Genomic DNA, 144,179 nt, shown 5'->3' on the forward strand with positions numbered 1-144,179 from the left:
CCAATAATGACAAAGCAAAAACAGGTTTTTAGAAATGTTTGCACATTTATTAAAATTAAAAAACAGAAATACCTCATTAAGGGGAGCTAATGGGATCCAATATTAAAGTGGCATTATGTCTGCACTGTTCAATACAATATGACAATAATGGATGAGATCTCCTTAGATCTCAGCAGGATGGAGTTTTAATAGCAGGCCTACATAAGCACCACAGATGAAAGTGACATATTACATAAAGATTAAAGGAGAATAAGAAATCAGTTTACTGAGGTCTGTTGATGTATGTAGCCTGTGATGTAGGTCCATATCAGACCAAGAAGCCTACTTATGAGTCAAATGACAATAATTATATTGTTCAATAAGATTGAATAATAAAGCAATAATATGCTACTTAGCTCGTAGCTAACAATAAAAACACGAATGTAACTCTTCCTTAACTTATTTTTTGGGCTGAGGCCTCCCTGGAAATAGCATATGAACACACATTTCTTTTTTTGTGGGGGGATGGGGATTACAGGAAATTATCTTTAAAACTGCAATATTTTCTCTCAGCCTCATGACAAAAGGAAGTTAGCTTTAGAAATTCAACATTTTTTCTCAGCCTCCTGACAAAATTTGTAGAATGGCATGTGATTATCTTTAAAACAGCACGTTCTTCTCTTTGGCCCATTGCAAAATCTATTGAAATTGCAGGAAGTTAGCCGTTTTCCCATCTGTAATCACATCTGTGCCATTACCTGTTTATAAACTGAGTTATAACAAGACCCTGTACAGACCTGTATGAAATGTAAAAAATGACCTGGGGGGGTCCTACATTTTAAACATTTCATACAGGTCTGTAACTCACTTTAATTGCACAGATGTGAATACTTGCACCCCTCTACACCAAATGTCCCCTCCGCGCCCACGCCCTCTCAGAAGCCCTTCCCCTAACGTCCATGGAGTGTGTGCCTTTTGCGCATGGGTGTAGAAACGGCCACTGTTATTATTGTAATTCCTCTTGTGAAAATGGCGTCGAGTCAGGGAGGTGTGGGAGCTGTACCGGCTCTTTCAAACCATCACTTATCCAACGGACCTCACTGGAACCCGGGGATCAACCAGCATCAGCATCATCTCCACACGACCCGGAGCCTAGACCGCGCTCTGGAGGATTCCGTGTGCTCAGGAACGTTGAATCTTAGCGGGAGGAAGCTGAGAGACTACCCTGGATTGAGCTATGATCTTACTGATACAACACAGGCAGGTTGGTTTCCGAAACGCTCTCTGCTCTTGAGACCTTGCTGGCCTCAGCTGGTTCAACAAATAGGCGCGTGATACTACAAAGTATCCAACATTGATACAATTGAGCGTGGTGCGCACTACATTTCCTTATTACTATGGTCCATTTGCATGTTTTCACCAACTGCTCTGTTTTATTAACATTGCAATAGATACACACTGTTGCATTTTCTTTCTTACCATATTGTCTTCGTAGAATAGCTGAGCTCAATGTGTTAAAATGTCCCATAGTATTCACGTCCTCTAGAATTGCGCTGGCAGTGCGGTGGCAACGGCTCGTCTTGGTCGCCTGCTTCTCTCTCGCTCTCCTGATGAGACCATATGCATGCATGAATGAAATGATAAGCGCAACTCAGTCAGGGCGATAGAGCAAATTTACATTAACCTACATTTAGATGGTGAGTAGCCTTACTAGGTGAAGAAAATTATCAGCGAATGGGGAGATGAATAGTAAAACCTTACCCAATGAATATGAAATGTCATTTTTGGAGCATGTTCACTGAGAGGCTATTTTGTCTACGGCAGCCCAAGACAAAAGATTCACCGTCTCCATAGCCTCTAGAATGGGTGTATGTATCTCTTATACGAGATAGATTTTGATTGGACATACCCATTCGTTTAGTTTATGTTGGATATAATTCTAGTAGCCCAATTTATGTAAAAATATATTAAATTAGTCAGTATTTTTTTTTCTCTCAAGGGGCCAAATATCACATGGCGGTTTGAGATTATAGGCTATTCATGTGGTTGAACATATAGCAGGCCTAGGCTATAGGCATACATGATCCATAGCCCACGTGTTTTTTTAATCCATGTAGATAGCCTGCATATTTTGGGTGGTCTGAATGAAGCATTCATTTGTCTTATGAAATGATGATGCTGCTGGTTTCCCACACTGTAGTGTATATAAAAGCCGGCTGTACATCATGCATTTGGTGCCTGATTGTGGGGCCTCTGCAGCCAGGTGGTGGAATTATTGATGGTGGTGTTGAGGCAGATAACAGATCCACATACTGACCTTTTTTTACAGGGAACAGGGAGCCTAAATTGGAAAATGTAACAATGAAATGTAGGCGCAAAATGAAAAATATTTGAGGTAACAAGCTGTTTTCTTTGTAGTAATGGTGCTAGCATGATGGTCATGAACATGAGCTCAGTGTATTCTCCATGGCGCTCTGGGGCTTCGGTACAGAGAAGTAATCATTACAACAATTATTATCTGGCTGATTTTTATTTTTTTAATTCTAAATTACAATTCCAGGTTGCACAGCAAAATATATTTAGGCGCATATGCGATTAAAATGATTGCACGGTAGAGCCCTGGCTTGGTCTTGGCTGTACTTTTCTTTTTTCCTGGAGACTGAAGTGGGCTTAATATGTCAAGGCTACTGTGAATGTCTGTGTCAGTAATGTAGGGTCATGACAGCGATTCTAAAGGTCCATTAATCATGTGGGGTGCCTCATTGATGGAGTTAGTGCCTCATTGATGGAGTTAGTGCCTCATTGATGGAGTTAGTGCCTCATTGATGGAGTTAGTGCCTCATTGATGGAGTTAGTGCCTCATGTGGTGTTAGTGCCTCATGTGGGGTTAGTGCCTCATTGATGGTGTTAGTGCCTCATGTGGTGTTAGTGCCTCATGTGGTGTTAGTGCCTCATTGATGGAGTTAGTGCCTCATTGATGGAGTTAGTGCCTCATGTGGTGTTAGTGCCTCATGTGGGGTTAGTGCCTCATGTGGGGTTAGTGCCTCATTGATGGAGTTAGTGCCTCATGTGGGGTTAGTGCCTCATGTGGGGTTAGTGCCTCATTGATGGAGTTAGTGCCTCATTGATGGAGTTAGTGCCTCATGTGGTGTTAGTGCCTTATTGATGGAGTTAGTGCCTCATTGATGGAGTTAGTGCCTCATTGATGGAGTTAGTGCCTCATTGATGGAGTTAGTGCGTCATTGATGGAGTTAGTGCGTCATTGATGGAGTTAGTGCCTCATTGATGGAGTTAGTGCCTCATGTGGTGTTAGTGCCTCATTGATGGAGTTAGTGCGTCATTGATGGAGTTAGTGCCTCATTGATGGAGTTAGTGCCTCATGTGGTGTTAGTGCCTCATTGATGGAGTTGGTGCCTCATTGATGGAGTTAGTGCCTCATGTGGTGTTAGTGCCTCATTGATGGAGTTAGTGCGTCATTGATGGAGTTAGTGCCTCATTGATGGAGTTAGTGCCTCATTGATGGAGTTAGTGCGTCATTGATGGAGTTAGTGCCTCATGTGGTGTTAGTGCCTCATTGATGGAGTTAGTGCGTCATTGATGGAGTTAGTGCCTCATTGATGGAGTTAGTGCCTCATTGATGGAGTTAGTGCCTCATGTGGTGTTAGTGCCTCATTGATGGAGTTAGTGCCTCATTGATGGAGTTAGTGCCTCATGTGGAGTTAGTGCCTCATGTGGTGTTAGTGCCTCATTGATGGAGTTACTGCCTCATTGATGGAGTTAGTGCGTCATTGATGGAGTTAGTGCCTCATGTGGTGTTAGTGCCTCATTGATGGAGTTAGTGCCTCATTGATGGAGTTAGTGCCTCATGTGGTGTTAGTGCCTCATGTGGTGTTAGTGCCTCATTGATGGAGTTACTGCCTCATTGATGGAGTTAGTGCGTCATTGATGGAGTTAGTGCCTCATGTGGTGTTAGTGCCTCATTGATGGAGTTAGTGCCTCATTGATGGAGTTAGTGCCTCATGTGGTGTTAGTGCCTCATTGATGGTGTTAGTGCCTCATGTGGGGTTAGTGCCTCATGTGGTGTTAGTGCCTCATGTGGTGTTAGTGCCTCATGTGGGGTTAGTGCCTCATGTGGGGTTAGTGCCTCATGTGGGGTTAGTGCGTCTATGATGGAGTTAGTGCCTCATTGATGGAGTTAGTGCCTCATGTGGGGTTAATGCAGTGCTTCTCAATTATTTTCTGTTACGCCCCCCCTAGGAAGAAGTAAACATTTCGCGCCCCCCAACTCTCCGCCGCGACTGTAAATAGTATAATTTGTCTATAAAATTGTTATAAGTACACCTCTGCATAACATTGTATCCTTATTTACATTAAAGAAAACAAAAAAGAAAGAAATATAGATCAACTTACAACAAAGAATAACTTTATTAACATTGTTTTTTAGTCTGTAACAGAAAATACTTAAAGTGCATCGATTTGCCTGAAAAAAACAAAAACATTCAAGCCTTATTTAAACTGTAATTTTTTTTAAACTATTTGATACTGAAAAATAAAATATAATCAATAAATAATAATACATTCAAATTGATCAGCAACATTAACTCAGGAGCACAATATATGAAACACTTTGACCTATAAAACAAAAATGAATAAAACAATTTGTGCTGATTTTTTAAAATCAAAATGAGGAAGTCATAGTTTTTATTTTTGCAGCACTTGCTTCATCCAGCATGACAGAGACCATGTCTAATGTGGCAGGCAGTATCAGCTCCTCTGCTATGGAGTGGTTTTTTTTGCACTGAGCAATTTGGTACGCCACCTTATATGATGCTAACAGTGCTCGCTGGTTTACTGAAGTAGCATTCACAAAGCGGGAGGATTGTTGGCAATATTCGGCACGTTTTCGCTGAAAAAACTCAAGCGGCGTATCAGCGTGATTGGTGTGTAATGTCTTTAAGTGACGCCTTAATTTATTTGGCTTCATGCTGTCCACTGCCAACATTTTTAGACACAGTAAACATACCGGTCTTTCCTCGTCTCCCACCGTAGTCACAGTGAAGCCAAGCGCTACATACGCGTCGTCATATTTCCTCGTCCTAGCCTTCGGGATACTTACGTTTGTCTCATTATCTTCGTCTCTCTCCGCCTTTCTTTTCATCCCTGTTAAATATTTTTCCATGGTGTCTCTTAAGGGTTTGTTATCTGCACTTCATATCTCCTGCTCTGTGCTGTGTGCTCTTGTTCGGTGCAAAAAAAACCTACTCCCTGCTGGCAAAAAAAAGCATGTTCCCCGGGGTCACACGCGCCCCAATTGGCATCGCTCCGAGCCCCCCCAGGGGGGCGCGCCCCACTATTTGAGAAGGACTGGGTTAATGCCTCTATGATGGAGTTAGTGCCTCGTGGTTAGTGCCTCAAGTGGGATTGGTGCTTCATGTGCGGTTAGTGCCTTGTGGAGTTAGTGGCCCATTGATGGAGTTAGTGGCCCATTGATGGAGTTAGTGGCCCATTGATGGGGTTAGTGCCTCATTGGCAGGTAGCCTAATGGTTAGAGCGTTGGACTAGTAACCGAAAGGTTGCAAGATCGAATCCCTGAGCTGACAAGGTAAAAATATGTTGTTCTGCCCCTGAACAAGGCAGTTAACCCACTGTTCCTAGGCCGTCATTTAAAGTAAGAATTTGTTCTTAACTGACTTGCCTAGTTAAATAAAGGTATTTTTTTTATGGGGTTAGTGTCTCGTTGATGGAGTTAGCGCCTCATTGATGGAGTTAGCGCCTCATTGATGGAGTTAGCGCCTCATTGATGGAGTTAGCGCCTCATTGATGGAGTTAGCGCCTCATTGATAGAGTTAGCGCCTCATTGATGGAGTTAGCGCCTCATTGATAGAGTTAGCGCCTCATTGATAGAGTTAGCGCCTCATTGATAGAGTTAGCGCCTCATTGATGGAGTTAGCGCCTCATTGATGGAGTTAGCGCCTCATTGATAGAGTTAGCGCCTCATTGATAGAGTTAGCGCCTCATTGATAGAGTTAGCGCCTCATTGATGGAGTTAGCGCCTCATTGATGGAGTTAGCGCCTCATTGATGGAGTTAGCGCCTCATTGATGGAGTTAGCGCCTCATTGATAGAGTTAGCGCCTCATTGATAGAGTTAGCGCCTCATTGATGGAGTTAGCGCCTCATTGATGGAGTTAGCGCCTCATTGATGGAGTTAGCGCCTCATTGATGGAGTTAGCGCCTCATTGATGGAGTTAGCGCCTCATTGATAGAGTTAGCGCCTCATTGATAGAGTTAGCGCCTCATTGATAGAGTTAGTGTCTATGTGAATTTAGTGCTCAACGTTCCAAAACAAAACTGTCTGTTGTGTCTGGGTCAGCCCTGTCGGCTTCTGAATTCACTCAGCCTCCTGTCTTTATCTCTGTTCTCTCAGACACAAACACATCTAGACAGACAAAAGTGCTCTCTCTTTCACTCACACACACACACACACACACACACACACACACACACACACACACACACACACACACACACACACACACACACACACACACACTGAGTTTCCAAACGAGGAACTGAGAGTTTTCCTTTTGCAGACCCAGAGTCTAACTCATGAGAAAGTTTCTGTCACAGGGTATATGAGTTGGTTTGTGTTTCTGTGTATTTATATTCATGGTGTGGGTGTCTGTACTTATGCCATTGCATGGTCTTGGTGGGCAATGTATTGCCTCATGATTCAAACTTAATTCTAACGCTGCTCTTTCGTTCGCTACATACTTCAGTCTGAGACGGATCACTTAAGTAATTTGGGGTGTTGTACAAAACAGTCATCAGCAATTTGGATCATCTCTAACCAATCAGAGTATCAAAACCAAAGACACATTTTCTAAACGCCTCTTTACCCACGTATGTTCTGGCTCTGGCCCAACCCATCGGTTTCTGGGACCAATCAGACAGTCTAGAATGTATTTCCATTCTAGAAATTGTCGGGGAGGTACTCCGATCCAGGCTCATTGCGGAGAAGAAACTAACGTCCGTGAGCGTGGCATAGCTTGGGGGGAGCAAGGAGTTTTGGTAGCCAGGCAAGGCAATGTAGGCTACTCAGATGGGCAACTATTTGGCAAATTCAAACACTGAGAAGTTCACACAGGCCAGTGTGCCTGATGTTTGGAGAAATGAAAAACACCAGCCTAGACAGCAGCCTCTGGCTCAGATTGCAGATAGATACTAGCCTGTGATGTTTGTGCAACCTGATTTAATCATTGCCCTAAGGTCTTAGTTAAAAATGCTTACTGAGTAATAAAGTTCATAAGGATTTATTGTGTACCTTTTTAGGTAAGGAATTGGGTCCTAAATGCAAGAGTCCCCTCTACTTAGATAGGAGGGACATGCAGTAGGCTTACCGTACTGCATCAGAGATAAAGTGCTGTGGCTGAATTATACATGGAATGCTCCCTCAGCCTAACTAACGAGCTACTTGATGTCTATTTTTGGAATGAGATGCATTTGTTAGCTACTGCATACAAACATACTTATTTCACAGTTTATCAGTTCCTCAAGTGATCGGACTGACTTGACTTTTGTGACATGACGGCAGTGTGCGGTGGGTTCAGCACATAATGATAACAGTGTTATGTGAAGTGTATACTGTATAACAGAGCAATGTGTGAAAAAATGCATGATACTGACCTAGTCTTGAGAAGCTGTGAAGACGACAGGAAGTTTGGGTGTGTGTGTATTGGTGAGAGAGCAGGCTTGTTGTGTGATGAATCAGGTGGGATGTGATGATCTCGTCATTGGCACTATCAAAGGCAAGACCTGCCGGCGAGAAGATACTTGACAAGTTATTTCAATGTGGGGATAGGGAGGACCTGTGAAAGACCAGATAGTTTCCGTCCATGTTGAGATTGAATGCATGCAGTGTTGATTGTAATTTAGAGTGATGTTGCAGAAGTGATATAAAGCCAGAAGACAGTTGGCTAAATGCACTGCTATGGGCCTGTCTATGGGCCTGTCTATGGGCCTGTCTATGGGCCTGTCTATGGGCCTGGTGTGTTTGATCAGTACTACTGCATTGACTTTTTGCTCTTCTCTGTCTCTATAAAAGGAAATATATTCTGCAGACTAGTGCAGATAAATAAAGGGAGGACAAGCAGTCCCTTTCAGATGGATAAAGAAGGCTGTGTATACAAGCAGGTGTATTTCCATTCACACATTATAGTGTAAATTATTTTGCAGTAAGGGAATATGCTGAGGATTTTTTTTTAAACTTATTTTTGACATTTTCACAAGGGATTCCTCTTGATGGTGACTTTGTCATCTTTGAGAAAAAACCCTAAAAAGAAATGGAAGGCATATCTTGTTTAAGCTGGCATCATCAAATCCTCAACCTAAATTCAACTGGCAGATGGAGATAGTCCTGTTCAGAGATCACTGGTGGGATGAAAGGAGAAATGCATCAGTTGCATGAATAGTGTTCTACATCTATGCTGATTTTAAGTCCAAGTACATGATTGCTAGTTCAGAAAGAGAAACGGGTCTAGTTAAGTTTTAGGAAGCAAGAATCAGTAGTTACTTGGAAAAACACTTGACAGATCATCTAAAGAAAAGGTTTTAATGATGATGACTTATCGTTGATATTGTAAGCTAGTAGCGAATTCTTGTACAGCACTGGAGGTAGGTGGCACCTTAATTGGGGAGGACAGGCTCGTGGTAATTGCTGGAGCGGAATCAGTGAAATGTTATCAAATACATCACATACATGATTTCCATGTGTTTGATGCCATTCCCTACGTTCCAGCCATTATTATGAGCCGTCCTCCCCTCAACAGCCTCCACTGTTTTACAGCACACAGTCAAAATGAAACATCACTCCAGAAAAAAACATGCTCTGTCTGGTTTTGGTGAGATTACATATTACAGATGGATGGTTGGGCAAGCAAGGATAGGAACTTCACTCTTTTCAGTGGAGGATATCTTCATAATACAAACTCTCACTTAGAATCCAAACTTTTCCAGACAGAATTTTTCTCTGACAGAATACGTGATGACAGAACCGTGTATAGAGTATACTCAGTGCATAGAGCCTTCTCAGACCGAACCCTCCCACTCTAGTTCCAGACAGAATTCTCCCAGACGGAATCCTCTGAACAGATCGTAACTCTCAAATAGAATCATTGAACATAGATTTCTGGAACATCGAACCACAAGACAGAATACAATCAGAGTTCAATGAATTCCCTTTGAAGAATACTTTCGGAATGCTTAAAAACTTTTAACACAGCAAGATATAGTTTCTAAAAGTGTTAGATAAAATCCCAATTATATTGTTCTCTAGTGTGTTGGGTCATTGCAGGAGCTGTCAACATAGTCCTATGCCATGTGTTCAAGCAACACTCTTCCCATGTGTTCAAGCAATGAAAGTTGCATCATCCTGTTAAGTGAACCAGAGAGAGCGCATGTGTCTTTGTGTGTGTATTGTTTACGTAAGACGGATACAAAGACAGAGGAAGGTGAGCTGACACAAAGGTGCATGTTTGCAGTATGCTGTTGACAGTTTGCACTTATAGCCTACTACCATGTGCACATTGATGTGGTTATAATGTGAAGAACTAGCCTAATAGTTTATGAATATTTTACGCTAAATGCTCTGATCTGTTGCGTCAGCGACATTGCATAAAAAAGTTTTTTTGATGCTAGTGGTTGTAAATTATTAATTTGGGATGTATTGCATCCCACAACTGTCCCAGACTATGTTTGGAATATTTTTTTCTCGTAAAGAATAGAATAGGTCCACTTTTGTACTATGGGGGATAGTAGATTGACATAGGCTAGTGCTTTTGCTGTTCGTTAGGCCTACTCATCTTGTTGGCTGATGAAAAGTACAAGTGGACAGTTCTTCCAATATCTTCAATATGCTCCTCGGAATTGGATAACGACGCGCACAGCTGCATCCCCGATCTGTCTGTCTTCACTTGTAGCCTGTGAGAAAGACCCGATCACTTGACGAAGAGCCGTCTGAGTGGGAGGCGCTTCGGATTGCGTAGCACACTCAGGGAGAAGGGCACAAAGCAACACTCTGGGCCGCAAAAATCATGTTTTTTTTAGGATGCATTACGGCCACAAAAGGGGATGCCGCCTTGAAATTCGAGGCATTATAAAGTGCTTGTCAAATTGTGAATGAAAGACTTTTGGAGTATGTACAGCCTGCGCAAAACACAAAGAAGAGCCTTTTCAAGCGACTTTTTTTCAAATGATCATTAGAGTCTCATCATGCAGCCTTACAATGTAATACAAATCAAAACATATAGCCCAACATTTGCAGAACAACTAAAGTTACATTAATAACTCTAAATTAAGCATATAGGAGTAGCTATTTCTTTGTAAAATACTCAACACAGAATTGTCACGTGTGCAAACTCCCTCAAATCGTTTGGAGAAAATATTTATATTTTATTCAGGTTTGTTCAATTGTATTCTTCAAACCATAAAATAATATGAAATAATACCAAGGAATTATAAGCTAATCTACTAGTGTAGCCCACAGCCATTTGGCATAGCCACATCAGGACCTAACATAAGGACAACTCAGAGTATGCTATTCTTTTCTTCTGAAATAGACTACATTTTCCTCATAACATGTTTCTTTAGACCTGTCTAAAATAAATAATGGATTTATTGTGAAGGTGTAGGATATATTACATTTATAAATATATTAGATTTATTAGAGGTGGTGTGGTAGCCAGGAGATGCTTAATGTGTTTATGTTAATTAGCGGTCAATTGTCGTGAGACCGACAGTTATTTGCTTGACAATCATCGTCTGATGAAATTTCGTGACCGTCACAGCCCTACTGACCCCCCCCCCCCCCCCCCCCCCCCCAAAAAACATGGTATCTTTATAAATTGGTAATTAAGCAGTCCTCTCCACTACCACCTCTCTCCCACACACACCAACACCCCCTCCACATACAAATGTAACACTCTTGAATTTTCCCAGCCAACCTAATTGCACAACCCACCACTCCCACCATCACACATACAGTGCATTCGGAAAGTATTCAGACCCCTTGACTTTTTTCAGATGTTGTCACGTTACATCCCTATTCTAAAATTGATTAAATAGATGTTTTTCCCCCATAAATCTACACACAATACCCCATAATGACAGTGAAAATAGGTTTTTAGAGATTTTTGCAAAAAAAAATATTCTCCTTTTTAAATACCTTATTTACATAAGTATTCAGACCCTTTGCTATGAGACTCGAAATTGAGCCCAGGTGCATCCTGTTTCCATTGATCATCCTTGATGTTTCGACAACTTGATTGGAGTCTAAATTCAATTGATTGGACATGATTTGGAAAGGCACACACCTGTCTATATAAGGTCCCACAGTTGACAGTGCATGTCAGAGCAAAAACCAAGCCATGAGGACAAAGGAATTGTCCGTAGAGCTCTGAAACAGGATTGTGTCTAGGCACAGATCTGGAGAAGGCTACCAAAAAAATGTCTGCAGCATTGAAGGTCCCCAAGAACACAGTGGCCTCATCATTCTTAAAAGGAAGAAGGTTGGAACCACCAAGACTCTTCCTAGAGCTGGCCGCCCGGCCAAACTGAGCAATCGGGGGAGAAAGGCTTTGGTCAGGGAGGTGACCAAGATCCCGATGGTCACTCTGACAGAGCTCCAGAGTTCCTCTGTGAAGATGGGAGAACCTTCCAGAAGGACAACCATCTCTGCAGCACTCCACCAATCAGGCATTTATGGTAGAGTGGCCAGATAGAATCCACTCCTCAGTAAAAGGCACATGACAGCCCGCATGGAGTTAACCAAAAGGCACCTAAAGGACACTCAGACAATGAGAAACAAGATTCTCTGGTCTGATGAAACCAAGATTGAAGACTGGGGTGAAGGTTCACCTTCCAACAGCACAACAACCCTAAGCACACAGCCAAGACAGCACAGGAGTGGCCTTGAGTGGCCCAGCCAGAGCCCAGACTTGAACCCGATCTAACATCTCTGGAGAGACCTGAAAATAGCTGTGCAGCGACGCTCCCCATCCAACCTGACAGAGCTTGAGATGATCAGCAGGGAAGAATGGGAAAAACTCCTCAAATACAGGTGTGCCAAGCTTGTAGCTTCATTCCCAAGAAGAATCGAGGCTGTAATCGCTGCCAAAGGTGCTTCAACAAAGTATTGAGTAAAGGGTCTGAATACTTATGTAAATGTGATATTTCAGTTTTCCAAAAATTCTAAAATCCTGTTTTTGCTTTGTCATTTTAGGGTATTGTGTGTAAATTGATGAGGAAAACAAACAATTTGATCAATTTTAGAATAATGCTGTAACGTAACAACATGTGGAAAAAGTAAAGTGGGCTGAATGCTTTCTGAATGCACTGTATGAAGACACACTCCGCTGGCTCCAGAATACTAACACTTTCTCATTCCCATTTTGCGTAAACGTTCATACACACATGAAGCTGCCACACTCGTTGCATTCTGATTTGTGATTTTCCCTGAAGGTGACTGCACCACTCATGGCACACATCAAGTCCATCAACCCAGACACCGTAGACCCACTTCAATTTGCATACCACCCCAACAGATCTAAAGACGATGCCCACTCAAATCAAATCAAAGTTTATTTGTCACGTGCGCCGAATACAACAGGTGTAGACATTACAGTGAAATGCTTACCTACAGGCTCTAACCAGTAGACAAGTGGGATACCTATGTGATAATTCTGTTCATCCACTACAGCTCATCGTTCAACACCATAGTGCCCTCCAAGCCTGTCACCAAGCTCGGGTCCCTGGGACTAAACCCCTCCTTTTGCAACTGGATGCTGGACTTCCTGACCGGCCGACCCTAGGTGGTGAGGATAGGCAGCAACACCTCTGCCACGCTGGTCCTCAACTCTCCTGTACTCTCTTTTTACCCACGACTATGTGGCCACGCACGATTCTAACTCCATCATCAAGTTTTGTTGATGCCACAATGGTGGTTGGCCTGTTCACTGCTTCTTGCCACACTGCTCGTTTAACCCAGAAGCCAGCCGCACCAATGTGTCGGAGGAAACACTGTCCAACTGGCAACTGTGTCAGCGTGCATACGCCCGGCCCGCCACAGGAATCGCTAGAGTGCGATGGGACAAGAACATCCCGGCCAACCCAAACCCTCCCCTAACCCTGACGACGCTGGGCCAATTGTGCGTCGCCTCATGGGTCTGTAGTGACGCCTCAAGCACTGCGATGCAGTGCCTTAGACTGCTGCGTCACTCGGGAGGCCCTACAACCGGATTTCATAGTTTTACCCATTAATTCTGCGTGGTTACAGGGTTAATTCTGCGTGGTTACAGGGTTAAAACAGAAATAACTCAAAGGGTTAAGTTTAGGTATTACTTCTGAGTGGTTAAGGTTCGAGCTATGGTTTGGGAAAGGTTTGAAACAAAATAATTAAAAACAATGCGCTGTTTCCTTTTAAACATCATCAAGTACTCTCCCTGCTTGCAAGAGACTTGTGACCTTCCATGGTGCATTGGTCTAAGCAGCACGCTCTGGCTTTGAGCCTTGTGAGTTCGAGCCCAGTGTTGTGCCATAGTTTCTTTTTGGTGAGCACCAACTAAGGCAGATATCGACGTCCTCCGGGCCTTTTCAAACGTCTGAAATCGACGGCTCTTTCTCGTGACTAGCCTGGACTTTATGCTCATCCACAGGTCTCTACCAACTCAGACACATACACCTTACCCTCACCTTACCTTCATTATTGTTATGTCATTTTCTTGTGTAACTTTAAAAAAAAGTATATTTATTTTTTTACTTTAGTTTATTTAGTAAATATTTTAACTCTATTTCTTGAACTGCATTGTTGGTTAAGGGCTTGTAAGTAAGCATTTCACGGTTTCACCTGTTGTATTCTGCGCATGTGACAAATAAAATTTGATTTGATCTCAACTCTTACTCTCACACATACACACACACACTCGCATACACCCTCATACTCATTACTGACGCCACACATTTACACCCACACGTGCACACACACCCCTCACACCTACGGTGCTTCTAAAATGATTATTGAATAGATTTATTACTACCATTCTGCTGTTCATTGATTATTAATTTCCATTACCATCAGTATCTATCTACTGGTCACTATTACACCTGTTTACATGTGTATATACACTGAGTGTACAAAACATTAAGAACACCTTCCTAATATTGAGTTGCGCCCCCTTTTGCCCTCAGAACAGCCTCAATTTGTCAGGGCATGAACTCTACAAGGTGTCAAGTGGATGCTGGCCCATGTTGATGCCATTGCTTCCCACAGTTGTCTCAAGTTGGCTGGATGTCCTTTGAGTGGTGGACCATTCTTGATATACACAGGAAACTGTTGAGCGTGAAAAACCCAGCAGCGTTGCAGTTCTTGACACACTCAAACTGGTGCGCCTGGCTCCTACCACTATACCCCATTCATAGGCACATACATCTTTTGTCTTGCCCATTCACCCCCTGAATCGCACACATACACAATCCATGTCTCAATGCTTAAAAATCCTTCTTTAACTGGTCTCCTCCCCTTCATCTACACTGATTGAAGTAGATTTAACAAGTGACACAGTGGGTCAGAAGTTTACATAAACTCAATTAGTATTTGGTAGCATTGCCTTTAAATTGTTTAACTTGGGTCAAACGTTTTGGGTAGCCTTCCACAAGCTTCCCACAATATGTTGGGGGAATTTTGGCCCACTCCTCCTGACAGAGCTGGTGTAACTGAGTCAGGTTTGTAGGCCTCCTTGCTCGCACACGCTTTTTCAGTTCTGCCCACACATTTTCTATAGGATTGAGGTCAGGGCTTTGTGATGGCCACTCCAATACCTTGACTTTGTTGTCCTTAAGCCATTTTGCCACAACTTTGGAAGTATGCTTGGAGTCATTGTCCATTTGGAAGACCAGTTTGCGACCAAGCTTTACCTTCCTGACTGATGTCTTGAGATGTTGCTTCAATATATCCACATCATTTTCCTCCCTCATGATGCCATCTATTTTGTGAAGTGCACCAGTTCCTCCTGCAGCAAAGCAACCCCACAACATGATGCTGCCACCCCTGTGCTTCACGGTTGGGATGGTGTTCTTTGGCTTGCAAGCATCCCCCTTTTTCCTCCAAACATAACAATGGTCATCATGGCCAAACAGTTCTATTTTTGTTTCATCAGACCGGAGGAAAAAAGTACGATCTTTGTCCCCATGTGCAGTTGCAAACCGTAGTCTGGCTTTTTTATGGCGGTTTTGGAGCAGTGGCTTCCTTGCTGAACGGAATTTCTGGTTATGTCGATATAGGACTCGTTTTACTGTGGATATAGATACTTTTGTACCTGTTTCCCCCAGCATCTTCACAAGGTCCTTTGCTGTTGTTCTGGGATTGATTTGCACTTTTCGCGCCAAAGTACGTTTATCTCTAGGAGACAGAACACATCTCCTTCCTGTGCGGTATGACGGCTGCGTGGTCCCATGGTGTTTATACTTGTGTACTATTGTTTCTACAGATGAACGTGGTACCTTCAGGCGTTTGGAAATTGCTCCCAAGGATGAACCAGACTTGTGGAGGTCTACAATATTTTTTCTGAGGTCTTGGCTGATTTCTTTTGATTTTCCCATGATGTCAAGCAAAGAGGCACTGAGTTTGAAGGTAGGCCTTGAAATACATCCACAGGTACACCTCCAATTGTCTCAAATGATGTCAATTAGCCTATCAGAAGCTTCTAAAGCCATGACATCATTTTCTGGAATATTCCAAGCTGTTTAAAGGCACAGTCAACTTAGTGTATGTAAACTTCTGATCCACTGGAATTATGATACAGTGAATTATAAGTGAAATAATCTGTCTGTAAACAATTGTTGGAAAAATTACTTGTGCCAGACTTTGAAAGTTGTTTCAAAGTCCTAACCGACTTGCCAAAACTATAGTTTGTTAACAAGAAATTTGTGGAGTGGTTGAAAAACGAGTTTTAATGACTCCGACCTAAGTGTATGTAAACTTCCGACTTCAACTGTACGTACAGTCACTTTGGGGACGTCGTCATCGATGCACTTATTGATGAAGCCGATGACTGAGGTGGTGTATTCCTCAATGCCATTGGATGAATCACGAAACTTATTCCAGTCTGTGCTAGCGAAACAGTCCTGTAGTGTAGCATCCGTCTCATCTGACCACTTCCGTATTGAGCGAGTCACTGGTACTTCTTGCTTTAGTTTTTGCTTGTAAGCAGGAATCAGTAGGATAGAATTATGGTCAGATTTGCCAAATGGAGGGTGGGGGAGAGCTTTGTATGCATCTCTGTGTGGATTTTTCCCCCCTGGTTGCACATGTGACATGCTGGTAAAAATTTGGTAAAACTTATTTAAGTTTCCCTGCATTAAAGACCCCGGCCACTAGGAGCGCCGCTTCTTGGTGAGCATTTTCTTCTTTGTTTATGGCCTTATGGAGTTGGTTGAGAGCGGTCTTAGTGCCAGCTTCGCTTTATGGTGGTAAATAGACGGCTATGAATAATACAGATGAGAACTCTCTTGGTAGATGCGGTCGACAGCTTATCATAATGTACTCTACCTCAGGAGAGCAATACCTCAAGACTTCTTTAATATTAGACATCACACACCAGCTGTTATTAACAAAAAGACACACACCCCCACCCCTCGTCTTACCAGAGGTAGCGTCTCTGTTATGCCGGTGCATGGAAAATCACTCCAGCTCTATATTGTCAATTTCTTCTTTCAGCCACGTCTCGGTGAAACATAAGATGTTGCAGTTTTTAATGTCCCGTTGGTAGGATAATCTTAATATTAGGTCATCAATTTTATTTTCTAACGATTGCACGTTAGCAAGAAGAATGGAAGGCATTGGGAGTTTGCTCGCTAGCCTCTGGATTTTCAGAAGGATCCCCGATCGGCGTCCCCTTTTCTGGCATCTTTTTTTACGCAAAAGGCGTGGATCTGGGCCTGTTCCAGTGAAAGCGGGATATCTTTCTCGTCAGACTCGTTAAAGGAAAACGTTTCTTCTAGTCTGTGGTTAGTAATCGCTTTGCTGATGTACAGAAGTTATTTTCGGTCATAAGAGATGGTAGCAGCAACATTATGTACACAATAAGTTATACAAAATGCAAAAAAAATAACCAAATTGCACAATTGGTTGGGAGAATGTAAAACATCAGCCATGGTCTTCGGCGCCATCTACTACCAGTACATTTTTATGTATAAACCCACCTCAACCACTCCAGTACCCCTGAATATTGAATAAGATACAGACCTGTATATACTTGCATTCTCATGTTTTTTCAACTAATATCGTACTTTGTGTGTTTTTTCTTTTATTATCTATATTTATTATTATTATTGTTATTATTATCACTGTATTGTTGGGAAAGAGCTCTCAAGAAAGAATTTAAGGATACTGTTTTACACCTGTCGTATCCTGTTCACGTGGCTAATCAACTTCGAAACTTGAAACCACACAGTGCTATCGGGAGGGAGCACTGTGTGCAGCATTCCAACCAAGCCTCCCTGGCTCCCTCACCTCTATCCTATCTCCCTGGGTGAAGATGGGCAGACAGACACAGTGGGCGAGGAAATCAATGCTTAACTGTTAAAGGTGGGGAGTCCAGACAGACACCCATGTGTCAAATGACCATGAGGTTTCTAAACAGGCTGATCCACACTTAAAACCCATGCTACTTTGACTTTGTTCTGCAAAGGAAGACTCTCAGTTCCTCTGAAACCAGGGACTTGTTTGGAAACTGTGTTTGTGTATGATCCTTTTTAGATATGCTTGCCTGAAAACAAATAACAAAAAGTCTGAACACATGCCAGCCAGATCAGGATGTTTGTCTGCACTTGGAGTTCTATTGTTGGATATTTTGTTAATCAAGTCTACGTGTACGTATTGTGATTCTCACGATTCTATATGTATTGTGATTCTCACGATTCTATATGTATTGTGATTCTCACGATTCTATGTGTATTGTGATTCGATACTGTGATTTTATTGTGATGTTCCAAACATATGTTGTTCCCCATATGTCTGCTGCAGAGTGAGCCATGAGAGTTTTGATCAGCCATGGAAATAGAAGTGCTGAAAACTAATTGTCTCTCTATTTAAAATTGAGTTTTAGTGCAGGTACAGCCAACTAGCGCAAAAACAATATTCCGATATTGTCAAAACAATACGATATATTATAGGACATAATATCCCGATATGTTACAGTATCGATTTATCCGCCCCCATCACTACTACTCTCTAAATTAAGATTGTACTTTGACAGTGACAGAATATTGTCAGTTCAAAACAAATGATTGTATACATTCTATGCTGCTTTGTATTAAGTGATACTAATCAATGTTAGTCCGCAGGTTGATGTTTATTGGGATGAGTTTTGTCCTGGAGGCAGGACTGAGCAATTTCCACTAGATTTTTATTTATTCTTAACCTTTATTTAACTAGGCAAGTCAGTTAAGAACAAATTCTTATTTACAATGACGGCCTAGGAACAGTGGGTTATCTGCATTGTTCAGGGGCAGGACGATAGATTTTTACCTTGTCAGCTCGGGGATTCGATCTAGCAACCTTTCGGTTACAGGCCCAACACTCTAACCACTAGAATACCTGCCGCCCCAAATGATGGGCCAGCTGCAAAGTCAAAGTTGTCTAAATTGTAAAAATGAATGAAAAATAAAATGTGCTTTTGGTCTTAATTTAAGTAAGGGTTAGGCATCAGGGTGGTTAATGTTAGGATTAGGTTTAAAATCAGATTTTATGACTTTGTGGCTTTGCGTTACATGTAATGCCCATTCTGATATTTGTAAGTTAAATCCAGCCAAAGGATGTAGGCCTATGCTAACATAGAAGAGCTCTCACTGTCACCCTCTGTTTCTGTTGTGGCCTTGTCTGGTGTTCTTCAGACTGCTGAGAATTCTATTACAGTGAATTATGCGACGTGTTACGTTGTAAGATGGAATTCACACAAACTGAATTGAAGGGAAATGTTCTAGTTAAAAGGGACATTTGCGTCTGTCCTTCATCAACCAACAATGTCCTACCCTAACCTTTGTGAAACAAGTCAGCCATTTTGCAGCCTAGCGCATCAATGCCTTTGGCTAAGTGAGGATTTATTCCACCACTCTACCTGAGGGGTAATTATCTGATGGTACAACCAGATAGTACAAGCTAAATGTCATGGTTTGGTTAAGTCTAGCTCATACCTACACTAATATCAAGCCTTGCCTATAGGCAGTCCATTCTGAGGGACTGCTTAGAGTATTCCTTATTTGATTAATTTACGATTCTTCCCTCAGAGCGCAGATACGGGCTCCCTAAGTTTAAAACTAACAGGTCTACACTCGCCTTCATTCCAGCTTCAATCAGCTTCCTAAACTAGCTGTCGTAGTATTGTGTGCTGTGTACGTATTGCTGCATATACTGTCTTTCTATTTTTATTGTCATTGTGTTTCTCAATACGTGCTGCAAAATGAATTGCCCCTTTGGGATAATAAAGACTCTACATATCAAGCCTAACTTAAGGCGCATTTATATCATTATTTTGCGAGACGATAGACAACAGCCACTGGACAAGGAATGGCGGGGGCATTTCCTATTTACATTCACAACATACTTGTTAATTCAACCTTTTTCTGCTCTCAGCATCCATACCAGTCAGGCTTTATTACTTTTACTTAAAAAAAAAATGTAATCTTTATTTATCTAGGCAAGTCAGTTAAGAACAAATTCTTATTGACAATGACGGCCTAGGAACAGTGGGTTAACTGCCTTGTTCAGGGGCAGAACGACAGATTTTTACCTTGTCAGCTCGGGGATTCGATCGAGCAACCTTTCGGTTACTGGCCCAACGCTCCAACCACTAGGCTACTTGCCACCCCACTTTGAATGTCCTTTCCTGACTTGATGAAGAGGCTTCAGCCTGGTGGTTTGGCTGGGGGGTAGTCAGCCTGGTGGTTTGGCTGGGGGGTAGTCAGCCTGGTGGTTTGGCTGGGGGGTAGTCAGCCTGGTGGTTTAACTGGGGTGTAGTCAGCCTGGTGGTTTGGCTGGGGGGTAGTCAAGCCTGGTGGTTTGGCTGGGGGGTAGTCAAGCCTGGTGGTTTGGCTGGGGCGTAGTCAGCCTGGTGGTTTGGCTGGGGGGTAGTCAAGCCTGGTGGTTTGGCTGGGGTGTAGTCAGCCTGGTGGTTTAACTGGGGGGTAGGTAGTCAGCTTGGTGGTTTGGCTGGAGGGTAGTCAGTCAGCTTGGTGGTTTACCTGGGGGGTAGTCATACTGGTGGTTTGGCTGGGGGTAGTCCGCCTAGTGGTTTGCCTGGGGGGTAGTCAGCCTTGCCGGCCCTGTTCTGCTTGAGCTCTTTGGGCATTAACAGATGTCTGCCTGTCTGTCTGCCTGGCTGCCTACTTATGCCACAGATGGCGTTTGGTCAGAGGCAAGGATGGAGACAGAGAAATGGACAGCATCACAAAAGCAGAGCATCACCCTTCTCCCCACCCCCTTCCCCATCGACCCTTGTGCTTCAAATGTTCTCCAAACACGAGTGGCCAGACCTTTGTTGAGCCCAGCAGGGGGTCCCCTTCATACCCTCCAGGTCTAAGTCTAGAAGTGGGCCTGGGCCAACATATGAGAAGGGCTGACTATGTTTTGACTTTGGAACGTGTCTGTCAGTTTGGTTGATTTCATGGGAGAGATGAGCCTTTAGATTCACAGCACATCCACCAACCGTTGTCTTCCTGCGCATATCATCAGAAGAGAGATGCTTGAGTCTGTCTCTCTCCTCACCTCTCCCTCATGTCTGTCTGGCCAGTCTGTCTCCTCCTCTCTACAGTCTGTATGTCATCAAGTCGGTGTCTGTGGGCCCTCAGATTCATGTGTCTGTCTGGGATTTGTTGTTCTGCTGAAAATCAGAGTTAGGGGAGCTTGGTCCTGTGTGCCTGGGCCATGTGAGAGAACAAAAGCCTTTTAGATGAAGGGCTGCTCTCTCACCGCTCCCATACAGCGCTCCTGCGCTCTGACATCACAGGATAGGGATGAGCCGGTAACATGGGTAGACACACGTATTTGAAATCAAGGCTCACCTATGCTGTACAACATGAATGATGCATGTTGGAAGACTAGCTATCAGCACAGAATTGGCAGCAAAGCCTTTACTGGCTGCTGAAGCTGTGCCTTAAGCCTCACATTAGGGTGTGTGTGTGTGTGTGTGTGTGTGTGTGTGTGTGTGTGTGTGTGTGTGTGTGTGTGTGTGTGTGTGTGTGTGTGTGTGTGTGTGTGTGTGTGTGTGTGTGTGTGTGTGTGTGTGTGTGTGTGTGTGTGTGTGTGTGTGTGTGTGTGTGTGTGTGTGAGTGAAAGAGAGAGCACTTTTGTCTGTCTAGATGTGTCTGTGTTTGTGTCTGAGAGAACAGAGATAAAGACAGGAGGCTATGTGTTCGTGTGGGAGAGAACAGAGATAAAGACAGGAGGCTATGTGTTCGTGTGGGAGAGAAGAGAGATAAAGACAGGAGGCTATGTGTTCGTGTGGGAGAGAACAGAGATAAAGACAGGAGGCTATGTGTTCGTGTGGGAGAGAACAGAGATAAAGACAGGAGGCTATGTGTTCGTGTGGGAGAGAACAGAGATAAAGACAGGAGGCTATGTGTTCGTGTGGGAGAGAACAGAGATAAAGACAGGAGGCTATGTGTTCGTGTGGGAGAGAACAGAGATAAAGACAGGAGGCTATGTGTTCGTGTGGGAGAGAACAGAGATAAAGACAGGAGGCTATGTGTTCGTGTGGGAGAGAACAGAGATAAAGACAGGAGGCTATGTGTTTGTGTCTGAGAGACAGAGATAAAGACAGGAGGCTATGTGTTCGTGTGGGAGAGACAGAGATAAAGACAGGAGGCTATGTGTTTGTGTCTGAGAGACAGAGATAAAGACAGGAGGCTATGTGTTCGTGTGGGAGAGAACAGAGATAAAGACAGGAGGCTATGTGTTCGTGTGGGAGAGAACAGAGATAAAGACAGGAGGCTATGTGTTCGTGTGGGAGAGAACAGAGATAAAGACAGGAGGCTATGTGTTCATGTGGGAGAGAACAGAGATAAAGACAGGAGGATATGTGTTCGTGTGGGAGAGAACAGAGATAAAGACAGGAGGCTATGTGTTCGTGTGGGAGAGACAGAGATAAAGACAGGAGGCTATGTGTTTGTGTCTGAGAGACAGAGATAAAGACAGGAGGCTATGTGTTCGTGTGGGAGAGACAGAGATAAAGACAGGAGGCTATGTGTTCGTGTGGGAGAGAACAGAGATAAAGACAGGAGGCTATGTGTTCGTGTGGGAGAGAACAGAGATAAAGACAGGAGGCTATGTGTTCGTGTGGGAGAGAACAGAGATAAAGATAGGAGGCTATGTGTTTGTGTCTGAGAGACAGCGATAAAGACAGGAGGCTATGTGTTCGTGTGGGAGAGACAGAGATAAAGACAGGAGGCTATGTGTTCGTGTGGGAGAGAACAGAGATAAAGACAGGAGGCTATGTGTTCGTGTGGGAGAGACAGAGATAAAGACAGGAGGCTATGTGTTCGTGTGGGAGAGAACAGAGATAAAGACAGGAGGCTATGTGTTCGTGTGGGAGAGAACAGAGATAAAGACAGGAGGCTATGTGTTCGTGTGGGAGAGAACAGAGATAAAGACAGGAGGCTATGTGTTTGTGTCTGAGAGACAGAGATAAAGACAGGAGGCTATGTGTTCGTGTGGGAGAGAACAGAGATAAAGACAGGAGGCTATGTGTTCGTGTGGGAGAGAACAGAGATAAAGATAGGAGGCTATGTGTTCGTGTGGGAGAGAACAGAGATAAAGATAGGAGGCTATGTGTTCGTGTGGGAGAGACAGAGATAAAGACAGGAGGCTATGTGTTCGTGTGGGAGAGAACAGAGATAAAGACAGGAGGCTATGTGTTCGTGTGGGAGAGAACAGAGATAAAGACAGGAGGCTATGTGTTCGTGTGGGAGAGAACAGAGATAAAGACAGGAGGCTATGTGTTCGTGTGGGAGAGACAGAGATAAAGACAGGAGGCTATGTGTTCGTGTGGGAGAGAACAGAGATAAAGACAGGAGGCTATGTGTTCGTGTGGGAGAGAACAGAGATAAAGACAGGAGGCTATGTGTTCGTGTGGGAGAGAACAGAGATAAAGACAGGAGGCTATGTGTTCGTGTGGGAGAGAACAGAGATAAAGATAGGAGGCTATGTGTTCGTGTGGGAGAGAACAGAGATAAAGATAGGAGGCTATGTGTTCGTGTGGGAGAGACAGAGATAAAGATAGGAGGCTATGTGTTCGTGTGGGAGAGAACAGAGATAAAGACAGGAGGCTATGTGTTCGTGTGAGAGAGAACAGAGATCAATTTGTGTATGTTCCTGAATCCATGTGCGACTCTACATACAGTACTTCCCAATAGCTATGGACTTATGCTATTCAATTAAGCCAATGAATGTGTTGCTAAATAGTTTAATTGGTGCTGATGTAGCTGCTGTAATCGTATGTAATATGTCATAATTGAGCTGGGCTGTGTATGTCTGTGTGTGTGTGTGTGTGTCTTTACCAGGGGCTGTGCAGCTCCTCACACAGGTCTGTAATTACTGTGTCAGCCCATGATTATCCAGAGCTCAGGCTCCATCACACACAGGCTCAAATGGGCCAATTAAACCTGCATCAGCAGAGATACATCCCCACCACACACACACACATCAGAGTGCATGTGTGTGTTTAAGGCATGAGTATATGGGAATGTTTGTGTGAATAAACACACCGTTTCTTTAGAAAATGTCAATGTTTCTTAACTGTGTGTGACCAGGCCTAATTCATCACAGTTGTCAAAGAGTGAATCGACTCGCAATCTTCAAAATGTTGATGCGATTTGGGCGCAAGGTCAAACATTATCTTGACATTATCTTCTGACCTTGGTCAGGAGTATTTTTCATACGGACTAAATCACCTCAAAATAAAGGACGTAGCCCAAGGTTGGGGTGAATAACAAGGGGAGGGGGTTGTATCTCTGTTGGGGTCTACTGCCCCAAAGCAATACCGTGGGCCTTTTATCTCCCCTCTGGCTGATGGAGTAATGGAGGAGACCTACAAGCATCCATTTGCAGCTCGGTCTCTGGGGAGGTGTAATGATACATCCGCCGGTTGTGAGGGGGAGTGATATAGTGTGATATAGAGTGATATACACCATCCCCTTCTCCCTCTCCTCTCCCCATCTTCCACTGAGAGGGTGACCCTGCTGTGGATAGAGAGGTCCCTGGAGGAGTGACGTGGGGCGGGGGGATTATACCCCCTCTGGTACACAGCTGAAACGATAGCTTTCCCCCCTGCCCCCTCCATCATCATCAGCCCCTCCACACAGCCCTCCACCTGAAAGGCTGTGAAATAGGGCACTGTGACTTCTCTACAAGCTCAATTACTAGCAGTAACAGGGGTTGATGTGTTTGTGCGTTTGCCCACCACCATTAGACTTGGTATAAGATATTGGTGTATTTGCCTGGCTAGCTCTCTGTGATGTAGCCAGGCAGACCAGGGTTATACAGCAGTCCTCTAAGGCATCACGGGCCCTTTCTCTCTGGCTGTGCAGTGAGGGACAGGAGGTTGAGGATTAGAGATGTCACTGTCACATGGGGTTCCCATCACTGCCTCTCCATGCTGCCTGTCTGCCTGTCTGTATGAGGAACGTTATGACATGTCTGTCGAATTCGCTTTGTCACGTCACATGCCAAAGCCGAGGACTGCGTTGCCAGGTCTAGGACACTTCTGCTTTGATCCTTGTTAAAATGATTATCACTAACAAACATGTGTTATATCATTACTAGATCATTCATTTCTGTCCGTGAAAAGAATGGGGCTCTGCATTAGCATTATCTTAGGTTGAAGAACTGTTGTCTGCTTCTCCTGTGTGGCTCTGAATGATTCCTCTTGGTGTTGTGCTCTACATGTCTACAGCCATGTTGATGGATAGGGTGTGGAGAAAATCAATGGGACTCTAAGACATGGAGCACGCAGGAAGGGGATTTCACATATACATAGAGAATGGGGAGCAGGAGTTGTGGGTAATACAGTTTGGTGTGGGGACACCCCCTTTCCCAACTGTCATGATGATGTGTAGGGGCTGGCTCCACTCTCTATCCAAGACGGACTGGAATCTAGGCCTGCTCTCTCTCTCTCTCTCTTCCTCTTTCTGTTTCTTCTTGTCTCTCTCTCCCCCCTCTCTCACACTCTTCCTATCTCTCACTCTGTCTCTCATATGCATGCCAATCGTATTCTGACCTCACTGAATGGGCTGCCATCTGAATATTTAATGAGGTGCCACCAGGTTTCCTGCAGGCGGGAGGAGAGGAACAGGGCTGGTACTGCTGTGGGTTTGGTGGCTGACTGGTGAGGTACAGGAAAAGACTCCTCACTATTATGGTAATCACTAATCACACCCTAGCTGATTAACCTGCATTCCTTCTCACTGATGAAGTGGGTCAAGTTCACCTGTCAAGGTAATTAGCATTATTCTACACCATTTGTGAGGACACTGGCTTATTACATTGCATTCGTAAACTATTCAGACCCCTTAATTTTTTCCACATTTTGTTACAGCGTTATTCTAAAATGTATAAAATTATTTTTTCCCCTCATTAATCTACACACAATACCCCATAATGACAGAGAAAACATGTTTTTTGATTTTTTGTAATCATTAATCTACACACAATACCCCATAATGACAAAGATAAAACATGTTTTTCGTTTTTTTGTAAATAAATAAAACACAGAAATAACTTTACATAAGTATTTAGACCCTTTGCTATGAGACTCGAAATTGAGCTCAGGTGCATCCTGTTTCCATTGATCATCCTTGAGATGTTTCTACAACTTGATTTGATTCCACCTGTGGTAAATTCAATTGATTGGACATGATTTGGAAAGGCACACACCTGTCTATATAAAGGTCCCACATTTGACAGTGCATGTCAGAGTAAAAACCAAGCCATGAGGTCAAAGGAATTGTCCGTAGAGCTCCGAGACAGGATTGTGTTGAGGCACAGATCTGGTGAAGGGTACCAAAACATTTCTGCAGCATTGAAGGTCCCCAAGAACATAGTGGCCTCCATCATTCTTAAATGGAAGAAGTTTGAAACCACCAAGTCTCTTCCTAGAGCTGGCCACCCGGCCAAACTTAGCAATCAGGGGAGAAGGGCCTTGGTCAGGGAGGTGACCAAGAACCCAATGGTCACTCTGACAGAGCTCCAGAGTTCCTCTGTGAAGATGAGAGAACCTTCCAGAAGGACAACCGTCTCTGCAGCACTCCACCAATCAAGCCTTTATGGTAGAGTGGCCAGACGGAAGCCAATCCTCAGTAAAAGGCACATGACAGCCCGCTTGGAGTTTGCCAGAAGGCACCTAAAGGACTCTCACACTATGAGAAACAAGATTGCTCCTGTTCCTAGGCCGTCATTGAAAATAAGAATTTGTTCTTATCTGACTTGCCTAGTTAAATAAAGGTAAAATAAAAATAAATAAATTGAACTCTTTGACCTGAATGCCAAGTGTCACATCTGGAGGAAACCTGGCATGATCCCTACGGTGAAGCATGGTGGTGGCAGCATCATGCTGTGGGGATGTTTTTCAGCGGCAGGGACTGGGAGACTAGTCAGGATCGAGGGAAAGATGAACAGAGCAAAGTACACAGAGATCCTTGATAAAAACCTGCTCCAGAGCGCTCAGAACTTCAGACTGGGGCGATATTCACCTTCCAACAGGACAACGACCCTAAGCACACAGCCAAGACAACGAAGGAGTAGCTTCGGGACAGGTCTCTGAATGTCCTTGAGTGGCCCAGCCAGAGCCCAGACTTGAACCCGATCAAACATCTATGGAGAGACCTGAAAATAGCTGTGCAGCGACGCTCCCCATCCAACCTGACAGAGCTTGAGAGGATCTGCAGAGAAGAATGGGATGAACTCCCCAAATACAGGTGTGCCAAACTTGTACCGTTATACCCAAGAAGACTCGAGGCTGTAAACGCTGCCAAAGGTGCTTCAACAAAGTACTGAGTAAAGGGTCTGAATACTAATGTAAATGTGATATTTCAGTTTTTTTGTATTTTTATTAAATTTCTAAAAACCAGTTTTTGCTTTGTCATTATGGGGTATTGTGTGTGTAGATTGATGAGGGGGAGAAAACTATTGAATCCATTTTTGAATAAGGCTGTAACGTAACAAAATGTGTAAAAAGTCAAGGGGTCTGAATACTTTCTGAGTCCACTGTATATTTGAATATGTGCAGGTAAATTTCACGAGGACCAATCTCACTGGAATGTAGATTGTGTTCCCTGTGCTACAGAGTCTTTGATGCAGTGTGCATGTTGACATCTGCTCTGAGTAGGGTTATGACATTTGGCCAGCCAAAATGACCGCGGTCTCCGTAATACGTACAAATTTTTTTTTTTAGACACACCTTTTCTCCTCTCCTTCGCTCCTGACTGCATGTGCTGCCATAGAAATATAATGCTAGAAATTAGAATGAATTATATTTCTGTGTGCTGCTGCGGCATTGTGGGGGCCGTTGCCTAGGCAACCGAAGACTCGTTCCGCTAGTTTCTTGTTTCAGCAAGCAGCAACAGTTTCGTCATGTTGTTAAGAACCCATGTTACAGCGGAAACGGACTCAACTGCACGAATGCCTGGCTGTCCCGTCATCAGTCAACTGTCTGTAAAAAAAAAATATATCCTGTATTTTTAAACGGTTAAGACTGTTATTTTATTTCATGACAGTCTTCATCCATAACCGTCGGTTATACGGTAATTGTGCCAGCCCTAACTCTGACGAGGTTATTGGAGTTTTTGTCACATTTCATTAGTTGTGTGATGGAGCAATGATGTATCCATCTTCCCGCCTCAGAACTCTGCCTCAGGAACGGAGTTAAACACAAACACTTCCTTATGGAAATGTCTCCCACACAGTAAATGCTGCAATTTATAACAGGCTTACTCAGAGATGGCCCCCTTATGTTCATCCACAACAGCTCTTTCTCTCTGAACAGAGCTACAATACTGAGCTACAATGTGTGTGATAAACAGTGGGATCTGACTAGCATTGATGTTTGCTGTGATCCCACGTTGCCTTTGATGTCTTGTCTCTGCCATGTGAGATCTGACTGGATGGTAGCCCCAGGTTCCTATTATCATTTGCCTGACTGGTAATTCCAGAAAACCTGAAAGAAAGGAATACGTCTCTCATGAGTGGAGGAGATGCAATTGGAATTCATCCTGGTTGGGCTTTTACAGGTTAAGGATGTACAGAAAGACAAGAAAATATCTGGATTTGAGCTTGTTTGAATGCAAGGATCCATTGGGCATCTTTATGCAGTCTTGGCTTTGAGATTAGTGATGAGAGAAAAACAAGACCATAATATCAAGTAGTCTGCCAAGGCCTGCGAGTGGCCTAGAGATAAAGCTTTAGTCCTGCCGTCTCTGCCCTCTAATTAAATAGCCAGCATTGTTTTGGCAGACAACACCCTCCTACTCACCATGCTGAACACTCACTCCTACATACAGACACAGGGCTGGGGTCAGTTTGTTAGATTGCTCAGGAACCAACTCCCTCTGTGTTTGAGGAGCTCAACCTTTGTTTTAGTTTCATTTAGAAATCAGTTGTATCAGCACAACCTCCTTCCCTCCTTTGCATGTAAGCATGCACTACTGAAGCAAACACAGACACGCGTATCAAGGCATATACACACGTCCCCTCATGTGAGCGTCTTGCAGATTCAGTAGCTTGCCGCTCCCCTCCTCTCTGCGTGTGGTTGCCATGGTATCGGTAGCCAGGGCCTTCACAGTTCCTTCACGAGCACTGCAGAACTCTCCTTCACAGAGTGAGGGACACATATGCAGAGCCTAGACTACTCATGTATGGGATCAGACACTGATAGGCCTCTTACATTACAGTTACATTCACAGGAAGATACTGTATGTAGACGTTGTTAGAATAGACAGAATGTGCAGTGAACAGAGCTATAGTGATCATTCCACATTGTGCATGAACCATGTGACGGAATAGCAGTTGTTTGTAACGCACAGTGTGGTTGTGGTAGAATAGTGTGTGAGGAATTGAGGAGGTGGTAAACTAGAGTAGGCAGCTTGTTGTGAATGGAGAGTGGTGCAGTAGGTAGGTACAGTAGCTGTATTGCAGACCGTGTAATTTGTGAATGGAGGAGCTGCAGTGAGTCTGTTCCAGGGGGTGGAGGAGGAGGCTCCTCCTCCAGACATCATCTTATTCATTGGTTCTCCGAGAGGCAGTGGTGGCTGGGGATGGAGCTGAGGCTGGAGCTGAGGCTGGAGCTGAGGCTGAGGGGTACAGTACAATGTGCCAGGCACTCCACTCGCCATCACATCAATTATTGGACAGAGGGCCTACTGCATCACAACAATACAATCTTATCTGAAAGGGGCAGTGACCTGTTCTTCACGGCTGTCTCTCTCGCTTCTCTTTTCTCCACCTCTCTTTATCAGTCATTCTTCTCATTACGCACCGTTTCATGACCCATGAAATGAGTAAGCCCTGTGAGTCTAATTAATTCAGCAAAATATTACTGTGAACGAGGGCAACATAATTATGCTCTCTTTACACCAGGGGTTCTCAAAGTGAGGTCAGTGGTACTGAAGGTGGTCCGCAGCCAGATCTATAAAAATATATATATTTTCAGTTGAAGTGGGAAGTTTACATACACTTATGTTGCAGTCATTAAAACTCGTTTTTCAACCACTCCACAAATGTATTGTTAACAAACTATAGTTTTGACAAGAAGGTTAGGACATGTACTTTGTGCATGACACAAGTAATTTTTCCAACAATTGTTTACAGACAAATTATTTCACTTATAATTCACTGTATCACAATTCCAGTGGGTCAGAAGTTTACATACACTAAGTTGACTGTGTCTTTAAACAGCTTGGAAAATTCCAGAAAATGATGGCATTGCTTTAGAAGCTTCTGATGTGCTAATTGACATAATTTGAGTCAATTGGAGGTGTACCTGTGGATGTATTTCAAGGCCTACCTTCAAACTCAGTGCCTCTTTGCTTGACATCATGGGAAAATCCAAAGAAATCAGCCAAGACCTCAGAAAAAGGTCATCCTTGGGAGCAATTTCCAAACGCCTGAAGGTACCATGTTCATCTGTACAAACAATAGTATGCAAGTATAAACACCATGGGACCACGCAGCCGTCATTCCGCTCAGGAAGGAGACGCGTTCTGTCTCCTAGAGATTAATGTACTTTGGTGCGAAAAGTGCAAATCAATCCCAGAACAACAGCAAAGGACCTTGTGAAGATGCTGGAGAAAACAGGTACAAAAGTATCTATATCCACAGTAAAACGAGTCCTATATCGACATAACCTGAAAGACCGCTCAGCAAGGAATAAGCCAGTGCTCCAAAACCGCCATAAAAAAGCCAGCCTACGGTTTGCAACTGCACATGGGGACAAAGATCATACTTTTTGGAGAAATGTCCTCTGGTCTGATGAAACAAAAATAGAACTGTTTGGCCATAATGACCATCATTATGTTTGAAGGAAAAAGGGGGATGCTTGCAAGCCGAAGAACACCATCCCAACCGTGAAGCACGGGGGTGGCAGCATCATGTTGTGGGGGTGCTTTGCTGCAGGAGGGACTGCTGCTCTTCACAAAATAGATGGTATCATGAGGTAGGAAAATTATGTGGATATATTGAAGCAACATCTCAAGACATCAGTCAGGAAGTTAAAGCTTCCAAATGGACAATGACCCCAAGCATACTTCCAAAGTTGTGGCAAAATGGCTTAAGGACAACAAAGTCAAGGTATTGGAGTGGCCATCACAAAGCCCTAACCTCAATCCTATAGAAAATATGTGGGCAGAACTGAAAAAGCGTGTGCGAGTAAGGAGGCCTACAAACCTGACTCAGTCACACCAGCTCTGTCAGGAGCAATGGGCCAAAATTCCCCCAACATATTGTGGGAAGCTTGTGGAAGGCTACCCGAAACGTTCGACCCAAGTTAAACAATTTAAAGGCAATGCTACCAAATACTAATTGAGTGTATATACATTTCTGACTCACTGGGAATGTGATGAAAGAAATAAAAGCTGAAATAAATAATTCTCTCAACTATTATTCTGACATTTCACATTCTTAAAATAAAGTGGTGATCCTAACTGACCTAAAACAGGGCATTTTTACTAGGATTAAATGTCAGGAATTGTGAAAAACTAAGGTTAAATGTATTTGGCTAAGGTGTATGCAAACTTCCGACTTCAACTGTGTATGTGTATATATATATATATATATATATATATACAGTGGGGCAAAAAAGTATTTAGTCAGCCACCAATTGTGCAAGTTCTCCCACTTAAAAAGATGAGAGAGGCCTGTAATTTTCATCATAGGTACACTTCAACTATGACAGACAAAATGAGAAAAAAAATTCCAGAAAATCACATTGTAGGATTTTTAATGAATTTATTTGCAAATTATGGTGGAAAATAAGTATTTGGTCAATAACAAAAGTTTATCTCAATACTTTGTTATATACCCTTTGTTGGCAATGACAGAGGTCAAACGTTTTCTGTAAGTCTTCACAAGGTTTTCACACACTGTTGCTGGTATTTTGGCCCATTCCTCCATGCAGATCTCCTCTAGAGCAGTGATGTTTTGTGGCTATTTTTATCTCACTCGTGTTGCGTTGTGATTATGAGGGGGTCCCTGATGAATTTGCTCACACAAAAGTGGTCCCCGGCCCCAAAAAGTTTGAGAACCCCTGCCTTAACCTCTCATCTTAGCAGAGTATTACCTGTCATTGAAGTCTATAAGGTATTATAATGTGCCATTCATGATGAGGACTGAACTCTGACTGATTAACTGTCTCCGGTTCACCAACCTGTGGCTAGTAAATTCCTGGCTCTACTTGATGAAAGTATCCACTGCAACAGCGCCACAAATGTCCAGGAAACACCAAAGGACCCAGGTTCATTTTGGTTTGATGCAGAATTTGGGTCAACAGCTTTTACACAGACACAAGCAGAGGAGTTGCCAGACTACTCTCATTGAATCGATATATCGATATGGGAAAGACTGTGACTGGATCTGGAAATGGATATGACTGTGTGCTAGAGTCTGTGTGGAATAGAACTGTGTAATTTCAGCTGTCTTTGAGAAACATGCCATGTTCCCATTGATCACTCATTCAGACATATTGACCAGTCAAGACTGCCTGGAATCAATTTACTCTCCCAGAGGATTTCATCCGACCCATAGGAGAACCCTTTGAAGAACCCTTTTTGGTTCCAGGTAGAACCCTTTTGGGTTCCATTTAAAACCCAAAAGGGTTCTCCTATTGGGTCAGCCTAAGAACCCTTTTTTCTAAGAGTGTATAACAGCTTCAGGAGAGACTGTTGTTTGGATCTTTTTTACATTACATCCTGATACAGTAGCCAACACCTGATCTGTGCTACTTGATGAATAATTTGACCATACATGTATGACAGTATGTAGTCCCTGTGTACCCATGACCCTCACCTGCTGTCTGTCTCTTGTCTGTCCCTCCCCCAGATCTGTCAAAGAACAGGCTCACAGAGATCCCTCCAGAGGTGTGTCTGTTCGCCCCCCTTGAGTCGCTCAACCTCTACCACAACTGCATCAAATGCATACCTGAAGCCATCATCAACTTGCAGATGTTGACCTATCTAAACATAAGGTCAGTGATGACTCATGGAACACTGTGGCGTGATCTGTTGACCCAATGACCTCATACTGTAACATGATATCAGCATTGTAGTAACCTGGTATAGTTAAGTATTATGGCAGTATTGACTCAATATCAAATGTTCTTTCCGCTTTCCATAGCCCTTTAAATGTCTGCAATATAACCGTGCTCAAAAAAGCCTCAGGTAGCTTACGCCAGGTGCATTCCTGTAATGTTATTCTAAGTGTCTGCAGTCCTCGATCTAAGAAGCATCAAAAGATACTACAACCATGATATCACCAGGCTAGAGGAAATACAAGGGCCCATGTTCGCTGTTGTTCTGCTTTATCTAAGTATGGAGTTCTCCTTTCAGGGGATTCACAGGATCAAGTAGCCAGAGCATTTCCTAGACACAGTGGGAGAAATAGGCCTACACTATGTGATGTTGTTTAGAACGGTTCATTTCCTGACACAGTGGGAGAAATAGGCCTACACTATGTGATGTTGTTTAGAACGGTTCATTTCCTAGACACAGTGGGAGAAATAGGCCTTCACTATGTGATGTTGTTTAGAACGGTTCATTTCCTAGACACAGTGGGAGAAATAGGCCTACACTATGTGATGTTGTTTAGAACGGTTCATTTCCTAGACACAGTGGGAGAAATAGGCCTACACTATGTGATGTTGTTTAGAACGGTTGATTTCCTGACACAGTGGGAGAAATAGGCCTACACTATGTGATGTTGTTTAGAACGGTTCATTTCCTAGACACAGTGGGAGAAATAGGCCTACACTATGTGATGTTGTTTAGAACGGTTCATTTCCTAGACACAGTGGGAGAAATAGGCCTACACTATGTGATGTTGTTTAGAACGGTTCATTTCCTGACACAGTGGGAGAAATAGGCCTACACTATGTGATGTTGTTTAGAACGGTTCATTTCCTAGACACAGTGGGAGAAATAGGCCTACACTATGTGATGTTGTTTTAAACGGTTCATTTCCTGACACAGTGGGAGAAATAGGCCTACACTATGTGATGTTGTTTAGAACGGTTCATTTCCAAGACACAGTGGGAGAAATAGGCCTACACTATGTGATGTTGTTTTGAACGGTTCATTTCCTAGACACAGTGGGAGAAATAGGCCTACACTATGTGATTGAACGGTTCCTTTCCTAGACACAGTGGGAGAAATAGGCCTACACTATGTGATGTTGTTTAGAATAGTTCATTTCCTAGACACAGTGAGAGAAATAGGCCCTACACTATGTGATGTTGTTTAGAACGGTTCATTTCCTAGACACAGTGGGAGAAATAGGCCTACACTATGTGATGTTGTTTAGAATGGTTCATTTCCTAGACACAATGGGAGAAATAGGCCTACACTATGTGATGTTGTTTAGAACGGTTCATTTCCTAGACACAGTGGGAGAAATAGGCCTACACTATGTGATGTTGTTTTGAACGGTTCATTTCCTAGACACAATGGGAGAAATAGGCCTACACTATGTGATGTTGTTTAGAACGGTTCATTTCCTAGACACAATGGGAGAAATAGGCCCTACACTATGTGATGTTGTTTTGAACTGTTCATTTCCTAGACACAGTGGGAGAAATAGGCCTACACTATGTGATGTTGTTTAGAACGGTTCATTTCCTGACACAGTGGGAGAAATAGGCCTACACTATGTGATTGAACGGTTCATTTCCTAGACACAATGGGAGAAATAGGCCTACACTATGTGATGTTGTTTAGAACGGTTCATTTCCTAGACACAGTGGGAGAAATAGGCCTACACTATGTGATGTTGTTTAGAACGGTTCATTTCCTAGACACAGTGGGAGAAATAGGCCTACACTATGTGATGTTGTTTAGAACGGTTCATTTCCTAGACACAGTGGGAGAAATAGGCCCTACACTATGTGATGTTGTTTTGAACGGTTCATTTCCTAGACACAGTGGGAGAAATAGGCCTACACTATGTGATGTTGTTTAGAACGGTTCATTTCCTAGACACAGTGGGAGAAATAGGCCTACACTATGTGATGTTGTTTAGAACGGTTCATTTCCTAGACACAGTGGGAGAAATAGGCCTACACTATGTGATTGAACGGTTAATTTCCTAGACACAGTGGGAGAAATAGGCCTACACTATGTGATGTTGTCTAGAACGGTTCATTTCCTAGACATAGTGGGAGAAATAGGCCTACACTATGTGATGTTGTTTAGAACGGTTCATTTCCTAGACACAGTGGGAGAAATAGGCCTACACTATGTGATGTTGTTTTGAACGGTTCATTTCCTAGACACAATGGGAGAAATAGGCCTACACTATGTGATGTTGTTTTGAACGGTTCATTTCCTAGACACAGTGGGAGAAATAGGCCTACACTATGTGATTGAACGGTTCCTTTCCTAGACACAGTGGGAGAAATAGGCCTACACTATGTGATGTTGTTTAGAATAGTTCATTTCCTAGACACAGTGGGAGAAATAGGCCCTACACTATGTGATGTTGTTTAGAACGGTTCATTTCCTAGACACAGTGGGAGAAATAGGCCTACACTATGTGATGTTGTTTAGAACGGTTCATTTCCTAGACACAATGGGAGAAATAGGCCTACACTATGTGATGTTGTTTAGAACGGTTCATTTCCTAGACACAGTGGGAGAAATAGGCCTACACTATGTGATGTTGTTTTGAACGGTTCATTTCCTAGACACAATGGGAGAAATAGGCCTACACTATGTGATGTTGTTTAGAACGGTTCATTTCCTAGACACAATGGGAGAAATAGGCCCTACACTATGTGATGTTGTTTTGAACTGTTCATTTCCTAGACACAGTGGGAGAAATAGGCCTACACTATGTGATGTTGTTTAGAACGGTTCATTTCCTGACACAGTGGGAGAAATAGGCCTACACTATGTGATTGAACGGTTCATTTCCTAGACACAATGGGAGAAATAGGCCTACACTATGTGATGTTGTTTAGAACGGTTCATTTCCTAGACACAGTGGGAGAAATAGGCCTACACTATGTGATGTTGTTTAGAACGGTTCATTTCCTAGACACAGTGGGAGAAATAGGCCTACACTATGTGATGTTGTTTAGAACGGTTCATTTCCTAGACACAGTGGGAGAAATAGGCCCTACACTATGTGATGTTGTTTTGAACGGTTCATTTCCTAGACACAGTGGGAGAAATAGGCCTACACTATGTGATGTTGTTTAGAACGGTTCATTTCCTAGACACAGTGGGAGAAATAGGCCTACACTATGTGATGTTGTTTAGAACGGTTCATTTCCTAGACACAGTGGGAGAAATAGGCCTACACTATGTGATTGAACGGTTCATTTCCTAGACACAGTGGGAGAAATAGGCCTACACTATGTGATGTTGTTTAGAACGGTTCATTTCCTAGACACAGTGGGAGAAATAGGCCTACACTATGTGATGTTGTTTAGAACGGTTCATTTCCTAGACACAGTGGGAGAAATAGGCCTACACTATGTGATGTTGTTTTGAACGGTTCATTTCCTGACACAGTGGGAGAAATAGGCCTACACTATGTGATGTTGTTTAGAACGGTTCATTTCCTAGACACAATGGGAGAAATAGGCCTACACTATGTGATGTTGTTTAGAACGGTTCATTTCCTAGACACAGTGGGAGAAATAGGCCTACACTATGTGATGTTGTTTAGAACGGTTCATTTCCTAGACACAATGGGAGAAATAGGCCCTACACTATGTGATGTTGTTTAGAACGGTTCATTTCCTAGACACAGTGGGAGAAATAGGCCTACACTATGTGATTGAACGGTTCATTTCCTAGACACAGTGGGAGAAATAGGCCTACACTATGTGATGTTGTTTAGAACGGTTCATTTCCTAGACACAGTGGGAGAAATAGGCCTACACTATGTGATTGAACGGTTCATTTCCTAGACACAGTGGGAGAAATAGGCCTACACTATGTGATGTTGTTTAGAACGGTTCATTTCCTGACACAGTGGGAGAAATAGGCCTACACTATGTGATGTTGTTTTGAACGGTTCATTTCCTAGACACAATGGGAGAAATAGGCCTACACTATGTAATGTTGTTTTGAACGGTTCATTTCCTGACACAGTGGGAGAAATAGGCCTACACTATGTGATGTTGTTTTGAACGGTTCATTTCCTGACACAGTGGGAGAAATAGGCCTACACTATGTGATGTTGTTTAGAACGGTTCATTTCCTAGACACAATGGGAGAAATAGGCCTACACTATGTGATGTTGTTTAGAACGGTTCATTTCCTAGACACAGTGGGAGAAATAGGCCCTACACTATGTGATGTTGTTTTGAACTGTTCATTTCCTAGACACAGTGGGAGAAATAGGCCTACACTATGTGATGTTGTTTAGAACGGTTCATTTCCTGACACAGTGGGAGAAATAGGCCTACACTATGTGATGTTGTTTAGAACGGTTCATTTCCTAGACACAGTGGGAGAAATAGGCCTACACTATGTGATGTTGTTTAGAACGGTTCATTTCCTAGACACAGTGGGAGAAATAGGCCTACACTATGTGATGTTGTTTAGAACGGTTCATTTCCTAGACACAGTGGGAGAAATAGGCCCTACACTATGTGATGTTGTTTTGAACGGTTCATTTCCTAGACACAGTGGGAGAAATAGGCCTACACTATGTGATGTTGTTTAGAACGGTTCATTTCCTAGACACAGTGGGAGAAATAGGCCTACACTATGTGATGTTGTTTAGAACGGTTCATTTCCTAGACACAGTGGGAGAAATAGGCCTACACTATGTGATGTTGTTTTGAACGGTTCATTTCCTAGACACAGTGGGAGAAATAGGCCTACACTATGTGATTGAACGGTTCATTTCCTAGACACAGTGGGAGAAATAGGCCTACACTATGTGATGTTGTTTAGAACGGTTCATTTCCTAGACACAATGGGAGAAATAGGCCTACACTATGTGATGTTGTTTAGAACGGTTCATTTCCTAGACACAATGGGAGAAATAGGCCTACACTATGTGATGTTGTTTTAAACGGTTCATTTCCTAGACACAGTGGGAGAAATAGGCCTACACTATGTGATGTTGTTTTAAACGGTTCATTTCCTAGACACAGTGGGAGAAATAGGCCCTACACTATGTGATGTTGTTTAGAACGGTTCATTTCCTAGACACAATGGGAGAAATAGGCCTACACTATGTGATGTTGTTTTGAACGGTTCATTTCCTAGACACAGTGGGAGAAATAGGCCTACACTATGTGATGTTGTTTAGAACGGTTCATTTCCTAGACACAGTGGGAGAAATAGGCCTACACTATGTGATGTTGTTTTGAACGGTTCATTTCCTAGACACAATGGGAGAAATAGGCCTACACTATGTATGTTGTTTTGAACGGTTCATTTCCTAGACACAGTGGGAGAAATAGGCCTACACTATGTGATGTTGTTTGAACTGTTCATTCCTAGACACAGTGGGAGAAATAGGCCTACACTATGTGATTGAACGGTTCATTTCCTAGACACAGTGGGAGAAATAGGCCTACACTATGTGATGTTGTTTAGAACGGTTCATTTCCTAGACACAATGGGAGAAATAGGCCTACACTATGTGATGTTGTTTAGAACGGTTCATTTCCTAGACACAGTGGGAGAAATAGGCCTACACTATGTGATGTTGTTTAGAACGGTTCATTTCCTAGACACAATGGGAGAAATAGGCCTACACTATGTGATGTTGTTTAGAACGGTTCATTTCCTAGACACAGTGGGAGAAATAGGCCTACACTATGTGATGTTGTTTAGAACGGTTCATTTCCTAGACACAGTGGGAGAAATAGGCCTACACTATGTGATGTTGTTTAGAACGGTTCATTTCCTAGACACAGTGGGAGAAATAGGCCTACACTATGTGATGTTGTTTTAAACGGTTCATTTCCTAGACACAGTGGGAGAAATAGGCCTACACTATGTGATGTTGTTTAGAACGGTTCATTTCCTAGACAAAGTGGGAGAAATAGGCCTACACTATGTGATGTTGTTTAGAACGGTTCATTTCCTAGACACAGTGGGAGAAATAGGCCTACACTATGTGATGTTGTTTGAACGGTTCATTTCCTAGACACAGTGGGAGAAATAGGCCTACACTATGTGATGTTGTTTAGAACGGTTCATTTCCTAGACACAGTGGAGAAATAGGCCTACACTATGTGATGTTGTTTAGAACGGTTCATTTCCTAGACACAGTGGGAGAAATAGGCCTACACTATGTGGATTGAAACGGTTCATTTCCTAGACCAGTGGGAGAAATAGGCCTACACTATGTGATGTTGTTTAGAACGGTTCATTTCCTAGACACAATGGGAGAAATAGGCCTCCACTATGTGATGTTGTTTAGAATGGTTCATTTCCTAGACACAATGGGAGAAATAGGCCTCCACTATGTGATGTTGTTTAGAACGGTTCATTTCCTAGACACAATGGGAAAAATAGGCCTACACTATGTGATGTTGTCCTACCTAGGTATGTGGTTTAGAACGGTTCATTTCCTAGACACAGTGGGAGAAATAGGCCTACACTGTGATGTTGTTTAGAACGGTTCATTTCCTAGACACAGTGGGAGAATAGGCCTACACTTGTGATGTTGTTTTGAACGGTTCATTTCCTAGACACAGTGGAGAAATAGGCCTACACTATGTGATGTTGTTTAGAACGGTTCATTTCCTAGACACAGTGGAGAAATAGGCCTACACTATGTGATGTTGTTTAGAACGGTTCATTTCCTAACACAGTGGGAGAAATAGGCCTACACTATGTGATGTTGTTAAACGGTTCATTTCCTAGACACAGTGGGAGAAATAGCCTACACTTGTGATGTTGTTTAGAACGGTTCATTTCCTAGACACAGTGGGAGAAATAGGCCTACACTATGTGATGTTGTTTAGAACGGTTCATTTCCTAGACACAGTGGGGAAATAGGCCTACACTATGTGATGTGTTTTGAACGGTTCATTTCCTAGACACAGTGGGAGAAATAGCCTACTATGTGATGTTGTTTAGAACGGTTCATTTCCTAGACACATGGGAGAAATAGGCCTCACTATGTGATGTTGTTTAGAACGGTTCATTTCCTAGACACAGTGGGAGAAATAGGCCTACACTATTTGTGTTTTTAGAACGGTTCATTTCCAGACACAGTGGGAGAAATAGGCCTACACATGTGATGTTGTTAAACGGTTCATTTCCTAGACACTGGGAGAAATAGCCTACACTATGTGTGTGTTGAACGGTTCATTTCCTAAACACAATGGGAGAAATAGCCTACATATGTGATTTTGTTTAGAACGGTTCATTTCCTAGACACAGTGGGAGAATAGGCCTACACTATGTGATGTTGTTTAACGGTTCATTTCCTAGACACAGTGGGAGAAATAGCCTACACTATGTGATGTTGTTTAGAACGGTTCATTTCCTAGACACAGTGGGAGAAATAGGCCTACACTATGTGATGTTGTTTTGACACGGTTCATTTCGTTGTTTTGAACGGTTCATTTCCTAGACACAATGGGAGAAATAGGCCTACACTATGTGATGTTGTTTAGAACGGTTCAATTTCCTAGACACAATGGGAAGAAATGAGGCCTACTAACTATGTGATGTTGTTTGAACGGTTCATTTCCTAGACACAATGGGAGAGAAAATAGGCCTACACTAGGTTGATGTTGTTTAGAACGGTTCATTTCCTAGACACAGTGGGAGAAAATAGGCCTACACTATGTGATTGAATGGTTCATTTCCTAGACACAGTGGAGAAATAGGCCTAACTATGTGATTTTGTTTTGAACGGTTCATTTCCTAGACACAATGGGAGAAATAGGCCTACACTATGTGATTGAACGGTTCATTTCCTAGACACAATGGGAGAAATAGGCCTACACTATGTGATTGAACGGTCATTTCCTAGACACAATGGGAGAAATAGGCCTACACTATGTGATTGAACGGTCATTTCCTAGACACAGTGGGAGAAATAGGCCTACACTATGTGATGTTGTTTAGAACGGTTCATTTCCTAGACCACAATGGGAGAATAAGGCCTACACTATGTGATTGAACGATTCATTTCCTGACACATTGGGAGAAATAGGCCTACACTATGTGATGTTGTTTAGAACGGTTCATTTCCTAGACACAGTGGGAGAAACAGGCCTACACTATGTGATTGAACAGTTCATTTCCTAGACACAATGGGAGAAATAGGCCCTACACTATGTGATTGAACGGTTAATTTCCTGACACAGTGGGAGAAATAGGCCTACACTATGTGATGTTGTTTAGAACAGGTCATTTCCTAGACACAGTGGGAGAAATAGGCCTACACTATGTGATTGAACGGTTCATTTCCTGACACAATGGGAGAAATAGGCCTACACTATGTGATTGAACGGTTCATTTCCTAGACACAGTGGGAGAAATAGGCCTACACTATGTGATGTTGTTTAGAACGGTTCATTTCCTAGACACAGTGGGAGAAATAGGCCTACACTATGTGATGTTGTTTAGAACGGTTCATTTCCTAGACACAGTGGGAGAAATAGGCCTACACTATGTGATGTTGTTTTAAACGGTTTATTTCCTAGACACAGTGGGAGAAATAGGCCTACACTATGTGATGTTGTTTAGAACGGTTCATTTCCTAGACACAATGGGAGAAATAGGCCTACACTATGTGATGTTGTTTAGAACGGTTCATTTCCTAGACACAATGGGAGAAATAGGCCTACACTATGTAATGTTGTTTTGAACGGTTCATTTCCTGACACAGTGGGAGAAATAGGCCTACACTATGTAATGTTGTTTTGAACGGTTCATTTCCTGACACAGTGGGAGAAATAGGCCTACACTATGTGATTGAACGGTTCACTTCCTAGACACAGTGGGAGAAATAGGCCTACACTATGTAATGTTGTTTTGAACGGTTCATTTCCTGACACAGTGGGAGAAATAGGCCTACACTATGTGATTGAACGGTTCATTTCCTAGACACAGTGGGAGAAATAGGCCTACACTATGTGATGTTGTTTTGAACGGTTCATTTCCTGACACAGTGGGAGAAATAGGCCTACACTATGTGATTGAACGGTTCATTTCCTAGACACAGTGGGAGAAATAGGCCTACACTATGTGATGTTGTTTTGAACGGTTCATTTCCTGACACAGTGGGAGAAATAGGCCTACACTATGTGATTGAACGGTTCATTTCCTGACACAGTGGGAGAAATAGGCCTACACTATGTGATGTTGTTTAGAACGGTTCATTTCCTAGACACAGTGGGAGAAATAGGCCTACACTATGTGATGTTGTTTTGAACGGTTCATTTCCTAGACACAATGGGAGAAATAGGCCTACACTATGTGATGTTGTTTAGAACGGTTCATTTCCTAGACACAATGGGAGAAATAGGCCTACACTATGTGATGTTGTTTTGAACGGTTCATTTCCTAGACACAATGGGAGAAATAGGCCTACACTATGTGATGTTGTTTAGAACGGTTCATTTCCTAGACACAGTGGGAGAAATAGGCCTACACTATGTGATTGAACGGTTCATTTCCTAGACACAGTGGGAGAAATAGGCCTACACTATGTGATTTTGTTTTGAACGGTTCATTTCCTAGACACAATGGGAGAAATAGGCCTACACTATGTGATTGAACGGTTCATTTCCTAGACACAATGGGAGAAATAGGCCTACACTATGTGATTGAACGGTTCATTTCCTAGACACAATGGGAGAAATAGGCCTACACTATGTGATTGAACGGTTCATTTCCTAGACACAGTGGGAGAAATAGGCCTACACTATGTGATGTTGTTTAGAACGGTTCATTTCCTAGACACAATGGGAGAAATAGGCCTACACTATGTGATTGAACGATTCATTTCCTGACACATTGGGAGAAATAGGCCTACACTATGTGATGTTGTTTAGAACGGTTCATTTCCTAGACACAGTGGGAGAAATAGGCCTACACTATGTGATTGAACGGTTCATTTCCTAGACACAATGGGAGAAATAGGCCTACACTATGTGATGTTGTTTAGAACGGTTCATTTCCTGACACAGTGGGAGAAATAGGCCTACACTATGTGATGTTGTTTAGAACAGGTCATTTCCTAGACACAGTGGGAGAAATAGGCCTACACTATGTGATTGAACGGTTCATTTCCTGACACAATGGGAGAAATAGGCCTACACTATGTGATTGAACGGTTCATTTCCTAGACACAGTGGGAGAAATAGGCCTACACTATGTAATGTTGTTTTGAACGGTTCATTTCCTGACACAGTGGGAGAAATAGGCCTACACTATGTGATTGAACGGTTCATTTCCTAGACACAGTGGGAGAAATAGGCCTACACTATGTGATGTTGTTTAGAACGGTTCATTTCCTGACACAGTGGGAGAAATAGGCCTACACTATGTGATGTTGTTTTAAACGGTTCATTTCCTAGACACAGTGGGAGAAATAGGCCTACACTATGTGATGTTGTTTTGAACGGTTCATTTCCTAGACACAATGGGAGAAATAGGCCTACACTATGTGATGTTGTTTTGAACGGTTCATTTCCTAGACACAGTGGGAGAAATAGGCCTACACTATGTGATGTTGTTTAGAACGGTTCATTTCCTAGACACAATGGGAGAAATAGGCCTACACTATGTGATGTTGTTTTGAACGGTTCATTTCCTAGACACAATGGGAGAAATAGGCCTACACTATGTGATGTTGTTTAGAACGGTTCATTTCCTAGACACAGTGGGAGAAATAGGCCTACACTATGTGATGTTGTTTTGAACGGTTCATTTCCTAGACACAATGGGAGAAATAGGCCTACACTATGTGATGTTGTTTAGAACGGTTCATTTCCTAGACACAATGGGAGAAATAGGCCTACACTATGTGATGTTGTTTTGAACGGTTCATTTCCTAGACACAATGGGAGAAATAGGCCTACACTATGTGATGTTGTTTAGAACGGTTCATTTCCTAGACACAGTGGGAGAAATAGGCCTACACTATGTGATTGAATGGTTCATTTCCTAGACACAGTGGGAGAAATAGGCCTACACTATGTGATTTTGTTTTGAACGGTTCATTTCCTAGACACAATGGGAGAAATAGGCCTACACTATGTGATTGAACGGTTCATTTCCTAGACACAATGGGAGAAATAGGCCTACACTATGTGATTGAACGGTTCATTTCCTAGACACAGTGGGAGAAATAGGCCTACACTATGTGATGTTGTTTAGAACGGTTCATTTCCTAGACACAGTGGGAGAAATAGGCCTACACTATGTGATGTTGTTTAGAACGGTTCATTTCCTAGACACAGTGGGAGAAATAGGCCTACACTATGTGATGTTGTTTTAAACGGTTTATTTCCTAGACACAGTGGGAGAAATAGGCCTACACTATGTGATGTTGTTTAGAACGGTTCATTTCCTAGACACAGTGGGAGAAATAGGCCTACACTATGTGATGTTGTTTTGAACGGTTCATTTCCTAGACACAGTGGGAGAAATAGGCCTACACTATGTAATGTTGTTTTGAACGGTTCATTTCCTGACACAGTGGGAGAAATAGGCCTACACTATGTGATTGAACGGTTCATTTCCTAGACACAGTGGGAGAAATAGGCCTACACTATGTGATGTTGTTTAGAACGGTTCATTTCCTAGACACAATGGGAGAAATAGGCCTACACTATGTGATGTTGTTTAGAACGGTTCATTTCCTAGACACAGTGGGAGAAATAGGCCTACACTATGTGATGTTGTTTAGAACGGTTCATTTCCTAGACACAGTGGGAGAAATAGGCCTACACTATGTGATGTTGTTTAGAACGGTTCATTTCCTAGACACAATGGGAGAAATAGGCCTACACTATGTGATGTTGTTTTGAACGGTTCATTTCCTAGACACAATGGGAGAAATAGGCCTACACTATGTGATGTTGTTTAGAACGGTTCATTTCCTAGACACAGTGGGAGAAATAGGCCTACACTATGTGATGTTGTTCAGAACGGTTCATTTCCTAGACACAGTGGGAGAAATAGGCCTACACTATGTGATGTTGTTTTGAACGGTTCATTTCCTAGACACAATGGGAGAAATAGGCCTACACTGTGTGATGTTGTTTAGAACGGTTCATTTCCTAGACACAGTGGGAGAAATAGGCCTACACTATGTGATGTTGTTTTAAACGGTTCATTTCCTAGACACAATGGGAGAAATAGGCCTACACTATGTGATGTTGTTTTAAACGGTTCATTTCCTAGACACAATGGGAGAAATAGGCCTACACTATGTGATTGAACGGTTCATTTCCTGACACAGTGGGAGAAATAGGCCTACACTATGTGATGTTGTTTAGAACGGTTCATTTCCTAGACACAGTGGGAGAAATAGGCCTACACTATGTGATGTTGTTTTGAACGGTTCATTTCCTAGACACAATGGGAGAAATAGGCCTACACTATGTGATGTTGTTTAGAACGGTTCATTTCCTAGACACAGTGGGAGAAATAGGCCTACACTATGTGATTGAACGGTTCATTTCCTAGACACAGTGGGAGAAATAGGCCTACACTATGTGATGTTGTTTTGAACGGTTCATTTCCTAGACACAATGGGAGAAATAGGCCTACACTATGTGATTGAACGGTTCATTTCCTAGACACAATGGGAGAAATAAGCCTACACTATGTGATTGAACGGTTAATTTCCTAGACACAATGGGAGAAATAGGCCTACACTATGTGATTGAACGGTTCATTTCCTAGACACAGTGGGAGAAATAGGCCTACACTATGTGATGTTGTTTAGAACGGTTCATTTCCTAGACACAATGGGAGAAATAGGCCTACACTATGTGATTGAACGATTCATTTCCTGACACATTGGGAGAAATAGGCCTACACTATGTGATGTTGTTTAGAACGGTTCATTTCCTAGACACAGTGGGAGAAATAGGCCTACACTATGTGATTGAACGGTTCATTTCCTAGACACAATGGGAGAAATAGGCCCTACACTATGTGATTGAACGGTTCATTTCCTGACACAGTGGGAGAAATAGGCCTACACTATGTGATTGAACGGTTCATTTCCTGACACAATGGGAGAAATAGGCCTACACTATGTGATTGAACGGTTCATTTCCTAGACACAGTGGGAGAAATAGGCCTACACTATGTGATGTTGTTTAGAACGGTTCATTTCCTAGACACAGTGGGAGAAATAGGCCTACACTATGTGATGTTGTTTTAAACGGTTCATTTCCTAGACACAGTGGGAGAAATAGGCCTACACTATGTGATGTTGTTTTGAACGGTTCATTTCCTAGACACAGTGGGAGAAATAGGCCTACACTATGTAATGTTGTTTTGAACGGTTCATTTCCTGACACAGTGGGAGAAATAGGCCTACACTATGTGATTGAACGGTTCATTTCCTAGACACAATGGGAGAAATAGGCCTACACTATGTGATTGAACGGTTCATTTCCTGACACAGTGGGAGAAATAGTCCTACACTATGTGATGTTGTTTAGAACGGTTCATGTCCTGACACAGTGGGAGAAATAGGCCTACACTATGTGATGTTGTTTAGAACGGTTCATTTCCTAGACACAGTGGGAGAAATAGGCCTACACTATGTGATGTTGTTTTAAACGGTTCATTTCCTAGACACAATGGGAGAAATAGGCCTACACTATGTGATGTTGTTTAGAACGGTTCATTTCCTAGACACAGTGGGAGAAATAGGCCTACACTATGTGATGTTGTTTTAAACGGTTCATTTCCTAGACACAATGGGAGAAATAGGCCTACACTATGTGATGTTGTTTAGAACGGTTCATTTCCTAGACACAGTGGGAGAAATAGGCCTACACTATGTGATGTTGTTTAGAACGGTTCATTTCCTAGACACAGTGGGAGAAATAGGCCTACACTATGTGATGTTGTTTAGAACGGTTCATTTCCTAGACACAGTGGGAGAAATAGGCCTACACTATGTGATGTTGTTTTGAACGGTTCATTTCCTAGACACAGTGGGAGAAATAGGCCTACACTATGTGATGTTGTTTTGAACGGTTCATTTCCTAGACACAGTGGGAGAAATAGGCCTACACTATGTGATGTTGTTTAGAACGGTTCATTTCCTAGACACAGTGGGAGAAATAGGCCTACACTATGTGATGTTGTTTAGAACGGTTCATTTCCTAGACACAGTGGGAGAAATAGGCCTACACTATGTGATGTTGTTTTGAACGGTTCATTTCCTAGACACAGTGGGAGAAATAGGCCTACACTATGTGATGTTGTTTTGAACGGTTCATTTCCTAGACACAGTGGGAGAAATAGGCCTACACTATGTGATGTTGTTTTGAACGGTTCATTTCCTAGACACAATGGGAGAAATAGGCCTACACTATGTGATGTTGTTTAGAACGGTTCATTTCCTGACACAGTGGGAGAAATAGGCCTACACTATGTGATGTTGTTTAGAACGGTTCATTTCCTGACACAGTGGGAGAAATAGGCCTACACTATGTGATGTTGTTTTGAACGGTTCATTTCCTAGACACAATGGGAGAAATAGGCCTACACTATGTGATGTTGTTTAGAACGGTTAATTTCCTGACACAGTGGAAGAAATAGGCCTACACTATGTGATGTTGTTTTGAACGGTTCATTTCCTAGACACAATGGGAGAAATAAGCCTACACTATGTGATGTTGTTTTAAACGGTTCATTTCCTAGACACAGTTTGGCTGCGTTTACACAGGCAACCCCAATTCTGAGCTTTTTTCTAATTATTGGCAAAAGAGCTGATCTGATTGGTCAAAAGACCAATTAGTGGCCTCCCGGGTGGCGCAGTGGTCTAAGGCACTGCATCGCAGTGCTAGCTGTGCCACCAGAGACTCTGGGTTCGAGCCCAGGCGCTGTCGCAGCCGGCCGCGACCGGGAGGCCCATGGGGCGGCGCACAATTGGCCCAGCGTCGTCCGGGTTAGGGAGGGTTTGGCCGGCAGGGATATCCTTGTCTCATCATGCATGAGCGACTCCTGTGGCGGGCCGTGCGCAGTGCACGTTGACCAGGTCGCCAGGTGTACAGTGTTTCCTCCGACACATTGGTGCGGCTGGCTTCTGGGTTGGATGCGCGCTGTGCGGCTTGGTTGGGTTGTGTTTCGGAGGATGCATGGCTCTTGACCTTCGTCTCTCTCGAGTCCTTGCGGTAACTACTAACAATTGGATACCACGAAAAAGGGGGTAAAAAATAAATAAAGCCCAATTAGTGGAAAAATAATCTGAATTGGACTGCCTGTGTAAACACAGCCATGGACATCCGTCTTCTCTGTTTCACTAACATTTTGTTAACCCATTGAGGAGACATTCATTGCTTGATCTTTTCCTGATGTCCCCAATGTTATCCTTGCGCACAGGATAAAACTTTCATATTGTACATGTGTATTTTGTGTTTCTATAGCCGGAACCTTCTCTCAACATTGCCAAAATACCTGTTCAACCTCCCTCTCAAAGTGCTGGTGGTGAGCAACAACAAGCTACTGTCTGTCCCAGAGGAGATTGGGAAGGCCAAAGAACTGATGGAACTGGTGAGCACAATCCCAGAGCTCATAAAAAAACACTGAAGCTATATTGTTACTGGTGTGTCTGTGTGTGACAGCCTGCTTCCTGTCTTCCCCTGTAGGACATCAGCTGTAATGAGATCCAGGTGCTGCCCCCTCAGGTGGGGAGGCTCCGTTCATTACGGGAACTCAACATCAGGAGGAACTGTCTTCACATGCTGCCTGAGGGTAGGTAGCTGTCTATGTCCTCTCCCCTGATCTGAGGGTAGGTAGCTGTCTACGTCCTCTCCCCTGGTCTGAGGGTAGGTAGCTGTCTATGTCCTCTCACCTGGTCTGAGGGTAGGTAGCTGTCTATGTCCTCTCACCTGGTCTGAGGATAGGTAGCTGTCTATGTCCTCTCCCCTGGTCTGAGGGTAGGTAGCTGTCTATGTCCTCTCCCCTGGTCTGAGGGTAGGTAGCTGTCTATGTCCTCTCACCTGGTCTGAGGGTAGGTAGCTGTCTATGTCCTCTCCCCTGGTCTGAGGGTAGGTAGCTGTCTATGTCCTCTCCCCTGGTCTGAGGGTAGGTAGCTGTCTATGTCCTCTCACCTGGTCTGAGGGTAGGTAGCTGTCTATGTCCTCTCCCCTGGTCCTCTCCTCTCTCCCTCACCAACCCCTCCTCTCTGGACCCTAGAGCAGTGACAGATACCAGCTAGGTCTACCGTAATCTCTCTCCTTATTCTATATCCAAACCCATGCCTCTTGTGCTTTCTTTCTTTGTCTTTCCCCAGAGCTGGCTGACCTGCCACTCATCAGACTGGACTTCTCCTGCAATAAGATCACAGAGATCCCTCCTGTCTACAGGAGACTCAGGCAGCTGCAGCACATCATCCTCGACAACAACCCTATGCAGTCCCCACCTGCACAGGTATGTGTGAGTGAGAGTGTGAGAGTGTGTGGCAACATCTGTGGTAGTTTATGCTGTAAATGACATTTTGGCACTGCATGGGATTATCCACAGCCATCTCGATGTGTATCAGGTATGGGGTGCCGACGAGTTAACACAGGTTAACCTCAGCTCGGCATCATGCCTAGAAACAACTTCCCCTAGCTGTGACAGTTTTCATGATATACCAGGATATACCCATAATGGTCTCTGAGGAACAGTTGCACCATCTAGTGGGCAGCTGTCCCCTCATGATTTAATTTCTGCTTGAATGAACACTTGGGCACTTCATTTCATCACTTGGATATATACTTCATGCACTTTGTATTTGTGTGTTTCAGATCTGCCTGAAGGGCAAGGTGCACATCTTTAAGTACCTGAACATCCAGGCTTGTAGGATGGATAAGAAGCCTGACTCTCTGGACCTCCCTTCTCTGGGCAAACGCTGCCTTCCCCAGCCTCTCACAGACAGGTACACACTCTTATATCATATCATAATTCTATTTATAAACTGGGTGGTTTGAGCCCTGAATGCCAATCGGCTGACAACCAATAACACGGGTATGACAAAACATTTATTTTTACTGCTCTAATTATGTTGGTAACCAGTTTATAATAGCAATAAGGCACCTCTGTGGTATATGGCCAATATACCACGGCTCAGGGCTGTGTCCAGGCACTCCGCATTGCTTCGTGGCTAAGAACATCCCTTAGCCGTGGTATATTGGTCATATACCATACCCCCTCTGGCCTTATTGCTTAAGTATACTACAGACAAGACGATTGACCATATGCATCATGAATGACATGAATATGCAGTATGTGCCATGAAACTGTAATGACAACTGGTATGACATATTTGAAGATTAATGACACAGGACTCGACATATTTTGAAGTGCTTACGAAATTGTCATGAATGTGTCTGAATCAAAACTGTCTGACTGTTTATTACTGACTATCCCTTCATATGTCTCTGCAGCATGGAGGATTTTTACCCCAGTAAGAACCATGCTCCTGACTCTGGTATCGGCAGTGACAACGGGGATAAAAGACTGTCTGCGACAGAGGTCAGAGTTCACCCACTGTAGTCAGGCTGAACTGAGGCCTAGATTGTACTGAGGACTGTTGTGCGTTCAACCATAGCTCGTTGATCCTGACACTTTGCAGTTCTTCTGCAGACATGTTCAGTAGACCTGAACTCTATGCTTTATGCTCACTTTAACACTGAGCTTCCTCCTCTTCCTTCTCCCTCTCTTCCTCTAGCCCTCTGACGATGATATCATCAGCCTGCACTCTCAGGTCTCAGAGACGGCTCGCGCCGACGCCCTCTCTCTCCTCTCCAAGATGGACTCAGGCAAAGGTAAGACCTGTTTGGATGCAGTGGATTTGACTGTTTGAAAAAAAAACGGTGTTTGAGCAATAATGGGCTCAACTGGCAACAAGCACATTAGTCTGAGGTTCAACCTGGTGTGTTGTTCCCGTAGATCAGGTCCCCTTTGACTTCATCGAGCCCAACGCAGAGGAAGATGCTGCCCTGTCAGACGGGCAGCAGAGTGGACCCTACATCTCATGTATAAAGGTACGTCACCAGGGATCCATAGAGAGCTGTATGACCACTACAGTACACCATTAACTACACTAGTCCTCCACTGTTGAGCTATCCCTGGGTGAGCTAGTGTGTCCAATTAGTGCCTGTTCTTTTCCACTGTTAGCTCTGAAGAATGGGAGGATTTGGTACAAGCTTGGTCAGGGCTTTAAACTAATCTTATCTTTCATTGAGTCAAAAGCTTGAAAGGCATCAGGTGTGGAATCTCAAATGCCATAAACTTGATTGAATAAAGCCAACAGATCGTCTCGTTAGGTCTTTTTTTGGGTGGAAACCTGTGGAATCAGCCAAAGCACACAGCTTGAAGTTCAAATGAAATGTGTTGTGATTGAACTTGGATAAGAGTGTGGGGATTTTACTTTTACATATCTGTTTATGGGCTCCTGAGTGTCGCAGCGGTCTAAGGCATTGCATCTCAGTGCTAGAGGCGTCACTACAGACCCTGGTTCGATTCCAGGCTGTATCACAACCGGCTGTGATTGGGAGTCACATAGGGAGGCGGCCCAGCATCGTCCGGGTTAGGGTTTGGTTGGGGTAGGCCGTAATTGTAAATAAGAATTTGTTCTTAACTGACTTGCCTGGTTAAATAAAAATAACATGATTTTATTGAGTTTACTTTTTGTTCTGTGTGTCAGGAATTGGAGAAGGTTCTTAACAAGTCACACCAAAGCAAAGATAAGGAGAACTGGAAAGAGGAGTCTGGGTAAGTCTTCACTACACTTGAATAGACAGAAGAAAGGAGGAATGGAAGAAAATTCACCTTTTAACTTCTATAAGTTTAAACTGAAATCATATTGATCTATCTATCTCCTTAAATAATTAATTTACAACACTAGTTAATGTACTGTAGTTGATAATTAGTAGCTGTAGATGATAGCAGAAGTGACATAATATAATAACAGGCCCAGACAGTAGACATCCTGAGAAGGTTATGTCGTTGGATAGCTGCCACTATAGTAGGGTCACACACTGAGTTAATGCTATTATAGGGATTGTAGTTGGCATAGGTTTTGGCTTCAAACTGAATTGTCATGTCCCTGTTTCCTGCAGCTCTGAAAAAAATCAGCTAGTTGAGGAGGATGAGGATGAGCTGAAGGAAGTGCTGGACCTGAGGAAGATCGCTGTCCAGCTCCTGCAGCAGGAGCAACAGAACAGGTAAGAGGCTGAGCTCTGACCCCTGCCATGGCCACTCCTCTCTGACATCACCTCACCCTGAGCTCTACCCTGCCCTAGCCCCATACTGTATCTCTCTTGCATCCAGACTGAGGAGAAATCAGCACACAATGCATCCCTGACCAACTGTTCAGACAGATCTGAACACAATCAGACCACAAAGTGACTTTTGTGCGTCTAGACCCGTGTTTTCAATGCAAGCTTCGTATTCTGATAGTCTCATGTAAGTGTCAAGTGTAGACAAAGTCTGTCCTCCACACCACTGCTTAGCTCTGCCCTGCCCCTAGCCCCATATCTCTATGTCCTCCACACCACTGCTTAGCTCTGCCCCTAGCCCCATATCTCTATGTCCTCCACACCACTGCTTAGCTCTGCCCTGCCCCTAGCCCCATATCTCTATGTCCTCCACACCACTGCTTAGCTCTGCCCTGCCCCTAGCCCCATATCTCTATGTCCTCCACACCACTGCTTAGCTCTGCCCTGCCCCTAGCCCCATATCTCTATGTCCTCCACACCACTGCTTAGCTCTGCCCCTAGCCCCATATCTCTATGTCCTCCACACCACTGCTTAGCTCTGCCCCTAGCCCCATATCTCTATGTCCTCCACACCACTGCTTAGCTCTGCCCCTAGCCCCATATCTCTATGTCCTCCACACCACTGCTTAGCTCTGCCCCTAGCCCAATATCTCTATGTCCTCCACAGCACTGCTGAGCTCAGCTTCCCCATTCCACCTCTGCTCCCTCTCCCTACCCTTGACCTCTCTTCACTGCAAGGGCAGGAAGGTCCTGGGATGTTCTTGGTGGAGAGAGTTGGGAAGGGGAGGGACTCTTCTTTTCAGTTTCCCAGAATGTTGGGCAGTGACAATAAGGACTTGATTTACAACCCCTGACAGTTATGGGTTTCTGACTAATTATTAGGCTTCTAACCACAGTTATTACAGTGCATTTGGAAGTTTCCCACATTTTTTTACGTTACAGCCATATTCTAAAATTGATTAAATTATTGTTTTTTTCCCGCATCAATCTACACACAATACCCCATAATGACAAAGCAAAAACAGAAATACCTTATTTACATAAGTATTCAAACCCTTTGCTATTAGACTCAAAATTGAGCTCAGGTGTATCCTGTTTCCATTGGTCATCCTTGCGATGTTTCTACAACTTGATTGGAGTCCACCTGTGGTAAATTCAATTGATTGGACATGATTTGGAAAGGCACACACCTGTCTAAATAAGTTCCTACAGTTGACAGTGCATGTCAGAGCAAAAACCAAGCCATGAGGTCGAAGGAATTATCCGTAGAGCTCCGAGACAGGATTGTGTCGAGGCTCAGATCTGGTGAAGGGTACCAAAACATTTCTGCAGCATTGAAGGTCCCCCAGAACACAGTCGCCTCCAACATTCTTAAAGGGAAGAAGTTTGAAACCACCAAGACTATTCCTAGAGCTGGCCACCCGGCCAAACTTAGCAATCGGGGGAGAAGGGCCATGGTCAGCGAGGTCACCAAGAACCCGATGATCACTCTGACAGAGCTCCAGAGTTTCTCTGTGGAGATGGGAGAACCTTCCAGAAGGACAACCATCTCTGCAGCACTCCACCGATCAGGCATTTATGGTAGAGTTGCCATACAGAAGCCACTCCTCAGTAAAAGGCACATGACAGCCCGCTTGGAGTTTTCCAGAAGGCACCTAAAGGACTCTCAGACCATGAGAAACAAGATTCTCTGGTCTGAAGAAACCAAGATTGAACTCTTTGGCCTGAATACCAAGCGTCACGTCTGGAGGAAACCTGACACCATCCCTGTGTAACGGATGTGAAATGGCTAGCTAGTTAGCGGGTACGCGCTAATAGCATTTCAATCGGTTACGTCACTTGCTCTGAGACCTGAAGTAGGGTTTCCCCTTGCTCTGCAAGGGCCGCGGCCTTTGTGGAGCGATGGATAACGATGCTTCGTGGGCGACCGTTGTTGATGTGTGCAGAGGGTCCCTGGTTCGCGCCCGTGTCGGGGCGAGGGGACGGTCTAAAGTTATACTGTTACATTGATGCTGTTGACCCGGATCACTGGTTGCTGCGGAAAAGGAGGAGGTTGAAAGGGGGGTGAGTGTAACGGATGTGAAATGGCTAGCTAGTTAGCGGGTACGCGCTAATAGCATTTCAATCGGTTACGTCACTTGCTCTGAGACCTGAAGTAGGGTTTCCCCTTGCTCTGCAAGGGCCGCAGCCTTTGTGGAGCGATGGGTAACGATGCTTCGTGGGCGACCGTTGTTGATGTGTGCAGAGGGTCCCTGGTTCGCGCCCGTGTCGGGGCGAGGGGACGGTCTAAAGTTATACTGTTACATTGATGCTGTTGACCCGGATCACTGGTTGCTGCGGAAAAGGAGGAGGTTGAAAGGGGGGTGAGTGTAACGGATGTGAAATGGCTAGCTAGTTAGCGGGTACGCGCTAATAGCATTTCAATCGGTTACGTCACTTGCTCTGAGACCTGACGTAGGGTTTCCCCTTGCTCTGCAAGGGCCGCGGCTTTTGTGGAGCGATGGGTAATGACGCTTCGTGGGCGACTGTTGTTGATGTGTGCAGAGGGTCCCTGGTTCGCGCCCGTGTCGGGGCGAGGGGACGGTCTAAAGTTATACTGTTACATTGATGCTGTTGACCCGGATCACTGGTTGCTGTGGAAAAGGAGGAGGTTGAAAGGGGGGTGAGTGTAACGGATGTGAAATGGCTAGCTAGTTAGCGGGTACGCGCTAATAGCATTTCAATCGGTTACGTCACTTGCTCTGAGACCTGAAGTAGGGTTTCCCCTTGCTCTGCAAGGGCCGCGGCCTTTGTGGAGCGATGGGTAACGATGCTTCGTGGGCGACCGTTGTTGCAGAGGGTCCCTGGTTCGCGCCCGTGTCGGGGCGAGGGGACGGTTTAAAGATATACTGTTACACCTGCAGTGCGGATGTTTTTCAGTGGCAGGGACTGGGAGACTAGTCGGGATCGAGGGAAAGATGAACGGAGCAAAGTACAGAGAGATGCTTGATGAAAACCTGCTCCAGAGCGCTCAGGACCTCAGACTGCGGTGAAGGTTTACCTTCCAACAGGACAACGACCCTAAACACACAGCCAAGACAACGCAGGAGTGGCTTCGGGACATGTCTCTGAATGTCCTTGAGTGGCCCAGCCAGAGCCCGGACTCAAACCCGATTTAACATCTATGGAGAGACCTGAAAATATCTGTGCAGAGACACTCCCCATCCAACCTGACAGAGCTTGAGATGATCTGCAGAGAAGAATGGGATGAACTCCCCAAATACCAGGGATGCAAACTAGTCACCTTTCAGCGAAATTCGCTGTTTTGAATCCAAAATAGGTGACCTACGTGATTCGTGTAGATCCGATGCGAAAAATTTGGGGGTGGGGGGTGGGGGGGGCTTTGGATCAATACTGGCTGTAAGTGAACAGGTGATACGCGTTTGGAGCAATGCTGGCGGTATCCAAGGCTCAGCCAATCGTTCACATAACAACAGAATGCAGCACGCGACTGAAGAGAGAAGAGACAACCAATTTGCTAGTTATAGCATCAGCGCACGCTCTACAAAGACAGCGGGAGAGTGGAAAGGCAGTTTGCCAGTTACAGCAGCGCGTCCCCTGAAAGATAACAAAGAGGTAGGTGAGAAGGCTGACCACGGAGACGGGGACGAGAAGGTGATGAAGCGTACTTAATGAGCTGTAACCTATAAACAACTGGCATTTGGAAAGTTTGAGGTGAGGGGGAAAGTGTGGTGGAACAAGTATTGTTAGCATTGTTAAGTATCTTGCTAGCTGGATTGAATTCTCCGTTAGCTAGCCAGAGAAATGTTGAGCAACGTTAGCCAACATAACTGATCAAATAATTGAGTTCATGGTGTGAAAGTTAGCTGGCTAATAAAGTCAGACAGCTACAACATCAGATGTGCTAACGTTAGTAGCGTTAACCTAACCAATTCGCTATAGTATTTACTGGTGTACGACTCCTTGCCGTTCCTCAAGTTATAACGCATTACGTTAGTTGTTTACTGGACCCTGGCAATCTGTGTGAAATGTTAACTAGCTAACGAATTAACTGATGTTTTCCCTCTAAAGTCTGTGGTTAATTTTCAGAATGAGAGAATAAGGTGAAAATGAGGCGTTGCTTGTTAAGTATTGTAGCGACCCACACAGACAGCTGTGTGTTAGGCAATTAGTTGGTTGTGTTGTGCTTACCAGTACCCAGTGTTCGCGGTGTCCGACATGCCAACCAACCTGCTATCTGCCAATCATGGGAATGCCTGGAATGTTCTGATGCGGGGCATCCTGGTGGTTGGCGGAGTGGCGTGGAGGGGGGTTGGGCAGGGGGATGGAGCATTGGAAGTTAAGACCAGGTTTAGCCATTGTTCTTTCTCTTACGTCTGGGCTTCACAAGAGAAGGTCACGGTTGGTTTGTGGAGTATCCTTCGTTTATTTGGCGTGGGCTACGGCCAAACAGTAGCCTGTGTGAAGTTGGGTTAATAAACCGTCAATTTGTAAACTCAAGCCTCTGTCTGGACAATTGTTCCTTTATGATCTAGTCAGGTCATTACACTATTAAGCAAGTGGATACAGGGATGAATTGTAGCTGGAGCTGGGCCTGGTTTAAGCTGGATGTCACCGTAGAGGTGAAAGGAACACCACACACTTCCCTCTTTCTAACTTTTTCAATACAGTGGATATAAAAAGGGGTATGCCAGGTGTACTCTCTGCCTGAAAGTGATCAATTATGCCAACAAAGGGTATCATGCTCTGCTGGCACATTGAAGAACCGATGTCCACAGGCAGAAAGTGTAAAATGTAATAATGTGCCGTGTAGCCCAAAGATACTGCTTTTGTGTTGAATTTGACAGTAATGTGTGTGAGTGAGGGGGAATATTACATGTTTTATTCGGTGAACGTTATTTTTGCACACATGTAGCCTTGTGCGCTTGATCTATGTCTACGATAGTGGCCACTATAATAGAGCAAAAATAGAATTCCTGTTTGTTTCATTCTATTTCTACTTTAAGATGTTTTTTCCCAAGTGCAATATTTGGATGTGTGTGGTCACAAACGTTCTATTATAAAGGCTGTCATGGCTTACTGCAATATTAGTGTATTGTTTTTTTCTAAAGACTTGAGTGTCATTTGCAATAATGTCTAGGCAACAAATAACATTGGATTGCTTTATTTTCATTTTTTAGCTGCGAGTTAGCTTAAACACTTTATTTACACACAGAGACTGATCATGTAGATCATATTCTTTGTTTAATTAGTTAAAACCTGCATTTCCCCCTAGCAGGGATTTTTTGCATGTTTACGTGCAAAAAAAGTGTCACCTTTTTGGGCCCTCACCAGTTTGCATCCCTGAAATACAGGTGTGCCAAGCTTGTAGCGTCATACCCAAGAAGACTCGAGGCTGTAATCACTGCTAAAGGTGCAGAGTAATTGGTCTGAATACTTATGTAAATGTCATATTTCAGTTTTTAATATGTAATAAATCTTCAAAAATGTAAAAAAAAACTTTATTGGGTATTGTGTGTAGATTGATAAGGGGGGAAATGATTTAATTCATTTTAGAATAAGGCTGTAACGTAACAAAATGTGTAAAAAGTCAAGGGGTCTGAATACTTTCCGAATGCATTGTATACTGAACAAAAATATAAATGCAACATGTAAAGTGTTGGTCCCATGAGGGAGCGTGCAATTGGCATGCTGACTGCAGGAATGTCCAACGGAGCTGTTGCCAGAGAACTGAATGTACATTTTTCTACCATAAGCCGCCTCCAACGTAATTTTAAGGAATTTGGCAGTACATCCAACCGGCGTCACAACCGCAGACCACATGTATACATGTATGGTCTTGACCAGACTGCAGTGCGGCTTCAGTGGGCAAATGCTCACCTTCAATGGTCACTGGCATGTTGGAGATGTGTGCTCTTGACTGCTGAATCCCGGTTTCAACTGTACCGTGCAGATGGCGTTGTGTGGGCGAGCGGTTTGCTGATGTCAGTGTTTTGAACAGAGTGCCCCATGGTGGTGGTGGGGTTATGGTATGGTCAGGCATAAGCTACGGACAACGAACGCAATTGCATTTTATCGATGGCAATTTGAATGCACAGAGATACCGTGATGAGATCCTGAGGCCCATAGTCGTGCCATTCATCTGCCGCCATCAACTCATGCTTCAGCATGATAATACACAGCCCCATGTCGTAAGGATCTGTACACAATTCCTGGATGCTGAAAATGTCCCAGTTCTTCCATGGCCTGCATACTCACTAGACATGTCACCCATTGAGCATGTTTGGGGTGCTCTGGATTGATTGTTTACAACATCGTGTTCCAGTTCCCGTCAATATCCAACAACTTCGCACAGCCATTGAAGAGAAGTGGGACAACATTCCACAGGCCACAATCAACAGCCTGATCAACTCTATGCGAAGGAGATGTGCTGCATAAGGCAAATGGTGGTCATACCAGATACTGACAGTTTTTTCTGATCAACGGCCTACTTTTTTAAAGATATCTGTCACCATCGAATGCATATCTGTATTCCCAGTCATGTGAAATCCATAGATTATGGCCTAATTAATTAATTTCAGTTGACTGATTTCCTTAAATTAACTGTAACTTGGTCAAATCTTTGAAATTGTTTAATGTTGCATTTTATATTTTTGTTCAGTGTAGCTTACCTACAATCAATAGTCAGTGAGAGCCAGCCATAGCTGTTGTAGACAGCAGGTGATATGTGAAGAGTACATGTTATCATTTATTTTTAATTGGGTTATTCTATATTCTCTGCATTTTGTCCATTGTATAGGCAGCCCTTAGGTCCTTTCCAGACATTTTACTGCTCCTTTCTCTCCTGAAGTTACTCCATCACCACGCTCTAACTATTTCTCTTCTCGCTCTGCATTTAACAACCCTCCCCGCCATTTGTTCCCCTATTCTCTCCTCTTCTTCCCTCCCTGCTTCATCCATCTCCTGCTCCCCAACCTCGCCACTTCCTTGGACCTGATTGATGCACACATGATGTGTGGCTACTAGACGACGGTCCTTAATTTGTAGAGCAGAGAGTCTAATTCATCGAAGGAGGGTTGCCGGCCGAGCACACAGGTAGAGAGAGATATACAGTACCAGTCAAAAGTTTGGACACACCTACTCATTCAAGGGTTTTTCTTTATTTTTTTAAACTATTTTCTACATTATAGAATAATAGTGAAGACATCAAAACTATGAAAAAACACATGGAATCATGTAGTAACCAAAAAGGTGTTAAACAAATCAAACAATATTTTATATTTGAGATTCTGCAAAGTAGCTACCCTTTGCCTTGATGACAGCTTTGCACACTCTTGGCATTCTCTCAACCAGCTTCACCTGGAATGCTTTTTCCTGAAGGAGTTCCTACATATCCTGAGCACTTGTTGGCTGCTTTTCCTTCACTCTGCAGTCCAACTCATACCAAACCATCTCAATTGGGTTGAGTTCAGGTGATTGTGGAGGACAGGTCATCTGATGTAGCACTCCATCACTCTCCTTCTTGGTTAAATAGCCCTTACACAGCCTGGAGGTGTGTTGGGTCATTGTTCTGTTGAAAAACAAATAATAGTCCCACTAAGCGCAAAACAGATGGGATGGCATATCGCTGCAGGATGCTGTGGTAGCCATGCTGGTTAAGTGTGCCTTGAATTCTAAATAAATCACTGACAGTGTCACCAGCAAAGCACCATCACACCTCCACCTCCATTCTTAATGGTGGGAACCACACATGCAGAGATCATCAGTTGACCTACGCTGCATCTCTCAAAGACATGGCGGTTGGATTTGGACTCATCAGAACAAAGGACAGATTTCCACTGGTCTAATGTCTATTGCTTGTGTTTCTTGACCCAAGCAAGTCTCTTCTTATTGGTGTCCTTCAGTAGTGGTTTCTTTGCAGCAATTCGACCATGAAGGCCTGATTCACGCAGTCTCCTCTGAACAGTTGATGTTGATGTGTTTGTTACTTGAACTCTGTGAAGCATTTATTTGGGCTGCAATTTCTGAGGCTGGTAACTCTAATGAACTTATCCTCTGCAGCAGAGGTAACTCTGGGTCTTCCTTTCCTGTGGCGGTCCTCATGAGAACCAGTTTCATCATAGCGCTTCATGGTTTTTGTGACTGCTCTTGAAGAAACTTTCAAAGTTCTTGAAATGTTCCGCATTGACTGACTTTCATGTCTTAAAGTAATGATAGACTGTCTTTTCTCTGCTTATTTGAGCTGTTTTTGCCATAATATGGACTTGGTCTTTTACCAAATAGGGCTATCTTCTATATACCACCCCTACCTTGTCACAACACAGGAAGAAGGAAATTCCACAAAATAACTTTTAACAACAACCTGTTCATTGAAATTCATTCCAGGTGACTACCTCATGAAGATGGTTGAGAGAATGCCAAGAGTGTGCAAAGCTGTCATCAAGGCAAAGGGTGGCTACTTTGAAGAATGTCACATATAAAATACATTTAGATTTGTTTTTTGGCTACTACATGATTCCATATGTGTTATTTCATAGTTTTGATGTCTTCACTATTATTCTACAATGTAGAAAATAGTACAAATAAAGAAAAACCCTTGAATGAGTAGGTGTGTCCACACTTTTGACTGGTACTGTATGTGTGACAGAGTGAGATTTTGAAAGCTAAAGGAGGGGGATGTATGTATGCAAGACTCAGGTGGTGCGTGTTAAATTGTTTTGAAATGTTTCTGTGCCTGAAACGACACATTCTTGTCTTATTTTGAGATGACATGTATGCACACCATTAGAGCAGTGTTTATTAATTATGGTCCTGCAGACACACATTTTAGTTTTTGCCCTAGCACTACACAGCTGAATCAAATGATCACCTCAGTCATGAAGTCAAGTTTTCATGACTTGAACCAGGTGTGTAGTAATAAGGCAAAAACAGGACCAAAATTAAGAAACACTAGAGATAATGCATTAGAGATAATGTTTGTTGGTCTCCAGGTCTTAAATCCACCTGAACCCATACCATAACATGACCGTCTGAACACATTGTGCCTGCAAAAAACCCCAGAGAAATTATACTAATCCTTACTTATGAACTGGGTGGTTCGAGTCCTGAATGCTGATTGGCTGACAGTTGTGGTATATCAGACTGTATACCCAGTGGTGTAAAGTACTTAAGTAAAATACTTTAAATGACCTCTTAAGTTGTTTTTTTTGGGTATCTGTACTTTAATTAACTATTTATATTTTTGCCAAATTTTACTTTTACTTCACTACATTTCTCATGAAAATGATGTACTTTTTACTCCATACATTTTCCCTGACACCCAAAAGTACCTGTTACATTTTGACAGGAAAATTGTCAAATTCACACACTCATCAAGAGAACATCCCTGGTCATCCCTACTGCCTCTGATCTGGCAGACTCACTAAACACAAATGCTTTGTTTGTAAATTATGTCTGAGTGTTGGAATGTGCCCCTGGCTATCCGTTAATAAACAAAAGAAAGAAAATTGTGCCATCTGGTTTGCTAATATAAGGAATTTGAAATGGTTTATAATTTTACTTTTGATACTTAAGTACATTTTAGCAATTCCATTTACTTTTGATACTAAAGTGTATTTTAAACCAAATTCTTTTAGACTTTTACAAGTAGTATTTTACTGGGTGACACTTTTACTTGAGTAATTTTCCATTAAGGTATCTTTTAGTTATGACAATTGAGTAAGTATGACAATTTAGTTATTTTTCCACCACTGCGTATACCACGGGTATGACAACATTTATTCAAATCAAATGTTATTAGTCACATGCGCCGAATACAACAGATGTAGACCTTACAGTGAAATGCTTACTTACGAGCCCCTAACCAACAATGCAGTTAAAAAAATATATATGGATAAGAATAATAAATAAAAGTAACTAGTAATTAAAGAGCAGCAGTAAAATACCAATAGCGAGACTATATACAGGGGGGTACTGGTACAGAGTCAATGTGCGGGGGCACCGGTTAGTTGAGGTAATATGTACATGTAGGTAGAGTTATCTATGCATAGAGTGACTATGCATAGATGATAACAACAGAGAGTAGCAGCGGTGTAAAAGAGGGGGGCAATGCAATTAGTCTGGGTAGCCATTTGATTAGGTGTTCAGGAGTCTTATGGCTCTAATTACATTGGTAACCAGTATATAATAGCAATAAGGCACCTCGGGGGTTTGTGATAAATGGCCAATATACTGTCCAGGCACCGCTTTGCATCGTGCTTAAGAACAGCCCTTAGCCGTGGTATATTGACCATATACCACACCTCCTCTGGCCTTATTGCATCCTCTGTTTACCTGTCCAGGTTCCTCAGTCACTCTGGCAGCTCCAGCAGCAAACAGAGGTCCCCCTGCCAGGCCATCCGCAGGTACGTACGTACGTACAGCACAGCTCTGCCTAAACACATGACTTCTGCCCCTCACTCTGCTCTGACAGGTGACTACTGTATACCGTATCAACGAGACCGTGGTTCGGTTGCATAAAACTAACCAGTTTCCTGGGCACAGGTCAAGTTTAGTCATGGACTAAAAAGCATGGTCCATTCATGCTCTGTTGAAACTGGCCCCATGACTGATGTTATAGGGTGTTGTCATAGTATAGTTATTATGATGTGTAATTACTATGAAAAGAGTATCAGTAGGCACAAATCATACTGTATGATGATGATGATGATGAGTAAGGTGTTTAAAGTAAAAACTCCATTGTGTCTGTCTGGTGTTATTTATTGTTGGCTGCCTTCTAGTGTTGAGCCAATTTCTCCAGTAAACTGTAAATAAGGCTTACATTAATGTAAGTTTGTATGTGTGACACAGAGTGAGTCGGTGTGTTTTCCTGTCTCACTCGCAGTGCCTCCCTGGATGAAGGGAGCAGTGGACCGTCAGTGCTGAGTGGGCAGGTAAGGAACTGGACTTTCTGTACCTGTTTTTTCTGTATCCGTTTTCTACAGGAAGCAAGCAATTCATTATTTCCATTTGTGCAAGTAAAACTAGCAATCATTTCTTTCTTTTCACTCATTAATCTCATCGGCAAAATTCACAGTCATATTTTCAGTTTCACTTTTAAAGTGTGTGTGTTTGGTTTTGGTTTTGGTGTCGGTTTCACTCCTATTTTTCTTTCTCCCTGTCTTTCTCCGGAAAGGACCCTGACTTCACAGACGATGACACAGCTTTCTCTGAGGTCACCCATTTCATTCATGCCTTTGTTTTCTCACCCTCATCATCATGCATGTGATGATGTGTCTGTGTATACCACAGGAGGTTGGTGGAACCTTAATTGGGGAGAACGGACTTTTGGTAATGACTGGAGCGGAATCAGTGGAATGGTATCAATTGGTTTCCAGGTGTTTGATGCCATTCCATTTGCTCCATTCTTATGAGCTGTTTTCCCCTCAGCAGCCTCCACTGGTGTGCATGTGACCTTGTTACCTTTAGTGATGTAAGGGGAGGCTTTAGTCATCATTTCTTTATATTGAAGGCTTGCGCTGCTTAAGCCAAGTGTTTTTTTGTCCATTATTGCATTGCCATTTGATCAGTACAGTGTCCAGTACCTTGGCCTTTCAACTTTGTCTTTCTTCAGCCGTCCTCTTCCTGCTCTTTCGATGGCAGTCTAAAGTCAGAGTCTGACACAGAGTCAAAATGGCCAGAGGTTCCACCCGTACTCAACCAGAACGAGGAGCGCAGGAGGAACAAGTATCTGAGGAAAGATTATCTAAAGGTATGAAACCATGACTTTCACAATGCAGTCTTACTTACTTGAAGCCTTGGCCATCAAAAGCAGCTTTCCAGCATACTAGGTACTGGGTGATTAAAAAAAAGTTTTTAGTGAGACTGCCTAAAGAAGTTTAATTTGTTTTATTGTTGGACATACAAGACTGTAAAAATACCAGCAAATCAATTCCAAGTGATTTTAGTTTTGGAAATCTGTTTCACGCATATAGAGATATATGTGATTGTATAAAAATGTAAGCAAGGTTTGAAATTATTATGTTTTAGTCAACAATTATATCAGTTTGGGCTTCCTGTGGTCAATTTGTAGTCTACAAATTATGCGTAATTGTGTTCTGGCCACCTGACCATCCGCTCAAGAAAAAATTGTCCCGTGGCCGAATCCTGTTAATGATCCCTGTTTTAGACGCAGCACTTATGCCAAGAGCAAGCTCAAGTGTTTACCCCATGCATACCTCAATATGGCTGCTACATGGCTGGACTTGTAGTTGTGAACATATTATTAAAGGTTTCATTTTCCCCACTGTATGAAACTTTTCTTTCACAGGCTGGAACAAATACATCCCAGACTGTCCAGGGAGGTAGACGACAAAGGGCTGTATTCTACTATACCGAACAAAAATATAAACGCAACATGTACAGTGTTGGTCCCATGTTTCATGAGCTGAAATTAAAGAAGGGGTGAAATATTCATTCTGATTGGCTGGGCCTGGCTCCCCAGCTGGTGGGCCTATGCCATCACAGGCCCACCCATGAAATCTATAAATAAGGGCCTAATTCATTTATTTCAATTGACTGATTTCCTTCTATGAACTGTAACTCAGTAAAATCTTTGAAATGTTTGCATATTGCGTTTATACTTTTGTTTAGTATATATGAGATGATTCAGCTAGTAGCCTACACTAGGTTCTAGGCTAGATCATGGAGTAAATCTCTTTCTTGATGTGTCTTCTCTTACAGTACAAGTCCCAGAGTGCCCGAAGAAACTCCAGTGGGAATGACGAGTGTGAGGTGTGAATTGCTAAACAATCAAATGCACAGTAAAATCGCTTTCATCCAAATTATATTAGCACATACTTAACTTCTCTGGGATATGTGGGACGGTAGCGTCCCACCTAACCAAAAGCCAGAGAAAATGCAGAGCGCCAAATTCAAATAAATTACTATAAAAATCTAACTTTCATTAAATCACACATGAAAGATACCAAATTAAAGCTACACTGGTTGTGAATCCAACCAACATGTCAGAATTCAAATAGGCTTTTCGGCGAAAGCAAACGATGCTATTATCTGAGGATAGCACCAAAGAGAGAGAAGCATATTTCAACCCTGCAGGCGCGACACAAAACGCATAAATAAAAATATAATTCATGCCTTACCTTTGACGAGCTTCTGTTGTTGGCACTCCCAATATGTCCCATAAACATCACAAATGGTCCTTTTGTTCGATTAATTCTGTCGATATATATCCAAAATGTCAATTTATTTGGTGCGTTTGATCCAGAAAAACACTGGTTCCAACTTGCTCAACGTGACTACAAAATATCTCAAATGTTACCTGTAAACTTTGCCAAAACATTTCAAACTACTTTTGTAATACAACTTTATAATAACTGTAAAATAATCGATAAAATTGAAGACGGTATGATCTGTGTTCAATACAGGATTAAAACAAACTGTAGCTAGCTTTCTGGTCACGCGCCTCTAACAAACAGTACACTTCACTCGACCCTCGTTCTGAACAGGGCTACTTCTTCATTACACAAAGGAAAAACCCTCAACCAATTTCTAAAGACTGTTGACATCCAGTGGAAGCGGTAGGAACTGCAAGAAGGTCCCTTAGAATTCTGGATTCCCAATGAAAACTCATTGAAAAGAGAGTGACCTCAACAACAAAAAAATCTGAATGGTTTGTCCTCGGGGTTTCGCCTGCTAAATAAGTTCTGTTATACTCACAGACATGATTCAAACAGTTTTAGAAACTTCAGAGTGTTTTCTATCCAAATGTACTAATAATATGCATATCTTATCTTCTGGGGATGAGTAGCTGGCGGTTGAATTTGGGTATGCTTTTCATCCAAACGTGAAAATGCTGCCCCCTATCCTAGAGAAGTTAAGCAAATATCTAAATTGTCTGATCTATCTTTCCGATAAACTTGTCATGTGTTTTGTCTGCAGGAGGGGATGAGGAATGCTGATTTCAGCAGCACCCTCACAGTGTTTGGTCTGAAGCCAAGATCAGGTAAGCCTGAATTAATTAAATCTTTCGTTACAGTCATTCCTTCTCTGGCTTTTATTTATTAAGTGGCACAATCAATACAATCAACACATTTTAATGTCTTCAACCCGTTAAATAACTTTAAAACAGATAACATGGAGCAATGAGCGTGAACATGTTGTGCAAGTATGAGGCGGGGTATATTATTAATGGCATTCTAGAAAGTAATAGAGTGATTCTGTGTAAGTATGGACCTGTTACAGCTTGTCCCAGGCATGGTGATACACTTGTTTATCACACCCCTTGACTTTTTCCAAATGTTGTTATGTTATAGCCTGATTTGATTAAATTGAGATTTTGTGTCACTGGCCTATATACCCCATAATATCAAAGTGGAATTATGTTTTTAAAGTGTTTTACAAATTAATCAAAAATGAAAAGCTGTGATGTCTTCAGTCAATAAGTATTCAACCACGATGTTATGGCAAGCCTAAATAAGTTCAGGAGTATAAATGATCTTAACAAGTCACATAATAAGTTGCATGGACTCAGTCAGTGTGCAATAATAGTGTTTAACATAGTCATAAACAAATATCTAATCTCTGTATCCCAAACATACAATTATCTGTAAGGTCCCTCAGTTGAGCAGTGAATTCCAAGCACAGATTCAACCACAAAAACAAGGGAGGTTTTCCAATGCCTTGCAAAGAAGGGCACCTATTGGTAGATGGGTAAAAATATAAAAAGCAGACATTGAATATCCCTTTGAGCATGGCGAAATTCTTAAAACTTCTTCGAGATCGGTATCCCTTCCATGGGATGGTTGAGCTAACGTAGGCTAATGCGATTAGCATGAGGTTGTAAGTAACAAGAACATTTCCCAGGACATAGTGTCACACCCTGACCTTAGAGATCATTTTTATTCTCTATTTTGGTTAGGTCAGGGTGTGACTAGGGTGGGTAGTCTAGTTTTAGGCCTGGTGTGTAGGCTCTATGTAGGCCTGGTATGGTTCCAAATCAGAGGCAGCTGTCTATCGTTGTCTCTGATTGGGGATCATATTTAGGCAGCCTTTTTCCCACTGGGTTTTTTGTGGGATCTTGTTTTTGTGTAGCTGCCTGTGAGCAGCCCAGAACGTCACGTTTCGTTTTCTTCTGTATTGTTTTTGGTGAGTTTCATATTTATTAAACATGTGGAACTCTAAGTACGCTGCGCCTTGGTCCATTCATTCCAACGATCGTGACACATAGACATATCTGATATTGGCAGAAAGCTTAAATTCTTGTTAATCTAATTACACTGTCCAATTTACAGTAGCTATTACAGTGAAAGAATGCCATGCTATTGTTTGAGGAGAGTGAACAATTTTTAACATGAAAAGTTATTAATAAACAAAATTAGGCACATTTGGGCAGTCTTGATACAAATATTTTAACAGAAATACAATGGTTCATCGGATCAGTCTAAAACGTTGCACATACACTGCTGCCATCTAGTGCCCAAAATCTAAATTACAACTGGGCTGGAATAATACATTATGGCTTTTCTTTTGCATTTCAAAGATGATGGTACAAAAAAAAACACAAATGAACGGTTGTTTTTTTCTTTGTATTATCTTTTACCAGATCTATTGTATTATATTCTCATACATTCCTTTCACATTTCCACAAACTTCAAAGTGTGTCCTTTGAAATGGTATCCTTACGGGGTTATTTACACTTTGGGTGTATTGATACACCATCCAATCATGACAAAGATACAGGCATCCTTCCTAACTCGCCGGAGAGGAAGGAAACCACTCAGGGATTTAAAACAGTTACAGAGTTTTTAGTGGCTGTGTTAGGAGAAAACTGAGGATGGATTGACAACATTGTAGTTACTCCACAATATTAACTTAAATGACATAGGGAAAAGAAGGAAGCCTGTACAGAGTAAAACATATTCCAAAACATGCATCGTGTTTGCATTAAGGCACTAAAGTAGAACTGCTAAAAATGTGGCAAAGAAATTAACCTCATGTCCTGAATACAAAGTGTTATGTTTGGGGCAAATCCAACACAACACATCACTGAGTAGTATCCTTCATATTTTCAAGCACGATGGAGGCTGCATCATGTTTTTTGGGGATAAAAATAAACAGAATAGCACAGGCAAAATCCTAGAGGAAAACCTGGCTCATTCTGCTTTCCAACAGACACTGGGAGACAAATTCACCTTTCAGCAGGACAATACTTCAAAATGGCTGTTTCACAATGATCAGCAACCAACTTGACAGAGCTTGAAGAATTAAAAAAAAAAATTATGTGCACATATTGTACAATCCAGGTGTGCAAAGCTCTTAGAGACTTACCCAGAAAGACATGTATTGACTCAGGGGTGTAAATACTTATGTAAATTATACAGTTCTGTATTTCATTTAATACATTTTCAAACATTTCTAAAAACATGTTTTCACTTTGTCATTTTGGGGTATTGTGTGTAGATGGGTGAGAAAAAAAATATTTAATACATTTTGAATTCAGGCTGTAACACAACAAAATGTGGAATGAGTCAAGGGGTCTGAATACTTTATGAAGGCACTCTACAATGTCAACTGTGTGTCAAGCATGTGCCTCAGTGTTAGAGGTTGAATTTTCTTGTGGGAGGCTCTGTTTAAAAGTGCAATCTGTGATTGCTACATAATTTTTTTGACTCTTCCAGGGGAATGCTATGATCCCTTATTGATGTCACTTGTTAAATCCTCTTCAATCAGTGTAGATGAAGGTGAGGACAGGTTAGAGAAGAATTTTTAAGCTTTGAGACAATTGAGAAATGGATTGTGTATGTGTGTCATTCAGAGGGTGAATGGGCAAGACAAACAATGTAAGGGCCTTTGAACAAGGTATGGTAGTAGGTGCCAGGCGCACTGGTTTCTGTCAAGAACTGCAACGCTGCTGGGATTTTCACACTCATCGGTTTCCCGTGTGTATCAAGAATGATCCACCACCCAAAGGACATCCAACCAACTTGACACAACTGTGGGAAGCATTGGAGTCAACATGGGCCAGCATCCCTGTGCAATGCTTTCGACACCTTGTAGATAGAGTCCATGCCCCAACGAATTGAGGCTGTTCTGAGGGAAAAAAGTTGGTGCAACGCAATATGAGGAATGTTTTCTTAATGTTTTGCAGTGGTGTAAAGTACTTTAAAGTACTACTTAACTTGTGCCCCGACAAATTGAGGCTGTTCTGAGGGCGGGGGTGCAACTCAATATTAGGAAGGTGTTCCTACTGTTTGTTTTACTCAGTGTATACCCAATAATTCTTGAAGAATAATGTATAAATGCTTCATGAGCTTAGTTCTACTGTCGTATTTGCTTTTTTACTCCATTGTTTGTAAACAATGTCATCGTAAACAAACACTGTATAGCCTCAAAACATGGTTAAAACTATCATTTTGATCTCATGGTCAGTCCTTGCATCCATAGCTCTGTCTATGAATTTGAGAGTGGTTACATTTCTCCAGCCCCATCCTTCAGCTGTTTACCAATTCAGTGGCAGGGTGACTGCTTTGTTTCAATCGCAGATTTCCCTTTTAACAAAATATAAAATAGAGAAGACAAACTATTAATGGGTGTCATAGATATTCAACAAACAGGAAAATGGTGTCCCTGTCAGAGTTGCAATCTGTCCTGCACTCCCGGTCAATCACTGGACCTTTGACCTTAGTTCCTGATTACTTTGTCTCTGTTGCCATGATAACAATGATATGTGAGACGACCTTCTCAACTTTCCTTCCAAGAAAAATGGTGGAGGAGTTCAGCGGAATTTTCATGGTATTTCACTATTAATAAATGGTTTACAAAATCTAAGCAATGTGGTGTTGAACCCACAGAAAGGAAACTAACATGCTGACCACACCGCCCGCGTCGTGTGCTCGAGCGTTGCAAAATAAATGTATACAACATGTTATTCAATCATTAAACCCACACTGCTCGCATGCGTCCATGAGCGTCTGCATAGCCAGGCGCTAAAATAGAACTTGGTTCTATTTGTGATGCTTGACGCGCTGCAAGTCCCGCCTCTCCCATCTCCTCATTGGTTCTTAGGAGCACATACTCATGGGCGTGATTGAAAGATGAACTGAGGTCCACACTCCAGTCCAGTTAATGGTGGAAATACACCTTAAAGTTGGTTGCCACCATATATTCCAAAGAAGAAGAAGCCTGAAGGAGGAGAGATTACTAGAAACAAACTCGGTTTACCTTTTTATGTGTGGATTAATTGTCAGAGTACAGGACCTTGTGCATTTCAGGTAAAATAACAACTCAATGTTTATATCCCAGGACAAATTAGCTAGCAACAGCAATCTAGCTAAATGAATATACACTGCTCAAAAAAATAAAGGGAACACTTAAACAACACAATGTAACTCCAAGTCAATCACACTTCTGTGAAATCAAACTGTCCACTTAGGAAGCAACACTGATTGACAATAAATTTCACATGCTGTTGTGCAAATGGAATAGACAACAGGTTGAAATTATAGGCAATTAGCAAGACACCCCCAATAAAGGAGTGGTTCTGCAGGTGGTGACCACAGACCACTTCTCAGTTCCTATGCTTCCTGGCTGATGTTTTGGTCACTTTTGAATGCTGGCGGTGCTTTCACTCTAGTGGTAGCATGAGACGGAGTCTACAACCCACACAAGTGGCTCAGGTAGTGCAGCTCATCCAGGATGGCACATCAATGCGAGCTGTGGCAAGAAGGTTTGCTGTGTCTGTCAGCGTAGTGTCCAGAGCATGGAGGCGCTACCAGGAGACAGGCCAGTACATCAGGAGACGTGGAGGAGGCCGTAGGAGGGCAACAACCCAGCAGCAGGACCGCTACCTCCGCCTTTGTGCAAGGAGGAGCACTGCCAGAGCCCTGCAAAATGACCTCCAGCAGGCCACAAATGTGCATGTGTCTGCTCAAACGGTCAGAAACAGACTCCATGAGGGTGGTATGAGGGCCCGACGTCCACAGGTGGGGGTTGTGTTTACAGCCCAACACTTTGCAGGACGTTTGGCATTTGCCAGAGAACACCAAGATTGGCAAATTCGCCACTGGCGCCCTGTGCTCTTCACAGATGAAAGCAGGTTCACACTGAGCACGTGACAGAGTCTGGAGACGCCGTGGAGAACGTTCTGCTGCCTGCAACATCCTCCAGCATGACCGGTTTGGCGGTGGGTCAGTCATGGTGTGGGGTGGCATTTCTTTGGGGGGCCGCACAGCCCTCCATGTGCTCGCCAGAGGTAGCCTGACTGCCATTAGGTAGGTACCGAGATGAGATCCTCAGACCCCTTGTGAGACCATATGCTGGTGCGGTTGGCCCTGGGTTCCTCCTAATGCAAGACAATGCTAGACCTCATGTGGCTGGAGTTTGTCAGCAGTTCCTGCAAGAGGAAGGCATTGATGCTATGGACTGGCCCGCCCGTTCCCCAGACCTGGATCCAATTGAGCACATCTGGGACATCATGTCTCGCTCCATCCACCAACGCCACGTTGCACCACAGACTGTCCAGGAGTTGGCGGATGCTTTAGTCCAGGTCTGGGAGGAGATCCCTCAGGAGACCATCCGCCACCTCATCAGGAGCATGCCCAGGCGTTGTAGGGAGGTCATACAGGCACGTGGAGGCCACACACACTACTGAGCCTCATTTTGACTTGTTTTACGGACATTACATCAAAGTTGGATCAGCCTGTAGTGTGGTTTTCCACTTTAATTTTGAGTGTGACTCCAAATCCAGACCTCCATGGGTTGATAAATTTGATTTCCATTGATCATTTTTGTGTGATTTTGTTGTCAGCACATTCAACTATGTAAAGAAAAAAGTATTTAATAAGAATATTTCATTCATTCAGATCTAGGATGTGTTATTTTAGTGTTCCCTTTATTTTTTTGAGCAGTGTAGTTTGTTCAGAGTTCATTTTGATATTTCAACCCGCGTGTCCTGATCTCGTCTGGTGTTGGTGGACAAAATCAACATGCGCGTTATGGCGCACACTCTCGAGCAGTGTGGTCAGCATGTAAGGAGATTTCCTTAGAAGTAGTTATAGTATAATTAGTACATAATGTAATACACTGAGTATACAAAACATTAGTGGTGGAAAAAGTACCCAATTGTCATACTTGACTAAAAGTAAAGATACCTTAATAGTAAATGACTCAAGTAAAAGTAAAAGTCATCCAGTAAAATACTACTTGATTAAGTCTAAAAGTATTTGGTTTTAAATATACCTAAGTATCAAAAGTAAATGTTATTGCTAAAATTTAGTTAAGTATCAAAAGTAAAATCATTTCAAATTCCTTATTAAGCAAACCAGACAGCACCTTTTTCTTGTTATTTTAATGTGTGGATAGCCAGTGGCACACTCCAGCACTCAGAAATAATTTACAAACGAAGCATGTGTGTTTAGTGAGTCCGCCAGGTCAGAGGCAGTAGGGATGACCAGGGATGTTCTCTTGATAAGGGCGTGAATTGGACCATTTTCCAGTACTGCTTAGCATTCAAAATGTAACGAGTACTTTTAGGTGTCAGGGAAAATGTATGGAGCAAAAAGTACATTACTTTCTTTAGGAATGTAGTAAAGTAAAAGTTGTCAAAACTTTTTATATTTAAGTACAGATACCCTGAAAAACGTGTTAAGTAAAAATACTACTTAAAAGTACTACTTAAGTACTTTACACCACTGCAAAACATTAAGAAAACCTTCCTAATATTGAGTTGTTCCTCAGAACAGCTCAATTCGTTGGGGCATGGACTCTATCTACAAGGTGTTGAAAGCGCTGCACAGGGATGCTGGCCCATGTTGACTCCAATGCTTCCCACAGTTGTGTCAAGATGGTTGGATGTCCTTTGGGTGGTGGACCATTCTTGACACAGACAGGAAACTGTTGTGTGAAAAACCCAGCAGTGTTGCAGTTCTTGACACAAACCAGTACGCCTGGCACCTACTACCATACCCCGTGTAACTGATGGTTATGGATGAAGACAGTCATGAAAATAACTGTCACAACTGTTTTTAAACAGGGGTTCCCATACTCTTGTCAAAATTGCATGACCATCACAGCCCTAGTCTGAACATTCCAAAGTTACAATTATTGTTGGAAGGAAGATTGTGAGTATGATCAGTAAAAAGTCTCGACTCTGATCTCATCTCTGCAGGGCTCAATGGTATTCCCAGAGGTCCATTGTTTGAAAGTTCCCTAAATGTGTAATTTCAGTGATTTCTGTAGGTCACAACCTATATGTTTCTTATATGTTGGTGTAGCGTTCTGTCGAAGCAGCCGTCAAGAGTCGTCAGACCCCAGTTTCACCATGAGGAGGAAGATGGAACACCTGAGAGAGGAGATGGAGCAGATTGGCGTCCTACGGCAGGTCAGGACACTCCGAAAACACCAGATGACAAACAATGACTAAGACCAACACCAATAATAATAATTTGGGGAGGGGGGGTGCTTATATTTGTCCTGTTATACACGTGTGTGTAATGTATTTTATTTTATTTTGCATATCTCAACTCCCCCTGAGGCACCCGCAGGGAATGGGGTCACGGCCAGGCTCGCCATTGTAGAGCGCCCCTGGAGCAATTAGGGTTAAGTGCCTTGCTCAAGGGCACACCGGCAGACTTTTTGTCGGCTCCGGTATTCGAACCAGCAACCTTTTGTTTACTGGCCCAACGCTCTAACCTTGAGTAATCCGATTAGACTTGCAACAGTCCTTTTCATTCTAAACTAAATTGACTGAATCCTTTATAAAATATGTGTCAAGAGTTTTAAGAACAATCAGCAGCTATTCATCAGGTGTGAACAAATGCCTATTGTATTGGCAGTGTTGACAGGAGAATGTATTACTGTAATTCTAAGATGTTTTCCTCATCTGATGAGACTTGAATGGGCTATTTCATGTTTTCCTCAGAATTCTCGACGTGTCACTACTTGTTCTTCCAAACAGCTACAGGTAGCGTTGGGCTTTCGACAGCATCCCAGTGGGGCCCTCGGGGCTCCCCAGAAGCATGCACATTGCATGCCCACATTTATATGGAGCTGTGGAGTGAAATAGTTTAAATTAAATATATCTGTTATACAGTTGAAGTCAGAAGTTTACATACAGTTGTGGCCAAAAGTTGAGAATGACACAAATATTTATTTTCACAAAGTCTGCTGCCTCAGTCTGTATGATGGCAATTTGCATATACTCTAGAATGTTATGAGGAGTGATCAGATGAATTGCAATTAATTGCAAAGTCCCTCTTTGCCATGCAAATGAACTGAACCCCCCAAAAAACATGTCCATTGCATTTCAGCCCTGCCACAAAAGGACCAGCTGACATCATGTCAGTGATTCTCTCGTTAACTTCTTATGGCTGCAATCCCGCTAACGGGATGATATGACAACAGCCAATGAAAGTGCAGGGCGCCAAATTCAAACAACAGAAATCTCATAATTAAAATTCCTCAGACATACATGTGTCTTATCCCATTTTAAAGGTAATCTTGTTGTTAATCCCACCAAAGTGTCCGATTTCAAATATGCTTTTCAGCGAAAGCACTACAAACGATTATGTTAGGTCACACCAAACCACAATAAGTCCAGCGAAAGATGGCAGTCACAAAAAGCAGAAATATAGCTCAAATTAATCATCAGCCCAGGGGTTCCGCTAGCGGAACACCTACAACATTCCGCTGAAAAGGCAGCGCGCGAAATTCAAAAATATATTTTTAGAACTATGTAACTTTCACACATTAACAAGTCCAATACAGCAAATGAAAGATAAACATCTTGTTAATCTACCCATCGTGTCCGATTTTTTAAAATGTTTTACAACGAAAACACAACATATATTTATGTTAGATCACCACCAAATCCAAAAAACACACAGCCATTTTTCCCAGCCAAAGATAGTCACAAAAGCAGAAATAGAGATAAAATTAATCACTAACCTTTGATAATCTTCATCAGATGACACTCATAGGACATCATGTTACACAATACATTTATGTTTTGTTCGATAATGTGCATATTTATATCCACAAATCTCGGTTTACATTGGCGCCATGTTCAGAAATGCCTCCAAAATATCCGAAGTAATTACAGAGAGCCACGTCAAATAACATAAATACTCATCATAAACTTTGATGAAAGATACATGTTTTACATATAATTAAAGATACACGTGTTCTTAATGCAACCGCTGTGTCAGATTTTTTTTTAACTTTAGGAAAAAGCATACCATGCAATAATCTGAGACGGCGCTCAGAAATACACAACATTTCTCCGCCATGTTGGAGTCAACAGAAATACGAAATTACATCATAAATATTCCCTTACCTTTGATGATCTTTCATCAGAATGCAGTGCCAGGAATCCTAGTTCCACAATAAATTGTTGTTTTGTTCGATAATGTCCATTAGTGTCCAATTAGCTACTTTTGCTAGCACGTTTAGTTCACATGTCCAAACGCTGGCGCCGGTCCAGGCGAACTCGGACGAATACTTCAAAAAGTTATATTCCAGGTCGAATAAACTGGTCAAATTAAGTAGAGAATCAATCTTCAGGATGTTGTTATCATACATATCCAATAACGTTCCAACCCGGAGCATTCGTTTTTGTCTACAGAGTAATGGAACACATGGCCATATCATGACTAGCGCGCATGACCAGGAACTAGCATTCTGCCAGACCACTGACGCAAATAGCTACCATCTGGCCCCACATCACACTAGAGGCTTCATTCCACGTTCTACTGACTGTTGACATCTAGTGGAAGGCGTAGGAAGTGCGAACAGATCCATATCTTACTGGGATGTGAATACACGATGAGTTTAACATCAACCAGCCCCAGAATTTCCACTTCCTGTTTGGACGTTTGCCTGCCATATGAGTTCTGTTATACTCACAGACATAATTCAAACAGTTTTATCCAATAGTAATAATAATATGCATATATTAGCATCTGGGACAGAGTAGGAGGCAGTTCACTATGGGCACGCGATTCATCCAAAGTGAAAATGCTGCCCCCTATCCCTAAAAAGTTAATTATGTCCAATTAGCTACTTTGGTTAGCGCGTCCACAAAGCGCGCGTCCACTATAACGTGACGAAATGTCCAAAAGTTCCGTAACAGTCAGTAGAAACATGTCAAACGATGTTTTGAATCAATCTTTAGAATGTTGTTAACATACATCTTGAATAAAGTTCCAACCGGAGAATTACATTGACTTCAGTTGAGCGATGGAACGGAGCTACCTCTCACGTGAACGTGCGTGTTCAATGCGTGGTCACCTCATGGCAGTGGTGAATCATTCCTGTCTCCTTCGGCCCCCCTTTACATTAGAGTCATCAGACAAAGTTCTATTGACTGTTGACATCTAGTGGAAGCCGTAGGAAGTGAAAACTCATCCATATCTCGCTGTAATTTCAATGAGAGCTCAGTTGAAAATCTAGCAGCCTCAGAAAAAATCCAAACAGGAAGTGGAACTTCTCAGGTTTTTGCCTGCCATATGAGTTCTGTTATACTCACAGACACAATTCAAACAGTTTTAGAAACTTCAGAGTGTTTTCTATCCAATACTAATAATAATATGCATATATTAGCAACTATGACTGAGGAGCAGGCCGTTTACTCTGGGCACCTCTGTGCACCTTTCATCCAAGCTACTCAATACTGCCCCTGCAGCCATAAGAAGTTAACAATAAATTTGTGGAGTGGTTTAAAAAACGAGTTTTAATGACTCCAACCTAAGTGTACAGTCGTGGCCAAAAGTTTTGAGAATGACACAAATATTAATTTCCACAAAGTTTGCTGCTTCAGTGTCTTTAGATATTTTTGTCAGATGTTACTATGGAATACTGAAGTATAATTACAAGCATTTCATAAGTGTCAAAGGCTTTTATTGACAATTACATGAAGGTAATTCATGAACGCGCTTTTTGACAACAAGATTACCTTTAAAATGGGATAAGAAACATGTATGTCTGAGGAATTTTAATTATTAGATTTCTGTTTTGAATTTGGCGCCCTGCACTTTCACTGGCTGTTGTCATATCATCCCGTTACCGGGATTGCAGCCATAAGAAGTTAACAAACTATAGTTTTGGCAAGTCGGTTAGGACATCAACTTTGTGCATGACACAAGTAGTTTTTCCAACAATTGTTTACAGACAGATTATTTCACTTATAATTCACTGTATCACAATTCCAGTGGGTCAGAAGTTTACATACACTAAGTTGACTGTGCCTTTTAAACAGCTTGGAAAATTCCAGAAAATTATGTCATGGATTTAGAAGCTTCTGATAGGCTAATTGACATCATTTGAGTCAATTGGTGGTGTACCTGTGGATGTATTTCAAGGCCTACCTTCAAACTCAGTGCCTCTGCTTGACATCATGGGAAAATCCAAAGAAATCAGTCAAGATCTCGGAAAAAATTGTAGACCTCCACAAGTCTGTTTCATCCTTGGGAGCAATTTCCAAACGCCTGAAGGTACCACGTTCATCTGTACATACAATAGTACGCAAGTATAAACACCATGGGACGACGCAGCCGTCATACCGCTCAGGAAGGAGACGCGTTCTGTCTCCTAGAGATGAACGTTTTTGGGGGGCAAGTGTAAATCAATCCCGGAACAACAGCAAAGGACCCCGTGAAGATGCTGGAGGAAACAGTTACAAAAGTATCTATATCCACAGTAAAATTAGTCCTATATCGACATAACCTGAAAGGCCGCTCAGCAAGGAAGAAGACACTCTTCCAAAACCGGCATAAAAATTCCAGACTGTGGTTTTCAACTGCACATCGTACAAAGATCGTACTTTTTGGAGAAATGTCCTCTGGTTTGATGAAACAAAAATAGAACTGTTTGGCCATAATGGCCATCGTTATGTTTGGAGGAAAAGGGGGGATGCTTGCAAGCCGAAGAACACCATCCCAACTATGAAGCACGGGGGTGGCAGCATCATGTTGTGGGGGTGCTTTGCTGCAGAAGGGACTGGTGCACTTCACAAAATAGATGTTTTCATGAGGAAGGAAAATTCTGTAGATATATTGAAGCAGCATCTCAAGACATCTGTCACGAAGTTAAAGCTTAGTCGCAAATGGGTCTACAAAATGGACAATGACCCCAAGCATACTTCCAAAGTTGTGTCAAAATGGCTTAACCTCTCTAGGGTACGTGAGACGTTAGCGTCCCACCTCGTCAACAGCCAGTAAAAGTGCAGGGCGCCAAATTCAAAACAACAGAAATCCCATAATTAAAATTCCTCAACATACATGTATTTTACACCATTTTAAAGATACACTTGTTGTAAATCCAGCCACAGTGTCCGATTTCAAAAAAGCTTTACGACGAAAGCAAACCAAACGATTATGTTAGGTGAGTGCCTATTCACAGAATAACACAGCCATTTTTCCAGCCAAAGAGAGTAGTCACAAAAAGCCGAAATATAAATACAATTAATCACTAACCTTTGATGATCTTCATCAGCTGACACTCATAGGACTTCATGTTACACAATACATGTATGTTTTGTTCGGTAAAGTTCATATTTATATCCAAAAATCTGAGTTTACATTGGCGCCTTACGTTCAGAAGTCACAAAACATCCTTTGATTTTGCAGAGAGCCACATCAATTTACAGGAATACTCATAATAAACATTGCTAAAAGATACAACAGTTATGTATGGAATTTTAGATGCACTTCTCCTTAATGCAACCGCTGTGTCAGATTTCAAAAAAGCTTTACGGAAAAAGCAAACCATGCAATAATCTGAGTACAGCGCTCAGAGCCCAATCAAGACACAAATATAGCCGCCATATTATGCAGTCAACAGAAGTCAGAAGTAACAATATAAACATTCACTTACCTTTGATGATCTTCATCAGAATGCACTCCCAGGAATCCCAGTTCCACAATAAAGTTCGTTTTGTTCGATAATGTCCATCATTTATGTCCAAATTCCTCCTTGTTGTTCTAGCGTTCAGTACACTTTCCAAACTCACGACGCGCGGGCAGGTCCAGCGGAAAGTACTGACGAAAAGTTAAAAAAGTTATATTACAGTCCGTACAAACATGACAAACGAAGTATTGAATCAGTATTTAGGATGTTTTTAACATAATTCTTCAATAATGTTCCAACCGGAGTATTCCTGTGTCTTCAGAATTGCGATGGAACAGAGCTCGCTCTCACGTATGGTCAGAGCATGTTCCGGTCATGGCAGAGCTGACTCAATCCTCTCTCCTTCGGCCCCACTAAACAGTAGAGGCATCAGCCAAGGTTCTAACGACTGTTGACATCTAGTGGAAGCCTTAGGAAGTGCAACATTACCAATATCCCACTGTATCTTCAATAGGAGCTGAGTTGAAAATCGACCAACCTCAGATTTCTCACTTCGTGGTTGGATCTTTTCTCAGGTTTTTGCCTGCCTGATGAGTTCTGTTATACTCACAGACATCATTCAAACAGTTTTAGAAACTTCAGAGTGTTTCCTATCCAAATCTACTAATACTATGCATATTCTAGCTTTTATGGCTTTGTAGCAGGCCGTTTACTCTGGGCATGCTTTTCATCCAGACGTGAAAATACTGCCCCCTACCCCAAAGAAGTTAAGGACAACAAAGTCAAGGTATTGGAGTGACCATCACAAAGCCCTGACCTCAATCCTATAGAAAATTTGTGGGCAGAACTGAAAAAGCGTGTGCGAGCAAAGAGGCCTACAAACCTGACTTAGTTACACCAGCTCTGTCAGGAGGAATGGGCCAAAAATCCCCCAACTTATTGTGGGAAGCTTGCGGAAGGCTACCCGGAACGTTTGACCCAAGTTTAACAATTTAAAGGCAATGCTACCAAATACTAATTGAGTGTATGTAAACTTCTGACCCACTGGGAATTTGATGAAAGAAATTAAAGCTGAAATAAATCATTCTCTCTACTATTATTCTGACATTTCCTAACTGACATAAGACAGGGAATTTTTACTAGGATTAAATGTCAGGAATTGTGAAAAACTGAGTTTAAATGTATTTGGCTAAGGTGTATGTAAACTTCCGACTTCAACTGTATATACAGTGTATATATACACTTATTAGGTACACCAATCTAGTATGTTGGTCCATGCTGACGCAATGGCATCACGCAGTTGCTGCAGATTGGACGATGGTACGTTCATGTTGCGAATAGCCTGTTCCATCTCATCCTAAAGATGCTCTATTGGGTTGAGGTTTGGGGACTGAGCAGGCCACTCAAGTAAACTGTGGTCGTCTGCTGCAATAGCCCATCCGTGACAAGGATCGACAAGTTGTGTTCCGAGATTCCGTTCTGCACACCACATACTGCACTGTTATTTGTATGTTTGTAGCCCGCCTGTTAGTCTGCACGATTATTGCCATTCTCCTTCAACCTCTCTTATTATCAACGATATCTTTTCGCCGACAGGACTGCCGCTGACTGGATGTTTTTGTTCACTATGACACTACAAACTTAGCACACCTGTATTTGGAGAGTTTCTCCCATTCTTCTCTGCAGATCCTCTCAAGCTTTGTCAGGTTGGATGGGGAGCGTTGCTGCACAGCTATTTTCAGGTCTCTCCATGAGATGTTAGATTGGGTTCAAGTCCAGGCTCTGGCTGGGCCACTCAAGGACATTCAGAGACTTGTCCCGAAGCCACTCCTGCATTGTCTTGGCTGTGTGCTTAAGGTCGTTGTGCTGTTTGAAGGTGAACCCCAGTCTAAGGTCCTGAGTGCTCTGTAGCAGGTTTTCATCAAGGATCTCTCTGTACTTTGCTCTGTTTATCTTTACCCCGATCCTGACTAGTCTCCCAGTCCCTGCCGCTGAAAAACATCCCATCATCATGATTCTGCCACCACCATGCTTCACCGTAGGGATGGTGCCAGGATTCATCCAGACGTGACGCTTGGCATTCAGGCCAAAGAGTTCAATCTTGGTTTCATCAGACCAGAGAATCTTGTTTCTCATGGTCTGAGAGTATTTGCCTTTTGGCAAACTCCAAGCGGGCTATCATGTGCCATTTACTGAGGAGTAGCTTCCGTCTGGCCACTCTACCATAAAGGCCTGATTGGGGGTTCTGCAGAGATGTTTGTCCTTCTCCCATCTCCACTGAGGAACTCTAGAGCTCGGTCAGTGACCATCGGGTTCTTGGTTACCTCCCATTGAAACAATGTGTGTGCGTGCTTGCCTGCGTGCGTTCGGTCCTCTGTAGCTCAGTTGGTAGAGCAATGCCAGAATAGTGGGTTCAATTCCCAGGACTAACCATGAGTTAAAAAGTTATGCTTGCATGACTGTACTGTTTATGGATCCCCTGTCATTTCTGCCAAGGCAGCAGCTACTCTTCCTGGGGTTCAGCAAAATGTATGCATTTATATAACATTTCAAAAACATGACAATATATTTCGCAACAGATTTCTCAACACATTAAGTGTGTGCCCTCAGGCCACTACTCTACTACAACATTGTATCTACAACACAAAATCCATGTGTACATGTGTTTTTAATGCGTATGTTATCATGTGTGTGTGTGCATGTGTCTCTTCACAGTCCCCACTGTGTGTGTATTTTTATCTGCTTTTTAAATCTGATTTTACTGTTTGCATAAGCTACTTGATGTGGAATAGAGTTTCATATAGTCATGGCTCTATGTAGTACTGTGTGCCTCCCATAGTCTGTTCTGGACTTGGGGACTGTGAAGAGAGCTCTGATGGCATGTCTTGTGGGGTATGCATGGGTGTACGAGCTGTGTTCTAGTAGTTTAAACTGATAGCTCAGTGCGTTCAACATGTCAATACTTCTCACAGATACAAGTAGTGATGAAGTCAATCTTTCCTCTACGATACTTTGAGCCAGGAGAGATAGACTTGTATTTCATGTTAGTTCTTTGTGTACATTTAAGGGCCAGCCGATTTACCCTGTTCTGGGCCAATTGTAATTTTCCTAAGTCCCTCTTTGTGGCACCTGACCACATGACTGAACAGTAGTCCAGGTGGGACAAAACTAGGGCCTATAGTAGAGGTCGATTTTTTAAAATGTATTTGTAATAATGACAATTACAACAATACTGAATGAACACTTATTTTAACTTAATATAATACACCAATAAAATCAATTTAGCCTCAAATAAATAATGAAACATGTTCAATTTGGTTTAAATAATGCAAAAACAAAGTGTTGGAGAAGAAAGTAAAAGGGAAATATGTGCCATGTAAGAAAGCTAACGTTTAAGTTCCTTGCTCAGAACATGAGAACATATGAAAGCTGGTGGTTCCTTTTAACATGAGTCTTCAATATTCCCAGGTAAGATTTTTTAGGTATTAACCATGCCGAAAGGTATAGAGTAGGATAGATAGAGTAGCTGTAATAACGGAGCTGTGAGTCGGGAAGCAGGTGCAGGTGAAACGTTTAGTAAAACAACAAAACCAGTAACGAGACTATTCCATAATGCTACACGCCGGTAAACAAGAGCAATACCAACTGGTGAGAAAACATGTAAAGGCGTCTGTGTGTAGCTGGTGAGATGAGTCAGGCGCAGGACAGCAGATATGAGTAATAAAATACTTTACTCAAAATTTCAAACATAACACGTAATATACACAGCCACACGTAATATACACAGCCACACAATACGGACCACAATACAACAAACAATCACTCACAAATACAACATGTAGAACAGGGGGTTAAATAATAAACAAGTAATTGAATAAGTGGAGCCAGGTGTGATAAGACAAAGACAGAACAAATGGAAAATGAAAAGTGGATCGGCGGTGGTGTCACGGCCGTCGAATGATGAGGACCAAAGCACAGCGTGGTGAGCGTACATATTCCTTTTACTTAGAAATAACGCCGACAAAAACAATAAACAATACAAAACAACCGTGAAGCTTAAGGGCTATGTGCCACGTTGCGGGCACCGGACTGGGCACCCTCGTTGCGAACCCCGGACTGGGCACCCTCGCTGCGGGCCCCGGACTGGGCACCCTCGCTGCGGGCCCCGGACTGGGCACCCTTGCTGCGGGCCCCGGACTGGGCACCCTCGTTGCGGGCCCCGGACTGGGCACCCTCGTTGCGGGCCCCTGGTTCTGGCAGCAGGCACAGGACTCACCAGGCTGGGGAGACATATAGGAGGCTTTGTCCTTGGCAGAGGCACCGGATACACTGGGCCGTGGAGGCGCACTGTAGGTCTCGAGCTTAGAGCCTGCACAACCCGTCCTGGCTGGATGGTTATCTTCACCCTGCACATGCGGGGCGCTGGCACAGGACGCACTGGGCTGTACAGACGCACCGGAGACACTGTGCGTAGAACCGGCGCAGGATATACTGGGCCGAGGAGGCGCACTGGAGGTCTGGAGAGCAGGGCTGGCACAACCCGTCCTGGCTGGAGGCTCACCCTAGCCCGGCCGATGCGGGGAGCTGGGATGTAGCGCACCGGGCTGTGAACGCGCACCGGAGACACCGTGCGCTCCACAGCATAACACGGTGCCTGACCAGTACGACGCTCGCCACGGTAAGCACGAGGAGTTGGCTCAGGTCTCCAACCTGACTCAGCCAATCTCCTCGTGTGCCCCAAAAAATGTTTTGGGGGGGGGGCACACGAGGTTGGAGCCAACTCCTCGTGCTTACCGTGGCGAGCGTCGTACTGGTCAGGCACCTCTCGGGCTTCCTCGCTAACCGTGTACTTCTCGCCGACTCCATTCTCCGGTATCCCTCTTCACACTGCTCAATGGAATCCCAAGCGGGCTCTGGCACTCTCCCTGGGTCGACCGACCATCTCTCTCCCTCCTCCCAGGTTGTCTCATACTCCTGGCCACGCTGCTTGGTCCTTTTGTGGTGGGAAGTTCTGTCACGGCCGTCGAATGATGAGGACCAAAGCGCAGCGTAGTAAGCGTACATATTCCTTTTATTTAGAAATAACGCAGACAAAACCAATAAACAATACAAAACAACTGTGAAGCTTAAGGGCTTTGTGCCACAAACAAAGTTAACTTCCCACAATGAAAGGAGGGAAAGGGCTACCTAAGTATGGTTCCCAATCAGAGACAACGATAGACAGCTGTCCCTGATTGAGAACCATACCTGGCCAAAACATAGAAATAGAAAATCATAGAAAACAAAAACATAGAATGCCTACCCCAAATCACACCCTGACCAAACCAAATATAGACATAAAAAGGCTCTCTAAGGTCAGGGCGTGACAGGTGGCTAGAAAGCCGGTGACGTCGACCGCCGAACGTCGCGCAAACAAGGAGAGGGTCCGACTTCGGCGGAAGTCGTGACTAAACATAAGGGAGTGACATATAAATGGGAGGAAATTATGAAGATAATGAAGTCCAAGTGTGAATCATAATAATGAACAGGTGTGCGTAATGATAGGTGCCAGGTGTGCGTAATGATGAATCCCAGGACCGGTGGTTAGTATTCTGGCGATGTCGTACGCCAGAGGGGAGGAGCAGGAGAAGATGTGACAATAGGGGTACCAGACACACACACATCAGCAGAATAGACTGCCTACAGTGTAGTCTGTTGGCCAGATAGCCAGTGGAAAGAAAAGATAAGACACAACATATAAAACACACGTCACAGCACAGGGGTAAACCAACCAATAATACCTCATACAATAGCAATTTAACGGCAACTTCATAGAAACAATTGACAAAAAAGAACCCAGTCATCAACATTAGAGTATTTGCAATAATCTGTGTTGTGACTTGACTTTAACATTAATCTTAAGACTGTTATTTATCTAATTAACTGAGTATGTTTAATTGTTACCCGATTTAACTTAATCATGTAACAATTAACTCATTAGGATCTGGGGCACCACGAGAGCGGTTCTTTAAAGAGTTACCATCTCCCGAATTAAACTCTAAAAGATCTTTACCTATCACATCTATAAACAGTCAATTTATTAATCATAACCTCGTATCATATAATTCTGAACAGTCGTACCCTTGCATCTGCAAAAACCAGAGTCTTACTTATGATCCAGTACGACACAAATTGGTTTCATTATTTATTTACTAGCTAATTAAATCGGAACACATAATACTGGCCTTCTTTAGACTAGTTGATTATCTGGAGCGGCAGCATTTGTGGGTTCGAATACAACAGGCTCAAAATGGCCAGAAATAAATAACTTTATACTGAAACTCGTCAGTCTATTCTTGTTCTGAGAAATGAAGACTATTCCATGCGAGAAATTGCCAAGAAACTGAAGATCTCGTACAATGCTGTGTACTACTCCCTTCACAGAACAGCTAAAACTGTCTCTAACCAGAATAGAAAGAGGAGTGGGAGGCCCCTGTGCACAAGTGAGCAAGAGGACAAGTACATTGGAGTGTCTAGTTTGAGAAACAGACGCCTCACAAGTCCTCAACTGGCAGCTTCGTTAAATAGTACCAGCATAACACCAGTCTCAACGTCAACAGTGAAGAGGCGGCTCCGGGATGCTGGCCTTCTAGGCAGAGTTCCTCCGTCCAATGTCCGTGTTCTTTTGCCCATCTTAATCTTTTCTTTTTATTGGCCAGTCTGAGATATGGCTTTTTCTTTGCAACTCTGTCTAGAAGGTCAGCATCCTGGAGTCGCCTCTTCACTGTTGGCGTTGAAACTGGTGTTTTGCGGGTACTATTTAATGAAGCTGCCAGTTTTTTTAAACAAAGAACATTCCTCTGGTGAATCTTGAGAGCGCAGGCCTGAATCTTCTCCCTTGATTTACAACAGGCCATGAGTTGTTCCTTCCCCCTCTAGGGTGAGAGGGGGTCTGATTGAAGTTATTCATTGCAAACCTGATCTGACCTATTTGGATTCTCGTGGACAGTCATGACATCTGTATTAGTAGGAGTGCAGGGGGTATGAATGGGTTTGTGTGTGTGTGTGTGTTGGGGAGGGGGGTTGTTTATAGACAAAACAAAGGCCTTAAAATGTCCTAGAATCTTCTCGGCCAAATGTAAATAGTCCGACAGAAGATCCATACAGTTCAAACAACAATAAATAATAACTCATGCAAACTCCCTTTAACTAAAATGTCACACCAAATACAACTGGCAGGGCACTAATAGCCCAACGACACCGAACATCAGAAGGAGCACATAGGGGAAAAAATGAAGTCTGCTGCAGTGAAACGCACTGGAACGATAGAGGGAAAATGAGAGGGTGGGGGTCTTAGCTGTTGACTTCAGGCTTGCAGTTACACTGTCTGTCCCTCTGATACAGCTGATGGTTTGTTGGATTGTTTTTCAAATTTCCGCAAAAATGTTGCTATTACTCCGGAAGGGCTATCATATTTCCTCATTCCTGACTGCTGATGCACTCTTAAAGTGGCAGCGCACGGTGAATAATGTTTCTGCCACTGTGTCTTATGACCGAAAAGAGCTTCTAGATATCAGGACGGCAATTACTCACCCCGTACTGGAGGATAGAACAGCGGCCTCTAGAAAGACAAGGGGTGGCGGTTTATGTATATTTGTAAACAACAGCTGGTCAATGAAATCTAAGGACCTCTCAAGGTTTTGCTCGCCTGAGGTAGAGTATCTCATTATAAGCTGTAGACCACACTATTTACCAAGAGAGTTTTAATCTATACTCTTCGTACCTTTCTATCTATCACCACAAACCGACGCTGGCACTAAGACCACACTCAATGAGCTGTATACGGCCATAAGCAAAAAGGAAAACGCTCATCCAGAGGCGCACTCCTAGTAGCCGGGGACTTTAATGCAGGGAAACTTAAATCCATTTAACCTAATTTCTACCAGCATGTTAAATGTGCAACCAGAGGGAAAAAACTCCACAAAAAACTCCACATCCACATTTACGCCACACACAGAGACACATACAAAGCTCTCCCTCGCCCTCCATTTGGCAAATCTGACCATAATTCTATCCTCCTGATTCCTGCTTACAAACAAAAACTAAAGCAGGAAGCACCAGTGACTTGGTCAATAAAAAGTGGTCAGATGAAGCAGATGCCAAGCTACAGGACTGTTTTGCAAGCACAGACTGGAATATATTCTGTGATTCTTCCGATGGGATTGAGGAGGACACCACATCAGTCACTGGCTTCATCAATAAGTGCATTGATGACGTCGTCCCCACAGTGACTGTACGTACCCCAAACAGAAGCCATGGAATACAGGCAACATTAGCACTGAGCTAAATGGTAGAGTTGCCGCTTTCAAGGAGCGGGACTTTAACCCGGAAGCTTATAAGAAATCCCGCTCTGCCCTCTGACGAACAATCAAACAGGCAAAGCTTCAATACAGGACTACGATTGAATCGTACTACACCGACTCCGGCACTTGTCGGATGTGGCAGGGCTTGCAAACTATTACAGACTACAAAGGAAAGCACTGCCACGAGTTGCCCAGTGACACAAGCCTACCAGACGAGCTAAATTACTTCTATGCTCGCTTCGAGGCAAGTAAACATGCATGAGAGCATCATCTGTTCCGGATGACTGTGTGATTACGCTCTCCGTAGCCGATGTGAGTAAGACCTTTAAACAGGTCAACATTCACAAGGCCGCAGGGCCAGACGGATTACAAGGACGTGTACTCCGAGCATGCGCTGACCAACTGTCAAGTGTCTTCACTGACATTTTCAACCTGTCCCTGTCTGAGTCTGTAATACCAACATGTTTCAAGCACACCACCATAGTCCCTGTGCCCAAGAACACTAAGGTAACCTGCATAAATTACTACCGACCCATAGCACTTACATCTGTAGCCATGAAGTGATTTAAAAGGCTGGTCATGGCTCACATCAACACCATTATCCCAGAAACCCTATACCCACTCCAATTTGCATACCGCCCCAACAGATCCACAGATGATGCAATCTCTATTGCACTCCACACTGCCCTTTCCCACCTGGACAAAATGAACGCCTATGTGAGAATGCTGTTAATTGACTACATCTCAGTGTTAAACACCATAGGGATTTCAATGCTCATCACTAAGCTAGGGACCCTGGGACTAAACACCTCCCTCTGCAACTGGATCCTGGACTTCCTGACTGGCCTACCCCAGGTGGTAAGGGCAGGTAACAACACATCCACCACGCTGATCCTCACCACGGGGGCCCCTCAGGGGTGCGTGCTCAGTCCCCTCCTGTACTCCCTGTTTACGCATGACTGCATGGCCAGGCACGACTCCAACACCAAGTTTGGTGATGATACAACAGTGGTAGGCCTGATCACCGACAACGATGAGACAGCCTATAGGGAGGAGGTCAGAGACCTGGCCTTCTGGTGCCAGGACAACAACCTCTCCCTCAACATGATCAAAACTAAGGAGATGATTGTGGACTACAGGAAAAGGAGGGCCGAGCACTCCCCCATACTCATCGACGGGGCTGTAGTGAAGCAGGTTGAGAGCTTCAAGTTCCTTGGTGTCCACATCACCAACAAACTATCATGGTCCAAACACACTAAGACAGTCGTGAAGAGGGCACGACAAAGCCTATTCCCCCACAGGAGACTGAAAAGATTTGGCATGGGTTCACCTATCCTCAAAAAGTTCTACAGCTGCACCATCGAGAGCATCCTGACTGGTTGCATCACTGCCTGGTATGGCAACTGCTTGGCATCTGACCGCAAGGCACTATAGTGCATACGGCCCAGTACATCACTGAGGCCAAGATTCCTGCCATCCAGGACCTCTATACCAAGTGGTGTCAGAGGAAAGCCCTAAAAATTGTCAAAGACTCCAGCCACCCTTGTCATAGACTGTTCTCCCTGCTACCGCACGGCAAGCGGTACCGGAGCGCCAAGTCTAGGTCCAAAATGCTTTTTAACAGCCTCTATCCCCAAGACATAAGACTCCTGAACAGCTAATCGAAGGGCTACCCAGACCCCTCTTTTACGCTGCCGCTACTCTCTGTTTATTATCTATGCATAGTCACTTTAACTCTACCTACATGTACATATTACCTCAATTACCTCGACTAACCGGTGCCCCTGCACATTGACTCTGTACCTGTACCCCCTGTATATATCCTCGCTATTGTTATTTTACTGCTGCCATTTAATTATTTGTTACTTTTATTTTCTACTTTTTCTTACTTTTATTTTCTACTTTTTCTTATCTATTTTTTACTGAACGCTTATTTTTCTTAAAACGGCATTGTTGGTTAAGGGCTTGTAAGTAAGCATTTCACTAAGGTCTACACCTGTTGTATTTGGCGCATGTGACAAATAAAAATGTATGTGATTTGAAGGCTCCGTGCAGGATTTTGCCACAAGGTAACTCTCGATCCACAATATAGCAGGGGATGTAAAGCCATAACACATATGTTTTTCCTGCAGCAGATTATGATCGATAATGTCAAAAGCTGCACCGAAGTCTAACAAAACACATTCCACAATCTTTTTATCAATTTCTTTCAGTCGACATTTGTGTCAGTGCCGTACATGTTGAATGCCCTTCCCTTAAAACCTCTACCGAATCACCCTCCCGGATCCGGGATCCTCCTCATCAGAAACGCTGACTAGCATAGCCTAGCCTAGCGCCACAGGGAATATCATAAAATATAATTTCATGAAATCACAAGTCCAATACAGCAAATTAAAGATAAACATCTTGTGAATCCAGCCAACATGTCTGATTTTTTTAATGTTTTACAGCGAAAACACAACATATATTTATGTTAGCTCACCACAATAGCGCAACACACAACGCCATTTTTTCACCGCAAAGATAGCTTTCACAAAACCCACAAATAGAGATCAAATTAATCACTAACCTTTGAACAACTTCATCAGATGACAGTCTTATGACATCATGTTATACAATACATTTATGTTTTGTTCGAAAATTTGCATATTTATAGCTACAAATCCTGGTTTTACATTGTGAACATGGCGCAAAAATGCTCCAAATTGTCCGGAGAAATTTTGGAGAGTCACGTAATCTAATAGAAAAACTCATCATAAACTTTGCTGAAAAATACATGTTGGACATATAATTAAAGATACACTGGTTCTTAATGCAACCGCTGTGTTAGATTTAAAAAATAACTTTAGTAAAAAGCACAGCATACAATAATCTGAGACAGCGCTCAGCCATTCTCCGCCATGTTGGTGTCAACATATTCAACAAAAATACGAAATAACATCATAAATATTCTCTTACCTTTGATGAACTTTCATCAGAATGCAGTGCCAGGAGTCCTAGTTCCACAATAAATCGTTGTTTTGTTTTAGAATGTCCATTTCTTCTGTCGAATTAGCAACTTTGGCTAGCATAGTGGTGCTCACGTGTCCATGAAAGTTTGACGCATGGAACGAAAAATTCCAAAAGTCATAATAAAAGTCGAATAAACTGGTCAAACTCAGTTGAAAATCCATCTTTAGGATGTTTTTCTCGTATGTATCCAATAACGTCCCAGACGGAGCATTTCTTCGTGTCTACCTAACGCATTGCAAAATACTGCCAATATGGCTGACCTGTCACTCCAAAAGCTCTCATTCGGTCCCACATCAGGCTAGACACCTCATTCAACGTTCTACTGCCTGTTGACATCTAGTGGAAGGCGTATGAAGTGCATACATATCCATAAATACAAGGCAATTGAATAGGCGCAGCCCTTCACAGAGACCCATTTCAGAATTTTCACTTCCTATTTGGAAGTTTGCCTGCCAAATGAGTTCTGTTTTACTCACAGATATAATTCAAACAGTTTTAGAAACTTCAGAGTGTTTTCTATCCAATAGTAATAATAATATGCATATCATATGATCTAGAACAGAGTACGAGGCCGTTTAATATGGGCACTATTTTTTCCCAAAGTGGAAATGGCGCCCCCTATTAAGAAGAAGTTAAAGCATGCTGAAAATCTGTTGTCAATTTGTTTACTCTGAAATAACATTGTATCTGTTTAAACATAATTTTTCTCAAAATATTACTACGGGTTGGTAACTGGCTGATTGGTCGGCTGTTTGAGCCTGTGAAGGGTGCTTTACTATTCTTGGGTAGTGGAATTACTTTTGCTTCCCTCCAGGCCTGAGGGCACATACTTTCCTTTAGGAAAATCTTCAGTAATTTTCCATCCAAGTTGTCAGGCCAAGGTGGCTTGTAATTGTTGGTAGACAACAACACTTTTTTCACCTCTTCCACATTCACTTTACGGAATACAAAATGTCAATGCTTGTCTTTCATAATTTGGTCAGTTATACATGGATGTCTAGCTTCAGAATTTGTTGTTGGCATGTCATGCCTAAGTCTGTAAGTCACTTTGGAAAGAAGTGTCTGCTATATTGTTAATATATATTATTTCCAAACACCTCCTATAGTGGACTGTTCATACATGTCTTACCTTAGTGGTTGCAATAGCTGTTGTACAATATTCCACAGTGATCTATTCTACAGGATCCATGTTGAATGTGTTATTTCTGTGACTCCTCTCAGAACCTGGAGTCCAGACTAAAGGTCTTGCTGCCAGACGATGTCGGAGCTGCTCTGATGGATGGCGTTGTCCTGTGCCATCTGGCCAATCACATTCGTCCTCGGTCAGTGGCCAGCATCCATGTACCCTCCCCAGCAGTGGTAAGTACCTGTTGAAAACCTGTGGTTTTAAATCCCTAAAGCCGAAGCAAACCACCTGCCAAGAAGTAAAAAAAGCCAAGAATAATTAGAACAAATAAGGATAATTTTTCTCAGATTTTTTTTCCCTCCATGTAACTATTGACGAATTCTGTTCCACAGCCAAAGCTTAGCATGGCCAAGTGCCGCAGGAATGTCGAGAACTTCCTGGATGCCTGTAAGAAGCTGGGCGTGTCACAGGTAAACACACATCACCAAATCACCACTGTCTATTGCTGCCATCAGTCCTCTCAGTTACCAGCAAGAGATCTGATATGCCTCTTTTCCCAGTTATGGCGCACTCCCTTATCAGGAGAACAGATAACCATTTGTAGATAAACTTCTGTTTGAGTCCTGAACCTAATGTGGAAACCTCAAGAGGATAGGTTGAGGTTGGGTGCCACTGTTTTTGGTTCTTACAACTGCCTTATTGTTGTCTTGCTGACAATGTATTTTAACAAAGAAACAGACTGGCATCCAAACGTCAATTCACTTGTACTGACCTGAAAGTGTTTTGAAAGGACCGGTGATGACTGTGTGTTGTGTTTCTGCCCTGGCAGGACAAGCTGTGTTTACCCCACCATATCCTAGAGGAGCGTGGGCTGGTGAAGGTGGGTATGACCGTGCAGGCTCTACTGGAGCTGCCGGCCTCCAAGCCCACCCAGCTGTCTGCTGTCTAACAGCAGCCTGGACACTGCCTCAACCACCCGCCCAGTCCAGCCCTCCACAACCCAGCCCTTCACCCCACAGAGGAGGGGGCTTCCAGCCTGCTTCGCTCATCACCGGGGACCAGGGACCCCTTAGGCGGCGAGGGCTGGGGACTGCAGGGAGTCCATTGCCAGCTGACTGAGCCAAGAGAGGGAGGGGTTAACTCAGATCCTCCCGCCCTTCCTATATGATGTCAGCTGGGACCCACCTCCCATTCATCGGATTGTTAGCTACTGTCATGTCCTCCCCCAGGGGACCCTACTGTGCTGTGTGTGTAGAGTACCAGTGTGGCTGTCTGTGTGACCTGCACAGTGTGGACTTTATGAGAGCTGGTGAACCCAAAGCCAGATCAGAGGTCAGACTAAGGAATGAATCACAGTGAAGATGAAGACCTGTCTGTCCCCATGGTGATATTGACTGGCCCATGCTCAGACACTTTTGAACCTAGTGGTGCGAACACTGAATTCACTGGGTTTTCAACACAGTATTGAAGACATTGGTAGTGAAGTGATAGCAGATTTAAAGGCATGTACTCACTCTTTCACTCAGAGAACTGAACTGCATGCTGGCCGAAGCAGCCACACCACATCACTCAAGTGGTCCTGACACCCTGACTTTTCTTTTTGGAACAAATTAGCTTTCAAAGGGGATATATTTGTAAAGATCATTGTGTTATATCACAATATACCTCTGATATCCCAGAGGTAAAGCTTGGGACATCCTAAGTGGTGCTTTACCTCAGAGGAGCCAGCAGTAGCCAAGCACTGGTATACACACTTCTTACAGTCTGCATTTGAGAATAATTATTGTACTACCAATAACAGTGCCATTTGAGGGAAGAATGCTAAGCTTACTTTTAAAAGCATGCTATCCATGATTCCGATTTTCTACTGCAGCACATCTGTGGTGAAGGGAGGCAGCTCTGAGGTACTTCAGATGTGGTATTAGTAGCTCACCCCTGTACGGTATACGAGAGAGCCATCCCACTGCCACGGGACCTTCTCTCAAATGCAGACCTAGAGACCTGGCTACTGTGAATGCATGTAGCTTTGATCATACCACGTGTGCTTATTTGAATAGGACTTGTTGAAAGCACATGGTTATTTAGTTAGGATATTGTATTATATACACTTATAATGCTGAGATTGTATCTTTTGGTAATTTGATGCAGTGAAACAGTTCTTTTTTAATGTTGACATATTTAATCTTTACATTTATAACTTGCTCCTCTAGTTGGATTCACAACTGCAAAACGTAAAATAAGGAACACAACATAAACAATGAGGAAATCCCATAGATCATCGTTCATCACTCCAGTCCTCCAGTTCCACAACAGTACATATTTTTGTTGTAACCCTGGACAAACACACCTGATTCAACTCATCAACTAATCAGCAAGCCCTCAATGAGTTGAATCAGGTGATTAGTCTTAGACTACAACAAAAAGATGTACTGTTGAGGGTACTTGAGGACTGGAGTTGGGAAGCACTGCCATAGATGAATCCCAACCACTGAACTATTTTAATCAGGAAAATTATTTATCTATTTATTTTTTTCTATTTATATGCTTTGTTTGTTTGTTTTTCACCCCTGATGACCCCTTAAGTTATGTGATAGGAGTTTGCAGCTCCAAACTGGTGATATTTTCCTGCTTTAAGCTTTGGTGTTTGCTTTGGTGTTTGTTCTTGGCCACAGTTTGCATGTTCATTGCCTCAAAAAGCCTGTTTCAATTAACCTCACATTGCAGGAAATCTGAACAATTGTTCCAGATGCAGTTTCACTTAAAGGAGTTTCATTTTGTTTCCATCCGTAAATTTAGTCCTACTATTGCACATACTTCAAATATTATTTTGTGTGGTACAGGAACAAAGGTATTTTTGTCTGAAATGTCTGTTTGATTGAATCAGTGTTACTCACTGAGGAATATTTATACTGAACAAAAATATAAACACGACATGCAACAATTAGTTACAGTTCCTATAAGGAAATCGGTCAATTTAAATAAATTCATTAGGCCCTAATCTATGGATTCCACATGACGTGGTCACCTTAAAAAGAAAAAAAGTAGCAGTGTGGATCAAAAAAACAGTCAGTATCTGGTGTGACACCATTTGCCTAATGCAGCGCGACACATCTCCTTCACATAAAGTTGATCAGGCTGTTGATTGTGGAATGTTGTCCCACTTGCTGGATATTGGCGGGAACTGGAACACGCTGTTGAAAATGTCGATCCAGTGCATCCCAAATATGCTCAATGGGTGACATGTCTGGTGAGTATGAAGGTCATGGAAGAACTGGGACATTTTCAGCTTCCAGGAATTGTGTACAGATCCTTGCGAAATGGGGCCGTTTATTATCATGCTGAAACATGAGGTGATGGTGGCGTATGAATGGCACGACAATGGGCTCTCGTCACTGTATCTCTATGCATTCAAATGTGACCCACCACCTGGATTCGGTCCTATGTAGCAACATTTGAAATTATGTTTTTTTACATAGAAGTAGAGACTCCGAGCTAGGAAATGGTATATAATACACTGCAGTTGAGGAACAGTGAGAAAATGATTCTGCTTTGAAAGTTGATAAACTTGTAACCCCATTTTTGAGGAAATGGTCCGTGAATCTATTTGGTACACCTACTGGAGGGGTCTTCTTTGTCTACAACCATTCAGCATCGTTCACACCCTCCTAAGCCTTAGCCCCACCCATCTCTTTAAGGATTCACTGTGTAGTAAACAACCAAAGATTTCAAGACTAAAAGTGGTGAAAGTAGTAGCAAAAAGTAGTAGTAAAAATAAACTTTATCTAGTCCTTGGCTTATATCCTAATCTGACTTTGGTGCAGGTCATGTTGTTCTTCACATTACTGTCTCTGGTAAACACACACTATATCAAATAAAATCAAAGTTTATTTGTCACATGCACAGGATACAGAAGGTGTAAACGGTATAGTGAAATGGTTACTTCCATCGTGTAGTCTTTTGTTTAGACATGTAGCTAGCTAGCTAAACAATAAACCATAATCCCAATTATAATGCTGCGTTCAAAACAACTGGGAACTAAAAAAAACTCAGACTGGGAAAAATCTATTTGAATGGTCATCCAACACGGAATTCCAACTCTTGAACTCGGGCCTCTTTCTAGAGCTCCTGCACAGATCATACACGTAATGTTAGCTAGCGAGCCAGCTAACATTAGCTAGCTAGCTAACAGTATGCTTTAACCTGCATTAAAAATGACTTTCTGACAAAATTTGAAATATATAATATCTGAAAATGTAGCTAGACATATACCCGTATACGTGGATGATCGCTTCTCCCTGTGTCATAGATACCATGGTTGCGCTTAGTTTGAAGATGTAATCTGGAGGGAGGTGTTTTATACAACAGCCTTCTTTCTGTGTTCTCTTTTTGGACTCCCTCCGCATTTGGCAATTATCTCTTTGCTTCCACCGGGCATTCCACCGATTTCAAAACTCGGTCAACTTCTTCCGTGACAACTACACCGTTTCTTCCCCACCTTTGTCATCAGAAGACTACAATGTCTGGTTCAATTAAAATGTTTTTACCTAAATCAGGGATTTCCTCAGTGTCTGATTCATTTTCAGAGTCGGAGTCAGCATGGCACGATCATCCTCCAGAAAGTAGTCCATCACAACGTTTTCCCACTGAGCTTTGTTGATAGCGCTATTAACTTCAGGGCAGCAATGCTGAGAGCAGTAGTGAAACCTTTTCAGTTCATGATATCTTTAAAAAAAAGCAGCGGTAGACAGGATTATCCACACATACTTATAGACAGAAGCATACTACATGGCAGACCAATCCAAACTCATCTCTCGGCATGTCCAGCCCATCCATTATGGCTAAAGGGAAAGTTCCTGTATTTTTCTGTGACTAAACCAACTAGGCTCGTTATTTTATTTTTTTATTCATATTTACAGATTGCATACAAGTTTGTTAGTAAGGCACATGAATGTTCCAGAAGGCATTTCTGACAAAAAAAAAACATTTTGATTTTTTTTAAATAATAATGTAATAGTTCAAATCCCTCACCTGTGAAGTAGTGATGTGTGACAAGACATAGTTTCTTGAAACGGGCCACAAATTGCCATCAATAAAATGCAATTGTCCGTATCTTATGCCTGCCCATAGCCTAACCCAACCGCCACCATGGGGCACTCTGTTCACAACGTTGACATCAGCAAACCGCTTGCCCACACGACGCCATACACATGGTCTGCGGTTGTGAGGCCGGTTGGACGTACTGCCAAATTCTCTAAAACAACGTTGGAGGTGACTTATGGTAGAGAAATGAACATTAAATTATCTGTCAAGAGCTCTGGTGTACATTCCTGCTGTCAGCATGCCATTTGCATGCTCCCTCAAAATTGAGACATCTGTGGCATTGTGTTGTGTGACAAAACTGCACATTTTAGAGTTTCCTTTTAGTGTCCCCAGCACAAGGTGCACCTATGTAATTAATGATCCTGCTGTTTAATCAGCTTCTTGATAGGTGGATGGATTATCTTGACAAAGGAGAAATGCTCACTAACAGGGATGTAAACAAATGTGTGCATACTGTTGGAGAGAAATAAGCTTTTTTGTGCCTATGGAACATTTTCTGTGATCTTTTATTTCAGCTGATGAAACATGGGACCAACATTTTAAATGTTGAGTTTATATTTTTGTTCAGTGTACTTATGACACCTTCAAATGAGGGGACTGGATGCATAAAGTACTTTTCATTTCTAAACGGTAAAACTGATATGTATGAAAATACCTTCAAATAAAAGGTGAAATGATTTAATGTTGCCTCATATGATCCATTTTTATCTACAATCCAAAATGTTTGAGTATAGAGTATAGATTTGAGCTTCACTGCATTTATATTTTTGTTCCTCATACACAAACACACCTGCTACAGTTTATGTTGCCGGTGTTTCTGTTGTGTCCACTCCCGTGTTGATGTCTGTTTTTTATGTAACTTTGTCAGTGAAACATATATCTTATTAGGAGTGCCTGTCTCATGAATGTTATCACTGGTTTTTAATGTACCAAGTATTTTACTAATGACATGAAGCTGGAACTATATATAGTACCTTACATGTCAAATATAGAACATTCCATTGTTTTAGTTAGCTTTGTGTCTGTCAATTGGAACATGCTTGGATCAATCAATCACCTTTATTTATAAAGCCCTTTTTACATCAGCACAAAGTGCTTATACAGAAATACACACTGAAATTCGAGCTGGCCACAGAACCCTGCTCTGACAGGTTTATGGGAACTTTCCTTTGTATAGTTTATTTTTTATGATGTGGTTTCTGTAATGTATTAAGTTGTGCTGCCTCCCTTGTTTAGAATGCCATTCACCTGTCAGTGACCGCCCACCACACCCTACTGCATTGACATCACCATAACCAGAGCTGTTGATGTCTCTGACTCAAAAACAGGTGACTGTGTTGCCATTTTGCTATCTCTATTCTCATTCCAGAAACATGCAACAACAGCCAATCCCCTCGTCTACTGACAAGTGCCAAGGAAATCTGGCAACACTTGAACAAGGCATACTTATAGGCATCACGTAGCCTACTCATAGTCAACGTAAATGTGACAAAATGTCAATGTGACAAGACTCTACAAGTGGTTTTTGGGAGACAACAATCCATTCCCTGAGCTTTTTTGATAACATATCCTGACACAAGACACAAACATGTACAATTGTTTGTTGACAGAACATATCAGCTATTGTTCCTTATCCTTTATATAAAACAACTTTCAAACAAGCCTTATACTTCTGTAAGCCTAATAGCAAATTAATTGGTAATTTCCTCGTGGTTGCCATGTCCGAGCATTAGTACAAGCTTTGTGTCATGGTGTACTGTATGTGAGATAAACCCTGCAGCTATTTCCTGCCCCCCCCCCCCCCATCCATCCACATTACAAGGTCAGTCTGCTTTCCCAAGTCTCTCACATCTACATCACTCATGCTGTTTTAAACTTTCAATCTTTGATTAAAAGAACAGGAAGAATCATCTACACGTTATACTGCCGAGGAAACATTCTGATGTATTCTGTACATACAAGTTTTGTATTTTAAAGAAACTAAATGCATGCAATGATCCCAGATGACTGAATCTCATATGTAAATATATATCCTCTATAAATTGTGGAGTGTTTTTCTTTTTATATAAAGGAAATAGAAACATTGTTTCAAGGGCAAAGGAAAATAAAGTGAAATTCTTTCGAACTTTAGAGTTTTTTCTTTTAAATAATTGTCAAAACTTTATTACAGTCATGCATACATACAGCACCAGTCAAAAGTTTGGACACACCTACTCATTGAAGAGTTTTTCTTTATTTTTACCATTTGCTCCATTGTAGAATATTAGTGAAGACATCAAAACTATGAAATAACACATATGGAATCATTATAGTCACCAAAAAAAGTGTTAAACAAATCAAAATATATGTATATTTCAGATGATTCAAAGTAGCCAGCCTTTGCCTTGATGACAGCTTTGCACACTTTGCATTCTCTGAACGAGCTTTACCTGAAAGGCTTTTCCAACAGTCTTGAAGGAGTTCCCACATATGCTGAGCATTTGTTGGCTGCTTTTCCCTCACTCTGCTGCCCAACTCATCCCAAACCATCTCAATTGGGTTGAGGTCGGGTGATTGTGGAGGCCGGCTCATCTGATGCAGCACTCCATCAATCTCCTTCTTGGTAAAATAGCCCTTACACAGCCTGGAGGTGTGTTGGATCATTGTCCTGTTGAAAAACAAATGATAGTCCCACTAAGCGCAAACCAGATGGGATGGTGTATTGCTGCAGAATGCTGTGGTAACATGCTGGTTAAGTGTGCCTTGAATTCTAAATAGATCACAGACAGTGTCACCAGCAAAGCAACCCCACACCATCACACCTCCTCCTTGCTTCACGGTGGGAACCACACATGCAGAGATCATCCATTCACCTACTCTGCATCTCACAAAGACACAGTGATTGGAACCAAAAATCTTAAATTTGGACTCATCAGATTAAAGGACAGATTTCCACCGGTCTAATGTCTATTGCTTGTGTTTCTTGGCCCAGGCAAGTCTCTTCTTATTATTGGTGTGCTATAGTAGTGGTTTCTCTGCAGCTATTTGACCATAAAGGCCTGATTCACGCAGTCTCCTCTGAACAGTTGATGTTGATATGTGTCTGTTACTTGAACTCTGTGAAGCATTAATTTGGGCTGCAATTTCTGAGGCTGGTAACTCTACTGAACTTATCCTCTGCAGCAGAGGTAACTCTGGGTCTTCCTTCTTGTGGCGGTCCTCATGAGAGCCAGTTTCATCATAGCACTTGATGGTTTTTGCAACTGCACTTGAAGAAACTTTCTTGAAATATTCCGCATTGACTGACCTTCATGTCTTAAAGTAATGATAGACTGTCGTATCTCTTTGCTTATTTGAGCTGTTCTTGCCATAATATGGACTAGGGCTATCTTCTGTAAACCACCCCTACCTTATCACAACACAACTGATTGATCAAACGCATTAAGAATAAAATAAATTCCACAAATTAACTTTTAACAAGGCATACCTGTTAATTGAAATGCATTCAAGGTGACCTCATACCTCATGAAGCTGGTTGAGAGAATGCCAAGCGTATGCTAAGCTGTCATCAAGGGAAATGGTGGCTACTTTGAAGAATCTCAAATATATATATTTATTTTTTTAACACTTTTTTTGGATACTACATGATTCCATGTGTGTTATTTCATAGTTTTGATGTCTTCACTATTATTCTACAATGTAGAAAATAGTAAAAATAAAGAAAAACCCTAGAATGAGTAAATGTGTCCAAACTTTGACTAGTACTGTATATTTTTTATATGGGTGGCATTGAACCCCTGATCGTTGGTGTTGCAGCCGCCATGCTCTACCAACTGAGCCACACAATTTGTGAAACTTCTTTTGTCATAATACAGTAAAGTGTACATTTTGGAAACATAACTCCAGTGCCAGTAACTGAAATTGGATCAAGGCTGGCTGATGACTGGTTGGTACTTGTGCACAAAGGGGCTTAAGAGAAGGGAAAGGGTATACCTAGTAAGTTGCACAACTGAAATCATTCAATCGGAATTTGTCTTCTGCATTTAACCCAACCCCTCCGGTTACTGGCCCAATGCTGTTAACTGCTAGGCTACCTGCCCCCCTCCCCCCTCGCCACTTAGAGTGTGTGTATATATATATGATTCCTGGGAAAGGGGAAACAAAACATCCGTTAGTATGAGAGACCTTCAGCCTGCAACCCCCACCCATCCAGGTCAGAGCAACAGCACAGTTGACTCCCCTTCCACAGAACCACATCCATGACCACACTCACAGGCTGGGTGGACAGGCTGACAGGGCTTTCATATTCTATTTATAAATCTGTTCATCAGGAATCTGATAAAACTGCAGATTCACACTAAATATGAGCTTCCTTGTTTGGTAGAGAATCCAGACTTACAGAGTACAATACATGACCCCTGAGACATCAATACATGACCCCTGAGACATACTGTAGTCTTTCCCTGCTGCTTCTGCTGCGCTGTAGTTCACCAGAGAATACAAAAGCAGGCACTTCGCACAGCCCTGATTAGATGGTGCAGGCTGTCAAACATCTACACAGGAGCTCTCTCACTCGATTCACAGTAAGTACTCCTTGTCTGTGGATATGCACTTTTATCTTCTCTGTTCTCTCTGTATTGTATCCAAATGATATCATCTTTATATTCTACTAAACTGTTGATATAAAGCGAACATACAAGTTGTGGGTTGCCTTTGTAAACACACGCTTTGATTTAAAAGCATGCGTTCACTGTATAGTGTATGCATTCTCTACTGTACATGCTTGAAAACATTTACTTTGTACATTAATAACAGTATATTTATATTGATTTCTATAGAGAATTCAATGGCATACAGTACAATAGATTATAACTTGTGCATGTCAACAATGTATTTTCTTCACATTATTAAGACTTAAAAGGTACAGTGCCTTCAGAAAGTAAAGGAGATTTCTTCCACTTTGACATTAGAGTATTTTGTGTAGATGGTTGACAAATTACAATGAAATCAATTTTAATCCCACAACAAAATGTGGAATAAGTCAAGGGTTATGAATACTTTCTGAAGGCACTGTACCTGAGGTTTATATAAAGACAATTACACATTTATTTTAAATAATGCATGTTATTGTTTTCATTTACATAATATTGTGTTTATCAGGATCATTCCGTACCCTTCAGATTCCATACTTTACTGTACTGTACTATATTGGTGTTTGCTGAGAGTATAATTCATGATAAGATATGATATGTGATTGATTTATCAATACTAAATAGTACAATTCAATTCTCATGATGTTCCAGGGGCCAGTTAAGAGAATGCTGAAGAGTAAAAAATGGTGGTGGCTGACAGCCATATTAATGCTTATATCTGACTGGAGTCAGTGCATCAAGCCACAAGAAATTACAGGTTAGTATCTTAAAGTGTATTTCTATTCATTCATCACTGTTTTACTGTAATAACTTGTAATTCCAGGCAGATTTCCATTCTACATCAGATTGATCTAAAACAAAAGGTGGTCCCAAATAAATTGTTGTGAAGGTCAATGGATGTGAGGCAGAATCCCTCCATGCAGACAATTTTTTAACAGACCTTTACTAGATTATTTCAGATGCCTCCCATGTACTTTACTTCGAGTATCAACTCCTCCCCTTATCTGCAATAGCTTCAGAAAGTTCCCACCCCTTGACTTTTTCCACATTTTGTTGTGTTACAGCCTGAATTTAAAATGAATTAAATTTACAATTTTTTCCACTGGCCTACACACAATACCCCACAGCGCCAAATTGGAATTATGTTATTAAAAATGTTTACAAATTAATTAAAAATGATAAGCTGAAACATCTTGAGCCAATAAGTATTCAACCCCTTTGTTATGGCAAGCCTAAATAAATTCAGGAGTAAAAATTTGTTTAACAAGTCACATAATAAGTTGCATGGTATCACTCTGTGTGCAATAATAGTGTTTAACATGATTTTTAAACGACTACCACATCTCTATACCCCACACAAAGTACAACTATCTGTAAGGTCCCTCAGTCGAGCAGTGAATTTCAAACACAGTTTCAACCACAAAGACCAGGGAAGATTTCCAACGCCTCGCTAAGAAGGACACCTATTGGTAGATGGGTAAAAAAAAATACAAAAATGACATTGAATATTCCTTTGAGCATGGTGAAGTTATTAATTACACTTTGGATGGTGTATCAAAACATCAATTTGACAGAGCTTGAAGAATCTTGAAAAGAATAATGGGCAAATGTCCAGGTGTGGAAAGCTCTTGGACACTTTCTGGGTAAGACCAGAAAGTGCCAAAGGTGCTTCTACAAAGTATTGACTCAGGAGTGTGAAAACCTATCTAAATGAGATATTTCTGCATTTTATTTTCAATAAATTTGCAAACATTTCTAAAAACATGTTTTCACTTGTGTGTAGATGGGTGAGAAAAAATAAATATTTAATCAATATTGAGTTCAGGCTGTAACACAACAAAATATGTAATAAGTCAAAGGGTATAAATGCTTTCTGAAGGCAAGAGGTGGCAATGTGGCAATAAATCAGTGTCGGTCGGTGTCGTTTAAGATGAGGGAAGATGATACTTTTTTTTAATGAACATGACCTTATTTATATTACAGCATATTGGATGACTGTCATTCATATTCCATTCACCCAGCTCAATGTAACATCGATAGATTTAGCCTACTACTGTAACGATCGTCTGTTGAAGAAGGTGTGGACCAAAGAGCAGCGTGGTAAGTGTTCATGCTTTTTATATTAAAACTGAACACTGAGACAAAATAACAAAAATAGAACAACACGAAACAACACGAAACAGTTCTGTCTGGTGCAGACACAAAACAACTACCCACAAAAACCATGTGGGAAAAAGCTACCTAAGTATGGTTCTCAATCAGAGACAACGATAGACAGCTGCCTCTGATTGAGAACCACACCGGCCAAACAACAAAGAAATACAAAACATAGAATGCCCACCCAAATCACACCCTGACCAAACCAAAATAGAGACATAAAAAGCTCTCTACGGTCAGGGCGTGACAACTACACGATACTCACATTTTCCTATACCCATCATGAGGTTGCTACAACTTAGCCTGTGAATGAAAGTTTACAATGTAGGTGCACAGGTTGAGAGAATTTTGAGTAATCAAGGTGACAGACAGCAACACATTCAATACCGCGTTGCACACTCTTGCCTGCATCTACCTGAACTAGGGTGTAATCATTAGTCCAACAGTTGCAAATGAGAGTTTCTATTGGACAAATTCAGGTATGTTTATCAAATCAAATTTATTTATATAGCCCTTCTTACACCCTTCTTCAGCTGATATATCAAAGTGCTGTACAGAAACCCAGCCTAAAACCCCAAACAGCAAGCAATGCAGGTGTAGAAGCACGGTGGCTAGGAAAAACTCCCTAGAAAAGGCCAAAACCTAGGAAGAAACCTAGAGAGGAACCTGTCACGTTCCTGACCTGTTTTCCCTTGTTTTTGTATTTGTTTAGTATGGTCAGGGCGTGAGTTGGGGTGGGCATTCTATGTTATGTGTTTCTATGTTGGGTTCAATGTATTAGCCTGAAATGGTTCTCAATTAGGGGCAGGTGTTTTATGTTTCCTCTGATTGAGAACCATATTAAGGTAGGCTGTTCTCACTGTTTGTTTGTGGGTGATTGTTCCCGTGTTAGTGTTTATGCCACACGGGACTGTTTCGTTTGTGAGTTTGTTCCTGTTCGTGCGTTCTTCGTTGTCTGTAAGTTCTCATGTTCAGGTCTGTTTACGTCGTTTATTGTTTGTTAAGAGTTTTTTGTGTTCGTCTTTCTTTAAATAAATCATTATGTCTTCATACCTCGCTGCATATTGGTCCGATCCTTGCTCCTCCTCAGACGAGGAGGAGAACGAACGTTACAGAACCAGGCTATGAGGGGTGGCCAGTCCTCTTCTGGCTGTGCCGGGTGGAGATTATAACAGAACATGGCCAAGATGTTCAAATGTTCATAAATGACCAGCGTGGTCAAATAATAATAATCACAGTAGTTGTCGAGGGTGCAACAAGTCAGCACCTCAGGAGTAAATGTCAGTTGGCTTTTCATAGCCGATCATTGAGAGTATCTCTACCGCTCCTGCTGTCTCTAGAGAGTTGAAAACAGCAGGTCTGGGACAGGTAGCACGTCCGGTGAACAGGTCAGGGTTCCATAGCCGCAGGCAGAACAGTTGAAACTGGAGCAGCAGCACGGCCAGGTGGACTGGGGACAGCAAGGAGTTATCATGCCAGGTAGTCCTGAGGCATGGTCCTAGGGCTCAGGTCCTCCGAGAGAGAGAAAGAAAGAAAGAGAGAAAGAGGGAATTAGAGAGAGCATACTTAAATTCACACAGGACACCAGATAAGACAGGAGAAATACTCCAGATATAACACACTTACCCTAGCCCCCCGATACATAAACTACTGCAGCATAAATACTGGAGGCTGAGACAGGAGGGGTCAGGAGACACTGTGGCCCCATCCGATGATACCCCAGAACAGGGCCAAACAAGCAGGATATAACCCCACCCACTTTGCCAAAGCGCAGCTCCTAGACCACTAGAGGTATATCTTCAACCACCAACTTACCATCCTGAGACAAGGCCGAGTATAGCCCACAAAGATCTCCGCCACGGCACAACCCAAGGGGGGGCGCCAACCCAGACAGGAAGACCACGTCAGCGACTCAACCCACTCAAGTGACGCACCCCTCCTAGGGACGGCATGGCAGAGCACCAGTAAGCCAGTGATTCAGCCCCTGTAATAGGGTTAGAGAAAGAGAATCCCAGTGGAGAGAGGGGAACCGGCCAGGCAGAGACAGCAAGGGCGGTTCGTTGCTCCAGAGCCTTTCCGTTCACCTTCACACTCCTGGGCCAGACTACACTTAATCATATGACCTACTGAAGAGATGAGTCTTCCGTAAAGAGGTTGAGACCGAGTCTGCGTCTCTCACATGGGTAGGCAGACCATTCCATAAAAATTTAGCTCTATAGGAGAATCCCTGTTTCGTTCCGTTTGCTTCTGTTTAAGAAACATTTTCCAACAGAATCGGCACAATGAACACACCCCTGATCAAACACAAACAGTTCACTTTCATAGCAGCAACATACAAACAGCTCATTGTATATATATATATATATATATATGTATATATATATATATATATATATATATATATACTTCCTTCTCGCATCTATCCACTTTCCTCCTCTCACCTTTTCCCTTTGCTTGTCGACTTCAGTGCACTACACATTAGCTGTCTGTGACTGTTACGTCTACTCCCGCTCCTCCTCTCTGGAGCTTGAGTCGCCGGTTTACTAATCACTGGCTCTGACTACCATCATTACGCACACCTGGCTCCTTCGTTACGCGGACCTGCACCTCATCATGACACACACCTGGACTCCATCACTTCACTGATTACCTCCCCTATATCATCACTCCCTTAGTTCCATTCCCCAGGCAGTATTGACTATGTGTTTCATGTCTAGACACTACTCGTCTTGTATCGTTATATCATTATATTATTACTATGTTATTAAACTGCACCTGCTTCTCGACTCCCAGCGTTTATGTTACAGAATACTGCCTCGACAAATGGAAGCAGCAAGAAATCATGTCCCAGACGATAGACGAACAGGGATACCTACTTTGTGGTACTGACGATCAGCTGGCTCAACTGGGGACGGCTATGAAAGAGGTTCTTCGCAGTCTTCAACATCTCAAACATACCTGAGTAGCGTTGCCTTCTTCTAGCGTAGGATATTCTGCCACCAGTCGACCCAGCGAGCAAGTACACCAGCCCATTCAGCTGTCTGTTCAGGTCAGCGATGCCCATTTGTCACTCCGGGATAAATATGACGGAATATTATCTAAATGCCGTGGCTTCCTACTCCAGTGCTCCCTCTATTTTGCGCATCAGATGGGATTCCCCACCACCAAGAGGTCCAAGGTTGCCACAATTATTTCTCTGCTGACTGGGCAGGCGTCTGCGTGAGAGGAGAGGAGGAGCTGGCTTCGTATGAGGGGTTCATGGCTCTGTTCAGAGGTATCTTTGATCATCCACCGGAGGGCAGAGAGAGGGGTCAGCGCCTACTCCAACTACGGCAGGATGACCAGACCACTGCCCAGTACGCGCTCACCTTCTGGACAGTAGCAGCATCCGATGCAGACGGAGACAGCTGGGGCTCTGTCTCTATTGTGGTCAAGGGGGACACCAGCTTCAGCAGTGTCCGGTACATCCCAACTCGGGATCCACGAGAGCAGAGGGACGGTCATGTAATCCTCCATCTCCTGGGGCAGGTGTGAGTATCCCATCTTCATAATTGTCTGCCAAACACTTTTTAGTGTTGATCACACTAGCTGGCTGTCCCTCCTGTCCTGTTTCTACAGTGCTAGTGGATTCTGGTGCTGCGGGGAACTTTATTGACCAGACCCTTGCCTCGTCTCTGAACATTCCCTCATACCCGCTCTCCTCTTTGTTTCTGGTTCAAGCCGTTGATAATCAGCCACTAGGATCCAGAACCATCACACACACATCACCACACCACTCATCCTCACCGTGGAGCTTATTCATCAGGAAAACATTCCCTTCTTCATCATTAGGGCACCAGCTCACCAGATCATTCTCGGCCTCCCATGGCTCCAACGCCATAACCCCACCATCTCATGGTCGAGGATGAGAATCACGGACTGGTCACCCAAATGCCGGAGGACCTGTTTTCCTGTTCCTTCTCGAGTCATAGCCCCTGTGGTCTGCGACGTAGATGTGGACATTTGCCAGGCTCTGGAGAGGGAACCCGCACCGTCTACCTGTCATCCTGAGCGCACCTACGTTCCCATGGGGATAAGGGAGCGGCTGTTGATCTGGGCACACACAGCTGTCGTCGCTCGACATCCTGGGATCACCCGTACTATACAATCACGCTCCAAAAGTATTGGTGGCACACCTTGACGCAGGACGTTATTCGCTACGTCAACTCCTGTTCTGTGTGTGCCCAAACTAAGTCCCCTCGGCATGCTCCAGCAGGGAAACTCCTTCCCGTGCCTCAGCGTCTCTGGTCTCATCTATCCATTGACTTTGTCACTGATCTCCCCTCCACTGACGGTTTCACCACCATTTTCATGGTTGTGGATAGATTCTCCAAATCCTGTCGTTTCAGCCCTCTTTCTGGTCTCCCTACTGCTCTACAGGTCGCCGAGGCACTGTTCCAGCAAGTCTTCCGGCATTATGGTCTTCCAGAGGATATTGTCTCCGACGTGGACCCCAATTCACATCACGGGTATGGAGAAGCTCGGGGTCACGGTCAGTCTCACTTCCGGGTATAGGCCTCAGTCCAACGGGCAGGTGGAGAGGATGAACCAGGAGCTGGGGAGGTTCCTGAGGAGTCTTTGCCAGGACCGGCAGGGGGAGTGGGCCCGATTCCTTCCCTGTGCGGAGTACGCAGCATCCGGCAGGGCAGGTGGAGTAGGAAGTTCCTGGTGGAGAGCCAGACGCGATCACCAGGATGAAACACGGGAAACTTACTGTGGTGGCCATACGCCTGATCCTTCTGGTGGTGGACGATGTGCTGGAGCCTCACGTGGGTGGCGTTTCACAAATCCTCTGCACGCAAGAACCACTCGTCAACTGCAGAGGCCTCTGTCTGGCTCGGAGTCCACGTAGCCAAGGCCAGCTGATATCCCAGGATGCACTGGAAGGGAGTCAGCCCAGTGGAGGAGTGACGAAGTGAGTTCTGGGCGTATTCTGCCCAGGGAAGGAACCGGGCCCACTCCCCCTGCCGGTCCTGGCAGTGACTCCTTAGGAACCTCCCCAGCTCTTGGTTGGTCCTCTCCACCTGCGTGTTAGACTGAGGCCGGTACCCGGATGTGAGGCTGACCGTGGCCCCCAGCTTCTCCATAAAGGCATTCCAGGCCCGAAATATGAATTGGGGACCACAGCATTAATACATAGGGCTAAGTCCATAATATGGTAAGAACAGCTCAAATAAGCAAAGAGAAATGACAGTACATCATTACTTTTAGACGTGAAGGTGCAGTCGCAAAAATCATCAAGCGCTATGATGAAACTGGCTCTCATGAGGACCGCAGCAGGAAAGGAAGACCCAGAGTTACCTCTGCTGCAGAGGATAAGTTCTTTAGAGTTAACTGCACCTCAGATTGCAGCCCAAATAAATTATTCACAGAGTTCAAGTAACAGACACGTCTCAACATAAACTTTTCAGTGGAGACTGTGTGAATCAGGCCTTCATTGTCTAAATTCTAATTTTGGGCCAAGAAACACGAGCAATGAACATTAGACCGGTGGAAATCTGTCCTTTGGTCTGATGAGTTCAAATTTGAGATTTTTGGTTCCAACAGCCATGTCTTTGTGAGACGCAGAGTAGGTGAACGGATGATCTCTGCATGTGTGGTTCCCACTGTGAAGCATGGAGGAGGTGGTGTGATGGTGTGTGGTTGCTTTGCTTGTGACAATGTCAGTGAATTATTTAGAATTCATGGCACACTTAACCAGCATGACTACTACAGCATTCTGCAGCGCTTTGCCACCCCATCTGGTTTGCCTTTAGTGGGGCTATAATTTGTTTTTCAACATGACAATGACCCAACACACCTCCAGGCTGTGTAAGGGCTATTTGACCAAGAAGGAGATTGATTGAGTGCTGTATCAGATGACCTGGCCTCCACAATCACCCGACCTCAACCCAATTGAGATGGTTTGGAATGAGTTGGACCACAGAGTGAAGGAAAAGCAGCCAACAAGTGCTCAGCAAATCAAATCAAATTTTACACATGGTTAGCAGATGTTAATGCGAGTGTAGCGAAATGCTTGTGCTTCTAGTTCAGTGCAGTAATATCTAACAAGTAATCTAACAATTCCACAACAACTACCTAATACACACAAATCTAAAGGGATGGAATAAGAATATGTACATATAAATATATGGATGAGCGATGACCAAGCGGCATAGGCAAGATGCAATAAGATGTAAACATTATTAAAGTGGCATTATTTAAAGTGACCCATTTATTAACTTGTATCCTGAATTTCCGCCTGACTGACGTGCCCAAAGTAAACTGCCTGTTATTCAGGCCCAGAAGCCAGGATATGCATATAATTGGTAGAATTTGATAGAAAACACTTTGAAGTTTTTAAAACTGTTAAAATAATGTCTGTGAGTATAACAGAATTGATATGGCTGGCGAAAACCCAAGGAAAGTCCATCTGGATTTTTGGGGGGGGGAGGTCACAGGCCTTTCCAATGCAAGTCTATGGGTCTATATATAAAAAATTCCTCCCAGATTGCAGTACTTATGGCTTCCACTAGATGTCAACAGTTTTATACAGGGTTTCAGGCTTGTTTCTTGAAAAACAAACAAGTAATAGTAGTCTTTCCAAAGGGAGCTCAACAGGCAAAGTTGTCTTTTGGCACGCATGAATGAGGGCGCGCTCTTCGTTATTTTCCTTTCCTATTGAACACCGTTCTTTCCGTATGAAATATTATCGTTTATTTACATATTAGGGTAGCTGAGGATTGTATAGAAACATTGTTTGACTCGTTTGGAAGAAGTTTACCGGTAGCTTTTTGGATTCCTTTTTCTGTATGTTGAAGGAGTGGATTACTGAAATCAATGGCGCCAACTAAACTGACTTTTTTGGATATGAAGAAGGATTTTATTGAACAAAACAACCATTCATGTTGTAGCTGGGACCATTGGGATTGCAAACAGAGGAAGATCTTCAACAGTAAGGGATTTATTTAATTGCATTTGGGATTTTGTTAAGCCTGTGCTGGTTGAAAAAATATTTTGGTGGGGCGCTGTCCTCAGATAATCGCATGGTATGCTTTCACCGTAAGGCCTTTTCGAAATCTGACAACGCAGTTGGATTAACAAGAAGTTAAGCTTTTAAATGATATAAGACACTTGTATGTTCATGAATGTTTAATATTACGATTTTGTCATTTGAATTTGGCGCTCTCCAATTTCACCGGATGTTGTCGGAATAATCCCGCTAGCGGGACAACTAAGTGGCCAATGATTTGAGTCTGTATGTAGGCAGCAGCCGCTCTGTGTTAGAGATGGCTGTTTAACAGTCTGATAGCCTTGAGATAGAAGCTGTTTTTCAGTCCCTCGGTCCCAGCTTTGATGCACCTATACTGACCTCGCCTTCTGGATGGTAGCAGGGTGAACAGCATATGTGGGTACTCCTTCCAGACCATTGTAAAAGCATTCCAAGTGAATCTGGTTGAGAGAATGCCAAGAATGTGCAAAGCTGTCATCAAGGCAAAGGGTGGCTACTTTACAGAATCTAAAATCTATTTGGATTTTTTTAACACTTTTTTAAATATTATACATGATTACATATTTGTTATTTCATACTTTTGATGTCGTCACTATTATTCTGCAATGTAGAAAATAGTAAAAATAAAGAAAAAATAATTTCAATGTCAAGAAATTGTGGTACCAATTGCAGATTGCCCCTTTAATGCTTAACGCAAACTTGGTGGCTTTGCTCTATCAACCTTTGACCTGGAAATACTGTGTACTTCATTGACTTTCAGTGGATCCTCCTGAGAACGTTGGGGTTGATGACCTTGGCCACCTTGGGCAGCTCGACATCCACTGGACGTCTCCTGTCAGCCTGACCAACCTGACTGACTGCTCAATGAGATACCACCTGGAATACTTCAACACATACCAGAACAGATGGACTGTAAGTCACTGGACACATAACTAGACATTGCCAAATGTGTACCTGACACACTGGAGGGTTATTCTAGAAACACTTGTACAGTGTTGCCTGTCTGTCAAGACTGTGTGTCCTAAGGCCACTGAGGCCCTGGCCAAGGACACTATATTCTTATACACAGAATAATTAAAACAAATATGGTACACCATCCATAAACAGCCTGGCAAGACCAGTAATGTTAATATTTCCCATTTACAGTGGCTTGCAAAAGTATTCACCCACCTTGGCATTTTTCCTATTTTGTTGCCTTACAACCTGGATTTTTCTTTGGCGGGGGGTTGTAATATTTCATTTACACAACATGCCTACCACTTTGAAGATGCAATATATCTTTTAGTGGAATAAGACAAAAATGGTGGTTTCCCAGAGTGGTTTCCCCTTAAACCACTCAAGTGTTGCTTTAGCAGTATGCTTAGGGTCATTGTCCTGCTGGAAGGTGAACCTCAAGCCCAGTCTCAAATCTCTGGAAGACTGAAACGGGTTTCCCTCAAGAATTTCTCTGTATTTAGCGCCATCCATCATTCCTTAAATTCTGACAAGTTTCCCAGTCCCTGCCGATGGAAAAACATCCCCACAGCATGATGCTGCCACCACCATGCTTCACTGTGGGGATGGTGTTCTCGGAGGGATGAGAGGTGTTGGGTTTGTGCCAGACATAGCGTTTTCCTTGATGGCCAAAAAGCTAAATTTTAGTCTCATCTGACCAGAGTACCTTCTTCCATATGTTTGGGGAGTCTCCCACATGCCTTTTGGCGAACACCAAACGTGTTTGCTTATTTTCTTCTTTAAGCAATGTTTTTTTTTTTCTGGACACTCTTCCGTAAAGCCCAGCTCTGTGGAGTGTACGGCTTAAAGTGCTTCTATGGACAGATACTCCAATCTCCGCTGTGGAGCTTTACAGCTCCTTCGGGATAATTTTTTGTCTCTTTGTTGCCGCTCTGATTAATGCCCTCCTTGCCTGGTCCGTAAGTTTTGGTCGGCGGCCCTCTCTTGGCAGGTTTGTTTAGGTGCCTTATTCTTTCCATTTTATAATAATGGATTTAATGGCGCTCCGTGGGATGTTCAAAGTTTCTGATATTTTTTTATAACCCAACCCTGATCTGTACTTCTCCACAACTTTGTCCCTGACCTGTTTGGAGAGCTCCTTGGTCTTCAGGGTGTCACTTACCTGGTGGTGCCACTTGCCTGGTGGTGCCACTTGCCTGCTGGTGCCACTTGCCTGCTGGTGCCACTTGCCTGCTGGTGCCACTTGCCTGCTGGTGCCACTTGCCTGCTGGTGCCACTTGCCTGCTGGTGCCACTTGCCTGCTGGTGTTGCTGACTCTGGGGCCTTTCAGAACAGGTGTATATATACTGAGATCGTGTGACAGATCATGTGAAACTTAGATTGCACACAGGTGGACTTTATTAAACTAATTATGTGACTTCTGAAGGTAATTGGTTGCACCAGATCTTATTTAGGGTCTTCGTAGCAAAGGGGGTGAATACATATGCATGCACCACTTTTCTTTAAAAAAAATATTATAATAATATATTTTTTCTTACCTTTTTTTCTTTATTTTTTAATTTCACTTCACCAATTTGGACTGTTTTGTGTATGTCCATTACATGAAATCCAAATAAAAATCCATTCAAATTACAGGTTGTAATGCAACAAAATAGGAAAAACGGCAAGGGGGATGATTACTTTTGCAAGGCACTGTATTTTATTTAGAGATGGCAGAGTCCCTTAGCCAAGCAATTGCTTCCGGTCCTGCTGTGTTGAGGGTGAGTAGGCCTCCGCTGAGTTTGTAGATTGGACAGACTTCAATAATGTGGTGCATGGTTTTCTCCACCCCACAGGCACATAGGGGGCTTTCTTTAATGTTCCGTCGGTGGAGGTTGGCGAGGCATGGGCCAGTCCTGAAAATATTGAAGGTGGACTACTCCTTCCTGGTGTGGTTGACACCAGGCTGATGTTGTGTGGGGATAGTGATGAGGTGCTTATCTGTCAGGTCCAGTAACCCCCATTATTGTGTCCAGGTCAGATATGTGTTGAAGTCGTTATTGGGTGGGTCTTCCCAGATTGGCTTACTTAATTGGAGGCATATCTTTGGTGGGTTGAGGAGGTCTTATGGAGCAGCAGTTGTGGGGCGTTCTGGACCTTTCCAATCATTCTGTGGGTAGTTTGTCATCTCCGGATATGTGGGGGGAGTGATGTTTGCCAGGACATGGAGCCAGGGAAGCGGGGTGGATCAAAGTGTGCCAGTGTTGATGCGCATGGTGGAATATTTCCCTACAATGTTATCCTTTGGCTCTGTTTACATTTGTGGTTGCTTAGACATAACGGCATTTAGCTTCCATTAAATTATACTGTGGTGTTCCCTGTAATTGTAAAACAGCCAACAGTATTCTTAGGGGGAGTAGGAATGACAAATTCATCAATGTATTCATGAGAGAATCATGAATAGATTTTCAGATTTTCCAAATCTTTTCAATATGATCTGTGTCTATAGCTATTAGACCAGAGTGGTGACCAAGTGCCTGAGGTATGAATAACATGAATGTAATATTGTCTGTGTACGAATAGGTGATCAGGACTGTACGGACATGGTACCGTGCTCAGTTTGACCTGGAGAAGGAGGTCAGGGTACGGATCTCAACCGTACTGAGGGGAGCCTGCACTAACGGCACTGAGCTGAAGAGCCCCTTCACAGAGATGGTCCTGCCACCCAATAACACAGGTGAGGTCAGGAGGACAATATGCTTTTGTAAATATGGAGTTGTTTGGTTCGGATTAAATTACACCGATAGCCTGACAGAAAGAGGGAGAGACTTCTTTCCCCTCATTATCCTATATATAAGAAATGATCAATGATAGGGGAGTGCTGTATGGACGGAATTCTCTACAGGCACCATCATGATAATCTATGAATCCCTTCATCTCTTTTGAATTCCTACCAGGTCCGGGTGACTCCAGGGTCCAGGGATTTGGCTGCGTGTTCTATCAGAAGGAGGTCATGGACTGCACCTGGGAGACGGGATTAGAGGAGCCAGCCCACTCCAAGCACAGTCTGTACTTTTGGTATGTCACCCTATCATAACATTATGTACATGATAACATATCTCCTGCCATATGAAGTACCTACATGTCTGTACCTGTGTAGACTGGTTTCACTGCATTAATATAATCTCTGTGAATGCTGCTCTAAATTGCATTCTGTGGGTGTCTGTGTGCTTCTCCAGGCATCGGGAGATGGAGCAGGCTGAGGAGTGCCCTCAGTACATCCACTCCAATGGAGTCAGGACTGGCTGCACATTCACCAGGGACACTCTCCCAGAATTCAGTGCTTTCAACATATGTGTAAACAGCTCCTCCCCCAAGGTGGCTTTGAGGTCGGCATTCTTCTCCCTGCAAGTTCAGAACCACGGTAACACTCACATCAGGCCATGATATGCCTCACCTTTTCAATGCAATACTGCTATTGTTTGGATATTTGCTATTTTCCATAAACATTGTTCAACTACCCATACAGTTCCTTTCCATAACGTCTTTTAATCAGTGTTAACATATCCAAACAGATATCATCTACTTTAGTAACTGGGGATGCGCGTTGGTTTTTATTGTTGCAAACTGGGAGTTTGCAGATTTTGGAGTGGGCGTGTTACGTTCCCCAGTTTCTGTGTTTTGGGTTTGTTTGTGTATATGTGTATTTCAGGAAATGGCTTCCTGGATTCCCCCAAGCAGCTGATTGGTCTGCCCCATTGCAGATTGGAGCTCTGATCCTGCCCTCTCGTTAGGGGATACAGCTGTCGGCAATTACCGACTCCTTCATAGCTTGAAAAGCCAGTGTTCCTTTGAGGAAGAGAGTGTTTCTGGGATGTCCTGTGTTGGTTGTTGTGCAGAGACAGTTTTATTGAATGTATTTTGTAGCCGCTACTTCTGTGGTATGTGTGTGCCAATAGGACTCAGTGTTTAGATTATTGAAATTGTTCACTTTAAGTTTGTATTATTCTGTTTAATTTGTTCCCAGGGGGGAAGGGGAAGGCACTTTGGGAGTGCTTAGGCAAGAGGCCTGTGGGCATACATATACCCATAGTATGTACTCTGTCTATGCACACTAGGTAAGACCTGGGTGGATCACCCTGTGTATTTTGGTTAGTGTGCCACGTGGCGTTAAGAAAGGTAGGAGAGGGGACTCTAACTTGTAATATCTTCGCTTTGGTTCCGTCCAGCCCCTTTTCCCCACAATTACCATGTTAAGGAAATAAATTCCCAGTAAACAGTAATATTCTCTGCCATCCTTACCCGCACCTACAATCACATACGTCTTTCACTCCACGGGAAGTTGAGTGTAGCAGGGTGTTGCGTTCCCTCGAAGAGTCTTGTGTAAATGACTGTTTTTCCTACTAACTGTTCTGTCTCAGGGCACACACTGATACTTGTAATGACATCATTATATTTTATATTTTCTTTGTGAAAACATGACTCGTTTGTGTGTACTCTGCAGTGAAGCCTGCAGCCATAGAGGCAGTGCATCTGGAGGCTGGTCTAGACAGGAGGCTCCAGGTGCACTGGGACTTACCCCACGAAAGTATCCCCAGCCACTGCCTGGAGTATGAGGTGGAAACCAGCGAGGGCGTAGGCGGGCAGCAGTTGTTGGTATGCCCTTACCGCGCCCTGTATTTATGACATGCATGGATTAACTGAGTTCATATATTGCTTTATCTTTTCACACCTTTAATGTTTTGACGCATAACATTATTGACTAATTCATAGGTACTTAGATGACGCTTTGAAGAAGCAAATTCTGTTATTGGTTAGAGAACAAACTTTCTGGAGTTTTCCTCATCTGATACTGTTCCTGTCACCAGAAGCAGAGGAATGTAACCAGGGAGATGACCCTCACTTTCCTCTCAATGGATGGAGCCCACTGCTTCCGGGTCAGGTCCAGGGTGCACCACTACTGTGCTGACAGAGGCTTCTGGAGTGATTGGAGTCGTTGGTTCTGTCACCCAGGTAACATTGTGGTAAAACATTTCTCCATACAGAAATTATATCCTGGTGTATATCCTTAAATGCAATTTATAGAGTTGCCTGTTCCTCTTCCATGCAAATGCCTCACTTTTACATTAAAAGAACTCATACTAATTACTGGATCAACGCACTTTCTTCCATGTTTGGACATACTGTAGATATATTTCCCCCCCTGTAAGAATAGATATTTGAACCCATCTCTTTTTCCCTTGATATAGAGCAACCTCCTGGTTTTGTGTCAGATGCTGTGGTGGTCTGTGCGCTGGTCATCGTGGTCATTATCTCCATGGTGGTCCTGTCTCTGTGTGGCCTGGCACTCTGGACAAAGTGAGTACACACACACAATCCATATAGCTAACACTGAAAGACTGGTGAAGAATCATTGCAAATCTTAATCTACTCTGTCTCTTAGGTGTAAAGGCAGAGAGTGGAAAACTATGCATTTCTGTCCCCTGCACAAACTGATGGAATACTCCAAAGGACTCACTGCTTGTGATCCTTTTCCCAATAAAACAAGAAGGAACAAGTAGTAGCCTTTGCAAGCATTACCTGGGGGCACACAAACCATGAAGACATAGAAGTTACACAGGTGATTAAAACACACACGCTCATGTGCACACACGCACCCACACACCCTTATGCACAAATACATGAAGAAGAGACAGTAAATAACCATTGTCATGTTCAAGGCAGAGTAATATTGATGTGTATACTGATATTCATCTCTTATGTACTGATGTCTTCAAACAGGTTAATGTAACTCAATACAATATTAAATAGTCTTGCCAAACTGTTTATGCAATGTAAGACTCCAGGCATTAAGTTACACAATATATCCTTAAAGAAAATGCCACAGCTCTTTATACCCATTTTGTTTACTTACTACATGTATTTTAAATCACAAATTATACTTACTGGAGTAATTGTTTGTAGTAGTTTGATGCCATTGTATTAAGTTGAATGTATCTTTTAAGTCCTTTGCATAGAATTCCCAAGCCTGTTAACATTAAATGTGTTGGATGGTGTTGTGAAGTCATGTTTTATAAAACTATGCTTCTCGTCTATACCTATAAAGATGTGTATTGTATTTGTAGTGATTGCTGTTTCAGAGCGCTTGCGACGTATGGCACCATGTGGCCAGTCATGGCGACTAAGTGTACATTGTTGCTCTTACAATGACATGTTGCTGAAATGGCTTTATTTCATTGCCTTAACTGGCCATCTACTTGAAATAAGTTTCTGGAAATTCCTCTAATTCCAGTAGGAGTCCTTTATCCACCTCGAAACAGACTAGAGAATGATGCACTCCCAGATACACATTCTCTATTTTAATTTCAACCATTTTATATCTATGATGTACTAAGTGTCTTACTAAAAATCTGTAAAAATATCATCAGGAGCTGATTCTCTTGATCCCGTACAGCATCTCTGTCCCACTTATTGCAGAATCATTGACCTATATTCTTAACTTCACAATTGTTTCTGGTGTTCTCCCTAAGATCTGGAAAGCGGCATGTCCTCCCTCTACACAAAGGAGATCTTTCTGACTTAGATAAATTGGATGGTAGTTATCTTGCCTTTCCAAAATTTTAAAATCCCTGGCCAACCCTCAGCTAAGAGCTTTCTTAAACTTATCATTCTATTCTAAACTCAGCTAAAAAAGAAACGTCCTCTCACTGTCAACTGTTTATTTTCAGCAAACTTAGCATGTTTAAATATTTGTATGAACATTAGATTCAACAACTGAGGCACAAACTGAACAAGTTCCACAAAACATGTGACTAACAAATGGAATAATGTGTCCCTGAACAAAGGGGGGTCAAAAGTATCTAGTGTGGCCACCAGCTGCATTAAGTACTGCAGTGCATCATCTCATGTACTGCACCAGATTTGCCAGTTATTGTTGAGATGTTACCCCACTCTTCCACCAAGGCACCTGCAAGTTCCGGGACATTTCTGGGGGGAATCGCCCTCACCCTCCGATCCAACAGGTCCCAGATGTGCTCAATGGGATTGAGATCCGGGCTCTTCGCTGGCCATGGCAGAACACTGACATCCCTGTCTTGCAGGAAATCACGCACAGAACGAGCAGTACGGCTGGTGGCATTGTCATGCTGGAGGGTCATGTCAGGCTGAGCCTGCAGGAGGGGTACCACATGAGGGAGGAGGATATCTTCCCTGTAACGCACAACTTTGAGATTGCCTGCAATGACAAGCTCAGTTCGATGATGCTGTGACACACCGCCCCAGACCATGACGGACCCTACACCTCAATCGATCCCACTCCAGAGTACAGGCCTCGGTGTAACCCTTTGACGATAAATGCGAATCTGACCAACACTCCTGGTGACACAAAACCGCGACTCGTCAGTGAAGAGCACTTTTTACCAGTCCTGTCTGGTCCAGCGACGCTGGGTTTGTGCCCATAGGCGACGACATTGCCGGTGATGTCTGGTGAGGACTTGCCTTACAACAGCCCTCAGTCCAGCCTCTCTCAGCCAGTTGCGGACAGTCTGAGCACTGATTGTTAGTTCCTGGAATAACTCGGGCAGTTGTTGCCATCCTGTACCTGTCAAAAGGTGTTCAAAAGGTGTGATGTTCGGATGTACCGATCCTGTGCACGTGTTGTTACACGTGGTCTGCCACTGCGAGGATGACCAGCTGTCCGCCCTGTCTCCCTGTAGCGCTGTCTTAGGCATCTCACAGTACGGACATTGCAATTTATTGCCCTGGCCACATTGCAGTCCTCATGCCTGCTTGCAGCATGCCTAAGGCACGTTCACGCAGATGAGCAGGGACCCTGGGCATCTTTCTTTTGGTGTGTTTCAGAGTCGGTAGAAAAGGCCTTTTTAGTGTCCTAAGTTTTAGTGTCCTAAGTCATAACTGTGACCTTAATTACATACCGTCTGTAAGCTGTTAGTGTCTTAACGACCATTCCACAGGTGCATGTTCATTAATTGTTTATGGTTCATTGAACAAGCATGGGAAACGGTGTTTAAACCCTTTTACAATGAAGATCTGTGAAGTTATTTGGATTTTTACGAATTATCTTTGAAAGACAGGGTCCTGAAAAAGGGATGTTTCTTTATTTGCTGAGGTTAAATACCAGTTTGGTTTTAGACCTGGACATAGCACAGTTTGGTTTTAGACCTGGACATAGCACAGTTTGGTTTTAGACCTGGACATAGCACAGTTTCAGCTGCTACACTTGTTCTAGATGTGTTCAATTGCTTAAATAATCATTGCTTAAATAATTAAAACCATTGTGCTGCCTTATTTGTAGACCTTTCCAAGGCCTTCGACACAGTTGATCATTACATTCTCATTCAAAGGATGACGGAAATAGGCCTGGATCAGGATTTCTTGCGTGTGGTTTGACAATTATCTGTCAGGACACAATGCCTGATTTCTGATGGTGTCAAGTCTATTTCCCTGGATATTACAAAAGGTGTACCACAGGGATCAGTATGGGACCTGCTCTCTTCACTATTTATAGACCAATATTATTTATATCTGTTAACTTGTAATATTCATCTGTATGCAGACTACACTGTTATGTATGCCATTGCCCCAACTGTTGACCAGGTGTTGTTAGAGTGCCCCCCCTCGCCCTCAAAACAGCCTCAATTTATCGGGGGATTGATTCTACACAGTGTCGAAAGCATTCCACAGGGATGCTGGCCCATGCTTACTCCAATGCTTCCCACAATTGTGTGAAGTTGGCTGGATGTCCTTTGGGTGGTGGACCATAGTTATTTTTTTGTATCCAATTGGTAGTTAGTCTTGACTCATCTCTGCAACTCCTGTACGGACTTGGGAGAGGCGAAGGTCGAGAGCCGTGCGTCCTCCGAAACCCAACCAAGCCGCACATTTTTTTTTGTTGACACAATGCCCACTTAACCCGGAAGCCAGGTGCACCAATGTGTCGGAGGAAACACCTGGTGACCGTGTCAGCGTGCACTGCGCCTGGCGGGTGGTGGACCATTCTTGATACACACAGGAAACTGCTGAGCGTGGAAAAACCCAGCAGCATTGCAGTTCTTGACACAAACTGGTGCACCTGGCACCTACTACTATAACCCATTCAAAGACACTTCAATCTTCTGTCTTGCCCAATCACCCTCTCAATGGCACACATACACAATCCATGTTTTGTTTTCCATGTTTTGTTTTCCATGTTTTTCGTAGCAGTCAGACATCTATTTGTCCTTTACCGTCCTGTGTATATATCATTTTTCTTTGTATATATTTCGTATTTATTTTTAATCTCAATTTCCATCTACGGACTGAACATATTCTCCTGCAACTCGCCTCACCCAATGTGGTACGGATCTGCTATTTTTTACACTTTATCAGAAGCTAGCCAGCTAACTAGCTAGTAGGCAATTAGTCACTGCTAGAGGTCATCACTGTTAACTCGGACATTAGCCAGCCTCAGCCTGGTCAATTCCTGCCAGTCTGCACAGCGCAATATCAACCCAGAGCATGTTGGACTGCTTTCTCTACCACATCTCTGGATTCTTACCGCAAGCTCTGAACCTTTACACCAGATCATCGCAGCTAGCTAGCTGCTATACGAGTGGCTACTCCTGGCTAACGTCTCTGTCCCGAATCAAGCACCAGTTAGCCTGGAGCTAGCCTCGAGCTAGGCCCATCTCCCGGCTAGCCGAAGAGGTCCTTCAGCCAATTCTTGGGCTACAATACTGTTAAAGGAATTTAATTCCTATATGTTAAATTAAAACACTCTGCCCATTCCTAAGAATTTGTAAGATACTTAGCACTTATTAGCATAAAATGGACAGAAACCAGTCTCAAAATCAATCAATCAATAGCGTTCATTCTCGAGAGTACTGATCATAGTACAATTTACATCAGGTTATATAATAATAATGACGTCATAGGTTTTAAAATGTCCTTCCTCCTCTCGGATACAATGGCAATACAGTTCACAGCCTCATTACGTTGTCTGCCACCTGTTAAACAATCTACAACCAGCCCAAGGTCTCTCCCCTCCCTAAGTAGAGACAGAATTTCCTGTAAGGAACACATCATTCCAGCCTGTCTGAAGATAACTCCATTCTTTCTAACAAGGAACACATTATATTCAGCATTATGATTATAATAAGATTCATTCATCCATACAGTAACATAGTAGTATTCTGTTTAGTTATAATTCTAAGTCAAATGTATACATATTTTAGTCATTATTCATAAAAATCCCGTAACAAATACCTTTTTTGCCAATTGGCCTGGACCCTTTTACTGCCGACACGGAGACCAGCCGATCCATCACGACTGGTCTACCGACGTAACCGTCCGAGGGGGTCTCAACAGGCTATTCTGTTACGATGTCGCCGATGAACCATCTACTAGCCCCGGCCCACTAGCTTTTCTGAACGCTGTGTCCCCTGCTCGCCTAGCGTAGTAGTGACTACCAAACGGCACCCTGACTCACCTATTGCTGCTCTTTTGACCCTATGATCACTCGGCTACACAGCTGATGCCCCCTGGACTGTTTCAATAACACGGTACCTCATTTTGTTTTCCTGTCGGCCTCAAACTCATGTTCTGTATGTACCTAACTAACCCGCTCTGCCCATTCATCGCCATTTACCCGTTGTTGTCTTAGGTCTCCTGATCATCACCTGTGTTTGCTTTATGCCTCTAATGTCAATATGCCTTGTCTACCGCTGTCTTGGCTAGTTCTTACTGTTTTATTTCACTGTAGAGCCCTCAGTCCTGCTCAAAATGCCTTAGCTCTTTTTGTCCCACCCCACACACATGCGCAGACTTCACCTGGCTTAACTGGTGCCTCCAGAGACGAAACCTCTCATCGTCACTCAACGCCTAGGTTTACCTCCACCGTACTTGCATCCTACCATACTATTATCTGTATATTATGCCCTGAATATTTTCTACCATGCCCAGAAATCTTTTATTCTCTGTCCCCAACGCACTAGACGACCAGTTCTTATAGCCTTTAGCCGTACCCTTATCCTCTGTTCCTCTGGTGTTGTAGAGGTTAACCCAGGCCTTGTAGCCCCCAGTTCCACTCCTATTCCCCAGGCGCTATCTTTTGTTGACTTCTGTAACCGTAAAAGCCTTGGTAAAAGCCTTGGTTTCATGCATGTTAACATCCGAAGCCTCCTCCCAAAGTTTTTTATTCACTGCTTTAGCACACTCCGCCAACCCGGATGTCCTAGCCATGTCTGAATCCTGGCTTAGGAAGGCCACCCAAAATTCTGAACTTTCCATCCCAGACTACAACATTTTCCACCAAGATAGAACTGCCAAAGGGGGTGGAGTTGCAATCTACTGCAGAGACAGCCTGCAGAGTTCTGTCTTGGTATCCAGGTCTGTGCCCAAACAGTTTGAGCTTCTACTTTTAAAAATCCACCTCTCTGGAAATAAGTCTCTCACTGTTGCCGCCTGTTATAGACCCCCCTCAGCCCCCAGCTGTGCCCTGGACACCATATGTGAATTAATTGCCTCCGATTTATCTTCAGAGTTTGTACTGTTAGGTGACCTAAACTGGGAAATTCTCATACAAATGATCAAGGAACCTACCAGGCACAACCCTAAATCTGTAAACACGGACACCCTCATAGATATCATCCTGACCAACCTGCCCTCTAAACACACCTCTGCTGTCTTCAACCAGGATCTCAGCAATCACTGCCTCATTGCCTGCGTCTGTAATGGGTCCACGGTCAAACGACCACCCCTCATCACTGTCAAACGCTCCCTAAAACACTTCAGCGAGCAGGCCTTTCTAATCAACCTAGCCCGGCTCTCCTGGAAGGATATTGACCTCATTCCGTCAGTAAAGGATGCCTGGTTAGTCTTTAAAAGGGCTTTCCTCACCATCTTAAATAAGCATGCCCCATTCAAAAAAATTTAGAACTAAGAACAGATATAACACTTGGTTCACTCCAGACCTGACTGCCCTTGACCAGCACAAAAACATCCTTTGCCGTACCGCATTAGCATTGAATAGCCCCCGCGATATGCAGCTTTTCAGGGAAGTTAGGAACCAATATACACAGGCAGTTAGGAAAGCAAAGGCTAGCTTTTTCAAACAGAAATTTGCATCCTGTAGCACAAACTCCAAAAAGTTCTGGGACACTAAAGTCCATGGAGAATAAGAGCACCTCCTCCCAGCTGCCCATTGCACTGAGGTTAGGAAACACTGTCACCACCAATAAATCTATGATAATCGAATTTCAATAAGCATGTTTCTATGGCTGGGCATGCTTTCCACCTGGCTACCCCTACCCCGGTCAACAGCTCTGCACCCCCCACAGCAACTTGCCCAAGCCTCCCCATTTCTCCTTCACCCCAAATCCAGATAGCTGATGTTCTGAAAGAGCTGCAAAATCTGGACCCCAACAAATCAGCTAGGCTAGACAATCTGGACCCTCTCTTTCTAAAATTATCCGCCGCAATTGTTGCAACCCCTCTTTCTTTCGTATTGTTTGAAATCCCCAAAAAATTGGAAAGCTGCCGCGGTCATCCCCCTCTTCAAAGGGGGAGACACTAGACCCAAACTGTTAGGCCTTTCTAAAGTCTTCAAAAGCCAAGTTAACAAACAGATCACCGACCATTTTGAATCCCACCGTACGTTCTCCGCTATGCAATCTGGTTTCCTAGCTGGTCATTGGTGCACCGCAGCCACGCTCAAGGTCCTAAACGATATCATAACTGCCATCAATAAAAGACAATACTGTGCAGCCATCTTCATCGACCTGGCCAAGGCTTTCGACTCTGTCAATCACCGCATTCTTATCGGCAGACTCAACAGCCTTGGTTTCTCAAATGACTGCCTCGCCTGGTTCATCAACTACTTCTCAGATAGAGTTCAGTGTGTCAAATCGGAGGCCCTGTTGTCCGGACGTCTGGCAGTCTCTATGGGGGTGCCACAGGGTTCAATTCTCGGGCTGACTCTTTTCTCTGTATACATCAATGATGTCACTCTTGCTGCTGGTGATTCTCTGATCCACCTCTACACAGACAACACCATTCTTTACACTTCTGGCCCTTCTTTGGACACTGTGTTAACAAACCTCCAGACGAGCTTCAATGCCATACAACACTCCTTCCGTGGCCTCCAACTGCTCTTAAATGCAAGTAAAACTAAATGCATGCTCTTGAACCGATCGCTGCCCGCACCCGCCCGCCCGTCTAGCATCACTACTCTGGATGGCTCTGACTTAGAATATGTGGACAACTACAAATACCTAGGTGTCTGGTTAGACTGTAAACTCTCCTTCCAGACTCACATTAAGCATCTCCAATCCAAAATTAAATCTAGAATCGGCTTCCTATTTCGCAACAAAGCCTCCTTCACTCATGCTGCCAAACATACCCTCGTAAAATTGACTATCCTACCGATCCTTGACTTCGGCCATGTCATTTACAAAATAGCCTCCAACACTCTACTCAGCAAATTGGATGCAGTCTATCACAGTGCCATCTGTTTTGTCACCAAAGCCCCATATACTACCCACCACTGCGACCTGTATGCTCTCGTTGGCTGGCCCTCGCTTCATATTCGTCGCCAAACCCACTGTCTCCAGGTCATCTATAAGTCTTTGTTAGGTAAAGCCCCACCTTATCTCAGCTCACTGGTCACCATAGCAGCACCCACCCGTAGCATGTGCTCCAGCAGGTTTATTTTACTGGTCATCCCAGAAGCCAACTCCTGCTTTGGCCGCTTTTTCTTCCAGTTCTCTGCAGCCAATGACTGGAACGAATTGCAAAAATCACTGAAGCTGGAGACTTATATCTCCCTCACTAACTTTAAGCATCAGCTGTTAGAGCAGCTTACTGATCATTGCACCTGTACACAGCCCATCTGTAAATAGCCCACCCAACTACCTCATCCCCATATAGTTTTTCTTCTCCTTTGCACCCAGTATCTCTACTTGCACATTCATCTTCTGCACATCTATCACTCCAGTGTTTAATTGCTAAATTGTAATTATTTCGCCACTATGGCCTATTTATTGCCTTACCTCCCTGATCTTACTACATTTGCACACACTGTGTATAGCTTTTTCTATTGTGTTATTGACTGTACATTTGTTTATACCATGTGTAACTCTGTGTTTTTTTTGTCGCACTGCTTTGCTTTATCTTGGCCAGGTCGCAGTTGTAAATGAGAACTTGTTCTCAACTGGCCTACCTGGTGAAATAAAATAAAAAAATTCTCAATTGTCTTAAGGCTTAAAAATCCTTCTTTAACCTGTCTCCTCTTCATCTACACTGATTGAAGTGGATTTAATAAGCGACATCAACAAGGGATCATAGCTTTCACCTGGGTTCATCTATTCAGTCCATGTCATAGAAAGAGCAGGTGTTCTTAATGTTTGTATACTCAGTGTATGTGGTTTCTAATTCTCACAAAAATGTTTCAGATGGACCACATATTTATTAATTGGATGGTTCTCCCATTGATCGGGCTCCCGCCTATAAATAACTGGGCTTTTGGATTGACTAATATTTAACGTATAAACATATGGATGAGCTAGTTAAAAAGCTAAGCTTTAAAGTGGGCTTCAGTTTTAGAAATAGATCTGGCCTGTCCCTAAATAGCAGGAACCAGATTGTACAATACATTCCATGCCTTTTCTTGACTATGGGGAAACCATTTACCAGAATGTAAGACTACTCTTAAATCTTTGGATGCCGTCTACCATAGCGCTCTTCACTTTTTCACACGTGACGGTTGTAATATTCATCACTGCATCCTGTATCGAAAGGTTGGCTGGTCCTCATTAAAGTCCCTAGATCACTTAATTATTCCCTTTTTGTTTACAAATCTCTACTGCACAAGCTTCCGACTTGACCTAACTTCGCTGTCTGGTCTCAGAGCATTTCTTATATATTCTTAAATCCAAGACACTCCATTTAGTATGATATGTTACGTTTCATATGGTATGTATTAATTTGTTGATGTCCATGTCACGAATTACAATTCTTATTATATGTTGAACATTTGCTAAATGTGATATATGTTACGAATTTGCAAAACGTATGAATTCTACATAGGTGGCTAACATTAGCTAGATGGCTAACATTGGCTAGGCTAGGGGTTAGGTTTAAGGGGCGGCAGGTAGCCTAGTGGTTAGAGCGTTGGGCCAGTAACTGAAAGGTTGCTAGATCGAATCCCCGAGCTGACAAGGTAAAAATCTGTCATTCACCCCCTGAACAAGGCAGTTGTTTTAAGATGGTCCTACTATGGATCATTTAGCTATTTGATTTGGTTTTAACATCCGGCAATTAGCAAGAGCTAGCCTGTCTCTCTCCAGTAAAAGCCTAATAGCCTAGCCCTATTATAGCTTTTGAAGCCTATAGCTTTTCTTGACAGTTCGCGAGAAAAGGAATGGAGAAGGCATGCGTCAGTAGCCTAGCCTATAGCCTATTGTCCGTAGCCTAGCCAATAGCCTATTGTCCGTAGCCTAGCCAATAGCCTATTGTCCGTAGCCTAGCCAATGGCCTATTGTCCGTAGCCTAGCCTATAGCCTATTGTCTGTAACTTAGGCTATAGCCTATTGTCCGTAACCTAGGCTATAGCCTATTGTCCGTAGCCTAGCCTAGGCTATAACCTATTGCGCACGAGAACAGCTGCAAGAGAGGCGCCAGAGTTGTGTAGGCGAAGAAGTTAAATATTATCTAGTTCTTAGGCCACTCATTAGCTAAATAGTAGGTCTATAAATATTTACCTGTCAAAGTGCAAGGAAAAAACATATTATGAAATGGCAGATCTGTGCGTTCCTCCAGGCTGCACTCTGCAGTCCCTGGGGGCTCGGCCATGCAAAGCTCCACTATTGATTAGTCCTATGTTTTTAGACAACATTATTCTAACTATAGGCTTCCACAACACAGTGCAATGAGGAATGTATCATTGTTATCAAGTGGGCAGGCTACCCTGGGGCGGCAGGGTAGCCTATGTAACAGATGTATATGTACTCTCCATGCGTTGTGTTTTCTCAAAATAAATCACTTCGGCCAGTGGTCCCAGTTGAGCATCATTTATTTCTGTTGTTAAATGGGAAACAGCACGTTAGTTGTGCAGGGCTTAACGGTATTGATGGCTGTCGATGGCAAAATCCCTTGCATCACATTTTCATACTGGGCGAACAAAATACAAAAATACAATACAAAATATAACATGTGTAAATACCTGTTGTTAAATGGGAAACAGCACGTTAGTTGTGCAGGGCTTAACGGTATTGATGGCTGTCGATGGCAAAATCTGTAGCATGAAGACAACTGTGTTAGCAGTGGCTTATGTGACCATGACATCGGTGTATGCTAGCTAACACACTTATTTACAGCAATCATATGCCAAAGCACATCCCAGAAAGCCCCTCAATCCCTAACAGTTACCATATACCCACACATGTATAAATCAGTAACGTACAGCACACTTGTACACATTGTAAAATAGAAAACAGTATTCAGAACGTGACCTACCCCTTGCATCACATTTTCCTACTGGGAAGACCTGACGTTCGCGATCTTCCCCTATCTGCAAGCGGGGCCAATCACAACACACCTTGTCATCAGAGTTGAACTAACCAATAAGAATGCTTGAACATTAAATACACATTTCTTTAGAGGCAAGTGGAAACATAACCAACCCTGTTACACCTAGTGGTTGGACTAGTAACCGAAAGGTTGCAAGTTCAAATCCCCGAGCTGACAAGGTACACATCTGTCATTCTGCCCCTGAACAGGCAGTTAACCCACTGTTCCTAGGCCGTCATTGAAAATAAGAATTTGTTCTGAACTGACTTGCCTAGTTAAATAAAAAAAATCAAGTGAGTAGGCCTACACTATTATTGGCCAGGGCTGTAAACTGCAGTGGTGAGCTAAAACGTCCTGCTTGGAATGCTTCATGCTGAAATCACTGCCTTCGCTCCTTTCAAACTCACAGCCAGTTCTTTCAGTGTCTTTCAAACTCACAGCCAGTTCTTTCAGTGTCTTTCAAACTCACAGCCAGTTCTTTCAGTGTCTTTCAAACTCACAGTCAGTTCTTTCAGTGTCTTTCAAACTCACAGCCAGTTCTTTCAGTGTCTTTCAAACTCACAGCCAGTTCTTTCGGTGTCTGTATTTTATATTCAGCAAGCAAGAGAAAGCTGGAATCTCTCCTAGATAGGCGGTAGGCTAGTAGTAGAAAATGAAATACTTGAAATAAGGTAGGCCTAGCTATTGTAGGCCTAGTCTAGCTTTTCCTGGGACTCCAAGAGCTGAAGAGTAATTATTAGGAATAATACTCCATTGAATAGCGTATATGCCTACCCAATGAATTTACACAGTTAAATATTTTTTTAATCAGATTAGGAAATGACAGGCAGCCTAGGATAAACATATCGCTTGAAAAGGAGGAGAACAACTCATAGGCATACAGATAGTCCAGTCATCCGCATGGACTGTTGTCCTCCCCATTAGGTAGCAGCAACTCCTCCAAAGACCCAATTTCATCCATTCACTTTTTCCGCTTTAAGGAACCATCTCCTTTCCACTCCAAAATTCAATTGAACTTTTCTAAACTCTCTTCAGTGTACAGAGACAGCAAATATATCCTTAAATTGTTGTGAAGATAACTTTTTTCACAAGCTGTGGTCCTTGTGTAATTGTGCAATGCCATGCTTGTTGTTGTTTAATGGTGCTGTCAAGACAACTGGGAACTCTGGGGGGGGGGGGGGGGGGGGGGGGGGAACAAGATCAAATCATGACATCAGTGATCTTCAGGTTGGAAAGTCGGCGCTCTAGAAAGATGCCTGAGTTTCTGACTTGGAATTCCAAGTTGTACGACAATTCAAAACGATTTTTGCCAGTCGGTGCTCATTTTTTTTCTGAGTTCTCAGTTGTCTTGAACGCGCTGAAGTCTGAGAGTTCCGAGTTCCCAGTTGTTTTGAATGCAGCAATAAACAAAACATTTTTCTACCACTGTAGTGCGTTAGCTCCGTACCTCATCACTACGAGCCTATTTGATTCGTCACATACTCTGAACACCCATGTTCTGGGTAAATGCACAAAGATGGACTAATTGAACAGTCAATGGAAAGGGGAAAGTGAAATGCCCATGCAGCCGGGCTCAGCGAGGGGAATGAGAGCGAGAAAGAGAGACCAGGGTCATGCATCAAAGTTACACAGTCAAATTCAATTAGCAAATTCGATTACAAATGACATGAACCCACCCTGGACTAAACTTTTTTTTAAATATTTGTTAGTGCTGAGCAATTAACCGAAATGTCGTTATTTTTGGGTTTTTAAACAACTAATTAACCGACATCGGTTCAATTATTTGAATACCATTTAGTAATTTTTTCTTCTTCTGTGAGCTCAATGTGCATTTATTCATTGCAGTTTCTCAACGGATAAAGCCCAAACTGTGTGATGTAGTGGGGAGTTGTAGTTTCCAACAGGTAAATATTCTACTTAGTTTAGCGAAGAAAACATGGTAATTAACTAGATTGACCATAATCCATTGTGCTTGTCCAGAGACAGAGAGAAGAGAGAACTCGCAATCGAGAGGGATAGAGAAAAGTTGCTTCGCGATGTATCTCTACCTGACAATACATGATCTAAGTGATTGATAGTTGGTATTCAGCAGTCATAAAAGCCTTATTTACTTTGAAGAACTACTAAAATAGTGGTTTTGTCAGACAGCATAGGCAGCAGCTCTATAGAGATGAGATAATAACTTGGAATTAAAAAATAAAGTCAGTAATATACACAACATCTGAAATATTTTATTAAAGTAAAGTAATGTGAATAAATGATAGTTAATAAGTAATGGGCAGTCACTTCCACATGGGACTTGTATTAGGTCTAATTGTTTTATTCTGTGTTGTTACAGCATTCAACCCAGATAATGCATAGCACGTCTAATGTCCGAAAAAACTATCGAAACTGAAGTCGAAAACTGTGATTATTTTTTAAATAATCGAACTGACACCAAACCGACCTCATAAAGGGCTAATGGCTCATCACTAATATTTGTATTGTGCTGTATTTTACTTGTTTTATATTGAATTGGATTTTTTTATTTTGTCTATGAAATTGTATATGCAGTGCTCCCTTGTGAAAGAGACCCTGGTCTCAATGGTGACTCCCTGCTTAAATAAAGGTCAAACATGACCATGATGCTTCTTCATTGTGGTTAATGATTGAGCGTAACACTTGTTATCTTTACTCTCAGCTCACAGCCTCTGTGACGCACATGCAACAGCATTGATTTGGTTCATTGGTTCATGCTGGGAAGCTAAGACATCATGCAGGGATATTAACACAATGTTCATGGGAAAATGAGAGGCCTGATAATTGGAGACAGCATCTCAGAGGATGGAGAGCCAAAAAACACAGTCTGAGAAACCTGATCCAGGCCTTGCACAGTCCTTAGGAACATATTTATCATATTACGAGCATGAAGAAATGAAAAGAGATGGCAGTCGTCCTGACTGTGAGACAGAGGAAAACAAGGACCCATCATCTCAGATTGTCTCATGTGCCCATGCAGATTCAGCTCCCGACCTGGAGTGGTTCCCGGAGGGACGCTTCGTCTGGCTTGTTGTCCTGGCAGCCACCTGGTGCAATGGATCAATCTTTGGGATTCAGAAGTCTTTTGGAATCATACATATGATGCTTGTTAAAGCTCACGAGGACTCAAATAATGAAGTTTCTCAGTTTGCAATAGGTGAGAGGAAAGTTTTGCTTGGGTACCTACAGTATTGTTCAGACAACTCTGAATAGTTGATCAATTTGAACTTTGATTTGTTTTATTTGTGCGTCTCCAAACATTGATAAAGCATGACGTCAGTGGGGCCGCTCCGCTATGCACAGATTATTGGCCATACACAAACACATGCACGCACACAATCCAGTTGATGATTCTCCTGCAAAATACCTAATGACTGTGTTATTGCTGTATTACTCTATAATTAAAATAGTAGATGATCTTCACCCCTTCTCTCCTCAGCCTGGGTTGGTGCTCTGGCCATGGGAATGGTCTTTCTCTGCTCCCCCCTGGTCAGTATTGTCACTGATCACTTTGGCTGCAGGGTGACGGCCATTTGTGGGGCCCTTGTGGCTTTCTTGGGACTTCTGACAAGTTCATTCACCATGTAACTTAGGATGCTTCTTTCTAGCACCTTTTCTCCAATAAATTACTGTACAAATGAAAACTGGTTAATCTGAAAATCCTAGTGATGTATTTTCAAGAATTTTCATTATATTGCTGCTGTCACTGTGTATTTCTCTCCAAGGTCGTTAGGTTTGTGGTACTTCACCTATGGGGTTCTGTTTGGCTGTGGCTCCTCCTTTGTCTTCTTGCCTTCTCTGGTGACCCTGGGACACTACTTCCCTCAGCGCCTCGGCCTGGTCAACGGGGTGGTGATGGCAGGCAGCAGTGTTTTCTCCATAAGCCTGCCCGCCCTGCTGGAGGAGGTGGGGACACCGCTGGGCCTCAGCACCACCTTTCAGATCCTCAGTGCCCTCATGCTAATCCAGGCAGCCCTGGCATTCTCCTTCAGCTCACGCCTTTACCACAGGAATATGTCCACTAACACGGCCCAGCATTCATCTGCCAACCTGAGCAGTGGCTGGCAGCAGGGCCTGGCACAGACCAGGAGGTACTGCAACCTTGGAGTGTTTCACCTCCCTAATTACAGGGTGTGGGCTTTTGGGGTGGCAACGGCTATGCTGGGCAACTTTGTGCCCTACATTTACCTGGTGAGTTAGCTGTGTAATTATTTAAATTTTATCATTTAGGACGGGATTTAATCTGAGGCGTTTTGTAGAACACTTGACATTTAAAGGTAATTTCCGATTGATCTGACATATGCACGTTTAACTTGAATGCAATCTCTACGAAGTTGGAAACATTCCCTTTTTGAACTCTGGCCTTACCTTTTGTTAATATTGATTGTTCGACAATACCTGGCCAATGATTCAGTGTATCCTATTGATTGATGCCTCTTGTCAGATGAGTTTTGTGGAGGAGCAGTTTGTGGAGACGCCAGTGAAGGAGTGGGTCCTCCTGGTGTGTATCGGGGTGACCTCCTGCGTAGGACACCTGCTGTTTGGCAGGGTGGGAGACCTGCTCCATGGGGCACGCAAGATCTACCTGCAGGTAAACCACATCCAACAGAACATACACTACATGACCAAAAATAAGTATGTCGACACCTGCTCGTCAAACATCTCATTCCAAGGTCATGGGCATTAATATGGAGTTGGTCCCCCATTTGCTGCTGTAACAGCTTCCACTCTTCTGGGAAGGCATTCCTCTAGATGTTGGAACATTGCTGAATTCCATTCAGCAACAAGAGCATTAGTGAGGTCGGGCACTGATGTTGGGTAATTAAGCCTGGCTCGCAGTCGGCGTTCCAATTCACCCCAATTCATCCCAAAACCCAGATTCGTCAATCGCACTGCCAGATGGTGAAGTGTGATTCATCACTCCAGACAACACGTTTCCACTTCTCCAGAGTCCAATGGCGGCGAGCTTTACACCCCTCCAGCCAACGATTGGCATTGCGCATGGTGATCTTCGGCTTGTGTGTGGCTGCTCGGTCATGGAAACCTATTTCATGAAGCTCCCGACGAACAGTTCTTGTGTTGATGTTGTTTCTAGAGGCAGTTTGGTAACTCGGTAGTGAGTATTGCAACCAAGGACAGACTATTTTTATACGCTACGCGCTTCGTGCACTCGGCTGTCCCGTTCTGTGAGCTTGTGTGACCTACCACTTCGTGGCTGAGTCATTGTTGCTCCTGGACATTTCCACTTCACAATAACAGCACTTACAGTTGACTGGTGCAGCTCTAGCAGGGCAGAAATTTGACACACTGACTTGTTGGGAAGGTGGCATCCTTTGACAGTGTCACGTTCAAAAGTCACTGAGCTCTTCAGTAAGGTCATTCTACTGCCAATGTTTCTCTATGGAGATTGCATGGATGTGTGCTCAATTTTATACAATGGCCAAATCCACTAATTTGAAGAGGTGTGTGCACATGCTTTTGTATATATTGTGCATATGGATATTCATAAAGGAAGTCAAAGAAGTAGCAGGAGTACTTCAAGTATTCCAAAAACAACCTCAGGTACTCTTGAAGGGGAATAGTAATTGAAAAGCAAAAGGAAAAGTATAACCCCAGACAGGTGCCAAGTTAACATTCAGACACCCTGGGGAAGGCGTAAGCCGATACACCTCGGTGTATTTTAATAATGTCTTAGCCCACACGTTAAAGGCTTTTTATTTTCAGACCTGGACTTGGATTCTTTACGCCACTCAGCACCTATTTGTGTTTATCATTTCTGCTTTTGTTTTTCAAAAACATAGGACATGTGTCAAACACAAGGCCCGGGACACATTTCTATCAGCGGGGCAATGATTTGAGTGCTCCTTATTTTGTTTTAACATGTTGAAATGCTATATAGATGAATATTCTTATTTTTCGACAGTGTGTGGGTCTTTCATTAAAATACAGCATCCTGTATACAGCATCCTGTACACAGCATAAGTAGACATTATAAAGGGCCATATTTTTTCAAATAAAACAATGGCCAGTTGTATGCACTTTCTTTTGTAAAAACAAACATAATAGGTTATGTCTGGCCTGTGAATTCCTTGTGTTTTTTCAATATGGCCTGTGCGCTGATTGAGTTTGACACTCCTTGACATAGGAAGTACCGTGACTAGATAAGAGAGGAACACTGTCCTCCCCTGGATGGCATAGCGACTATACACTCTAGTAGTCTGAGGTTGTGCTTAGAACTAAATGTTGAACAGGATTAGAATGAAACAGTAGTGGACAAACCTCTTTAACCCCGTCCTTGTCATCATCCTCCAGGCAGGCTCCTTCATGGTGCTGGGCTTGGTGTCTATGCTGGTTCCTCTGTGTGTCAGGTTTGAGGGGCTGGTTGCAGTGTGTCTACTGCTGGGGCTGTGTGACGGCTGCGTCATCACCCTCATGGCCCCTGTGACATTTGAACTGGTGGGCCCCCAGAGAGCCTCCCAGGCCATCGGCTACCTGATGGGCCTCATGGCCCTCCCCATGACCGCCGGACCCCCCCTCGCAGGTCTCACCTCCTTTCGGACAGTAATTCAAATGGCCATTAACCCACTGTGTCATTGTCTCAGATACAAATTATTACTGTTTTGATGCAAAATGTCTGTATTATCCTGTATCCCTTGTGTAACCCTTACATATCAATTGGATATACACTGAACAAAAATATATTGACACAACATGTGAAGTGCTGGTCCCATGTTTCATGAGCTGATGAGTATTTCTGTCTGTAATAAAGCCCTTTTGTGGGGAAAAACTCATTCTGACTGGCTGGACCTGGCTCCCCAGTGTCGGCTTGCCAAGTGGATGGGCCTCTGCACTCCCGGCTCACCCATGGCTGCATACCTGCCCAGTCATGTGAAATCCATAGATTAGGGCCTAATTGATTTATTTCAAATCGACTGTAACTCAGTAAAATCTTTGAAATTGTCGCATGTTGCGTTTTATATTTTTGTTCAGTATATATTAGTATCATCAGTACTGTATGCACATGAGCCTTATTGTAAATTGTTTAATGTTTCTGACTGTGTGAATCACCTTGAAGTGCTCCTTAGTGGTGCCTCTCTGTGTGATACTGAGTTGTGTGTCTTCGCAGGGCTACTCCATGACCACTTTGGAGATTACCACATGGCCTTCTACCTGGCTGGGGTTCCTCCCATGATCGGAGGTGTCCTGCTCTTCTTTGTCCCGAATGTTCATCAACGCCTGCTGGAGGGCCAGCAAGAAACGCTCCCCAGACCCAGCCCTGACCTCCAGCTATCCCCTCCTGGCTCTGACCACCAGTACCCTCCCATCCCTGGTCACCAGCTGCCCCCAACCAGCCCTGACCTCCAGCTATCCCCTCCTGGATCTGACCACCAGTACCCTCCCATCCCTGGTCACCAGCTGCCCCCAACCAGCCCTGACCTCCAGCTATCCCCCCCTGGCTCTGACCACCAGTCCCCTACCATCCCTGGTCACCAGCTCCCCCCAACCAGCCCTGACCAACAGTCCCCTCCCATCCCTGGTCATCACCATCGCTGCCACGACTCAAGAATGTTGCCAACAGTAACCAAGTGAGAGGACACTGTGGTGAAGACACTGTGACAAGTCAGAGATCCCATAAGATGTATAATGAGGGAAGTCTTGTTCCATGATATTCCAAGGGACGTTTGTTATAAACATCTTTAAACCACCAGTCTAAAGTTATTGAATTCTGAATAAGCTTTGTACTCTATGACCTATTTGCATATAAGATTTTCTAACATTGTTGGCTTTAGGGCAGGGGCAGTCACTAATATTTCTGAGGTAGCCACTTCTGTGAAACAACCTCACTGAGCGAGCCGTCATACCCATAGGGAGTTGGGGGTTCACAAAGTCAAATTGATTCATACATGATATCAAATGGATTCACACATGATATTTTAGATACTATTAACATGGACCATCAAGCTATTTTATTATATATCGTATATATCAGAAACAAATGTGTAAAAATAATTTTAGGAATCTATTAAATATGGCATTTGCCATTATCTCAATAAAGTTTATAGCACAAAGATACAATATGTCAAATCTGTTAATGTCAAATTTCAGTCTGAAGGAAGTATATTCTTTGGAGTGATTGAAATGCATCAGTGTGGTTCTCTGTAGTTCAGTTGATAGAGCATACGTGCTTGCAATACCAGGATAGTGGGTTAAATTCCCAGGTTCATGAGTGTTAGCTTTCAGTAATTGGTGTCACAACTGCTCCTGCTACGCCCTCTGGTGTTCATGCGGTGTCTTCTTGACCTGCAGTTACACTCTCTTTCTCTCCCTCTCTGTGTGATTGTGTGGTTGGAGACAGGTGTGCTGGAGTCAGAACAGATCCCAACCAGCTGCAACTCGTTCCATAATCAAGACCTCTACAAATACTCAGTCCTGCCAGTTCCACTCTGCCAGATTGTAATCTCTGCTCAGTCAATTCATGATTCTAGCCATTTCTGATTTTTCAAGTTTTCAAGTTACTCTGCTGTGCCTGTTTCCCTGCCTGACACCGTTTATCCTCTCATTGCAGTTTACTGCTCTGTCTCTGGCTTCTGTTCCACATCTCACCACCCAACTACCTTGCTCTGGATTTTACTCACCACCACTACCTTGGATTCCCCTCAGGACCTGTTTACCCTGTTCTACTCCGCCAACTCCAACCTCAGTCACCACATCTGGTTTTTCTGCAACTCATCCGAGCTTCCCCGGATCTGCACTCCATATCTCTCTGTGTAACAATAAATATTTTGGTTCATTCATCCCTGTTTCCTCATCTGAGTCTGCTCTTGGGTTCCCCTGTGTCCCTCTGCTTAACAATTGTTTCTCCAACCATTCAAAAACTAGAGGCAAATTCCAAAGGAATATTTTTTTCTAGATGCGCTGTATATACACTACCGTTCAAACGTTTGGGGTCACTTAGAAATGTCCTTGTTTTTGAAAGAAAAGCAAAAAAAATGTGGTCCATTTAAAATAACATCAAATTGATTAAAAAAAACAGTGTAGACATTGTTAATGTTGTAAATGACTATTGTAGCTGGAAACGGTTGACTTTTTATCGGAGTATCTACATAGGTGTAGAGGCCCATTATCAGCAACCAACATTCCTGTGTTCCAATGGCACGTTGTGTTAGCTAATCCTAGTTTATCATTTTAAAAGGCTAATTGATCATTAGAAAACCTTTTGCAATTCTGTTAGCATAGCTGAAAACTGTTGTTCTGATTAAAGAAGCAATAAAACTGGTCTTTAGACTAGTTGAGTATCTGGAGCATCAGCATTTGTGGGTTCGATTACAGGCTCACAATGGCCAGAAACAATGAACTTTATTCTGAAACTCGTCAGTCTATTCTTGTTCTGAGAAACGAAGGCTATTCCATGTGAGAAATTGCCAAGAATCTGAAGATCTCATACAACACAGAACAGTGCAAACTGTCTCTAACCAGAATAGAAAGAGGAGTGGGAGGCCTCAGTGCACAACTGAGCAAGAGGAAAAGTACATTAGAGTGTCTAGTTTGAGAAACAGACGCCTTACAAGTCCTCAACTGGCTGCTTCATTAAAGCAAAACACCAGTCTCAATGTCAACAGTGAAGAGGCGACCCCTGGATGCTGGACTTGTAGATATTCCATAAAAAATCTGCCGTTTCCAGCTACAATACTCGTTTACAACATTATGTCTACACTGTATTTCTGATCAATTTTATGTTATTTTAATGGACAAAACATTTGCTTTTCTTTCAAAAACAAGGAAGTGACTCCAAACTTCTAAGTGACTCCAAACTTTTGAACGGTAGTGTATAGGCTTAGTATCTTCATTTATTTAGATCCAGCACATAAACACCCAACGTTTCGATAGGTATTTTTCAAGGATGTGCTGTGTACTTAGATATCCTGCATGTGCTTTTCCCTGTGGATATATCTTTCCAGAATAGCACAGATTCACATGGGTAGATACTGTATGTTTCAATGATTCCATTGTTATGGTGTCTGCACTGGAAGATACATCTAATTGTGACATCATAACAGTAAACACATTCCATTCCATGAGGGAGGTAGTCTCTCATCCTGTTCTTATTTGCTGTCAGTGTGTTTCTTTGGTTTTGAAATGCCGATGGATAATCATTAAACAATAGAGGGAGAAAGATACAGGCTATATGAGGGCATGTGTGATCAGATCAAACGTAGCGGCATGGATCTGTTTAAGTTGTCATTATCCTTTCACTAACACATGGATGTGACTGAAGAACAGACAGTAGTGGACCAACAAACATCTGGACCTCTGTTAGACTCGCATACGCCACGCATACTGGCACTATTCCAGGAGGCACCCTGTCCTCAAGACACCTCAGGCATGAGTACCAGTGGGAACAGGTATGCAACAGCATCCAAATGGTTTGCTTCAGACATCTTCATCATCTTTGTGGTGGTTCTGTTACTCGTCCTCCTGGTGCTGGGAGCAGTGTGCTGCTGGTTCGTCAGACGCAATAGAACCCAGAGGGCTACAGCAATGTAAGAGAGGATCAAGGTCTGGTCACATAGGGTCACAATGACGTGGAGGCATTTTTTCAACATCGACCATATGTGAGCATGCATATAGATTAACAACGCCTGTCTGACGTTTTGCAGGAAATTGACTGAAATAGAGATCATCTCAGCAGGTGATGGACTAGCGAGAGAAACCCAGGCCAAATTCACCCTGAAGATCAGGACTGATCAGAGTCATGCCACTCAGCTGGTGGAGATGCTTGTGGGGCGTGTCCGTCGCTTGGAGGGTGCTGGCCCAAATACCCCACTGCCACCCCCTACTTCAGTCACATTACCCACTGTGGTGTCACCCACTGATAGGATGGCATCCCCTGCACCACTTCCTGTACCCACTGAGAATATGCCCGACAACCAAAGTGTGTCCCAGCCCACACTCCAGACAACTGTGCCCATGCCTAAGACAACAAGTCCCCTTCCATACTACCTTAATGCTCCCAACAGACCACTGCCCTCTGAGTTTTGTGTCGCAGATGAGGGGGGGAAGGATGAAAATGAAGATGAATCTGAATATGAATATGAGGATGAGGATGATGCTTCTGAGTACTCCAGCATCACCAATTAACCTGATTCGTCTTGAGAGGGCAGTCTCAGACCCAAATAAAACTAAAAACCATAATCCATTATAAATTAAAGTAAAATAAAGAACTAAACTTCAAATGAATCTGAGGAATGGGGTGATACGTTGACTCTTTTGGATATTGTAATATTATTAGGAAGATGGATATAGGCTCTTTGTAGCTTAGCTAATTGAAGTTAAAGTTTTAATAGAATGCAAGCCATAGCCTACCATACCTCAAGCACCTTGAAGAAAAAATTAAATATATATACAGTATACTGTAGAGGGCACGATCGTTTCCTATTAGATTGGCTGTGGGACAGGTGCTTCCTGATCACCAGAGAAGTCTGAGAGCTCTACAGCTCCGTTCAACTGTCCTCCCTGTCATGCAGTCAGTGTCCCCTGTCACCAAAGCCACATTCATAGCTCTGTTTCTCTTTGCCATCCTGCTCCTCCTATACGTCATGCTCTGGTATATATGCCGAGACGTCAACAATGACTACATCTAAACAAATGAAGGTCACTTATGGAAATGACTTAATTCCCAAGGTAAGAGAAGGGCATTGACCGAACTGCTATCATTCAAGCGGTGCTTGTTTATTACGCATCACAGAAATGGCATCTGTTGGACAGTGCCATTTTGTCAAATTCCTTTCAATGTCTTTGATTTTCATCCAACAAATAAATAAATGATCCAAATGATGCTACCAGACTTTTTCCATTGTGTGCTTAGCTTAGGCAGCTTAGGCTATGTTGCATCTATCAAATGCCATTGTACTGTAGCCTACTACCTACCAGATCAATTTGGTAAGTCAATCGATTGACAGTTCCATATAGTTCAATATTTTTTATTAAATAATCTCTCTTTTGTTCAGTCATTTTGAAGGTGAACCATTCAGAAGGTCAAAAGAGGACAGCAATAAACGGCTGTATGGGTTTATCCATAAAGATGTACATTCCTGTATCAAAATATTGCTTCTTTGTTGTATTTCATCCCACTCTGTAAAATGTAGATAATAAACATATATACAATTGGTTACTTGAGGAACCCCTTTGAAAAGGGTCTTCGAGGAACCCCTGTGTAAAGGTTTAAACCGGAACCTTTTTGTGATGGGAGGGTGACATTTTTAACCTTTTTAATAATATATTGTAGAGCTGGCAGCCTATCAGATTGGAGGCGTGGCTTATTGGAGCCCTGGCATTCAAATTGTTATTTTTGGTTATCCATTGGTGTAAATGTCCTGTTCATTATGTTAAGTTTGTACAGACACTATTTAATAATAAGGACCTTTAAAGAGCGCAGACAGCCTCTTGTCATTCAAGTTTGTACACTGAAATGAACATTTCCCTTGAATACCTATGCATATGACATATTCAAATATAATATAAATAATATTAACATTGCTGATTACATACAGAGGTTATTCGGATTTTCATAGGCTCTTGAGGAACTCATACACCTCTGTTAGCCTCATTGAAGCTACACAACTGTCAGTGTTCAACCTTAACATGTGATGACAACACAACAGAACAGGAATGACATTTACTCTAACGAGTGGCCCAGAAAAGATCTATCTCAAAGCCACGCCACTACTAAGCCACGCCTCCACTCCAGGGTTTCTCCAGGAACCCGTTGTTACATCGAACCATTAAAGGTTCCTCCAAGAACCCCTCAACTAACCGAATGTGCAAATATGAACCATTGACTAGCAATGTTTCCTTCAGGAACTCCAGGGGTTCCTTGAGTCACCACTAATTCTAAGAGTGTAGTCATCATGTTCTGTCCCCCTACAGATGCAGATCCGTGGCATAAAAGAGCCTTGTTCAACCATTATCAGTTACACTTTTGGGCTCTGTGCCGAGGATTCGACAGACTTTACCGGTCAAACTGCAACGTGCTCAGACAGTGTGGTAAAATATGCTTGGAGGTCACATATAAGAGGAAGATGGCAGACAGCTGATTCACTGCCAAGTGTAAACAACCAGGGAAGAGGATGATGCCATAATCTGTCCACCAGCAGGAGGGCTCAGATTGGCTTTAAATTATAACCTGAATATACTGTTATCAATACTCTGCTGTTTACTACATGTGTGATATTTACTTTGTGACGGTGATATTGGGATTAGGAAATTGTAAAATGTTGAGTTTAATGTTATTGTAGGTGTCTAATAAATGTTTTATTTGGCAGGTTATGCAGTCATTTATGGTACTATGGATCCTATACCTCCTTTACATAGGTTGAGTTTACATAAACTACGAATGATGATGGCTCTTTACTTGAAGCACCGTATAGTGTTATATTGCCTTACTGTACAAACATTCAAACGACACACTCCTCTTTCTTGAGTATTGAAACTGGACATGTGGTCAGGGTGTTACATATTTATCAGGACTTATTAATATGCGTATACAGTATATACTATATATCCCAGAGCAGATGTCAGTATGTATTAAATATTTTACTGATGACTCTGCACAGATGAGTCATTTAAACTGCAGCTTTAACCTCTTGTTGAACACCTATTGGTCTGTACTGTTCTTGAATCCTGTAGAGAGAAACCCACAGAGACAGTGGGGTTTTGAGAGTCTACACACACACACACACAACCACACACACGCACGCACGCACGCACGCACGCACGCACGCACGCACGCACGCACGCACGCACGCACGCACGCACGCACGCACGCACACACACACACACACACACACACACACACACACACACACACACACACACACACACACAGAGAGAGTAGTCTCCTGGCTAGGTAAATAAATAGCTCAGTATTGCAGCTCTCCATGGCTTTATGTACCTAATGGGGTTTCTTCAGAGTAAAAATGGACCTATTAAAATGTACTCTGAAAATATACTTCTCTCTGGGGCAGGTGGCCAGCCTATGCCTGCTGCACAGAGGCACTAATAGACTTACCATGACACCGTTTCTGTCCGACCAGACTCCAGGTGATACATTTTACAGACTCAAGTTAACATTCAGTCCAGATTCAATCAACATCTGTAATAAAGATGATATATAATCCCTGATTCATTTGTGATAGTTTTATGATGTAATGTTTTATTAGGATCCCCATTAGCTGTTGCAAAAGCAGCAGCTACTCTTTCTGGGGTCCACACAAAACATAAAACCTTACATTATACAGAGCAATAATAGACAAGAACAGCAGAACTACATAAATTTAAAACAAATATAGACATAAAAGGTCCTGTACTGACAAAACACTGAAGACACTGAAGACTATAGGCCTACATTCTGTCACATTTAGCAATTTCATGCTTGCATACATAATTAGTTGACATATACATTCAAGTTATTTAGGTCAGATAGGGGAGGTGTTGGTTTAATCGTTTTTTAAAGCTAATGTTGCTGTTTGCTTGGATAATTTGAGATGGAAGGGAGTTCCTTGTAACCATGGCTCTATTATATACTGTGCATTGCCTTAAATGTGTTTGGGTCACCCCTACAAAGGGGTGACCATGTGACATACAACACCACTAGATGGCGATATAGTGTTATCACTTTGATATGCACACAAAAATGTTTTCAACAATATCCTGTCCACTACTAAAAGTGAATTACTTGATGTTGGAACTGAACATTTAAAATCAGCAAAAAATACTGCACACTACAATATACACTTCCAAGTATCCATTATAGTGATGTTTAACCCATTGAGACCTGATGAAGGGTCAAAACCTTCTAGACACACCTGGGAGAATTTATTCTAGTGTGCAGAGGTGTCTTTTTGCTGAGGAAAATTTGTGCACAGCACCATTTGATTACAGCACCTGCTCAAAACCTTTGGCAACTATTTTTCATACTGATAACAACTTAAACTGTTTGTGCAGAGCACAAAAAAAATGGTTACAACCCATTTTGGGGGCTATATAGCACCCTTTTTTATGGTTTCTCAATCTGAAAGGTTATTTTAGATCCTTTGAAGAACCATAGTTTCTTATTCTGGTTAGCCATATGACATTGTAAAAATCCCATAGGTGCTACTATTGTCTTAATAGACATGCTGAATCAGGTGTGCTAGCTCTGGAACAGCTGGGGGTCCTTGAGGAGAGAATTGAGAACCACTGATTTAGTCGACTGTTCTCAATTGACACAAGGCTGTAAATGAGTCTTTCTCAAGACACAGTTACTGGCTATAGTTATATTTAACATGTAAAGGCATAACACAACAGATGACATGAACTGAAATGACACTCTCACTCATGGTTGAGCAAAAAGAGCGGTGCGCAAACCACGCCCCAAAATATTTGAATGAGCCGCCGCCCCTGCATTTTGTTTATCACTTAAAAAGCAAAGAACCATTGAAGGGCTCAAAGGGTTTTTGAGTCATGATGGTTCCACATAGAACCATCACCCTTCCCAAAGAACCCTCTTTTCTAATTGTGTATCTGTCCAGGACACATGATAAAGACTGGAGGACAGGTCTCAGCCCAGTGAGGACCCAGTGAGGAGACAGAGGAGTTGTACAGGCAGACAATACTGCCGTTCTGTTGTCACTCATGGAACACTTCTCTACTAATTAATCACAAACCGCCAGAGACAGAGGACAGCTACTGCTGATGAAGCGTCTGGGCGCGTGCACAGGCACGCACGCACGCACGCACACACGCACACACACACACACTCAGTTTGAGAGCTCAGGGACAAAGGCATTGATGTGACAAGTCTGCAGAGGAAAACAGAGCTCGCGCCTCAGGGATGTGTCAGAATATGTCAGACTGGCTCACACACTCAGACATACACGTGGACACACATACCAATGTCTGATCTTGATCACATGTTTCATTGGCACATAACGAGTACGAATAGATATGCAGATGGTATGATAGTATTATGTAGCTATTGTAAACTGGTAGCTGCTGTTTCCTCTGCGACATCAGAGGAAACAAATGATTGAGACAAACAATCAGTTTGGGAGCTAAATCCCTGACTCACACAGCTTAGTTCACAAAGCATTCAGCATTGATGAATAACGTGTGCCTAATTCTGAGACTTAATGACTGAAACATTTTGTTCAGTCAGAAGACAATACACTGGAAAATGCCCGGTCTCCAGGGGGCGTGAGCACTAGTAGCGGTGCATG

General features: G+C 43.0%; 3 protein-coding genes across 9 annotated transcripts; all 3 read left to right on the forward strand.

Moving 5' to 3' along the window:
* Positions 1-1,008: 1,008 nt before the first annotated feature.
* On the forward strand, positions 1,009-94,282 carry lrch2 (leucine-rich repeats and calponin homology (CH) domain containing 2). Its single transcript, XM_038964703.1, has 21 exons — positions 1,009-1,243; positions 32,607-32,751; positions 48,334-48,460; positions 48,556-48,661; positions 49,203-49,339; positions 49,699-49,829; positions 50,338-50,425; positions 50,622-50,718; positions 50,843-50,937; positions 51,600-51,667; positions 52,015-52,119; positions 62,514-62,576; positions 63,056-63,104; positions 63,347-63,385; positions 63,785-63,922; positions 64,894-64,944; positions 66,112-66,175; positions 73,443-73,549; positions 91,587-91,724; positions 91,884-91,961; positions 92,321-94,282. The coding sequence occupies exons 1-21, from the start codon at positions 1,009-1,011 to the stop codon at positions 92,438-92,440; spliced, it is 2,181 nt and encodes a 726-aa protein (XP_038820631.1). The 3' UTR covers positions 92,441-94,282.
* Positions 94,283-100,936: 6,654 nt separating this feature from the next.
* LOC120021521 (interleukin-13 receptor subunit alpha-2-like) lies at positions 100,937-117,447 on the forward strand. Of its 2 annotated transcripts, none has more exons than XM_038965312.1 (10): positions 100,937-101,153; positions 101,874-101,979; positions 111,170-111,321; positions 113,926-114,079; positions 114,300-114,420; positions 114,582-114,766; positions 115,847-115,998; positions 116,214-116,355; positions 116,592-116,700; positions 116,786-117,447. In XM_038965312.1, exons 1-10 carry the CDS (start codon positions 101,103-101,105, stop codon positions 116,901-116,903), a joined length of 1,290 nt encoding a protein of 429 aa, XP_038821240.1. In that variant the 5' UTR covers positions 100,937-101,102; the 3' UTR covers positions 116,904-117,447. The 2 variants fall into 2 exon arrangements, with proteins under 2 accessions (XP_038821240.1, XP_038821239.1); XM_038965311.1 differs by having other exon boundaries at positions 100,943-101,153; positions 116,211-116,355.
* Positions 117,448-130,576: 13,129 nt separating this feature from the next.
* On the forward strand, positions 130,577-136,718 carry LOC120021388 (monocarboxylate transporter 8-like). 6 transcript variants are annotated; one of them, XR_005472501.1, is made up of 8 exons: positions 130,577-131,080; positions 131,363-131,507; positions 131,649-132,114; positions 132,368-132,514; positions 134,236-134,464; positions 135,050-135,253; positions 135,332-136,377; positions 136,490-136,718. XR_005472501.1 is itself a non-coding variant. In XM_038965139.1 (6 exons), exons 1-6 carry the CDS (start codon positions 130,729-130,731, stop codon positions 135,511-135,513), a joined length of 1,803 nt encoding a protein of 600 aa, XP_038821067.1. In that variant the 5' UTR covers positions 130,579-130,728; the 3' UTR covers positions 135,514-136,718. The 6 variants fall into 6 exon arrangements, 1 of the variants encoding a protein (XP_038821067.1); XR_005472500.1 differs by having other exon boundaries at positions 130,579-131,080; positions 135,050-136,377; XR_005472504.1 differs by having other exon boundaries at positions 131,016-131,080; positions 131,363-131,412; positions 135,050-136,377.
* Positions 136,719-144,179: the final 7,461 nt, after the last annotated feature.

This window comes from Salvelinus namaycush, chromosome 26 (genome assembly GCF_016432855.1).
Source record: "Salvelinus namaycush isolate Seneca chromosome 26, SaNama_1.0, whole genome shotgun sequence".
Taxonomy (NCBI): domain Eukaryota; kingdom Metazoa; phylum Chordata; class Actinopteri; order Salmoniformes; family Salmonidae; genus Salvelinus; species Salvelinus namaycush.

Coding starts and splice junctions, on each gene's coding strand:
- LOC120021521 (XM_038965311.1), top strand. CDS start 101,103: ATGGTGCAGGCTGTCAAACATCTACACAGGAGCTCTCTCACTCGATTC. Junction 111,322..113,925: donor CATACCAGAACAGATGGACT/GTAAGTCACTGG, acceptor GTGTACGAATAG/GTGATCAGGACTGTACGGAC. Junction 116,701..116,785: donor GGCCTGGCACTCTGGACAAA/GTGAGTACACAC, acceptor TCTGTCTCTTAG/GTGTAAAGGCAGAGAGTGGA.
- lrch2 (XM_038964703.1), top strand. CDS start 1,009: ATGGCGTCGAGTCAGGGAGGTGTGGGAGCTGTACCGGCTCTTTCAAAC. Junction 49,830..50,337: donor CCCCAGCCTCTCACAGACAG/GTACACACTCTT, acceptor ATGTCTCTGCAG/CATGGAGGATTTTTACCCCA. Junction 63,105..63,346: donor CGTCAGTGCTGAGTGGGCAG/GTAAGGAACTGG, acceptor TTCTCCGGAAAG/GACCCTGACTTCACAGACGA.
- LOC120021388 (XM_038965139.1), top strand. CDS start 130,729: ATGGAGAGCCAAAAAACACAGTCTGAGAAACCTGATCCAGGCCTTGCA. Junction 132,115..132,367: donor TTGTGCCCTACATTTACCTG/GTGAGTTAGCTG, acceptor GCCTCTTGTCAG/ATGAGTTTTGTGGAGGAGCA. Junction 134,465..135,049: donor CGCCGGACCCCCCCTCGCAG/GTCTCACCTCCT, acceptor GTGTCTTCGCAG/GGCTACTCCATGACCACTTT.